At 40.1% G+C, this 120,683-nt stretch overlaps 7 protein-coding genes and 1 long non-coding RNA gene across 13 annotated transcripts; 5 read left to right on the forward strand and 3 right to left on the reverse strand.

Annotated features, from left to right (window-relative positions):
- The first annotated feature begins 379 nt into the window (after positions 1–379).
- On the forward strand, positions 380–12,678 carry tmc2b (transmembrane channel-like 2b). Its single transcript, XM_084360327.1, has 20 exons — positions 380–492; positions 661–702; positions 1,842–2,244; positions 3,972–4,118; positions 5,178–5,268; positions 5,367–5,448; positions 5,541–5,647; positions 5,733–5,831; positions 6,840–6,982; positions 7,071–7,218; positions 7,387–7,581; positions 7,727–7,906; positions 8,397–8,555; positions 8,723–8,851; positions 9,373–9,440; positions 9,928–10,167; positions 10,851–10,976; positions 11,384–11,462; positions 12,199–12,328; positions 12,458–12,678. The coding sequence occupies exons 1-20, from the start codon at positions 447–449 to the stop codon at positions 12,673–12,675; spliced, it is 2,832 nt and encodes a 943-aa protein (XP_084216453.1). The 5' UTR covers positions 380–446; the 3' UTR covers positions 12,676–12,678.
- A 221-nt stretch (positions 12,679–12,899) lies between these two features.
- LOC311261564 (aldehyde dehydrogenase 1A1-like) lies at positions 12,900–23,242 on the reverse strand. Its single transcript, XM_084360328.1, has 14 exons — positions 23,072–23,242; positions 21,304–21,458; positions 19,695–19,799; positions 19,348–19,488; positions 19,108–19,237; positions 18,893–18,954; positions 18,474–18,602; positions 18,170–18,283; positions 17,940–18,042; positions 16,534–16,718; positions 16,283–16,447; positions 16,024–16,181; positions 15,817–15,891; positions 12,900–13,481 (listed from the first exon to the last, which is right to left on the reverse strand). The coding sequence occupies exons 1-14, from the start codon at positions 23,130–23,132 to the stop codon at positions 13,409–13,411; spliced, it is 1,656 nt and encodes a 551-aa protein (XP_084216454.1). The 5' UTR covers positions 23,133–23,242; the 3' UTR covers positions 12,900–13,408.
- Positions 23,243–23,338: 96 nt separating this feature from the next.
- On the forward strand, positions 23,339–37,746 carry cyp1d1 (cytochrome P450, family 1, subfamily D, polypeptide 1). Of its 2 annotated transcripts, none has more exons than XR_014623085.1 (11): positions 23,339–23,418; positions 25,784–25,868; positions 26,455–28,142; positions 28,245–28,550; positions 28,627–29,235; positions 30,535–30,658; positions 30,775–30,864; positions 34,090–34,214; positions 35,083–35,206; positions 35,296–35,382; positions 35,528–35,619. XR_014623085.1 is itself a non-coding variant. In XM_084359445.1 (11 exons), exons 4-11 carry the CDS (start codon positions 28,140–28,142, stop codon positions 35,808–35,810), a joined length of 1,626 nt encoding a protein of 541 aa, XP_084215571.1. In that variant the 5' UTR covers positions 23,339–23,418; positions 25,784–25,868; positions 26,455–26,787; positions 27,801–28,139; the 3' UTR covers positions 35,811–37,746. The 2 variants fall into 2 exon arrangements, 1 of the variants encoding a protein (XP_084215571.1); XM_084359445.1 differs by lacking the exon at positions 34,090–34,214 and having other exon boundaries at positions 26,455–26,787; positions 27,801–28,142; positions 35,528–37,746.
- A 2,699-nt stretch (positions 37,747–40,445) lies between these two features.
- LOC311261091 lies at positions 40,446–45,785 on the forward strand. The gene is made up of 3 exons (XR_014623086.1): positions 40,446–40,471; positions 40,573–40,653; positions 45,454–45,785. It is a non-coding gene; the product is annotated as an uncharacterized lncRNA (long non-coding RNA).
- On the reverse strand, positions 43,890–51,336 carry kifl (kinesin family-like). 3 transcript variants are annotated; one of them, XM_084359483.1, is made up of 17 exons: positions 51,221–51,336; positions 50,646–50,738; positions 50,447–50,507; positions 50,207–50,349; positions 49,556–49,732; positions 48,968–49,125; positions 48,719–48,831; positions 48,112–48,218; positions 47,782–47,881; positions 47,521–47,713; positions 46,997–47,177; positions 46,664–46,901; positions 44,920–45,080; positions 44,730–44,834; positions 44,389–44,486; positions 44,234–44,312; positions 43,890–44,156 (listed from the first exon to the last, which is right to left on the reverse strand). In XM_084359483.1, exons 1-17 carry the CDS (start codon positions 51,299–51,301, stop codon positions 44,103–44,105), a joined length of 2,142 nt encoding a protein of 713 aa, XP_084215609.1. In that variant the 5' UTR covers positions 51,302–51,336; the 3' UTR covers positions 43,890–44,102. The 3 variants fall into 3 exon arrangements, with proteins under 3 accessions (XP_084215609.1, XP_084215610.1, XP_084215611.1); XM_084359484.1 differs by lacking the exon at positions 44,234–44,312 and having other exon boundaries at positions 44,104–44,156; XM_084359485.1 differs by lacking the exons at positions 43,890–44,156; positions 44,234–44,312; positions 44,389–44,486 and having other exon boundaries at positions 44,738–44,834; positions 44,920–45,099.
- Positions 51,337–53,112: 1,776 nt separating this feature from the next.
- On the reverse strand, positions 53,113–54,407 carry LOC311261258 (uncharacterized protein). The gene is made up of 3 exons (XM_084359747.1): positions 54,258–54,407; positions 53,400–53,585; positions 53,113–53,196 (listed from the first exon to the last, which is right to left on the reverse strand). Exons 1-3 carry the CDS (start codon positions 54,358–54,360, stop codon positions 53,168–53,170), a joined length of 318 nt encoding a protein of 105 aa, XP_084215873.1. The 5' UTR covers positions 54,361–54,407; the 3' UTR covers positions 53,113–53,167.
- A 4,851-nt stretch (positions 54,408–59,258) lies between these two features.
- anxa1a (annexin A1a) lies at positions 59,259–64,900 on the forward strand. The gene is made up of 12 exons (XM_084360456.1): positions 59,259–59,367; positions 59,986–60,065; positions 60,758–60,848; positions 61,540–61,634; positions 61,739–61,852; positions 62,106–62,196; positions 62,376–62,455; positions 63,562–63,706; positions 63,811–63,906; positions 64,007–64,065; positions 64,169–64,291; positions 64,377–64,900. Exons 2-12 carry the CDS (start codon positions 60,006–60,008, stop codon positions 64,431–64,433), a joined length of 1,011 nt encoding a protein of 336 aa, XP_084216582.1. The 5' UTR covers positions 59,259–59,367; positions 59,986–60,005; the 3' UTR covers positions 64,434–64,900.
- Positions 64,901–66,101: 1,201 nt separating this feature from the next.
- On the forward strand, positions 66,102–98,111 carry mfsd3 (major facilitator superfamily domain containing 3). Of its 3 annotated transcripts, none has more exons than XM_084358855.1 (6): positions 66,102–66,180; positions 66,742–67,574; positions 80,751–80,898; positions 88,870–88,970; positions 91,880–91,989; positions 95,140–98,111. In XM_084358855.1, exons 2-6 carry the CDS (start codon positions 66,875–66,877, stop codon positions 95,344–95,346), a joined length of 1,266 nt encoding a protein of 421 aa, XP_084214981.1. In that variant the 5' UTR covers positions 66,102–66,180; positions 66,742–66,874; the 3' UTR covers positions 95,347–98,111. The 3 variants fall into 3 exon arrangements, with proteins under 3 accessions (XP_084214981.1, XP_084214980.1, XP_084214982.1); XM_084358854.1 differs by having other exon boundaries at positions 66,130–66,216; XM_084358856.1 differs by lacking the exon at positions 66,102–66,180 and adding an exon at positions 66,289–66,639.
- The last annotated feature ends 22,572 nt before the right edge of the window (positions 98,112–120,683 follow it).

Raw genomic sequence — 120,683 nt, forward strand, 5'->3', positions numbered from 1 at the left:
ATCACGTACATTTTGTGAGGATGATATATTTTTAGCCGTTGTCCCATCTGAATAAACTTGTGGATTAAAGCATGTTGACTTTATACAAGCTCTTGTTGCTTCACTCAAATGTTAATTAGCATTTTGATTGACGAGTCCATTGTCTGACGGATTTTGTTCTCTCCTGATTATCATCCGGTGGACTGTGTGTCTTTGATGGTTGTCAAGGCGTCCAGTCTTTGCCTAAACAAAGGCACACCTGTTTCGGTGTGTGTGTGTGTGTGTGTGTGTGTGTGTGTGTGTGTGTGTGTGCTTGTGTGTGTATCCTGGCTTTTTGACACAGGACCTTCACAAGTGTGTCAGCTGCTCACACTTGAGTAACTCATGGCTGGAGAGGAGGCAGAAGAGAGAAGAGGAGGACTAACTGGAGAAAAGGAGGATAGAAACAACTAAAGGAGACGCAGAAAATGCCTCCAAAGAGGAAAAACGATACTATAATTAAGATCGATGATGGTGAGAAGATGTTTTTTTATGCTACTTTTGTTAAAAAACGTTTAAACAAAGTTTATTTGTTTCTTACAATTCATTTTTGACTTTCACCTTCTACATTCATTCATAGGTGACAAATATCTATCTGCGATTTATTCCTTAATCTATGTGTGTTTTTTTACATGTTCATAGTTGGGATGGACGTGGATGCTGCGTCGGACAGTGGGAGTGAAGGTGAGTCACCAGGAACACTTTTCGTTTGCTTTTCATCAGGAAACATTTACATTGGGCATCTTGAAGATTTGTTATGGTGTGATGGCGAAATTATTTTAGCAAGAAAGCATTAATTAATGCTTTCTTGATCTTTTCCCCTTTCTATCACTTTTCTTTGATTAAAAACTTCACAACATTTCTTTCAAAGAATCTGTCTGGAATGACTTCAGAGGATTCTTGTTGTGTTTATCTTCTCTTTGATTTCCAATCACCTGTTCTTATTCTTGGAAATGTATGTAAAATTTTCCCAGTCAAGCTCAAAGTTAATTCACAGCTGTTGATGAACCTTTCTTGCCTAAATTTTTTTATCCAAAAATAAGCCTACTTCTTACTTGGTCCAAGTTCAACTTAGATAACAATATCCCTGAAAATGAACACTCAAATTGCCCCTGTGAGTAATAGGGGCAAAAACCATTATAGTCATTTATTTCCTTATCAATACTAACTTTGCGCATATAAAACATTCAAAAACAAGTGCTTAGATGAAAAAAACTATTCAAAGAGCAAAACGCATAAAACCACATAAACGGACATAATTTCTAAGTCTAGGGCTTTAAAAACTCATATAAACTGAGTATTACTGGATTTGAAATCTCATTGGCTACATGATGCATCAGTCACCTGAAGGCTGGCATGTAAGTGGCTTAGGAGAGAAGAGGAAGAACAGAGAGTGGGTCACTTTTCTACACAATCACTGATTGGCTGTTGTAGGGCATAGAAGCTAATATCTGCTCAAATGAGCTGTCAATCAAACACTGCCACCTCAGGATTCCTGGTGTAGAGATTGTCCGCCGTGAAATAAGTATAGTGGCAAAACTTGTACATGCCAGTTTGTTAGCTTGTTTGTGTGTTGATTGTACCTTGCTGATGTGTTTTTTTCTGAAATGGTTTGCATGAATAGAATCACGAGAATCTACACTTTCTTACATGTATGGCATGAATATAATCTTAAACTGAGGCATTAGCCTATTTTCTTAGCCTTGTTTATATTGTGCAGCTGAACAGGGGAGAAAATTGTATGTGATATTTCTGTTGCACCACTTGATGGATGAATGTTTCTGCTACGTATCTAAAATATACATACTGTATGTTTGTCCCAGAGGAAGCCAGGAGGAGAGCTAAAAACAGAAGAGCCAAACCACAACGCAAAGCCAAACCGGTCAGTGATGACGAGGAGGAAGAGGAGGATGAGGACGAGTCACCGAGGAAAAGAGGACGGAAGAAGAAGGCCAAACCCCGGGACAGCGATGAAGACGAAGAGGAGGACACCCGCAGTGTGAAAAGCAAAAGCTCAAAAGCTTCCAGGAGGAAAGCTGCGAAGGAGGAGAGCGATGAGGAGAGCGAAGACGACCGACGGAAAGGGAAAAAACGAGGGAAGACCGTGTCCAAACAGGAGAAAGATGAGCAGAATAAAGAGAAGAAGGTGAATGGTAAAGGGAAAGAAGGGATGAAGAACAAAGGTGGTGAAAAGGACAAGAAAAAGAAGAATGGGAAGTTGAGCAGGTGCAGTATTCTCTGAGAGTCTCTCGCCTACCTGCATGCTCCACACACCCATATGGGCTTTCTCCATTCAGACCCCTGACAGACTCTGTTATGAAGCTGTGTGGCAAATATTCAGGGAGTTAAAGCATTAACAGTGTTCATATTATGCTAATATTATTAAAGCACAGAATACACACTGATTTCCCTGAATATTTCTCATTTACAGTATATCTGGTATAGCAGTATATAAGCAGTAATGTACACAGAAAAGTTATTGAGAAACATTTAATGATGGTATTGATGCATCAACAACTGCATGTATAGCATCAATACTTTTATTGGACTACTTGTTTTTTTTGTATTTTTGTGTGAGTTTGAGCTTCCAAGCACCAGAAAACATGATACCATCATCCAACTGAATGTTTTACAAATGGCAGTAAACTCAGTTATGGTTATATTTTAGGCTGATGTAATGGATGGTGTAATCTCATTTGTTCATTAATTATGGACTGCACAGGCAACAGGACAAATCATCCCGTGACACACGTCATGCTACTGTTTCATTGGGAGTGTTTGGTAGTTGGCTGCATTTTAAAAAGCTGCTAACTACCGGATCAGACTATCCAATGTCAAGAAAGAAGGTTTTAATCATCGACCAGTTCACTCATTCAACTAGTAATATAATCACTTAATTTGTGAACAACCTTTCAAAATACTTCATCCCTCATCTTAATGTTTAACTTTAAATTGCAACCTGTAAGTTTTGGGACTGGATTTAAAGCCATCCTGTGTTTGATTTGCAAATGTCTTACTTCGGCGCCCCCCTTGGTTCTATGAAAAACTGTGGCAGACACCAACACATTAATTAAAAATTATGGAAAAAAATGTGTAAAAAATAACAAGAGACACAATCTACAACAAAATAGACACAATAACTTGAAAAAAACAATAGACTTGAGCTGCCAGTGTGCTCCATCAGAACCACTTGATGGTCAAATAGTACAGAGAATCAATGTCGAAAAAATGTTGAAACGCAGTCTTGAACTGCTGTTGCTGCCTTGGCAGCCTTGATCCCAAGGTGCAACTCCACCACCTCTTGCCATGAAAGTAGTTATATACATGTAACCAGAACGTGATATGGCATGTGTTGTCGAAAAGGGGCATACAAATTTGCACGCATCCCTGATTTCCAGAAAAGTTAACTGCCAAAATCTGACATTCAAACCCACTGTGATTGTCCAGCTTTGCGTAGTTGAGGAAGGAAGCAGGGTTTGTGTGCCCTCACAAGGACTTTAAATGCTTTTGCCTTCAGAAGTAGTACAAACTAGGGAGCTAAATGCTAATGTCATCATGTTAACATGCAGTTGTTTGGCAGACAGTGTGCACAATGTTAGTGTAACAGGTCAGCATGCCCACATTTTCTAAATAGCACTAAACAAAGCAAAGTTGAGACAGGTATTTGGTCATAAATTAAAGGATATGTGCCCAAAAATGAAAATTCAGTCACTATCAACTTGCCCATGCTAATGGACAGTTGGGCGAAGTTTTGTAGTCCACAAAACATTTCTGGAGCTTCATAGTGAAACAGCAGATTGACAATAAAGGCAGAAACACAGGACCAACCCAGGATGCCTTTTAAAGACTTGACATTCATTGAGTTGCACTGATGTTGGTGTCTGAGGTTTAGATTTAGCTTCTACAGCGCCTTGTCAAAGTCCTGGAACGTGACACGTCTTTCCCTTTATCAGCTCATCCTCTGACTCTGACTCTGATGACGATTCGCTGTCAGAGGGAGAGATGGAGGCCCTGAAGGAACAGGTAGAGGAGAAGAAGAAAGTGCTTGCTACATTAAGGAACCAACCGTGGCGCATGAAGAGGAGACTCGTGGTGCTCAAGTAAAAACAAAAAGCCAAAACAGTGGCCAACTTTAACTCACATCCTCTGCCTGCTCGAGATTTCTGTTTTTCTGGTTGTTGCTCCTGCATTTTGTTCTTCATGCTTATTTTGTGTTGTTGCTGTTATTTTGCTCGTTTCTGATTTGTTTTTTGTTCTTTCTTACGAGCACTTTCCTTCATGGCATCACTCATGTCATGTACATGTGATGTTGATAATGCATTTATTAAAACTTGTTTTATCGCTACTTTAGCTGCTTGGTACTTCTCTTTATCAGTGCTGTAAACTTCACAAAGCCAAAATTGCTCTGGACAAACACTAAGTAGATTTGTTTAAGGAGATATTTCAAATCAAATCAATAATTTTTTAAAGGAAATTGGACATGTGGACATTATAATCCTCACACAAATAAGACTTTTGGTGGAGTGTGCACATTCTCTCAGATAAACTTAATTCTGCACAGAGTCAAAGCACTCAACACAAAATCACAGCCTTTCAGCCCCCTGAAAATAATAAGATCCAGGCAGAAATCTGCTCTCCCACATTCACAATTTTATTTTATATTTATTTCTATTCTCCGTAGACACATGATAATGATAATCTCAGAAAAACACACAGCAGCAGTAACTGGACTGGACAGAGACTGGCTACATTTCAGCCTGTTACCCATCTTCCTCTGTGTGATAAGACTGTAAACACTATTAGCTGCCTTGCCAGAACCAAAGCTGGGGGTTGTGTAGGTTAGTGTGTGTGTGTACTCCGTGTGTGTTTCTTTATGTACAGATCAGTGTAAGCAAGGCAACCTGATAGGTGAGCTTTCTTGACTTTTTCATGAGCTTGACACTATTTAATGCATGCTGTTGTGGCCGACTGACCTGCTGCTTGCCAAAACTTCCTCCCGATGTTCTTACCACATACAATGTACCATCAATCAGACAGGCATCCCATACCTGTCTTCTCTACATCCTGCTACCACTAACTAATTCATTCATTGGCTTAGGTTTAGGATCATTGGATCAATTGTCGCTTACTTGATTGTCATTTTCTGACTGGTCCGACAGAGAGGCCCAAGAGTTTGTTGAAAAATTTGAAGGAGCTCTCGGGAAAGGAAGAGGCCGCAAGCTGTACGCATTCAAAGTCATGATGTCTAAGGTAATCTGCTCATTTTCAAACATTTAAATCTAGAACAATACAAACTTTATATTGAGGCTGATATTGTGGAAATAACCACTTAAAACTTTACATTTCAGAAACTAATCAAGTTTAAACGTGACTTTGAAAACTTCAAAACAGCCTGTATCCCCTGGGAGAGGAAGATAAAGGAAGTAGAAAGTTGGTACCGCTGTGACATTATCAGAAATAATCACTGAGACACAAATGAAATGTATTCTTTCCAAAACCTGTCACTACATTTCTATTCTCAGGTCACTTTGGATCATCAGTGGCATCCTACTTTATTTTTCTGAGGTGGATGTACGGTCTGAATCTGGTCCTGTTTGGGTTCATGTTTGGCCTGGTGATGCTACCTGAGGTACAGCCTCTCCCATAATACGTTATCAGGTAAAACATAATGTAATGCCTCCTCTCTCACCTCCGTCTCTCCCCTCTATGTTCAGATTCTTATGGGTCTTCCCTATGGCTCCATTCCCAGGAAAACTGTGCCTCGAGAGGAGCAGCCCACCGCCATGGACTACTCTGTGCTCTTTGAGTTTGGAGTAAGGATCTGAGCTTTATTTATCAATTACTTATCATAATAGGATGTGAATATGATAGGTGGATGATATTTACATATGTACTACATATGCACACTTAATCGAGACAGACTGCACCCTCTGGCAACCCACGCAAAAAGCACCTGACTTGACGAATGCTACTCCTGGGCCGCTGCTCCAGGATTTCCAACTGGACCAACATGTTGGCTTGTTTGGAAACTTTCTCTGATATTACAAAAATGGATCAGCTAAATGTGTTTCTGAAGACATTTTAGGCAAGAAATAAGCCATGCAGTTTCCAGAGGTGTTGCGTCATCCTGGACGCCCCTGCAATGCCTGAAGTAGCTAGATTTCAACTTTATGCAAATGAGGTGCAGCCAACCCCATGCCCATCTCTTAAAACACCATGCGCCACTACCAGAATGCATTGCACGGCTTCCCACATAGACAATGAATGGGAAGTGTGGAGACAATGGATCCTGTGCATAGTACCTTAAGGTATTCAGGAAGACGTAACAAAAAGCAAGCTTTATTAACATAAAACTGAATCTACAAAACAAAAGGAAGGCAATAAAAAGCTGACGACAAAAGCAAGAACCAAGACCAAAACAAAACCAAAACCAAAAGCAAAAAACTAAATGTACAAACCAGGATAACACAAGGACACAAAGAGAGAGGGATAAACACAACGTAAAAACACTAGGCAGGTAAGACTAATAGATGAATCAAAAAAGGTGGGAAAAAACACAAAGACAGGAAGTGTAAATCCCAACAAGATACATGAGGAAAACAGAAAACAACTAAATCTCAAAGCCTTGACAAATACTTTGGTCTAATACTAATGATATTCCCATCATCTGTACTTTGGTTTTTGTGTTAATTGGCAAATGTTGAACATGATAAACATAAATTCTTCCTGTCAGCAGGTCTGCGTTGTCATTGTGGACATGTTGGCATAGTGTTGTATCTGTACTTTTAGTCTGAATATATCTTTAAATACCTCATCAACAGGGATACTGCAAGTACTCCTTTTTGTTCTACGGCTACTACGACCACGAGCGAACGATCGGGTTGCTGCAGTTCAGACTCCCCCTGTCTTACCTGCTGGTGGGCGTTGGAATCTTTGGATACAGCCTGATGGTTGTCATACGAACGTAAGGCAGATTAACAGATGTACATGTATACAGATTGAGATGTTTGGGTGTTTTTTATCTCTTCTTTCTGGTCTTTTTCTCTTCTCAGGATGGCTCGTAACGCAAATGAAGGAGGAGATGGGGCGGAGGAGGGAGACTTCACCTTCAGCTGGAAGATGTTCACCAGCTGGGACTACCTGATAGGAAACCCTGAGACTGCAGACAATAAATATGCCTCCATTACAACCAGTTTTAAGGTTAGCAGGCGTCCAATTCCTCACCAACAGCAGCCTTCACAGATGATGATACAATGCATTTACAAGAAATGTTTTAGTTTAAAGAGTTTGCAGTGTGCACGTGTCAAAAAGTGTCAAATATCAAGTCATTGTAACTTTAACTCAACGGATTAATTTTCCCCACTGTAGGAATCCATTGTGGATGAACAGGAGAACCAGAAAGATGAGAACATCCATCTGCGACGGTTCCTCAGGGTTCTGGCAAACTTTATGATCATCTCTTGCCTTGGAGGCAGCGGGTACCTCATCTACTTTGTGGTGAAACGTTCTCAGGAGTTTGCAAAGAGGGATAATGAAAATCTCTCATGGTTTGAAAAGAACGAGGTAGGTTGACATTTTGATATTTTGTTACCTTTTACACTTCAACAATGATTTTTCTGTTTATCTATTTATAGAGAAAACAAGGAGATTTTGAGCTGTAGTGTTGAGGCTTAAAAAATAGTCAACCCCCCTTCTATTGTTCAATCAGGTGGAGTTTGTGATGTCTCTGCTGGGGCTGGTGTGTCCTCCTCTGTTTGAAACCATCGCAGAATTAGAAGATTATCACCCTCGTATCGCCCTCAAGTGGCAGCTGGGACGAATCTTTGCCCTTTTCCTTGGAAATCTTTACACCTTCCTCTTTGCCCTGTTTGACGAGGTTACTGCCAAGGTATGAGAAACGATATACCTATATATGTTTGTTTCCAAGCAATTCACCTGCAAACCATGTATATGTTGAAACCTTACATTTCTTTAAGCGGCTTATGTTTCTTCAGGATCAGTTTCCTACTTTATGTCATGACAATGCTGTACTTATGGTCTGGTTAGGTTTCGGCACAAAAAACACTTGGTTAAGATGAGGAAAAGATTTTCTTTTGGCTTGAAATATCTGCTGTTGTCACCAAAACATGACTGGAAATTATCCAGAAGATTCCCTAAAAACATCCAGTGGTACAGCTATGCAGTTTTGAACTGTGGCCAATGGCTTGGCAGCCTTCTCGCCTTAACCTTAGACCTAAGTATATAGTACGTCTTAAAAATGTAGAACTGTTCCTTTAAAACCATCCCATAAAGTATATATTTCTCTGTGTGAACTGAGTTAAATAAATAAAGTCTGACTTGCCTTGAGTTTATGTTATGATGCGTTTTCTATTCTTAAGCTGGAGAGTGAGAAGTCAATCAAAAATGCCACTGAATGGACTTACAGTCAGTACCATGCCAACTACAGCTCCTTCTACAACACAACAGATGTGCCGCCTCCAGCTGTGCACCCAGCTGACGTCATCAGAGGACCCTGCTGGGAGACTGCAGTGGGAATAGTCAGTAGTATCATACTAAACACTGTAGTAGCTGCAGTGGTCACAGTTTTTAGTCTGTTTGCAGCATCCTTCCTCTACTTAATCAAGCAGAAGAGGTTAAATGTCTGATTTTCCTGCTTGAGTCTGTGTTAGGTTTTAATCATTTTCCTTTTCTTTTCTTGTTACAGGAATTTGTGAAGCTGATTGTGTCGGACATTCAAGTGACTTATTTGACCATCCTGGTTGGTGACTTTGTGCGAGCTGTCATTGTGCGCTTCCTGAACTACTGCTGGTGCTGGGACCTGGAGGCCGGATTTGTGAGTACTTAGGTGTCTGTTTCCATGTACATGACGTGGGTTTGTTTTTGGTTGGTTGGTCAAATTAAGTAATGAATTCATTATGTTTTCTTTTAACTCTTTTAACATTACACGTCTTATGTCCCGTGCTGTAAACCATGTTACATAAAATTAAGTGTGACAGTTGTGCCTCTGTTAACTTAAGTGTTGTGACTGAATTTCAAGTGGGTGTATCATTTCATGAGTCTTTATGACATCACTATGTACTATACTATACTATACTATACTGTACTATGCCATTCAGGTACTATTGAACACTGTGTGTGTACAGCACTGGTCATACTGGGTCCAAGTCAACCTGATACTACACAATGACATCTGGCAAGACAGCTGATCCCTAACATTGAGTGAAACAGGACACTGCACTGAGATCTTAATTACAGAGAGAGATAGAGGTAGAGAGAGGGGGAAGAGTTAAGTGTATGGCCTGGTTTTTATTAATTCAGGTGTGCATGCTAATCATGTTGTTGTGTTGATTCCAGCCTTCATATGGAGAGTTTGACATCAGTGGGAATGTGCTCGGGCTCATCTTCAATCAAGGAATGATATGGTGAATTACTTCACATCTGCATGGTTTATTTGTTTTCTTCAAAAAACACTGCGAAAGTGCACTCTTGGATGCTCCTATGGTAGATAAAACATGATAAAGAGCCATCTGGTGTGCCCTTCCAGTGGAGAAAACATGATAAAGTTCTCTCTAGGGTGCCCTTCTAGTGGAGAAAACATAGTAGAGTGTCCTCTTGGGTGCCCCTCTAGTGGAGAAAACATAGTAGAGTGTTCTCTAGGGTGCCCTTCTAGTGGAGAAAACATGATAAAGTGCCCACTAGGGTGCCCTTTTTATTTATTTGTTTGCCCCTGCCCCTCAAACATACTCAGTCTAACACTGTTTTTCTCCAGTAGTGTGGTGTGTTGTTATTCCTTTCACTGTTGACATTGACTTATTCGAATCATATTAAACCACAAAAACTCAATGGATATATATAAATGATTAGTTGACAGTTGGTTGATTCAGTTGCTCACCCTGCTGTATTCCTCAGGATGGGAGCATTTTATGCTCCAGGTCTGGTGGGTCTTAACGTTCTGCGTCTCCTGACCTCGATGTACTACCAGTGCTGGGCAGTGATGTGCTGTAACGTTCCTCATGAGCGAGTTTTCAAGGCCTCACGATCCAACAACTTCTACATGGGCCTGTTGCTGCTTGTGCTGTTTCTCAGTCTGTTACCTGTCGTCTATACCATCATGACCTTGTCGCCATCCTTCGACTGTGGCCCATTCAGGTCAGTAAGAGCTGCACACAGTAGGAGAGAGGATACTACATGATAGTGAAATATGATTGAGGAGTCGAGTTTGTGGGATTTGGGGGGAATTAGGGGGATCTATTTATTGGAAGATATTATTCATGATTATGTTTTCATTTGTGTATAATCATCTAAAACTAGGAGTTGTTGTGTTTTCGTTGCCTTAGAATGATCCTATTATATCTAAGGAGGGAGCAGGTCCTCTTCCACAGAGTCCGCCATGTTGCACCGCCATGTTTATACAGTAGCCCAGAATAGACAAAATAGCTCTACAGAAAGCCTTTCATGCTTTTAGAAAGTAGGGTGAGATGAGGGGTGTTCAGTTGGTTGCCACCTCACCGCTAGATGAAACTAAAACTAATATTATTCCCAAAATAAATGTTATACCTGCTAAACATCTTACCAACAGCATGTCAGCAGTGCCATTCAGAGCATGTTGGCATGCTAACATGAGCATTTAACTCCAAGCACATCCGTGTTTTTCGCAGGTGCAGACATCTCCAATGAGTCACTTTTTAGTGTAAAGCTACTTTTCACCTTCAGTCTCTTGGCAGGTCACTCAAGTACATTCTAAAACTGTATGACATTTACAAGTTGGACAGCTTTTATAACAAACAGTATAACAAACAGTGTATTGTGTTTGTTCCATGTTTCCCCCACAGTGGCCAGGCAAAGATGTATGATGTGATCATGGAGACTATAGAACAGGACCTGCCAGCCTTCATAGGGAACATTTTTACATATGCCACCAACCCTGGACTCATCATGCCTGCTGTCCTCCTCATGGCGTGAGTAGCGTTTAAATATCAAATTAAATACAGTGCTGTCTGCTGAAGAAGAGAACATTTAAAGCTGAAAATGTTTCCCTTTTACTGGAGAGGAAGGGAAAAAGAAGCTTTTAAAACTCGCCTCTGCGTATTGGACCTAGTGGTTTGTATTGTTGTCTTTTTTATACTACCACAGGGGGGCACCAAAGTCAGACATTTTCAAATCCTACACATAGTGACTTTATCTTATTTTTTGGCCTTAAGTAGAAAAAATGCATACATATTGATAATAAAAATTATAAAAACAGTCAGTGTGTCTAATTCTAGAAAGTAAAGACATAAAACTTAGGAGGGCAGTAATGTCTACAGCCTTGTGTCCAAAAGCCTGACTCTGGTCTAAACTGTTGTTTTGTGTCTCTGTTTTACAGGTTGGCCATTTACTACCTGAATGCAGTGTCAAAAGGATACCAACAAGCAAACCTGGACCTTAAAAGGAAGATGCAAATGGTCAGTACGAGCGCCCTCTTGCTCTGTCTTAATTGGCTAATGCTTCATTTTACAGGTCTGCAAATTTCATGGTAAGTAGATCGTAAATACCAAGTAACGTATTTGAAATTTCTTTGAGAATACCCCCACAATCAACACATAATTCTGCTAATTTCCAATAAATAGTTAATAAATAGCAGGTAGTTTCTTAATCAAATTTCCAGGAAACTTCAAGTGGTTGCTACTTAACCTCTGCTGATCATGCCATTTCAAACTATTTTCTGTCTAACTTTCCCTCAGCAGGCAATGAAATTTTAGTGAGGTGTTGCAGTTAAATTTCCACTTAGTTTCTGTCCAATTTCTGCAGCACAGTAAATTGAGATAAGGGGAAGTTAGACAATAACTAGTTGAAAATTAAAATGGCATGATCAGCTGAAGTTAAGCAGAAACCAGTTGGAAGTTTCCTGGAAATGTATTAAAGAAATTACCATCTATTTATCAGCTGCTTAATGGCAAAATAGCAGATTATTATTATAAAATGTTTGCCTAATTTTCAATACATTTGAGGTAATTATTGTGATAATTTGGGGATGGTTTCAAAGAAATTTCAAATACGTTGCTTAGTGAATACCACCTACTTGCCATGACATTTCCGGACCTGTAAGATTAAGTATTATCCTAAATTCCTTGTTTCCCTTGTTTTCCCCTTTCCCCCCCAAAAAATGATCGAATGCTCATGTATTGGTGGATGAATTAGGCTCGAGATGAGGAGAAGAACCGTAGGAACAACAAGGACAGCACTAATCAGGTGATGAAAGACTTGGAGGACCTGCTGCCAAACAAGTCTCTGGCACCACCTCCCATCGAGGAAGAGCCACCTCCACCTGGTACACACACAGGCACGCACACACACACACACACACACACCTGCATATTCCTCTATCGCACATGCTATCGGCCAATTTACCCCTGACTAGCCTCACCGCTCACTCTTTGCTCTCCATCTGTCTTCTCAGATGTTGTAATCGAGAAGGGCGGCAAGTCTCCCAAAATTAAGCCAGGTGCAGCAAGGAAAGGAGTTCATCTGCAAAAGGAAGTTTCACTGGCTGCTCCGAACCCCAGAGCTCCAGTGACCCGTGGCCCGGGGCCAAGAAGAGGGCCTCCTGGAAACGCAAGGGGGCCTCAACCTGGGCCTGGGAGAGGGAGAGGTCGGGGTGGGCCTCCAAGGCAATAAGACTCAAGGACTAAAATCCAGACGATACCAACAACTGAACACAAACAAATCATGTTTTTCAATTAAATTTAAATGTTATTGACTGATGAAAAGTGATGATTCTACATCAATTTATGAAAGGTATCATTACATGCCAATTACTCAATTTAGTGTAATGAAAAAAAATCACGTGACAACGTCCACCGTATCCTCAGTTTCAACAGATGAATAAATGGACACAGATATGACTGTTTTATCTGTATTACTAATTTCACTACAACAAAATGCAAAACAAAACAGTTCCTTTTTGTGTACAGATAGATAGAATGGTCATGTTTACTGCATTGCAATCAGTTTTACTGATTAAGGTCGACAGATTTATTGATTTCATTTGGAAATCCCTGTAAGTAGTATGTAAATTGTCTTTCTATTTTTTGTATGACACCTATTAAAATAATTATTTTCTGGCAAAGTGCTATTTAATTCTTTACCCCTTTAGCTAACAAACATAAAAGACACTACTAGAGAGAACACGCTGTCCACTAAACCGTTAAATACATCTGAGATAGTGCACTAGAGGGACAACATGGAAGTCAGCACAATGTTGACAAAAGGTTGAAAAAATAGAAATATCTTGGGAGAAAAAACAGGAGTAAATGTTCATGGAGGGGCATATGAAACATCCCAGTGCTGTATGAATGTGGAGGATCTGAAGCCATCAGGTGGCAGGAAAAAGTCCAGTGATATGAAAGCATTATGAGTTCTTCTGTGAGATTTTGATGGTGACTGCCTTGACCTCAGTGTACTCCTGAAGAGCATATTCCCCCCTGGAATGAAAAAAAAAAAAACAAACACAACAGATATGTAAAGAAAAACTAGTACAGGAACTTGTGATATGTTTAGGTGCAATGTTACATGTACTAAAGTATGCTGATGAAGGTTCTCAGTCATCCAGGTCATGGTAATTCTAAGTGCTATATCGTAGGCAACTGGACTTTTAGTCTCTTGAAGACTTTTACCTCTCATCCAAGAGGCTTCTTCAGTTCTAGTACTAAAATACTACCGTACATTTTATTTATTTTATTTATTTATTTATTTATTTCGGGCATGTCAGGTAGATCAATCATCATCACACATCATCTTAGTTTAAATCATACAATACAGATGACCGAAAGGGAAAGCGGGAGAAGCAAAAGCTTATCTAGTCCCGCCCCCGTTACCCACAGAATACATTATTTTTATCATACTATTTTTCTTATGACATTTTGACATAACATGTTTCAGCAGCAGGTAGCAATCAGAGCTGCAGTCTAGCTCTAGATAGTCAAACATGTAGCTGTGTAGACCTAAATTCATCAGCATTGAAGAAGAAAGAGCAGCACTGCCCACGAGCTAGACAGTTTAAGGCCGCTCCTGGCTAATGTTGAGATGAGACTCAGGCTGGCAAAGCAACAGAAAATCAGAGACTGTTTTGCCCTGATCTTTACCCACATCTTTGCAGAGACCTGTCTACACCACATCTTCACAGAGACCTATCTACACCACATCCTTACAGAGACCTGTCTACACCACGTCCTTACAGAGACCTGTCTACACCACATCTTTGCAGAGACCTGTCTACACCACATCCTTACAGAGACTTGTCTACACCACATCCTTACAGAGACCTGTCTACACCACATCCTTACAGAGACCTGTCTACACCACATCCTTACAGAGACTTGTCTACACCGCATCCTTACAGAGACCTGTCTACACCACATCCTTACAGAGACCTATCTACACCACATCTTTATAGAAACCTGTCTACACCACATCCTAACAGAGACATGTCTACACCACATCTTTACAGATACCTGTCTACACCACATCTTTACAGAGACCTGTCTACACCACATCCTTGCAGAGACCTGTCTACACCACATCTTTACAGACACCTGTCTACACCACATCTTTACAGAAACCTGTCTACACCACATCCTTACAGAGGCCTGTCTACACCACATCTTTGCAGAGACCTTTCTACACTACATCTTTACAGAAACCTGTCTACACCACATCCTAACAAAGACCTGTCTACACCACATCTTTACAGAGACCTGTCTACACCACATCCTTACAGAGACCTGTCTACACCACATCTTTACAGAGACCTGTCTACACTACATCCTTACAGAGACCTGTCTACACCACATCCTAACAGAGGCCTGTCTACACCACATCTTTACAGAGACCTTTCTACACCACATCTTTACAGAAACCTGTCTACACCAAATCCTAACAGAGACCTGTCTACACCACATCTTTACTGAGACCTGTCTACACCACATCTTTACAGAGACCTGTCTACACCACATCTTTGCAGAGACCTGTCTACACCACACATTTTACAGAGACCTGCCTACACCACATCCTTACAGAGACCTGTCTACACCACATCCTTTCAGAGACCTGTCTACACAACATCTTTACAGAGACCTGTCTACACCACATCAAAACCTAACGAAACTGCAATCATTTCACAATGCACCTGCATATTTCAAACTGTGACCACTTCACAAGATTATATAGTACATACTGTATCATAATACTGTATGTGGTTCGGGGAGTCACTGGCATTTGACCTATTCTGTTGTTTAGGTATGAGGACGTGTTACGATGGAGGCTGTTGGGGCTATGTGCAGCTTGTGAGCATGCCTGCAGACAGTACTCTGGGCTAAAAAAAACTCTCACCAACTCTGCATTTTCAGGTCAATGTTTTTATTAACAGCTAATTTTCCTGAAAAGATGCTCTAACTGATCATCATTTAAAGATCATGGTGTAAAGGACAAAACTCTCTGAAATGAGACAATTACTGAGTTTCAATGGTTTGTTGTTGACACTGGAAATGGTAGCTGGCATTTTTTACAAATATACTAACATTGTCATTATAAGTGAATACTGAGTGAGTAGCTTATTTATTTTATGTGACATTACTATTATAAGAAAAAAAATGTTTATATTGAATCCATTTACTCCATTTTTATTTTTTATTATAGACGGCCCTGCAAATTCATTGTGTCCCCATCACCCCCATCCCGCCCCACCATCACCTTTAATATCAAACTACATTCTTGTCGACCAGCAACGCTAAACCTGAGATAATATATGGCATCACTCACAGTTCCCTGCCATTCCCAGACATCTTGAAGCCACCAAAGGGACACTGAGCACTCATGGCATTGTAGCAGTTCACCCTTTAAAAGAGGAGAAAGTTTCACCTCATTACATGTGATAAATGAAAACATTTTATTAAAGTCTTGTAGTAGTTTAAGGGAGATTTATGTGATGATTTGCACAGCAGACACTTTAGATTCACTGATTCCTACCAGACCATGCCAGCCTGCAGAGCAGAGGACACAATCAGTGCTTTGTCGATGTCGTTGGTAAACACTCCCGCTGCCAGGCCGTAGTGTGTGGCATTGGCTCTCTGGATGACCTCATGGACGCTATGGAAACACATGATCTGCTGCACTGGACCAAAAATCTGAGAGAGTGAGAGCACAGGAGGGAGAGGACGCAGATAATCCATATGTTTGTAATGTGTGTGGCTGTGTCTGTGCAGGTGTGTGTTTTAGAACACAGTACCTCTTCTTTGGCGATACGCATATCGTCCGTGACATTTGAGAAGACGGTGGGTTGGATGAAAAGTCCCTGCTGACCCCACACGGACCCCCCACACTCCAGCGTGGCCCCCTCCCTTTTCCCACTCTCTATCAGCTCCATTATTTTATCAAACTGCTTCTGGTCAATCTGCAGAAAACAGAAGCTCAAATCAGTTTCTCTTTGTGGTAAGATTTGCAGTGAAGTAGAAGCAGGAGTCTGACTGCGTCCTCTACCTGTGGTCCTTGATCAACCCCCGGCAGCAGGGGGTTTCCCAGGACTTTGGATTTGGCTTTCTCCACACTGCGGCGGACAAACTCCTCGTAAATCGGTTCCTCTACAAACACCCTGGATCCAGCCAGACAGCACTGACCCTGGTTGAAGAACAGGCCGCTGTGGGCCTGCTCCACTGCGTACTCTACTGCAGGACACACATGGACATATGGTCTAAAATGCTGCAGCTACACTGTTGACAGGACGTAACAAGGATGACATAGTGCAGTCTGTTTGAACTTCATTTGGAATTTGGAGTCGCACCTACAAATATGTTTGAACATGTGCTGTATTGATCCCTCCATGGACCACGGTCTGCATAGTCTTGTTTTTACATGTTCAAGCTAAGTTTCTAAAGCTTGCTTTATGTAAACTTGAACTTCATTCTGTGCATCAATTTATGTTCTAATATTATTAATAAATATTCTTTTATGTTCACTGATGACATTTTCACTCAGTAGAGATGCACGTTTGTTGATCATCTGAAATGCTGATATTTTCTAACTTATTTTGGCCAGTTGCAGATGCCAATACAGATATATGCACATACTTTTTCCCCAATAGCAGAATAAAAAAATCAAGGCTCTCCTGTAGTGAAATTTACATATTTTTATGTCTATTTTTATCTTGATTGCATGCCAATGTTCACATTCACTGGGCAAGTACTTCAAGAGATTGCATCGCATGTGCATAATTAAAAAGCTTGATCTTATTGGCCTGTCACAACGGCAGAAATGTTCATTTCTGGCCAACAAACATTATAAAGCCTTCATCAGCTGATGCTGATGATACACCGATATTATCGTGCATCCCTTATTTTCAGTAATTTATTGCCATCATCAACAGTGCACTGAATAACGCAGTCCCTGAAACTGCTGTCATACAGTATACAGTATATACACACGGTGAACCTCTAAAAAGATCATTACTAGGGCTCCACAATTAATCAAAATATTATCAAAATCGCAATATGGCCAAGTGCAATATCAAAATTACAGAAGCTACAATTTTTGATAAAGATGTTTGGGACAAAACAACATTATAAATTAAGTATTATATCACTAATTGTAATTATATTACTTTTTCAGTGTACATTCCTACTTTGAGAATATAAGGTGCAATTTTACGTTTTATTACTCCTCAATATTATTTTTCAGTATTTTATTTGTATTGTTATTTTACTTGCACTGACATTAACATTTACTCACTTTTACACTTTTTTATTATCTTGTCCCCAACAAATGCCCCATCATCATGATTGTATTAGTTTTTCTATATAATTAATAACAGTTAGTCCTAATCACTCCATTTAAAAAGTAAATATGAACAAATCCAGTTGTTAAATAAATAAATAAATAAAACTACTCACAGTCACAGTCAGCAAAGACAATATTTGGGTTTTTTCCACCGAGTTCCAGTGTAATCCTTTTCAGGTTGCTGTCACCTGCAGCCTTCTGTATGAGTTTCCCAACCTGGCAACCAATGATAACAATGTGATATACACAATTATATTACGGCGAAAGAGTGACAGACAGGAAAAGAAGACAAAAAAGAGAAGAGACACAAGCTAAACTTGCTATTCATTCAAAAGATACTAACAGCAGTAGATCCAGTGAAGGCGACTTTGTCGATGTCCATGTGGTGGGAAATGGCACAGCCTGCTGTCTGACCGTAACCAGGCACCACGTTCACCACACCTGGAGGAAACCCAGCCTAAAGACGGAGACAGATGGAGGGATTAATAACAGCCATGACACATCTTTAACTAAGAATTTAGAGTGGCCTCTCTACTTTCACAGATACAAAGGTCTCAATCATTTCTAAATGCATCTTTATGGCTTTTCACCGCATGTTCTTTGTTCATATGTCATTATCAGGGGGGAAACAGCAGTAATCCAAGTACCTCTTTGATGAGGGCAGCCATGTGCAGGGCTGATAATGGGGTCTGTTCAGCAGGTTTGATGACCACAGTGTTCCCACAGCACAGAGCAGGAGCAATCTTCCACGCAAACATCATCACCGGGAAGTTCCACTGTCGGCCAAAATACATGGACATGTTTGAGTTACAACAACATGAAGACTTCCAAGTTGTGTGTTTAAATGCATTTATATGATGATGAATTTACTATGTGATGCAGACGTCAATTGACAATTACAGTTGGCAATATCGCTGAATGTAAAAAAATGTTTAGGATGTCATCAACAATTTTTTTTTAATCTTCCAAGACGTTACAACCTCTAAAATACCATTAAGAATACCTACAAAACAACTGTATTTTGCCATTATTGAGTGTATCCGGTTTCTCTAGTATTTCTACTCACAGGTATGATCTGGCCACAAACTCCAATGGGTTCATGTCTTGTGTAAGTGAAATACTCTCCATCTTAAAAAAAACACATGAATAGTTAATTCATGATAGCTTTAAAGACATTATGGCTTTAGTGTTTATTTTAAACACAATCGTTAAACATGCCAATGTTTCATAATATCTCATTAAAAGTCGGTTGGTGCCGATATGATTACAAGTGCGACTCACCTACGGGGATGGTTTTGCCGTGAATCTTGTCTGCCCAGCCACCATAGTATCTCAAGGTTTTGATTGTTGCCATCAAATCCACAAAATATGCCATAAGGAACACTTTGCCAGAGTCCATAGCCTCCAGTGTCTAAAAATTTAAAAGCATAGCAATATTATACAAGCACTGTTAATACTTTTGTGATTTATTATTGTGTGTATGTGTGTGTGTGTGTGTGTGTGTGTGTGTGTGTTTCTCACTGCCAGTAGAAGCCGGTCTCTCTCCACCAAGTCTGCGAGTCTGTTCAGGAGTTGACCTCGGTCTGAGGCGTCCATGGATCGCCACAGTGACCCCATCTCGAAGGCGGCTCTGGCACTCCTCACTGCCTTATCGACATCTTCCTACAAGAGGTTCGAGTGGAGGAGGTGGTCACAAAAGTCAAGTATATTTTATTTAAATAGTCCAATATGGCAAATTTGCCTTGAGGGGCTTTAATATCTGTACAGCACACAATACTCTCTACCCTTAGACCTTTGACTCATCAGGAATAACTCACTAATGAACCCCCTTTTTTAAAACACACTTGATTTTTTGGTGATGTACTCACATTGTCAGCCTCCTCCACTTCACACAGCAGAGTCCCTGTGGCGGGATTATACACAGGAATCTTCCCTCCACTGCAGGACTCATGCCACTCGTTATTGATGAACAACTAAGATATCAGAGGAGAATCAGTAAAGAACAATGCACACAGAAACAGATACGTTTTCTAGTACAAAGTTGCACCTCCCCCGCTTGTTGCCTCAGAGAAGATCAAAGGCCATTCTAAGGGGTAATAACCTGTATTTAGTGGGCTTCATTCTGTCTGCTCTTGATATTTTTTATGAGATGCATCTGCATGCTGTAAAGCTTGACGAGTATTTTCATGTAATTACCTTCAACAGTACCCTGACTGATAAAGGACCAGTAAATATTGCCCCCCATTCCTTTTGTTTCATCTTCTTAAAACCACGTTTCCATTCTCCTCTAGTTACAAGCCGACACGCCACATTTTTCATGTTGATTTTTGACACAAACCATGAATGTAAATTGGGACACAATGCCATATTAAAGGGCAACTCGACCTTTTATCAACAGGTGCATTCTCTTGTATGTGTACAATATTGCCAAATCAATAAGATATGCCCAAATTATTAAGAATTTACTGTAGATTGCGTTTCACAAAGTTTGTAAAGTTTGCAAAACCCTATAACTCACAAAATTGAGCAATTTTTAAAGGAAGTCTGGGGACTTTCTCCAAGGGTGACAAGGCAATTCTCTATATTGGTTACTGTTAACAGTATTTGTTAAATTTGACATGTTTACCATCCCAAAAAATGTTGTCTTCTTTCATAAATTAATTTCAGTGCTAAACTGATACATTTTGGGGGGCACGACACACTTAAGATACGCAATTAATGCTGAATTTACAAGAAGGCAGAGATTTTGAATTTGTCATACCTGTTCTGCAAAGTTTCTCTTCACTCAACAAGATTTTCTTAAAATCATGCAATTTGTAAGGGAGTCTGGTGATACTGTGGGTATTAGTTCAATGGTTAGTTGAAACAGACAGTGTTCAGCAACATCTGCTGCTAACACCGGCAGGTTCAAAGGCCCCAAGCATTACGTTACAGTGAACCACTTGAACCACACTGCCTGTTGTTGTGGCTTCTTCTTGATTCACAGAGGACGTCAGGTGAATTCAATATGGCCCAGGACACATGTGCGAACACACTGCTGAAAGAATGTGGTCACATGCATCCCAGACCACCTACACATTTGGTTTGAAGAATATTGCCCCCAGGATACTTAATGCATGTTAGGATGAGGGTAAAAGGAAATATCAAAACCAATAAAAACTGCAATTTTTTAACTTTTTACCCAATCTGTGACTCAAAATTGAGAAGAGAATTGTAACTAACTTTGACGTTTTGTAACATTTGACTGCCTGATGTAAAACGCATACAAGGATCACACTGGAATGGAGTTTTCTGCATACAGTACCATACTTATGACAGCAAAAGCCAAAACCAACATATGCCAACCGCTGCTGATACACATATTTGAGTAAAATCCCTAAATCCTGAGCGTCTTATTGGTAAATTATGTAGAATTCTTCACCTCTTGCCTTTCTCTACCATCAGTTGTGGATCACTTGCCTGTTTGGTGCAGCTTACCTTGGTGTATTGAATGGGAGGGTCTGGGATTGGCATGGGGAGGACCTGAGTCTCAGGTGCCCCTACAGTCTCTGGTTTATGGTTCTGGTTTGAACCCTGGTGGTTGCACCCGTTACCAGACTGTTGCTTGGAATTCATGTTGGGATGCTTTCCCTCTGAAAAGTACAGATGGAAGCCATTACTAAATATTTGAAACTTTTTCAATATTCATTTCCCACGGTATCAATACTGATACCAGATGTAATTTCTTGCTCTCTCTTCCTTCTGACACACACACACACATACCGCTGCAGTCTCCACCGAGGCTTTGTGCTTAACACAAAGTACGCAAGGCTTGCTATACTTATATTTGATTAAAAATCAAACATTTTATGCCCTCAATGTTTTATCAGTTTTTCCCAGTGGTATCAAACATTGCATTGACACATCGATACTTTTCAAGGTATCGTATCAAAGTTAGAAATTCCAATATTGTAACACACACACTGACTGAAACGCATCTATTCCAAAGTAAAAATAGCCATAAAGAGGTCTGAAGTAGTGACTTTGTCAGGGGAATCTGTTAAGAGTGGCGGCATGTTTTAATAAAAATATCAATAGAAGGCTGCAGTGTATCGATAAGCGTATCACAAGAGAAAGCGATACGATATAAATATTGCCGTATTGATGTTTTGTTCCACCCCTAAAGTCCACTTGAGCCTGTTTGTGTGCATGCGTGTGTTTACCCATACACAGTAGTGCATGTGTGTGTGAACATTCGATTGGGAAAGTTAATATCTGGATCGCTGAGTGAGAATAGTCCCCTTCGTGTTTTGTCATAACCCTGTGCGTAAGTTGCTATCCCATCCCACTGAAAGAGACACTGTGCCAAATGAGGTATTGGCATTGTCCGCAGGGTAACACCACGGGGTTAAGGGTCATGACTGGCACCGTAAAGTCGGGCTGGCTCCGAGCTGTGGATTGGGCTGACCTCATTTGGACAGAGAGGAACGCAGAACAGCAGGATGCATGCAAAGTATTACAAGAGGTGGTCCCCAGAAAACGCTAAACTTTGATTTCAAATTGTTCGAGTTTGTAAATGAAAGGTGCAATGAAAAAGAAATGATTAAGAATTTGACACCTGCAAAAAAAAATATTAACACATCATCGTTAAATGTGTTGTTTTCTGTAATCTGTCCCATTCAACATATATATATATGTATATATGTATATTATGTCAGGTCTGGTACTTTCAGTGAAGTATTGACTTTTGCAGCATAATTGATGAAAATGATGACAAAAAATCCTAAAAACATTATGAATAATATGAATAATTTGCTGTATAGCTTAATAGCTTGCCAGTTTTTCCTCCAGAAGTAATTGCACATATAGAAATTATCAATAAATAAATAAATACCTGAAAATCAAATGGCAAAACAAGTTTATTTCACAGAAAAAGCCAACCAAAGTGCATTAAAAACCTGAGAAAGTTAAAGAAAAGCAGCATAAAACCACAAAAATGCTGCTGAAAAGAATAGAAATCTTTTAAAATCAGTTGAGAAAGTAAAAAAAATGGAAAAAAGATAGTTGATTAGTATTTAAGGTTCAGTCAAAGGCAGAGCTGAACATAAAGTTTCAATCTTGATATAAAGTTGTCTGATATCCTCTGTTTATCTCATGTTTAGATGTATTCCCACTACGAATCATAACGTTATATCTGTCAGATCTGTTGTGTAAACTAAAGACTGTGATAGCTTTTTAATGCAGAAGCCTGAGAAAGTGGTGTTACCTGTGGAAGGTGGTGCTGAGGTGCCTCCAGTCTGCTGGATCCCCACTCCGGTATCGGGCATGTTGCAGCTGTGTGTCCGCCTCCTCTCACGCTGTCAGTGGAGCGGAGAGCCGCCGAGCAGCTTTATATGCGTGCCGCTCTGAGCGCTGCTGGACGCGGAGCGGCTGCATCACGTCCCGCCGCACCGGGAGTCCTCCCCGCTCCTCCGCTGCACGCGCTGATCACCGTTCAGACGGAGCCAATCCCAGCTCAGCCCACGTGCCCCCTCAGGCAGGAAGGCAGGCAGGCAGGCGCGCGCACTGCTCAGTTGGTTTGTTTCAGCAAGATGAAGAACAGTAAAGTGAAATGTAAGTATTTATATTCTTGAATTAAATGAGTTTATTTTTATTGTTCATTGATATTTTCAGCACAGTTAATGTATTATAAACAGTTAGGAGGGAGGAGGACTTTGTTTGGTCATTACTTTTGGTGAATAAGTAAGCTAATAGCATCCTTATACTTTGCTGTTGTTGTAGGTATTTTTCATCGATCAGTTTGCCCCAGTTTATTTACCTCCCTTTACTAGTTAATCACCCTATCAAACTGTCTATCTGTGTCTGGTTAGAGGAACAGTTCACTCTAAAATAAGAAAAATTCAGCCATCATCCTCTTGCCCCCTATGCCGAGGGAAATACGAGTGAAGTTTAGTCCGCACAACATTTCTGGAGCCTCACAGAAAAAACAGCAGCATTCACCTTAACAAGTGAAGTTGATGGGGACTTGTTTTAAAATGTAAAAGAAACCCAAACAATTTAATTGATTTCATAAGATGATATTTAAACCCTTGATGCGCGGTCCAGCGTGTGAACAGACTTCAGACAGGGTGTGCGCTAACCCTTTTAGCTTAGCAGCTAGTGTTAGCGTGGTGCAAGTACATGCTTCATAAGAGCTGTTTCAAAGTTCAGAATTCAGTTTACACTGATTAAAATGAACTACTTCACACTCATGGGTCATAATTTTGAATTTTGAACTAACTTCACAGTCCCAAAAATGAATTTTTTCACGTTCATTTCTTGTATTTTTTCTTTTAAACATGCTGCTCTGAGGTTTTCTTTTTAAATAGAACCTGCTGACTGTTTATCCCCAACCCCAAAATGTGTTGAGTTTATTTATTTATTTATATTACAATTTTACCAAGATACTATAAATAATGTGTTAAAATTACTTTGTCAGTGATAAATTGCTGTTGCTTGTTAATTTTTTATATTGCGTAACCAATCACCAGAATAAATGTTGGCAAAGTGCATTTCTTCAAATGACAGGTAAATTTTTACTTTTACTCTTGTCACCATGCTGTGCTTGCGCTCTGGTTAGGTTTAGACTCAAAAATACATTTGGTAAGGGTTTGGAAAACATCATGTTTTGGCCAGCCCAGTCGCCAGGATATAATCTTAGCAGTTAACATTTCTTCAAACTAACGATACACAAGAGGTTAAGATTTGTATGAAACGTGGCGTATCACATTCACATTATGTTTGTTAGCCACTGTTCACATCATGAGGTGCAGGTATTATTAGAAACCAACAATGCTGCCAAACGACAGACCACAGTTCGAGTCACACTAGTGGATATTTTTAAGGAGACCTGGAGATATTTCGAGCTGTTTTTGTGGCGACCAAAACCAGCTATTTTTCAAGGGACGTTGGACCATCGCCACCTTTTTCCCTAGCCCTAGCCGTGTTTATTGTGCGTACACCTAACCAGAGCTTAAGCACAGTGCTCTGACAAGACAAAATAGAAAATTCAACCTAAACAGATGTAAAGTTGCAACATAAAGAACGTTTTAACTTATCTGTGGTTTTGCAGAAACATACTTAGCTAATATTTATTTTGGCTGTTGGGTTGGTTTTGGCCTAAAATATCTGTTTTGGTCACCACAATCACGGCTCGATCATGACGCGATGGCTGGACATTGTCTCAAAATCTCCTTGAAGGAGCTCTGTGGAACTTCTGTGTTGTGCAGGAAGCCAGTTGTTGGTTTATGTCAGCAGACTCCATTTCTGAACTAACATAAGCTACTGTTGCTCTCTGTTAGACGAACGGACAGAGGCACTGGGACGAGGCACTCGAGAACGTGCATTAAGTCATATCCTTCAGACTGTCATGGAAAATCTGATCCTAGTCCTTCACAAATAAGTCCACAGTCATGCAGCATTAAACAACTTCAACAAATTGTCCACAGGCTCGTATAGACAACCAGGAGAGACGGGGAAGGTCTAATTTTTCATGTCACGTTACAATGTGCTTAGAGACGGCAAATAAAAAAGTGATTAATGCATGTAAACTGCTGCAAATTGTTACATAGAGCCCCTTTAAAAATATCCAGTGGTGTCACGTTTACAAATGTTGAAACGCTGTGGTCCCTTGTCAAAAAGATCCAGTGGTCACTCACTCTGCAGTCTTGTGGCTGTCTACCAGTCAGAAGCTGAGTGTCTTAACTCTCGTCATTTGTTTCAAATGGTTATGTTCAGTTCAGTGTTCTCTCTTTCAGCACATTCACACACAAGTGAGATTTCAGGTTAAAAAAATGGCGTCAATAACGGTTTTTTTAAGTCATTTAGGGATCTTGAACTTCCAGAGACTTGAATATCACCGGAGCATCTGAATGGAGCCGTTATATGTTATCTTTTACTTGTTTTTTTAACTTTTAAAACAAGTCCCCTTCTTCTTCAGTTATTTAGGAGAATGCTGCAATGCTGTTTTGCTGTGAAGCTGCAGAAATGTTTTGTGGACCATGAAACTTTCCAACAACATTGGGGTGAGTAGATAATAACAACATCAGCTGAAACAAACAAACAAACAAAAAGCTTCTTTTTGGGCTTCTCAGTCTTGTGCCTGCGGCTTCATTGCATCCCGTCGTGTCTGCATGCAGCACATGCAGAGGATCGGCCCATCTACACGGCAGCAAACATAATTGGGAAGATGTTTGCTTTGATAAGAGGCCTCCCGCTGCTTCACTGTCTCCCAGGAACAATGCAATCACATAACTTTGTCTGGTGCGCCTATTTTGATCTTGGCTGTACACACATCCCTTTGAGATTTATCCCCAGGGACTGCACAACCTCTGTAATTAACCCTTGTTAAACAACTGAAAGATCAGCAGAACTGCAGTCGAAACCCATCTTCCCATACTAATGTGTGTGGCTCTGTTTTGTTATACAGTTGACTTGAAGCTTGTTCTGTGAAGGCAGTGTGAGTGAGGACTCACACTGGACTATTTGTTCTGCTTGTCAATCTTTGTGCCTCCATGAGAAATTATAACTGATTGTCATTATTTCACAGTGTTCATTTCTTTTTTTTGGCAGCTCTATAACCCTGGTCTCGCTTTATGTTTGAATGTACAGTAAGCTCCTCCTTCTAGACCCTTCCCCTTCCAGACTGGCTCCACAGAGTCAGTGTGTGTCTCGGCTCTGTCTGCCAGAGCTAATGACAACAAGACTGGACCGCCTCGGCCTGGAGAGGACGTGGACCACCAGGTCAAAGGAGCTGTCGCTCGGCCTGACAGCGCCGGGTGTTCCACCGTTGAACTTGAGCTAAATTGACGGTTCGGTGGAGAGTGAGAAAAAAAGAAGGGAGAAAAAAAAGGAGTGAAAGATGGAGAGATAGCGAGAGAGGATGTAACACAGGGATGGATGAAAAGAAGGGAAATGAGGGATGAAGGTGCAAGAGTCCACAAAGTAAATATTACAATCAATAAAATATTTATGAATGATGTTTTTAATCATTACGTCATAGATGGGTGACTCTGCAGTTCTCTTAGGGGATACCGCCACCAATTTTACACATTCAAATGTGCTTACAGGTCTTGGGGAGTACTACTGCATGTGGAAACAAGTAGTGTAAAATCTTTTGTGGCTCCAGAGGTAGCTGCATGTAATCTGATTAATTGCCCGTGACTGTGACTGATGTCACAGTTACGTTGCATTTTGGGTAATGTAGGCACCAGGTTTAGAAAAGGAAGAAGAGTGCACGGAATAAAATGGTGGTACCTCTGGTTCTGCTGTATTGCTTCTGATTATTCAATTTAAACTGGTACTGGTGGAGCGCCAGTGCATCCGGGCAATTTTAAAATAAAACACAGACTCGGGATCTACAGCATGACAAAGTTAGAAATATTAACAATAAATGCACTGAAAAGAGACAAAAACCTTAACAATTTAGCAATGGACTGCTTTTCAAAACCTGCCACCACTGTTGATCTGATTTGATCTGATTTTAAACTGTATTGCAAAACACTGTGAGGTGTTCCTGTTATTTTGTCCACACCTTCTGAAGCGTTGTGGTTGTGATGCTATGAATAACATGCAGCCTGAAAGCATGACCTCAGTCCAGTCTGTAGAGGACATTAAGTCAATCTGAGCAGTCGTGAGCTCCCCCTTGTGACACTTTACAGTATTACATTGGTCATAAAACAATGCTGAAGTCTGAACATCCGGTGGAGGAAGAACTCAGCCTCTTTACTAAAGTAAAAGCACTGATATCACAGTATTTTATTTTGTACAAGTAAAAGTCATAAACTAAAACTAAAGATAAATTCTTGGTGGTTGGTCATTGTACAGTTTTAGGGTGCTCATAGACACAGAGTTTGTTTTGTTGGCCTTTTTTCCATTCTTGCATATTTTAAAACACATCTCATAACATATAAGCTCTTGAAATACTTTATGAACCAATGCACTGCAACAACAAACAGCCTCTCCCATTGTGAGGCACCGAGGGAACAGGACAGGAGGGGCCCATGTTGTGATCGGTTCCGGTCTGCGGTCAAATGGGCCGATGCGGTCACTGACTGGCCGGGCTGTACTGGTCCTTCACCCTGAGCCAAGTTTCTCGCCATGTGTGCCTCTCTATTGTGAGCGGGCAGCAGCTCCCTCTGCAGGGGGCCCAGCTGCTGCTGAAAGGGACGTCCTGGATCGTTCCTGTGGATCAGACCTCAAACTTCAGCCTGCTGAGTATTTTGGTCTCTGCTCAGCTCTCTGTTGTCCGGCTCTTCAGTGTTTTTTTTTTACACCAAAGTTACAGAGGATACTGCATGGTGAGTTTTCTATATACTACTTACTTTATATAAAAAATACACTGTATTTTGATTCTTGATTAAGAGTAATTGAATTAACTTTCAACTTCTTTTTCTATGAAGGGTCTCTCTCTCAGTATTTGCAGTCTACCTGCCAAGATGAGACTGACATTTGAGACTCTGCCCATCAAGGAGAACCCTTGTGCTTCTCTGTCTGGTGTCACAGTTGCTCTGTGTCTTCTCACCCTCCTGCTGATGGCCCTCAGGGGCCGAAAGAGCCACCACCACTACTCCCAACTGGACCACACAAACTATCCCCCTCCTCCTGGCCCCACGCCGTGGCCCCTTGTCGGCAATCTGCTCCAGATGGGGGACCAGATTCATCTTTCTCTGACCCACTTGAGGCTGCAGTACGGTGATGTTTTCAAGGTATGTACAGTAAAATGTGTTTTTGAGGATTACGTATTAATTTCCTTCAATACTTTTTTTCATTCCTTCCCTTCAGATGCGTCTGGGCTCTTTGACTGTTGTCGTCCTGAGTGGATATTCCACCATCAGACAGGCACTAGTTCGGCAGGGAGAAGCTTTCGCTGGCCGACCTGACCTGTTCACCTTTTCTGCCGTGGCCAACGGAACCAGTATGACCTTCAGTGAGAAGTATGGACCGGCCTGGATGCTCCATAAGAAGCTGTGTAAGAATGCCCTCAGGTCTTTCTCTCAGGCTGAGCCCAGAGGATCTGGTGCCACCTGCCTGCTGGAGGAGCACGTCTGCGCTGAGGCAGCTGAGATGGTGGAGGTTATTCGGGAACAGGCCGCTGCTAAAGGAGATATGACAGGTGTAGATCCGGTGATGCCCCTGGTAACCTCAGTGGCAAATGTGGTTTGTGCCCTCTGTTTCGGGAAACGATATGACTACAATGACAAGGAGTTCCTCACGATTGTTCACATCAACAATGAGGTCCTGAGGATCTTTGCAGCAGGAAACCTGGCCGATTTTTTCCCCGTGTTCCGCTACGTTCCGAGTCCGTCTCTGAGGAAGATGGTTCAGCACATCCGCAGGATGAATGGATTCATGGAGCGGAGCATTGAGGAGCACATCAACACCTTTGATAAGGTATGGAGGCTGCAGATACACTTGTAGAGCAAAATTTTGTTTAAACGCACAGTATGTAATTTCTACCGCGAGAGGTCTCTCAATCAAAACAAAACAAAAGACGTTGGGAGTGTGAGATCATGTCTTCAATGATATCTGATGTGACAGATAGGCACAAATTTTCACAGATGAGATAATGTTGTAAAGAAATGTAAAGTTTTATTCACATTATGAAATATATCGTTTCCTTTAATAAAAAAGTATATTTAAGTATATCCCTGGGTGTGAACATTGTTGGAAACATTCGAAATAATCGAAGCACACAAGTCAGCAAAATACAAAAGAAGCGTAGTTGTTTTTAGAAACATTTCATTTTAATGCAGAAAAGTTACTTGTGTTGTTATTATTTCTTTAAATGGAAAGAAATCGCGAAAGGAAATGAATTACTCTGTCACATTACAGTAAAAATTTGGAGGTCAATCTAACATGACTCAGGTATAAATGTACAAGGTAATCAGTCCTGTTTGTCAGCAACCCATCCTCTAGTTCATCATTTTATTTTTATTCGGAAATTATAACGACAAACGGCCATGCAACATTGTTGCAAAACATTTAGGATGATGTAAATACATAACTTAACAAAATATATAAGAAAGGTTGAGTCATTCACATTTTCATGTGAAAATGTTACATATTGTATATTTAAATGTGTTTTTGGACACGCAATGCAAAATAGATTTAAAAGATTTTAAAGAACGAAGAACTTGCTTACCAAGACCAAGCTACTGATCAGTTTAATATTATAATAATGTGTTATATTGACTAATCAATCAGTGGTTTGATGAATATTATCCTACCCTGAAGCAGTGTGTTGCACAAAATACAAACAGTAATGGGGTGGATGATGCATCTGTAAGCGTTGTTTTCTTTAGATCTGTCCCACTAATTTGCCGTCCACTATTTAATCTGACATTGCACTCATGTAGTAGTAGCTGTGAGAGTGACTGTGGCCAAAAAACATAACAAACAAGTTCCCTGGGAGGTGCCTTTGTTCTTGTGCAGAGTGGCTAAAATGTTCGCACGCACTCTAATTAGGGATTAGCATCCCACTGGAAGACACGCGTCATACCGTAACTGATTACCGTCTCTTACATAATTATTGCTTTAAAAACTTCGAACATCTATTTATATTCTATTCTGCATAATTGTTATAAAGATAGCTTGATGTTTCAGTGACGATACTGACAATGATTTCGGAAAGACAGCAATACAATCAATGTTAGATATCCTGTCTTATTTTATGTGTGTATGTGATTGCAGAACTGTATCCGCGACATCACAGACGCTCTGATTGCACTTTGTGAGGACAGAGATGAAAATAAGGACACGTCCATGCTCACCAACTCTCAGATCATTCACAGTGTCATTGACATCTTTGGAGCAGGTAGGACAAACTTGAAAATTTCACATATATTGACATTCATCTCAGGAAATGACATCCAATTGATCATATTGATGAATCGTTTTTTCGTTGTTGTATTGTTTGTGATTTTTTTGAAGGATTTGACACCATCATTGCTGGTTTACAGTGGAGCCTGTTGTACCTGATCAAGTTTCCTGACATCCAGGACAGAATACACCAGGAGATAGGTACTGTCTAATGTTTAAATGTGATCATTGTCTGTTTTAAAGGCAAGGCTATAGGCTTGTTTATTTATTTATCACATTTCAGACACAAGGCAATTCAAATTTCTTTACAGAGACGAAGAAATAAAAAAAATGTAAAAAATACAGGTGGGGAGCATAGAAACTAAAAGCTCCTTCACCTTGCTTGGTTTTGCTTCTGGGAACACCGATTAATCCTGTCCTGACTGGAGGGGTCTGGATATTTGGTAATGTACAATATAGGACAAATCCTTTCATTCATTCATGCTAAATCATGAGGGTCCGGGCAATGACTCATTCTTATACCGCTTACAAACAAAGATTGTAGCTGGTGATTATTATTAAAAAAAATATATAATTTCTAGTATTTTCTTTAGTAGTGATTTAGTGGAGAAGGTGTCAGGTGTACTCATACAGTTGGTCTTCATATGCAAGATATGACAAGAATACAGAGATCAATTCCAAATTTGATTCTTATATGTTAAAATATTTACCGATATTTACCGATCAGTGACACTTTGAATTAAGAATTATTGATAAGGGGTAAGCCTATAGTTGATTAAACTTTATCATTAATCTACCACTTATTAACGATGGTTATAAAGTGTTACCTTATGTTTAAATATGACCAATCTCTTTTGTACATATTGGACAAAATGTGTCCTGTTCTTCTTTTAAATTGTCGATAAATCTTATATCTCTTATATCGTATATATACTTTATGAGGGATCTCTAACTGGCATATCCAGTGCTTACAGAGCAAAACTGCCACCATCTTATCTAATTAGAAATAATTCATGCTCTGCTGAATCAAGAGGGCCCGTGAAATGACTCATTCTCACAGTGCAGAAAAAGACAGTGGCTCATTAATGATTAACATACTGTATCAGCAATGAACAAAGATTGTAGCTGGTGGTCTATTATTGAATTTAGGGAGAAGGTGTTGCTTCCATAGCTCTTAATATGCAAGACATGAAAGAACACAGAGATCATTGCCAAATGTAGCTCTTAAATGTTACAATATATACTAAAAAAGTATCACTTTATGATAACCATCATTAATAAATGGTAAATTTATAGTTAATCCTTTGTTAATAGTTATTTTACTTATTTCACTGCTGTATAAGCCACTTATTAAACATTAGGTTTGTAAACATCAGCTGCAACTTTAAAATAGCTGTCCATATAACATTCATAGTTGAAGTACATAGTATTTATTAACCATTTACAAAAGAATCTTAAACATCAGTTGCAGCTATAGAACACACAGCTGCTTAATCAATCATTTATTTTTTTGTTAACAGTGAAATAACTATTTAGCAAAGATTGGTTAACTATAAATTAACCATTTGTTATTATGTTTTTTTAACCCAGGGAGCGTTCAGAAAAACTTATGTTCTACCAATCTCTTCTGCCCATAATATGTCCTGTTTTCCTTGTTAATCGTTAACACTTTATAATAACCATCATTAATAAATGGTAGGTTTATAGTATATTTAATTTAATAGTGAAATGCTTTTTAAACAAAGCAATTGTAAAGGTTTATGAACATCATTTGCATCTTTATAATGGCCATCCAAATAATGTTTATAGATGAACTACACAGTATTTATTATCCTATTCAAGTGTTATAAAATGAGGTGCTAATAAATGGTTTATAAAGCATTTCATTGTTTGTCAACAGTCAAATATCATTTAAATAGGTTCAAATAACTAGATTTTCCAATTTTAATGGTAGTTATTATAAAATGTTATCTTATGTTTAAATGTGACCATGTTGGACAAATTGTATCATGAATCTTATATATGCCTTGTGCTTAGAGAGCAATACTGCATGCGTCTTATCTAAAGAGAAATAATTCATGCTATGCTAAATCGTTAGGGCCCGTGCACTGACTCATTCTCATAATGCAGAATAAGACAGTTGCTCATTCATGATTAACACATCACTAATTAATGAGCAAAGATTGTAGCTACTGATTTATTATTAAAAAACTATTACATTTAGTGGAGACGATGTTGCTTCACAAACAGTAGCTCTTAATATCTGAGATATGAAACGGATACAGAGATCAATACCAAGTTCAGCTCTTAAAGGGGCTCTAGCAAGGAGCAATTTACATGTATTAATCACTTTTTTACTGGAAATATGTGAGGAGATAGTAACAAGACAAGAAAAATGAGCCTGTGGATGATTTGTTTGAGTTGTTTAATGCTGCCGGACTGCGGATTTCTTTCCAAAGGATGTGACTTGCATGCATGCAAACCTGTAGTTATCGAATACCTCGTCTTAGTGCCTCTATCCACTCCGCTAACAGAGAGAGCGGTAGGTTACAAAAATTAGTCCGCTAATATAAACTAAAGACTTCCAGCACAACACAGAACATTGTAATTACAAAGGACCATCTTTTCAAATTATGAAAAGGTGACAAAGGCCACTCTTTCAGTAAGCCGTTTCAGCTTCATGGGTGTTCATTGGATTCTCACCCCAAAGAGTGGAGTTCATAACCTGATTGGAACATTTTATTATGTTGTTCACTTATTATTTTCGGTTTCTTTTCAGTTTTCTGTCACTGTTTGGTTAGGTTTAAGTAACAAAAATAGTTAGTTAGGTTAAGTAAAAACACAGTTAGACCAGTTAGAGGTCATGCTGATTATTTGCTAATCGATTTTTACTTATGATTTTTACTTAATTGTGATTGAAAACAGTACAGAGATAAAATATTGAATTTTTTACCTCATCAACTCTCAACAACAATCTTATTCTAAATGTGATGCCAGCAACACGTTTCAAACAAGTTGAGACAGGAGCAAGACAAAGTTGTGGAATAATCAAAAGACACCTGTTTGGAACGTGAGTATGAAAGGAGCTCGAAAGGCTCAGTCCTTCACGAGCACTTTGTGAACCATATGATTGTATAAAGGATGTTAGGACATGGGGACGGGAACACTGTGTAAAACCTTTGTCTGTAAACACAGTTCATTTGCAATTGATTGCATTCTGCTTTTATTTATAGTTTACACAGCGTCCCGAGTTTTGTGGAATCCCTGTTGTAATAAAAACCCGACAATGGCCAACCTGAGTGCCCTTCCCGGACAGACAGAATCCATCAGCCACCAGAGAACCTCACAAAAGATCGGTCCAATTTGCTGACGCCAGAGCTACTTTTGTGGGTTGACAGAATTGGTGCTGTCTGTTCTTCTGTTCAGAGGCACGTTGCATTTTCAGAGAGAGACAGAGAGAGAGGGAGAGAGGGGGAGACACAAGGAGGAGACGGGATGAATCAGAGAGGGATGAGAGAGGGAGGAACAAACAGCCAGAGAAAGAAAGAAAGGTTAGAGAGTTGTCCCAGACTGACACAAAGGCCGTAACACGCAAGGCACTGAACACACATAGTTTGAATTTCTCCACTTACTCACCACTTCAATTAATTTTAAATTAAGCTGTTACTGCTCACAATGCACTTGCCACTTTACTGGAAACCTTATTAATGAATGACAACATTTTAAATAACTTGCATTCTTTGTCACTGTAATTACTTGTGAAGTACACCACAGATACAACACAGATCTCTGCCATTTCAACCACTAATGAACTGAAGTGCAGCTCAACTCTACAGACAGAGAAGACAGGAATGAAAAGTACTGATGATGTAATTATATCAGAAACCGACTTATAGCTAAATAGTGATTAGTTGTCTTTGCAGACTCAAACATCAAGGTTTTACTGGACAAACAGACTTAACCTGCATCCTAGTTCAGGGTCTGGTTCAAAGGAATGCAATGATTCTGTACCAATACTGTTGTCTAAAATAACAATTAGGCTGATGTATTTTTGTTGTTATTTGCTTTTGTTGCCATCCATCCCCTCTTTTGGGTCAGGGAAACAAAGACACATTAATGTTAAAGATAATTGAACTGTTTAAAAGTAATTCAGCCCTTTGTTACACTGACTGAGAGAGAGCACAATATGTGATCATACAAATTCATTCAGTCTTTTTAAAAAATAAATAAATAATAAAGCTACTGCTTCAGAAGCCTTTTAACCATAACCATATACAATGAGATGAGAGAGTTTTTCAGCACTTACATAGCCTCACAAATTGATGGAAGGAATGTCACGAGACATATTGATGTGACACATCAGATAAGCATCGACCGAAGAATTTCTAATGTAGTTTGGTGTGTTTTTGTCTTTTCTAGACGACCACATTGGCACAGCCAGACTGCCCAGGTTCTCAGATAAGCCCAAGATGCCTTTCACAGAGGCATTCATATATGAAGTGTTTCGTCATGCTTCATATGTCCCTTTCACCATTCCTCACTGGTAAGACAGTAGTTTTGATTACATAACATTCATGTTTACAGTCCTTTGTATGTTTTTTTAAAACTTCTCTCTGGTTTTCTCCCCTTCAGTACCACGAGAAACATCACCCTGAATGGATATTTCATTCCCAAAGATACATGTGTGTTCATTAACCAATATCAGGTTAATCATGATATGTGAGTAGCCACAAACAATCATCACCACATTATGATTTGGGCCTTTACAAGACCCAATACTGTATCTGTAAAGAGGGAAATGTGTCTGTCTCTTTCAAAATCTTCTCTTTAATCAATGAATATGTTTTTTCTGTTTTTGTTCCAGTGATCTTTGGGGCGACCCAGACACATTTCGCCCTGAACGCTTCCTGGGATCATCAGGCCTACTCAACAAGGAGCTGACCGAGAAGGTTCTCATCTTCGGCATGGGGAAGAGACGCTGTCTTGGCGATGGATTCGCACGTTTGGAGATGTTTGTCTTCCTCACCACGCTGCTCCACAGGCTGCGGATTGAAAATGTTCCGGGGCAGGAGTTGGATCTCAGTACCGACTTCGGTCTGACTATGAAACCACGTCCATACAGGATTACCGTCTCCTCGAGGTTTTAGACAGCCAAAAAGCAAATCAAGCTCTGTGTGGATGATTCGAATTATTATTATTATATTACATATACATATATATATACATACATATTTGGCTATTCTTAAGATACAGTACCTCTAATCATTGTTCAGACTGGAGTTTCTGTTTTGGCAAATGGGGTCACAAAAGAGAAATATACTGTATGAACAAATGTATTTCTTAGATTTTAGAAATTGTCTAGAAATAGTGTTGAATATGAACTAACTTCATGATTAAATTGAACACAATATTAATGACAGTCTAGGGTCATTCAAAGTGCTTCTGTGCTTGTACTTTGAAAGGCTCCCTCTTCCTTCCTGTCCCAGCACATTAAAAATGAAACTAAATTTAAAGCAGCGCCTCATTAAAAGCTTTTATCTCAAGCTATTAGTTCCAGTTAAACACTGAGGGAGGGAGACAGAGGCTGTTTCAGATTGGAGATCAGTGCTTCAGGCGTCAAACTGTTCATGCAGGGTTCATCCTCGGCCCTCTTCTCCTTCTCCTTGTTTCAACTTTTCTCCTATCGCTTCCTCATCAGTGGGATTCCTTTCATCTTCCCGCCCCCCTCACGTCTTCGTCTTCTTCCTCTCCTCATCCCTCTTATTCCATAGCTCCTCCTCCTCTTTTTTGTAGCTTCAAGGCAAAAACCAACTCCCATCTACAAAGTCTCCCCCAGTGGCTCTCTGAGGAATGACGCAAAAAATATATATTAGGCCACACAAGTACCCCATCTTTTTGAAGATTCTTCTCCTCGCCCATCAGTACAGTGACCTCCCACACTCTCAGATTAGACACATCATTGAGGGCGGCAAATAGGACAGCAAAGTGTGAAGTCAGGCATTTCTAATTTTACAAGTTAAATGTAAAGAAGCGTGGCAGAATGTGTATGACTAAAAGAGGAGTCAAGCAGAATTACTAAGTGGAACTTCATCCTTAAATGGAAAGTTATCTTCACAACATTATTCTCTCTTAAACTCTAATCCATCCAAGGAAAGTCTGCCGAGGGATTGTGATATTTTCTAGCAGAAACCTACCTGTAGATAACATTTTATAGACACAGTCATCTAGTGTCGGCCAGTGCGTTGTTAAACTTGTACACTCTACAGACATTCATGATCCCTGGAGGATGAATTGCAATCATTTTGGTGGTCCTCTGGCTTTTTGTCTGTCGAAACCAGCTACACTTTAGTGGCTTTGAGTGAAATATCTCAACTGGATTGAGATATGAGATCATGAAAGTTGCTCAACACATTCAAACAGGAAAAAATGCTATCACTTTGGTGTCCTTTGACTCCTCATGTAGCGCCATCATCAGTCAAACTGTTTGCCCTGTAGTTCACAACCACATGACTGCATCACATTCCCGTCAGTCACAGCTGTACTTGTGTTTATTGCTAATTGGCAAACGTTAGCATGCTAACATACTGAATTACAATGGTGAACATGGTGAACATGAAACTTTCTATCAGCTTACCATCAGACATTAGCATTGGCAATGTAAACATGTTAGCATGCTGATGTTGGCATTTAGCTCAAAGCACAGCCTCGTTGCATGACTGTAGAGTGTTGAAATTAACTTTGAAATCCCTGGAACTTTTTGTGTGTGTAGTATTATAGTTTCTTCTTTCCTTTGTAAAAATATTTATAACTGTAAACATGTCGCATTACCTCTTTACATTTTTAAGTTAAATGTCATTGTCACAGTTATTGATCTCAACAGACTTTGTTGGATTTTCTTATACAGAAAATAACAGATTAAGTGCCACCAACCGTTTCTTGTTCACAGTATAAGCGCTAAAATGTTTGAATATTTTCAAGTAAAACAGTAGTTTGAATGTCACTTCTAACAATTTCTTTGTATAATGAATATCATAATATCCTGTAATTTGAAAATAAAAAATAAACAGCTCAACTTCTGTGTCACATCGGTCATATTTTTATTATTTGTTTTTATTTTCAGGCCAAATGTGTCATGTCGCGAACTCTCAGATTGCCCTCAGTGACTTCCGAACGTGCAAACCGTCTCATGACAGCAGGCCTTCAGGCATTCACTGTATTAAAGGCATCATTCCCTTTGTGTGGTCATGTATACAAACCATTTTCAGCGGTAAATTGGTTTAATTAACAAAACACACCAGGAGGATGAGACCTCAGCCCCCTCATCAACCCTGTTCCCTCGCCACGTACTCCCTGCAGCTCTCTGTGTCTTTGTCTCTCACTTTGTTCTAGTCCACAGAACTCACAGCATGATTTAAACCATGGCTGCCATTAAAGAATAACAAATCACAGTGAACATGTGCTGAGTGGCCTCTGATCTAAAGCAGCCAATAAAACACAGCACGCAAAGCTGGGAATCATAGCAGACAAAGAGAAGCACTTGTGGGGCCCACAGTATAGATTAAAAATGCTGAACAATTAGGATTGGGCCCAACTGGAGACAAAGGACAGTCTACTTATAGAAACTTCAGTGCAGCTAACATGCCACCCTTGAGGCATTGACTCTTCTGTGACTGTCCAAGTCTGAGCCAAGGCCTATAACAAGGCCGAGATCTATTGATGTAGATAAGTTCAACCAAAAATGACAATTAAGTCATTATCTACTCACTCCCATGCCGATGGATAGTCAAGTGAAGTTTCGTAGTACACAAAACATTTCTGGAGCATCACAGCAAAATAGCGTTGCAGTTTTCTCCTAAACAACTTAAGTAAAGACTTGATTTAAAACGTTAGAAACAACTGAAAAATCATAAAATGGCTCCATGCCAGTGTAATCCAAGTCTCCACAGATGCCAAATTTATTTGAAAAGATTTTATTTACACCCATTTTTAAGCTAACTATCGCTGAGCTAAAATCACCAGACTGTCCTCCTTCGCCAAACGACCACAGTTGTCGTATGGCGTGCACACGAATTACGACTGTGTTACGTTTAGCAGCCAGCCAGCGACCTCCAGCGGCAACTGCAGCCCACACAATCCACGCCTCCGGTCTAGGTTGACTCCACTTTTCTTTTTACGGCCGTTAATATGTCACTTTATTAAGTTTTAAAAACATTTCAAGCGAGAAAGTAACAACGTAGATGCCAAATATGTGGTCAATTTGTCAAAATATAGCCTATTTAAAAATTTGCTTCCGACGTTGCTATACAACTCGCAAGATAGCGATGGTTCGAAGTAAAGTTATTTTCGGTTGTTTACAAAATAAAAGCTCAGCAACAGTGACAATGTGACAATGCTTTTGTTTTGAGGACAGGATATGAAAACCTCTACTTCTAGCTAACTTTACCATGATTTAACGTTAACCTTTGACCTTAATGACCAATGAAAATACGATGCACCGAGTGGGCGCGTTCCTGCCATATCGCTGAACGTCGTGGCTCTGGTAGGTCACTTACTCTGTGTATGATTTTATTTGTTTATTATCTTCCTTTTTAACAAATAGTTACGTCTATCGGCAATTAATATGTACCTTACTTAGTTCAGTTTACACTTAGTTACGCTTTAGTTAATCACTCATGCCTCTGAAAGTATGCAATTTTACCTGAAAGCTGCGGCTGTTAGCTACAGTAAGTTAGCTTATGAGCTCTAGGACAACATGGCATTCTGCATCTGACATCTAATTCTTATGATGCACGTTACTGCAGAGACTTTCATAATTAGTTATGCTGGTTTCAGAAGCCAAAAGTAGGCTTCTATCATAATGCATGGTAAATAAACAAAAAAGGACACACAAATAATCAGGGACCAGCCAGTTAACACTCCTAGCCTAGTGATACACAGTCTTGGTAGTTTTGATTAGTGTAGCCTGTGATATTGAAGATGACACAGCTAATTCCTTTTGAACATTATCATAACTTACTTGTTATGTAACTAAATATTTAAGAAAATGATTTAATCCCAGGTCCTTTTGGTCTGTTTGTTTGCTTGCAGGTCTTTGAACATCATTCCACCATCACCTGTCATTGATCGCAATTTAAAACCAATAGTTCTTTTAAGAACTAATAACCAACAGTTCTTTTAAGAACTAATATCTCATCCCTTTTCCATCACTAATTTCTTCTTACTTTTCCTTTGTCTCTCGTTGTTTAACTTTATCCCTCTCTGTCTTTACTTTGACTTCCGTCCTTCCTTCCTCCCTCCCCCTCCCTCCCCCACCATCCCTTGCCATGGAGGCATTGAAAGAGGCGTTGGAGAAGGGGAAAGTCTTGGCGGATGAGTTGGCAGCAAAAGCGGTAATAGTAAAAATTTTCTACGATGTTTCTCTTTTATTATAAGAGACACCTGTGTGTGTTGCTGTGTCTCAATTCGAATACTTCCTTAATCAAAGTCAGTTTTTTTTTTTTTTGAGTCTGCAGTGCATCCCAATTCTCAAGTAGGTCAAAATGCCGTGTACTGTAAGAACCCAGATGAGGCACTCAAAACGTATTTGATTTGAGACACAGCATGTGTGTGCGCGCACATGGGTTAGGGCTGAACATGTGAGAGTGCATGGGTGTGTGTGCCGCAATAAAGGCAATTATATTAACACAGTTTTTTTAACTTTTAGCCCCCAAAGATAAGAAAGCGAAAGAGGGCTGAAGGCTCCAATGATACCTGGAGGAGGTGGGACCGAGATGGGAATATCATGTGAGGAAGAATCGATCTCAATCGGGTGAGTAAAGTATAACATAGTTATGCTGTTATTCACAGTTTTTAATGCTGTTGGTCAGCAGTTAGAGTTCTTACATTGCACATTACATTTTGTGTTTACAGTTAAACCTTCCAGCTCTCGGGAGCTCCCAAGAGTTGAGGAACAACACGTGGATGAAATTACTCAAGAGGTCCCAAATCTTGGTATGCATATTGAATTATGACATCTTACATAGTCAACATTACTCTTTCAGTTTTAAAATGTAAAATATAGTCATCAGAATATTGTATTACTACTACTACTGTACTGTAGTATACTGTAGTGCCCATATGTCTGATGCATATGCAGTGACAAAGCAATGCAGAAAATCACTTATTTATTTTATTGAAACACATCATGTATGTTTTGTTCATTTAGACCAACGTATTCAGATGCTGAGAGACCTGTTGTCCTCCATCACTGTCCCTGCCTCAACTGCAGAAAATCACCTTGTTTGAAGGGGGTGCACAAGCTCGGCTGTGCGTTAAGTGTGTAAATAATATCTTTTTAAATCAATTTGGGATCTCAGGGTTTCTGAAGAATTGGATTATGACAAGCTGTATGGAGCCATTTTATGTTTTATTTTCAGTTGTTTTTTTTACATTTTGAAAACAAGTATCCATCTTCCTCAGTTGTTTATGCAACAAAGATACTGGTTAGCATAGGGCCATCTTCAAAAGCTGTTCAGTATTTTGAAAACTACTTGAGTGGTAGAAAACAAAGTGTTGAAGTTGATTCTTTCTATTTTTTCTTTTATACAAAATGGTGTCCCTCCGGGGTCCATATTGGGTCCTATCTCATTTACAATTTATATAAATAATGTGTTGTAATGTTCCTAAAACTTGATTTTTTATGCAGAAGACACTATTATGTTTAGTTCTGCTTCGTTGTTAGCGAGGATGAAGTTGGGTCTCTATTATATGCCCTTTTCAGACAAAGATTCCACAATAGCGCTGCAAAGAAGGCTTGCCTTCTCATAACACCGCTCCAGTGTGTCATTGAAGCTGCTTTTCAGGTGGAAGTGTGATGAAGTTTCGGTAGGACAGACATGGTGACAGCAACTTTTCCATGTATAAATTCTGCATTTTTTCCCCTCATACAAGTCTCCAAAGACACTATTTGCTACCACATTACTGGTGGTTGGTTTTGTGTAGTGGGTTGAACTTTGGGACGAATGTATTTTATTTGATGAGTGAAGGATCTGTTAAGTTGTCAGACTGTGAACACCATCAGAACGTCAAACCCCTGTCCCACTGCCGACTTACCCTTCCACACCGATGTCGATTTGCCTCTTGTGGCTCTCTTACTTCCTCCGCTGGCAGATCACAGGCAGAATGAAACTGCCCCCCCCATTCCACCTCTGTAACTTTCATACAGACGGCAAGGCGAAATACTGGCATAATATTCCCGCCTTGAAAAGGCAATGTGAATGGGGCAACAGAAAGAAATGCTGTTTTTCTTTTAGTGCAAGGAAGAAATTAATTCAAGCGACATTTTCATCAGTAATTGATTATGGTAATATTTTAATATTTAAGTATGCACATTTTGCTTCTTTGAAAACATTCCAGTGTCTCATGCTACATGGCGATTTGTCTCTGATTCAGGTGTTCCTACACATCACTGCAGCTTGTATGAGGAAACTTAGTTTGTCTTCTTTGCACATCGCAGATTTGAACATAGATACATCCATCCTTATAAAGCCATTTTGCATGAACTGCCCCCCTAATTTGTGCTCTCTCCTGACTCCTAAATCTATTAGCAGCTGCAACCTTCAGACATGTGGAAAAATTATGTAAGTAATTCCTCAAACTTGCACTGTCTTTGGTGAGAGTGCTTTTTAAAAGGTTTTGCACATAAATCTTGGTGCAAGTTACAGAGACACTGTTCTCCAGAAAGCTCCAGAAATGTTTTGTGGACAATAAAACTTCAACCGACTTTCCAGGCATGAGGGTGAATCTATAAAGACTGAATTTTTATTTTTGGGGGACAAAAATCAGCTTGTTTCTCCCGCACTTTTTAAATCTTCTCACAGTTGTCTTCACCTTCTATTATCATAAAGCTCTAATTTTAGCAAACCACAACAACAAGATGGGGTCTTTGCGTGTATGAGTGTCCAATACCAGCCATGCGATATCGCCCCGTAACAGTATATGAACAGATCATGGGCACTGGAAACTTAACCATTCAGGCTCTAATGGGCTACAAACTCGTTGGTGTTTCCCACATACAATAGGAGCGCAAACTGAATGACCGACTGACTTCCTATTTGCCTCTTCAGTTACACATGGGGCCCTGTGTACTGTGGCGGCCTCATTCTATAGATGCTGGCAGGCAGCACCCATTAACAAACTGCACGCAATCCCCTCAGTGCAGTCAGTGCCTATATAGTGATGATGCCACCCAAGTGTGGGCATGTGACAACGTTGTACTTCAATACAACGTTGAGGTACTTGTACTTTATTTTAGTAGTTCCATTTTATGCAACTTTATACTTCCACACCACATCTCAGAGGAAAATCTTGTTCTTTTTAGTCCACTACATTTGTCTGAAAGCTTTAATTACTTTTCGTCTTTTACAATTTCAGTGAAAACTGTGTCTCCAGATGTTTTGATTTTGAATGTTTGATAAACTAAAAGGGTGTGTTTCTGTATGGGTTGTGAAAACTCGCCCATTTCTTCAGCTAAATAAAATATTTAAAAATACTCTTTGATTAGCTGGAAAATTCATTGTCACAAAGAAAACACCATTAAAAGTTGACCCACTAAAGATATGTCGATCTCACGGGACATCCATGCCACAAGCATATGATGATCTTTTACAGTATGATACATTGCTGTAGATGAAATGGGCTCAACCTTAAACATCTACAGCCGTAAAATGCAACATACACATTAATTCAGCAGTAATATTATTGCAAAAACATCTGGGAATATTTTCTTGAAGAATGAGTACTTTTACTTTAAATACTTAAAGTACATTTTGTATATATACTTTTACTTGAGTAATGTTTTGAATGCAGGACTTCAGTGGAATATTTTTTACAGTGTGGTATTGATATTTTTACTTAAGTAAAGGATTAGAATACTTCCTCCACCACTGCCAACGTTGGGTCAGATCACTTAATGCAAATTATATGGCAATTTTTGTAATTAGTAATGGAATCCATTCAATTATAAGTTAATGATCTAATCCGCATATTTTTGGATTACTTCGAAATCAAACATTGAAAATATTGTTCTTTTAACATCTGAAAACATTCACGGTGCAAACTACAATGGCACTCTGTAGAGCGTATACCTCTGCCAAGGCCCAACAGTCCCCTTTTTACAGTCCCGAATTAAAGGGAACTGGCCTTGGCAGAGGTCTGTTCTCTAATGAGTGCCATTGTAGTTTCAAATTTAAACTTTATAATCTATTATTTGTAATCTGATTATGTAATTCTAACTACATGCAGTCTATTACTATCCAGCCCTGACCACTGTCTATACTAATCCATAATCACGTACAGTTTAAACAATGCATACAAGGTACAAGACAGGCCACTCAAGAAACGCTCCAAGTTCAACACTTTACTCCACTATTATACACAACTTGCAACGTTTACAGTACGGTTCATATGATGTCCTCCTCTTCCACAGTCTGTCCTGACCTCAGCTTCATGATCATCTGTCAGAAAAGACAACAGGAATAAAGTTATTTTAGTCTTCATTAAGGACTGGCTGTAACAACTGACAGTGACTCACCTCTTTTAGCTGTGCGATCTCTTTGCTGTCCACATTTCTCTGAACATTGTTGGTTATGGCCTTCACTCGTGTCGCGTAACTGGAAGGTTCAGGCGTTATAAGCACTTTGTTAGCGTTGAAATACATGAAAAGATGATTCTGTCTTTGTCTCTTACATGAGAGATGTGAGCGTCTCTTCAAGGTTGCATTCAGAAGGAGAGATGTTGACAATCATGAGGGTTTTGGCATTTCCACCCAGAGAGTCCTGCATCACCTGAGAGAGATGCAAAGTAAGAATACGACTAATGATTATTTCCATTATCGACTAATTTGTTGCATTTACATGATTAATCATTTAATTGTTTAGTCAATAAAATGCCAAAAATTGTAAAACAACCAAAAATTGCTAACAACAGTCCAAAGCACAAAGAGTCTTCATTTACTGTCATGAATGTCAAAGAAAAGCAGCAAATCCTCCAGCAAATGTTTGACAAAGTTTACTGTTAAGAGTTATTACCTGTGTCAGCTTGCTATTCCTGTATGGAACATGTGGCAGATCAGAAGATAAGGCTGAGATCACATCTCCCAGAGCGCTCAGAGACTTGTTAATGGAGTTGGCCTCCTGCAGAGAGGAGGAGAGGAGAATTTAAAGAGGCCAAGAGAAGATATCGGATACTACTCAATCAGTTCCTAACATATGGGCAAACCTTTAGCTGGTGGTCCTTGGCACCAGTCTTGGCTGCTCTCTCGCTGCCTGCCAGGTCCACCAGGCTCAGCTTCCCGGTGCTCACACTCCCATTGGTCAGGTTCCTGCTCTCCACCATGATGCCAACGATGAGATGGGAGCGGGAACTCTCCACATTCATCTCTTGGGAAACAAAAAGGCCCTGAGTGGATTTGGGATTTTGATACATGTGAATTGTTGATGTTCAGATACAGATGTTGACAATTTCCCAAATATTTTAGAATCACATAAAATAGAGAAAAATTAAGCAAATCCTCAAATTAGAGATATTCAGTCCAAGTTTTGCAAACAGATATGTTAAATTTGTACATCTTCTACGTGTCAATCAACATTTCTATAATACATCTCATATTACATTCACAATGATTACATGTACATGAGTTGCCTTTCTGAAGGCAAGACAAGAAGGTATTTTAAGCCAAAACTTGATCTTTTCTTTTACACGCACTCCCCTTCTGTGTTTTCTCTCCTCCTGTTCTCTACTCTCTCCTCTCAGGTGCACCTGACCAGAGAATTAAGCCCTGCCCAGATTGAAGGGAGGTTGGAAGAGAGAGAGCTCAGACCAAGCGGTCCTGACCATTGAGTGTTTCTGTCTTCTCCCTCTGTTGGTGTTTTGTTTTCATTGAGGATGGAGGTCTGGTGGTGCTGTTTTCACAGCCTTGTTTGTTAGTTTACTTTAGTTTAAGTAGTTTTTCTGAGTTAAGGGAGGGAGGTTCTGGGTATTGCGGCCCACTGCGTGGCTGCCCCTGACTTCCTCCATCCTTTTGTTCATTTTGGCTTCCATACTCCTTAGTTTTGGTTAATTTTGGTATTATTTGTGAATAAAAGTCGTTTCTTTTTGCAAACTTTGGTAGTGTTTTTGTTTGTTTGTTTTTTACTGCCATATCTGGTGTTGGACTTACAAATAAGAAGGCTGGCAAGCCATACACCACAGTTCGAGACTGTGTTTCATTTGTAAGCGTGGAGCAACTGCATATTTTTAAGCAGACGTCGAGACAAAAACAAAAACTTTGGTAGTGTTTTTGTTTGTTTGTTTTTTACTGCCATATCTGGTGTTGGACTTACAAATAAGAAGGCTGGCAAGCCATACACCACAGTTCGAGACTGTGTTTCATTTGTAAGCGTGGAGCAACTGCATATTTTTAAGCAGACGTCGAGACAAAAACAAAAACTTTGGTAGTGTTTTTGTTTGTTTGTTTTTTACTGCCATATCTGGTGTTGGACTTACAAATAAGAAGGCTGGCAAGCCATACACCACAGTTCGAGACTGTGTTTCAACCTCCTTTGTGGCAACCACATGATCTTTTCCAACTCTTAACCAAGTGTTTTTTGTGCCTAATCCTAACCAGATTATAAGTATAAAATTGTGACAAGATAACATTTAAAACTGATCCTAAAGAAAGGTAAAGTTGTCACAAAAAGCTTTTTGTCACTGTCATCTCGCTGTATTTGTAATTGGTATAAATAACTTTGTAGTTGTCAGTGCCTGCAGCTCCCTGTTAGGTGAATCCTGCAGGACTCTGCTGACCTGAGTGCATCTATAAAACAATGTTGCTGATTTGCAGTTTGGCTGCTCAACGCTCAGTCCAGTAATGATGTACCTAGCTGCTGCCCCCTCACACTGACTGTAACTAACACGATTAATCCAAACCATTTAGCAGGGCTCTGTTTGAACTGGGCGGCACGGCACGGTATAGAGGACTCACTGGTGGCTGAGATGTGTCGGTTGGCGCAGGCCTGCTGGAACAGAGCGTAGAGCTCCTGGGCACTGGAAGCCTCCTTTGTCTCTGCTCCTTGTGCGAACACAACCCCCTTTCTGGTCCTCTTGATCTCCACCCGCCTGGACTGACCATGGGACTGGGGCTGTGCATGGGCCTCACCAGCCGGGCTCACAAAGAGGTCCTGCAGTCTGTCGTTGTACAGCTCCAGCATATAGGCCGAAACCTGAGGTTAAAGGATGAGGAAGCACAGGGACAGACGAGAAGAAAGACGATGTGGGATTCTTCTTCTTACTGTACTTTGGATATACTGTCTTTTACCTTGAAATCAAATTTATTGCTGTTCTCCCGTATGAAATCAAATATGGCATTAAAAGATCTCGGCATGATCCCGGGCTTCTTCTGTTCCTTGTCCCCCACCATGGTGAAGGTCTTCCCTGAGCCCGTCTGGCCGTACGAAAAGATGCAGACGTTGTAGCCATCGATGGCCGACTGGATCAGCCTGTGAGGGAAATATATCTAAAACTGCTGAGCTGACAGCATTTAAACATCTGTACTTTGATTACAGTCTCTTCATCAGTGTGTTACACATGTTAGTGATTCACAACCGGGGGTACTTGTACCCTAAAAATGGTATATCTGCTGTTGCCAGGCTTAAAATAACCTTGAAGTATTGATGAATGGGGCTTGAGGCGCAGTTGGAACATATTTGTTCTATAAAATATCAGAATCTACTTTGTAACTTTATGGTGGACCAAATGATTTACATTTAGGGCCCATTATACAGTATATGTGTCATGGTATATTTGTGAATACTGGTCCCTGATATACGTATACCCTCTCACCTGTGGGTGTCATGAAACAGGTCGTCCTGAGAGGCCTCAGCACTGAACACCTTGTCGAACTGAAACTCCCTCTGCCCTCGAGGTGTTTCCACGGTGACCGAGTATTCATCTATTTTCTCCACGACGATGGCTCCGCCCTGCGCCACCTCGTTTCTGCTCACAGGTCGAATTCGACAAAACACTCTGATTTTACCTAAGAGGAAAAATAACACATGACGGCCTCGCTTTTTTCATACAAAGACAACTACTGCTAATGTGTACCTTTCATGTCCTCCACCATGTTGTAGTACTTCTTCCTCATCGTCCTTTCTGACGTGTAGTTCTCAATTATTTTCTTTTTCTCGTCTTTTACTTGTTTTAGCTGGAGAGAAGAGAATTATGACACACAGCTATAACACTAAAGAATATGTGTAAAATGTGCTTGTAGCTATAGATTATTAGAAATAATAATAATGCAAAACTTTTGACTTAATGCATCTGAGTTCTTAGAGAAATATGGAAAGTGCATGGATTTGCAACAGTATATTAAAGGTGTTTATTCACAGATAATAATAAATCCTGGTATGACAGTGGAATGCACCCAAAACCGACCTGATCCTGCAGCAAGAGAAGCTGCTGACCGACACTCTTCACTCCCTCTGTGGTTTGGATTGTCCCTCGTCCCAAGATGTCCTCCAGCTCTGAGACTGCATCGCAGTCTGAACGAGACACAGATTACAAATACTGATATCAGTGAAGCATCTTACACTCACTCACACTTACATACACCAAACTCTTATTCCTTATTCCTCGTTATTCCTCTTTATTTTGAAGGTTTTTACAGACGAGATTTTTTTTTTTTTTGACAGTATTTTCTGATTTATGGAGTGATAAAAAGAGATATCAAATATCCCCTCTGTGAAAACCTTTGACTTTAACATGTCAACAAAATGAAGAAAGAATTTTGAATTGTGGCTTCATCAAATGTTGAAATGTATGCAGATTAGTGCATTTTTAATTAGATAAAAAAAAATTGTCCCATGATAGAAACCAATAGGGAAAGTTTTATGATGATATCTATTAGTTAAATGTTTTTTACCCTATTCACTTGTAGTGTCTCCTCTTAATAGTGAAATGGCTGTTGATTTCATGTGATGTGAATGTACTATATAACTGATTTATCATTGGCTTCAATCAATTATCTATAATATTTATTTACCTTTTATTTCAGGACTTTCTCCAGTTTTGATGCAGTCCAAAGCCAACTGACACACCTCAAACCCCCTCACTGTTTCTTGTAGTAATGTCAAACTTGACTCATATTCATCCAACCTGAGAAGTAGAAGAAAACCACAATTCAGACAATAAAAGGAATGAGGGCAACATGAAAATTAGTTCACTTTAACTCTGACTGTCTGTGGCTATTTCAACCTAAAAGAGGTCATTTATTGTTTCCATGGTCTCTAACCCGTCAGTGCTCTTATCCTCTCTGCCATTGTTTTCTTCTCTGGACGTCTGTAGACTGTCCAGTTTGTGTCTGGCTTCGATCAGAGCGACACGATTCTCCTCAATCATCTGGTCCAGAAGAGCTCTGGTTTCAGCCACTGCACTGCAGACTGCATGAGCCTGGAAAACAAAACAGAGCAGTCCAGGGTTAGGTCAGATTACTTTGAAATGTAGTCAGTTATTTGGCAATTTTTCATAATTAGTAATATAATCCATCAGATTACAAAACAAGTCATTGATTTTCAATACTTTGGGATTATTTCAAAATCAGTCATTGAAAATATTGCACCTTACTACAAATATAGAAAAGGTATGTAAAGTATTATTCTATTACTGGTACTTTTTGTTGTAATTTCAGTAATGTTACTGTAAGCAAACTTCAGAACAGACTTTCCACCACTGACTGTTACTACCCACCCCTGGTCTAACACTATCAGCAAAAACAATGTGATGTGGAGAAAATAGAATGAAGTATTTCCTGCCAGCAGCAAAACACAGCATGCTGTATTTAAATAATGTGATGCACAATACATATAGTTTAACAGTTGACCTTGTGTATGACGGTGGGCAGCAGGACGCTGCAGGGAGGCTGAGGGACCGGAGGGACAGGGCTCCTCTCTGCCTCCAGCAGCTCAGTGATCTCTCTCTCCCTCTGGTACAAACTCTCTTTCAGCTCCTCCAGACGTGCTTTAGCCCCCTCCAGTGGCTGATCTGACTCATTGCAGGCCTATGGAGTGAACCACCTAAAAGGGTCAGCACACCCAAATTATCACATTTGTACGTACCTGGAGGTTAAGGACACCCCAGGGTGATTCCAGTCATGCTTGTGCGACAAAAGTTGGATATTTTTGAGGGGAAGTTGGGACAGCTCCAGCCATAAGGGGTAATTCAAGCCAAAACATGATCTTTTCCTAACCTTAACCAAGTGGTCTTTGTGCCTAAACAGATTAACCTAACAAGCATAGATGTTTTCATAACATAACATTGAGCCTAAAGAACAGCAAATTTGCAACATAAAGAACTGTAAAGTTTCAACAAATCCTTGGTTTGCAGAAACATACACAACCCATATTTATTCTGATGATCTTATCTGACCTTATCTACATATTGTTCCTGAGAATGTGTCTGAGAAGATTTTCCTTTGTTGCTTTGTTGATGTGTTTATAATCTTCGACTGCTATGGTAACGAAGTCCAACCCACCACAGTCTGTTGCTGTGCTGAAAGCTCTTTGTCCTCTGAACTTTCACTTCTCTCAGCAGCTTCCTGCTGCTCCTGTGATGATACCATCAACATTTCTTGTACTTTCCCCACTTCCTGTCGGGCCATTTGCAGCTCCCGGAGTGCTGTTCAGCATCACAGTGCATTAATAAACGCGTTAAATGTAAAGATCTGTGATATATATGTCAGACATGGATGTCCATGAACCACATGCAGACTCACTGGAGGCCTGGTGGCTGTGCAGGACATCCAGCCTGTTGGAGAACAGTTCCAGCATTTTGCTCTAGAAGAAAAACAGGAACAAAGGTGGTCCAACAATGATGTAAGGACTTATAAATAGTTACATGTTATTTTCAAATATGACCACAAGGGAGTGCTCCAGTTCAGAGGATGGCACAAGAGTTTATGAATCCTTGCCAACCTTTTCTCTGTGCCACTGCAGGACCTCCTCTTTGCTCCTCCTCCTCTCAGCTCGCTGCTCCTCTAGTAGCTGCTCATTCTGGGCAGTCAAGGCCTGCAGGAAACAAGAACAATAGACACATTAAGCTGTTTCTACAATATGGTGTAGTGTCCAAAGGTTAAAGTAGAGATCGGAGAGTTTGAGTGCATTGTTGAACCAGTGAGAGCTGCAGGAGTTGAAGGGGAGTAAGCCAGAGATAATACAGGAGGAAACTGGACAGGGATCTGGTTGGGTTTAAAATAAGAGTTTGTACTGAGGGAGACAAATGAAGACCACTGACACAGACTCTCCTCTCCCAGTCAGCGTTCTTCTTCTCCACCTTCTCCTGGTAGAGGTCCAGGATTCTCCTCAGAGTGTTCAACTTGTTCTGGTAATGAGATCTCATCTTCTGGACAGTCCACTCCTGACCACACAATAAGATCTGTATCACTGTTATGTGTTAGGGCTCTCTGTTAGTCCCATGACCACACACACACACACACACACACACACACACACACACACACACACACACACACACACACATGCCTCCTCACTTGATTCTCCCGTGCTGCGATGTGAAAGTTCTCCTCCAGCTCCTGCACCATCTCCAGGTGCCTTCTCTTCATCGCCTCCATGTCCTCGGCTATCTGACGCACACAAAAAGACCTCACATTCATGAAATAACACCCTGGTAGCATACACTGATCGAATGCCTGGCAGGGTCACACCAGCAGCATCAGGGCAGCCATGTGAGTGTGAGGAAGAACACAACACAGAGTCGGACAGAGTCTTCATTGTGTGTCGACTGGACACAGCTCTGAGTCACACGTCTGACAAAGATTCTCTGTTTTATGAGATAGAATAAAATTATCTGTATTTCATTGGTTAGTTTATCTATCATTTTGCCAGATTGTGTTATTAATAAAGCTTACTGCTGCGGGAGCACAGTGCTTCTTCTCATGCTCAGCATTTACCTGAGTGACACAGAGTTCAGCTGACTCATAGGGGATGTAGATCTTGACTTCTTGTGACCTCTCAGCTTCTGCCGCCTGATGTGCATCACTGCTGTCTGACAGCTGAGATTCTGATGAGCCTGAAGAAGAAACATGCTCTAAATCACATTTCATTCTTTTCAGTTCAGAGCAGGCATGCAGTGAAAGACATGGTCAGTAACCTCAACCTCCACGGCTTGTATGTAACTGCAGTGTCATCATCCCTCCCTTCTACACACCTTTCTTCACGCTATCATCCCTCCTCCTCCACATATTTCTTCATCATTTTACACACCTAGTTTGACCTCTTGTCCTGGGTGTTTTCTGCGATCGGTGCCGATCCAGCGTCTGAACGCGGCCCACCTCCTCATCCACAGAGTTTTGTGATGGATGATAGCTTGAACAATGAAGCAAATGTGGGGGAACAGTTGGAAACAGCTTGACAGGTGGAGTAAGCCGCAAGAGTAAGAAGAGTTACAGCAAACAAAACATTGAAAAACATATTCCTCTATTACTTATTTATTTTGCAATGGAGTGAATGTGCCGTGTTAAAATTGCACCACACGCCAATTAATAATAATAACCAGTGTGATAGTTCGGCTCTCTTCATATTTCATGCTATCTTTTATATATATATACATCAACAAATAACTACTGTCACAATCAAAACATAAAGACATATCAGGGCAATAATATGAAATGAGTAAATAAGCTGAACAGACCAGAATAATATATATTATATATTAGAACATTTTAATCATTATAATAATATAATAATAATAATTCATGCTTTCTTTGTTAGAAAAAGAAAATCCCCTCAAAAATTCCAGCAATACAAAGATTTATCTTGAGGTTATTTAACTGAAGAGAACTGCAAATATTCATTTATGTTATTATATTAGTGTACAAATGAATGTCAGACTAATTTAATAGTTTTATTGGGTGGAGGAGCACATAAATCGGCTTGGCTGTGTGTGTTTTTGTGCTTTATTAAGCCCTGATTTTAACCGATCGCTCTCAAAAGTGGACAAACCAGCCACACCAATCATAAAACAACTGGATAAAGTCACAATGAAATCATTCTTTCAACATCTCTCACCAGTTTTTCTGTGTCTTGTGTGTTTGTTTATAATGCATTTATCATTTTTATTGCACTTACATGGACACAGACTTAAAATAAAACACATAAATCTCAGTGAAATCTTTCACATTTTATTTCTTGGATTTTAAACACGGTTTACATCTTTAAGATGAGCGATTATCATGCAGTTTATTGTCTATTTACATTTCTGAATATGACACTCAAAACATGAATCACTTCCCTAATTGCATGAGTTTTAACACAGCAGTTAGTCCCTGTTTATTTTCATTTTTAAGTGAGTATATCAGTGCAGCCAGGCTTATCTCAAATATTGACGCATTGCATAAAAAGCCTCCCCTCTGTCTCTCACATTCCCATCCCACCCTCTCCCCCTCTTTGTTTCCTCAAACAGGAATGTGGGCGTGTCGTCATGCTGCTACTTTCCTCCCAGAAACACCTTTCAGTGGAAAAACAGAAATGATGTCAGGAATTTCAGAGAAAAATTGGTTAGAAAAAAACACTCAGGTTATCTGCTGTCTGAGCTGGAAAGCAGGCAGGGGACGAATCCAAAAGGCTTAATGTTATTTATCTTCTGCAAGGAACTGTGAGAGTTTACAACTCTGTATGTGTGTGGCAGGGAGGGTGCTTTACTGGCCTGACCTGCTGTGCCATCCTCATACTGGTCAAACTGTGTGGTGTGAATTATTGGACACGGCCTTTCATCTGTCAGCTCAGGTACACTGCCCGGTAAATCCAGAGCCTGGGCTGCCACCCGGACCCGTCCAGGCCGCAATGACACCACGGGGTCCTCGAGGCAGGTAGACCTGTTGGTTGTCTCCCAGGCGCCTGAGAAAAATGAAACATGCAGATGGTGCATGATGAGAAAATCAAATTTGAAAAACTGTGCCATCAAAATGATTTAAAGGTAAATGTTGCTTTAAAGTCACTGCTTTAGATACAATGCTAAAAGAAGCTGCAGCAGGAGAACAGGTTTTAAGGTATTGAAAACATCTGGACAGAAGATGGTAGAACTAACAGTGACATAACGATGGCATGAAGCCAGTCTCTATATATCTCATAAGAACTCACAGTCCTCTGCATGCATGCCATGTGAATTCACATGCACACATGTAAAGCATTACTACAGTTATCGTGACACCAGCTGTTTTTCTACTGACAGTAAAGATGCATTAAGTCCGCACATGGCGGTCCTTTAGCACGTGTGCTTGCCAGTCTGGTTCTAGTGGACTCGGCTGGCATTCACAACCAGGTCTCCATCCGGACCTGCCAGGAACAATGTGCTATGTTTGTTCTGCGCTGACTGCTCCACTGCTTCACAACGGAGGCAGCCAAGCAGCTGAAATATTTAAACCTTGTCACCCGTTCATCACTCAGAGCAGCTTCTTCTACAACAGAAAATCTGATATCTGATACAGAAATCAACACAAGGATGCAGACGAGTATAAGCCATTGCAACTGTGCATGTGATTATAAGTTGTTTGTGTGTTTTAAACTCACGCTGCTTGCCTGCAGGGGCCACAGAGTGATGTCTCCCCACTTTCTTTCCCAGGAAGGTCAATGCATAAGATCCATTCTCAGCTCCAGAAGGGTTCATATACATTGTGTGAATAACTGTGTGGGGCTGTCGCTACTGTTCTTGTGTTTGGATCAAAATCTGCGTAGAAAAAAAAGGGTTTAAATGATTTTTAAGCCACAAAGATCCCACAAAGATGAAATATTTTAATTCATAAGCAACTGAAAATCCCAAAAATATTTTTAATCTATACGATGAACTCTGGTTCAACTCTCAAAGTAACTGCAGATGTCAAAAAGCGCACACAGCAGATTCACCCAGGGAGATAAATCCTCTTGTCAGCCTCTCCAAGACTCTTTAAGCTACGAGCTTCTCAACAGGAAAAACTGAAAATCCCCAAATTTGACTGTGTGTCTTGTTTTTCAAATTCTCTGATTTCACGGTGCTATATAAGGACAAATCTTAAACTTGACAGGGATTGGCACATTGCTAGTTGTTTCACTATATAGAGTCATTTGAATTGACTAAGAAAACCGTGATGGAATGTAACCAAGTACATTTACTCAAGTACTGTACTTACAATGTATGTAACATTTGAGATACTTAACTTACTTAACTTGAGTATTTCCATTTTCTGTAGCTTTATACCTCCATCTCACTACATTTTGGAGGCAAATATTGTATTTTTTACTTACTTATTTAATACATTTGCAGCTTGTATGCTGCATCAGAGCCCAATATACGGTGGCCCTGATGGTCAAAACACAACTCTCGACAACACATTTCTGGTCAGTAAAACAGGAAAGTTTATTTTCTGCAATGTTGTGTTTCAAAAATGTTGTTGTGTTTTTGTGAAATGTTGTTGTGTTTTGTGAAATCTTGCTGTGTTTTGATCCTCAGGGCCACCATATACAGAGCAATTTTAAATTAATTTATTTAATTAGATCAAAAACTGCTGAATGTTGAATCCAATACGGGTCAACCCAGAGAATCCAGTATATATATGTGCATACATATAAATGTATGTGTAATTAACTTGTACTTTTACTTTTACTACTTCAGTACATTTATTGACAGAAAATACATTTTGACACTTAAGTCCATTTAATATTAGATACTTTAAGACTTTTACTCAAATACTATTCATAAGAGTAACTTCCACCTTTACCAAAATAATATTTAAGCACAATATCTTGACTTTTACTGAAGTGTGAGTTTTAGGTACTTTTTAAAACACTGCTGAAAACTGAAATTTGTGAATTAAAAAATGAGCAACACTGTGACAAAACTGATCCATACAAACAAAAACACATATATGAATTAAAGAGAAAATAACAAGGAAGACTCGGTGATAAAATGACTACCTGGTCCAGGAGCAGACGATCCCCTCAGTGTGATTCAGTGCAGTTTGTGTACTGCTATGCTGACCAGGACGCGTTGGTCCTGATCTCTAAGGGGAACCAAACTCTCAACAGTCTTTAAATATTAAACCTGCAGAGATGGAGTTTCACCATGCAGGTCAGGCCTGAACCCCACAGAGCCTGCTGGTAAAAAGATGCCCCAAACAGTCCTCAGGTTTCCTGTGTGTACGTTAGAGATTGTAACTAGATGCTCTCTCACACGTTCATGCACACACTCGCTTCACTCAGTTTTTCTTGTTTCTGTTTGTTTGCTGTAGACCCCGACACACCCCCAGACGAGGTCACCCAGGTGAACTGCACTGAAGGAGTATCAGGAAGTTATCTTTATGCAGGGTTGTTGTGATGACGAAACATATTTGCTACTGTACAGTGTCCGTCCGTCCATATACCTCCTAAAGAAGTAGAATAAAATCAATTTCATGGTCGTTGCTGCTGACGATTAAAGATGTTGTACTCTTCCTGCCCTGTTGTTCTTGGCCTAACCCTTCTGTGAGGATTTCCTTTCTTTTTAGACTCATTTGGAACATTTGGACCACAGCTTGAGCATCTGTTTGACACACCTTACTTAGAGGTAAATCCTCCCATGATGCCACTTTAATGAAAATTCTGCTTTGCGCCCTCCTTCCTTTATCAGAATCCAAATCCTACCCTGACTATATTCCTCTGTGGATGAATACAGTGTCACTTTATCAAATATGACAACTTCAAACTAATAAAAAATAAAACATAGGGACGTACCAGTCTGAAACTGATATCAGATAATGGTCCAATACTGAGTCAATCCAATCTATTCAATTCTAAGTTTACAAGCCTATTCGAGCTAAACAATTCATGTTTTATTTTGAATGCTTTGTTTTTTACTTATTTATACTACTTGTGTGAACTGTGGTTTAATTTATCAACCTTGTATGCACTAGTTTCTCACATAATTGTGATTTAAGCTTTACATTTTGTTCCAATTTGATGGATTTGTGGTACTTTTTAAAAACTGGAATCTTAATTCCTGACCAATTTGTATCTGAAAGTTTCCCAGGTAAAATGTAGTAGTAGGAGTAGTATACTTGATTCTATTAAAAATATAATTTAAGTATAGAAACGTTATTACTGGTATACTTTTACTTCGTGTGCTTAATGTAATTTAAGTTTATTCTAAATTTCCTTTAAAAAAGTGTACTTCAAAATAGATGTCATTAAGTAAAAAATAAACAAATATATTAATTCAACAATACTTAAAGTGGTATTTTAGTGTACTTTTAAAAAGCGTACTTGTGTAAAATGTAAATTGTACATATGCAATTTAGTATACTTTAAAAAGTATACCAATTTGTAAATACTTAGAGCAGTAATTTAGTGTACTAATAGAAAGTATGCTATTTTCATGTCCTTTGTACTACACTGTCAGTATGCTTTTTGACCTGTACTTTAACTTAATTGTAGATACATTTTAGTAGACTTACAAACAGTGTGCTTTAATGTTTATTTATTTAAAGTTGTACTTCTGTGTACTTTTTAAAAGTATACAAATTCGCAAATACTTTTAGTAGTAATTGTAGTGAAAGTGAAAGTATGTAAACTTAGATAAGAGATAAGTGATAAGTAGATAAGTGCATCCCTTGTTCAACACACATATAAACTCATCACAACAAAACAAAGGTTGTCTTTCAGCACACACATATATGATTTATATATGACAAACGTTTTATGGACGTCATCGAGGGCCTGTGAAGTCTTGATGTTTGGGCTGTTACCCACAGTGTGTTGACACAGTATGACTGGGTTCGTACATGAAGTCATCAGTCAGATGTGTCATTATCCTCCCGGCTGTTAAGCTCAGCTGCAAGCAGCAGCCTCTGTCGAGGCACGTAGGCTGCAGGTAGCGTCAGGCTCTGGCTGTGCTGTCATGACAACACGACACACCTCATAGACACTCATGACCGAGTCCAGACCAGAGTCTTTTGAGGAATGTTGAGGTGGTCTTTGCTCAGTCTTTCCTACAGGTATTGTAATACTCAGGATATACTCTTTCCACTGATTGATTCACAGCGGAGTCATGGATTCATTTGTTGTTTCTAGTTTGCTCCTGATAACATTTTTGCAAAGGAAGAGATACCATCAGAGAAAACATTAAAGCATTCCTTACTCTGGATTACATTAGTGAATATATCACCTGTGGAAAACACCTGTGTTCATAGTAAGCCATAAGTACCACACATTAATGTGTTGCTTACTTGAGCTTGCACCAAACACACCAATAGAAGCAAATGAACCACAAACACAGAGTGATAGAGCAATACTTAAAGGAACAGTTCACCCAACAATGTCATCAGTCATTATCTACTCACCCAATCCCAAATTGATTTGAAGAGACATTATTTACACTCTTGATGCACGGTCGAGCTTGTGCACCCACTTCAGAGTACATGCTTTTAGCTTAGCAGCCACAGTGAAGAGTTTGGCTTAATAAAGGGAGAAAATAAAGTATTTTCAAATCAGTTTGGGATCTCTGAGCTTCTAGAGATTCAGATAACGGCTGAAAAGCTGTATGGAGCCATTTTCTTTATCTTTTCCAGTTGTTTTTATGCTTTAAAACAAGTCTCCAACTACTTCAGTTTTGCTGTGAGGCCCCAGACATGTTTTGCGGACTGAAGAAACATTCCCAGACTTTCCATTCGTAATGACTGAGAGTTCATTTTGGGGTGAACTAGTCCTTTAACAATACACAAAAACTGTTCATTTTGTAAAACAATTAATATTCACTTGTAGGAAAACATTCAACATTTATTATTTATCAAAATTTCTACGTTGGAATTGAATGTGAATACAACTTTTTTTTTTGAAGCTACACACCTTCAGACATACCATGACCCCCAGCATGTTAATGTTCATGTGGGACAGCTTGTGGGCTAAAACGTGACACTAACAGGACTAGAGTCACTGGGGAGTAATATCACCACGCATGAATACAGCTGGGTTCAATGAATGCAAATAGCTTTCCAGTCATATCCAATTTCTCCAATCATTGCAAATAGCTTTCCAGTCATACCCAATGTCTGCAATTCTTCGACTATTTAGTGAGTCTAGTCTGTAAATTGAAATGTCAAGAGAGCTTGAAATCATAGTTTATCTATATATAAAAAAGTTAAAGTGCGGAAAAATAATAGAATAGAAAATAATAAACAAAGCAAATCAAGTATTATGATGAATAGAAATTCCTGTGCAGACAAAATAACTTGAACACTGCATTGAAACCTCATTATGAGCACAAAACCATAAAAGGACAACAAGGTGAAGGATTATAAACTTCCCCCTAACTCCCCGATCTGTCCCTGGTAATAGTGATTTTCCATGAAATCCCCCCTTTAATGAAAAATCACGACCTGAAACTTGAACAAACACATGTTTTCAAGTCTAAGCAGCGTGCCTGTTTCCAATCAGCTGGAGGAGAAGCTGTTCCTCCATTTTTACGCACGGATTTGGACGCAGCTCCGTTACGCACTGCACTGATGTGTGCGGCAGCCTGGCAGCGGTTCAGTCCAATGGCAGCTGTGGAGAGGAGGATGGGCTGGACCGGTTACTAGGTGGGGTTTATCATGTGTATAAATACACTCTCTCTGCTGCTACAACGCCCCTGGAAACTCAGCGAGACAAACTTCTTCCTTCTAAAAGCCACACGGTAAGTCTGTCTTACATTTCTTTCTTACATCTGTTCTTCAGCTTTTAGTTGTGAGAGTTTGGGGAAGTTTGGTGCGCGATGTGCCAGCTTTAGGTCCGCTCTCCTTCAAGGTATTGATGTAATCTCTGAGGGTGTGGTTGGGAAGACAGCGGCGATGATTATGGACTTTTTAATTGATTAAATATCTGACGCATATAAAGTTTGGAGCTGGTTTAGGTACGAATGAAAATTTCAAGCATCTATATTATAGTTTACACAGATGTAAATCCTTGTTAGAGTGGAGCGTGGGTGTGGCCAGGCAGTCTCCACATGATTGCCATTGTGGAAAACCACTTAACAGTAAATATGCAGAAGCTTGTGAGGAGTGGATGAAGGAAAAACAAACATCTTTCTTTCCTTCGCCAACAGGTTTAATGGATGAGATCTCTGTCAGAAGAGTAGAATCAATAACGAGTGATCACTTCTTGTTTGAATAAAATGTCTTCAGTGGACTTTGTTTTATTTTATCCCATGATCCTCCACCATTTCTCACACCAGACTTGTACACTACTTTCCACTCTGGTTACACTCATGTTTGGATCACATCAGTGCTCACAACATTTCCTCTCTTCTCCACAGACAGACTCCAGCGTCCCACCATGTCTTTCATCCAAGCCTTCATGCAGCAGACGGTCTATCTGGGCTTGCCCGATGACTCAGTACGTAACTCTGTGGTTCTCTTCCAGTTGCTAAGGCCAACAACCCTGTTTTTTTCCTTTTTTTTCTCTCTCTTCCTGTGGCACAGTATGTTCGGGTGGAAAAATTTCATCAGAGTTTACAGCGAGGCTGAGAGAGAGGAGGGTGAGGGAAAGGAATGAATGAGTGGGAAGGGGAAAAGGAGTGCAGCAGAGCTGACTGATAGGATGATAAGTGTTATTTAAGAGAGAGGAAGCGTGTACTGTAACGATTATATGCAGGGAGAGGGATGACCATGCAAAGTCTTGAGTGCGTGACTCATAGAAGCAGGAATCTGAGCCCCTCCCTTCATAAACTCTGCAAACAGATCAAAATGCTACTTCTGCTTTCCCGTTTCATAAAGTGAACAGAGGGAAAGTTGCACAAGGTTATCCTGCCTGATCTCAGTCTGTTCTCTCAGACTCCTGTTATCTTTGAGTTCAGTCCAACAGGGGCGTGTTCAGGCATTTTTAAAGAGCGCTGTCATGATTGTTGGGGGCATGGAGTGCCTCCAGGACAGCTCCCACAATCTGTCATAATTCTTTTATGAAAAGAAGTTTAAAAAGTCTTTAACGTCTTTTATAGGCAAGAGAGTAGATGCAGGCAATGTGTAAGGACAGAAGAGGCTGTGTCTCTCATATTTACCAAACACAATAATCCGTGTTGTGTCTCCCAGGTCCTGAAGAACGAGGGGACGGTGACCGCAGCACCCAATTTCAGCCCCAGTGGAGATGCAGCGGTCTTGGACAAGGCCATCAAGACTAAAGGTGAGCTAGAGATGCACACAGGGAAGCTCTGGAGCGTGTGAGAACATGTCTTTGTTTGGCAATGTGTGTCTGTTAAAGATGTGTGACATGCAGGCGTTTGCTGTAGGAGCTTTAACACCCTCTGCTGGCAATCACGCACCACTACCGCTAACATGGTGTCTGTGGTACAAAGTTCTTTTCTTCTTTTTGGGTCAGTCCAATCCAACTCACCCAGAATTTAGAGCTTTTCCAAGTTCATCTCATGGATTTTCTTTGAAACAAATAATGTAAAAACTTGCAAAATCCTGTAGCTCTACTCCAAACATTTTTTTAGATATGAATTTTTAAAGTTTGGCCCTTTTTGAGTTTGATTGCAGTGAAATTTGTCCTGAACGTCCAAGGAGCTCTAAGGATAATTTGCAGCATGTATTAATGTAAATAGTTGTTGCAGTGTTTACAGTTATTTAAATACAATTTTATTTAAATTTCTTTCAAACTTTTTTATGTGCAAGTGCTGCAGTTGCAGGACTTTGCAAGGTTTTGTGAATTTTTTTACATGACAACATTTTTTCCAAGAAAATCAGTGACATGAAGTGACAAGTCAAATATTCTTAAGAGCTTAAATCTCCACTGCATTATATATTAGTCTCTGTCATAGAGATACAAAATAATATAAATGATGATTTACTTTAACAACACGTCCTTTGTTCAGGCGTGGACGAGAACACCATCATTGAAATTCTGGTGAAAAGGAGCAACGAGCAGAGACAGCAGATCAAAGAGGCTTACCAGCAGGCCAGTGGCAAGGTACAAATAATCAAAGATGTTTATAGCAGTAAGGTAGACATGTTTTAGATTTGTGCATACACATGATCACATTCTCGCATTAACACTATATTTTCTCATCGTAGACTCTGGAATCAGCACTGAAGAACGCTCTGAAGGGAGACCTGGAGGATGTGGTGCTGGCCCTGCTGAAAAAACCGGCCCAGTACGATGCCCACCTGCTGAAACAGGCTATGAAGGTACACACACACACAAACACACACACACACACACACACACACACACACATGCTCGAGCACAGTCGAGACAAATACTTCACCTCATCATCATCTGTTATTTCTGGAGCGTAATGATATCCGCCCATTTCCTCATATTCATGTGTTGTTTTCACCAAAGGAGAGGGAAGGTGTGTTTTGTTTGTGTTGGGCCTGTAAAGAATAAACTATCTGTCTCTGTATCAATCTATATATATCCATGCATCCTCCTTCTCAGGGACTCGGTACAGACGAGGAAACCCTGATTGAGATTATGGCCTCCAGAAACAACAGAGAGATCCTGGAAATTAAGAAAGTCTACAAGGAAGGTGCGTGCCAACAAGTTTTAAGCAATCATTTTCAGTTTGTGAAAACCGAAGTGATACAACATGTGCCAGTGGAAAATGACATCCTCTGGGATATAAGAGAGCACTTGTTTAAACCAGATTTTCAAATTTCAAATATAATTTAATATCCTTGATGTTAATGTTGTGATTTCTTTTCTAAGAATACAAGAAGGACCTGGAAGATGACATCAAGAGTGACACTAGCGGAGATTTCAGGTCTGCCCTCTTTGAACTCTGCAAGGTACGTGTGTGTCCACGCTGGCTTTTCGTCTCATAGTGAGGTTTCCTGCTGTACTTACTGACAGCATTTTATGACACGTTTAGCTCAGACACTTATTCAGTCACAGCACCAGGATGCATTAATGTCACACACGACACTCCCTACTGACGCTGCGACAGTGACAGTGACAGTGGTTTATAAAAACTAAACACACTCACTCCCTCCGCACACACATGGTAACATAGAGTTAACAATAAGGCCTTTCATGTCCTCATATCTGGGCATGTATCAGGGCAAATGCACAGTACAAACTCTCCTCAGCCAATCCTCTCGCTTATGGTCTCATTTGCTTGTATAGAGAAATCGGTATAACATTGAGACTGTTTAATCTACATTTAAATGTTTCTTGTAGTATGTTTAAATTAAAAAAGATGTGAAATGCAAATGTTGATGAAGTCAATGTACACTGTACATTTTAAAAGTTGACTTTACTTTACAACTTTACCAAACCATTACCTCAGAATTACCAAGTAAAGCACACATAAAATTAAGTTGTAGGAGCTAAAATGTTTTAACAACTTAAAATTATTAGTCTACTTTATTTAGTAACTTTGAGGTCATCGGTTTCCTCGATTTTTTTCAAAGTAAAGTCACAAGTAAAGTCATACATTTTACAATGTATTAAACAGTCAAGCTGGTAAATTAATCTCATATTCAACTTTTTTCTTTTTTTCTTTTCTTTTATTCTGTTTTTTAAAGCTTATTCATTTTCTCCACCATCTTTAGGCTAAACTATTTTTTATTAAGCAACATTTAATGTATGTTTCTGTTACCTTTACCAGTTTTTAGTTTAAAAAACATGGACAATTATGTGATTGAAATTCTAAGACTGATAAAATACCAATAATTCTTACATCATACACACATCATATCATATATTTTATGGTACAGAAACTACAGCCAAATATAAATGAGGACTGCTTTAAAACAAAAAAAGAGTGATAACATCATACTGTATGTCGTTTGAGTCAATAACAAAGAAGAATAGGATAGCAAAGATCTTGGCATCATTCTATATTCATCTCTATTTCAGCACTGTGAAGTTTTTAATTTTCTCTTCCTTGCAGGCCGGCAGGACTGATGGAGTTTGCGAGCAACTGATTGACAGCGATGCCAGGGCTCTGTACGAGGCCGGCGAGGGCAGGAAGGGCAAAGACTGCTCTGTCTTCATTGAGATCCTCACCACCAGGAGCGCCCTTCATCTCCGAAAAGGTAACATGGCTCGCTGGCTCGTTTGGTAAAATCTATTAATTTAATTTAAATTAATGAAATGTTTTGTTCCTGTCAGCGCTGACATTCTACTTCTCCTCCTTTAGTATTTGATAGGTACTCAAAGTACAGCAAAGTGGACGTGGCCAAAGCGATCGACCTGGAGATGAAGGGAGATATTGAGAGCCTTCTCACAGCAGTAGGTAAAGGCAAAAACTTTGACTCTTACTTCATCACCTGAGCCTTCATCCTTCGATTTATGCACAGATTTAAACTTGAACCTTTTTTTTTAAATAACCACAGTGAAGTGCGCTGGAAGCAGGCCTTCGTACTTTGCTGAGAGGCTGTACTTGTCCATGAAGGTATAGTATCTAGTCTACTACTCACAAAATATAAAAATGTACATGAAGGCTACTGTGTCTGCTTCCCAACTCTTTACCTGACTGACTCTTTTCTGCCCATCAGGGTAAAAGTCCCCGCAAAAATGTCCTCACCCGCATCATGGTGGCCCGCTCCGAGATCGACATGAAACGGATCAGGGATGAGTACAAAAAAACCTACGGCAAAACACTCCACCAGGAAATTCTGGTGAGCAAACATCATTCAGACGTTCCTACATTCAGAATTGCTCAGGTTTTTGTGGTATTAATATAATGTCTTTTATTTCCTTCAGGATGACACTAAAGGAGACTATGAGAAGATTCTGCTCGCTCTCTGTGGAGAAAACTAAGAGCCAATCAATGGGATCAAGGCTTGTATTACTGAAGATCCAGCAGCAAGTCCAGCTGTGGAAAATCTACCATTATCTATTGACACATATTGTGCCCTATGCTTTTGTGGAGAAGTGATGAGACTGTCTCTGTGACTGTCATTGAGTTTAGAAGATATTTAGAGCAATACGCAAAGAAAGATAACATGGAATCGGCACTGCTTCAGCAGATAGATAAAGTTATTCCTTTTCATTCCAGCACTTGTATTCCAGCATAGATCTGACAGCAGTATGCGAGCGGTCCATTAAGCTTTACCCTCATTAGATTCTTGTATCTGGTGCTCGAAGAGAGGCTGATGTCATTCATCCCAGTGCAGCTGCTAACAGATGTATACAGGTCAACATGTGTGAAATTATATGTAGTTGCAGCAGAAGGCCTACCATTGAAGGAGCTCGGACAACTTGCAAATAAAAGCTTTTTATATGAAGTCTTCTATGAGTGATCTTGGTTTCTTTGCACATGCACATGTCAGACAGACATGAACTAACTGGCTGTGAGATATATTCTCAAATATTTAAGCACTAATGATGTTAATACTGACAATTATATACAAAAAGCACATTTAAAAAACCTCATGAAGTACAGGCAACTGCATATTTTGGCTCAAAACCAACTGCAAATCCATAATCTAGAAATTATAATGTGACACAAATAACATACTCTGTGTGCAAACACCAACAACGGATGAATAAATGAACAATGGATCACACAGAATGGGTGATCAACAGTGGTGGAATGCACCATACTTGAGTAGTACACTACATTTCAGAGTAAAATGTTGATGCAGATGTTTGCATACAAAACATAACATGCTTATAATATATGATGCTTCTTTGTTAAAGATAAAACTATCCAACAATATACAAATACAGCTGATACAGCTACTTTGAACAATGATTAAGTCATTTCTCATGTAAAAACATTCACAAATGTGAGGATTTATTTCTTGTCCTTTATATTATTTTCATTTCTTTAATTTCTTTATTTTTTTTATACTTTTGAGATTTGAACTGTTGGTTGGACAAAACCAACATCATTAAGGTGTCACTCTGGGACATTTTGACAGCATTTCTCACTATTTTCAGGATATTTACAAAGCAATAATCAATTCAGTCAGATTATTATGTTAAGAAAAATAATCAATAGCTGCAGTTCTATTCAAAATTAGCTCCACCTCAACCAACTATACCAGTAAAATCCTGCTTTTACATTAATGCATGAGTTATAATAACCAAATAATATACTATAAAGTAGTCTAACAGTCACTTGAGCCATTTTTCTGCAGTGAAACTTTTAATGCTTACTTTTTAATGCTATTTTGCTTACATACTTTATGCAGGACTTTTAAATAAACAGAGTAATTTCACAGTATTGTATCTGTACTCTCACCTAATTAAATGATATAGGCCTACATACTTTATACTAGTACAGCAATTGTATATTTTAGTGTGATTAGGGGACCTTGGGTTGCCAGGTTTGGTAGTAAAATAATTTCCCCCGTATTGTTATGTATTACATATAAAGTAATATATGATGTATAAAGATCATAGACAGAAAGCAGGTGTTTGGGTTTTTACATAACAAATATAAAACAAACACGACCCCTTCTGTGTTTCTGATCAGTAAATGGGGGATCGCTGTCCCCGAATCTGGCAACCTCTTAGCTCATGCAGACCACAACTATAAACAAGCGGTGCAGCTTCTCCGGTGTGCTAACGCTAGGCTAACCAACTTTCTTTCCTAGTATGCCTCAAGATTTATCTCATTACAGATACGGAACTATATTTCTCATAGAAACAAACCCCTAAATAATACTGACATGTTGTACAAATGTGTTTTAAAGCTGTTCGTTCACTTAGCTTAGCATGGCAGCATGCTAGCAGGCTAACGGTAGCTAGACAGTCAGTTTGACAGCAAACTTAGCTAACTGCTAACTGTTATAGCTGTCGGCGAAATGTCAGCGGCTCGAAGTCACATTTGTGTTTGTATTTGAACTCAATGATAAAACACGTGGTCACCGTTATATCTAACATGCTTATGTACATGTAAGTTATTTGACTTTGAGGAGCTAGCCTTAGCCAGGTAACGTTACTGATAACTGAGCTGGGCAGAGAAGCAGTTAAAGAGCAGCAGAGACACATCCTTTTAAGGCTGCCTGCAGGAGTGGTGGCTGGTTTTAGTCATCTCAGCTTTATCAGAGATTTAACAATAAATACTGATATACCAATAAAACTGAACCTCACATTCTCTCTTTTCTTTTCCTTTCAGGTCAGTGAGTTGAAGTAGGTAAGCCTCTCTATTAGAAGTCCTCCCCAATAACCAGAATTAAAGACAATGACCTGACCAATGGACCACAACAGTGTCGGCTCAAAAAACAAGAGGATCCCTTTCTGTGTAGATCATGAATGACAAACTAGTCTTCTTGGGCCTGCTTTACTTTGTCCAGGGCATCCCCTATGGTCTCCAATCTTCCCTGCTTCCAGTCTACCTGCGTGGAGCTGGTCATTCCCTCACCCGCATCGGTTTCACCAAGATCCTCTACTTCCCATGGGTCCTCAAAGTGCTCTGGGCCCCTTTGGTGGACCGGGTGGGCACCAAGCGTCGCTGGCTGGTGGCGACGGTTTCTGGTCTGGCTCTGACATGCCTCACCAGTGCTGCCCTGGCCCCAGAAGCACATATCTGGGGAGTAGCAGGGACCCTGTTAGCCATGAACAGCTTGGCCTCAGTCCAGGATATTGCAGTCGACGGGGCCGCCGTCGGGTTGTTGAAAGGTCGTGGGGAGCTGGGGCTGGGCAACACAGCCCAAGTCGTGGGCTATAAAGCTGGATCAGTGTTTGCTGGAGGTGGGCTGCTGGCTGTGATCGACGTGGCTGGTTGGAGCTGGATGTTCATGTTGCTGACGTTTGTGTACGCAGGCGTGGCCCTGTTTGTGTGGGGGGCCCCTGTGCTGGACGATGAGACTGTGAGGGGCCAGCAGGCAGATGGAAGCAGGAGAGGAGGGCAGGGAGCAGACGCCATGAGGCCATGGAGGGTGTGGAGAAAGCTGCTGGCAGTGCCCGGCACCCCTTGGACTGTCCTGTATGTGCTGACATACAAACTAGGTGAGTTTGATTAATAAAAAATAACTTGTACTGTAAATTCTGGTGCAAAAATTATCATTCCACTAATCATGTAATGCAAAATCTGTCAAAATAACTGCAATATGAATTTTTTACCATATCATACAGGCCTAGTTTGATCTATAAAACGTTACAAAAAATGTCCAGAGCATTTTTCAAGATGATGCCTTTAAATGTATTGTTTTGTCCAAACAACAGTAAAACCCAACAATTCTCAGTTTACAAGTACATAGAGAAACAAGCAACAAATCATCACATTGGAGAGGGTGGCACCAGAAAATAGCAGGTGACTTAAATGACTAAATCAATTAATCGAGTTCGAGCTGCAACAAATAATCAATTAGTTGGCAACTATAAAATTAATCACAAACTACTTTGATAATTTATTTGATAATTTGTAATAATTTGTTACCCCTATGACAGTAAACTGAAACGTTTGGGTTGTGGACAGAGCAACACATTTGAGGATGTCACCCTGGGCTTTGGGAAATACTGATCAACATTTTTCAAAATGTTCTGACATTTTTTAGAATAAACAATTAACCGATTAATCAAGAAAATAATTGACAGTTAAACCTACAATAATGTTTAATAAAGTTTCATCCCCAAATGTTTAATCTACGAAATGCCCCCCCAAAAATGACAAATGTCCATTGCATTTGTTAGTATGAAGTCTGCAAATGTCTTGTTTTTTACAAACAAGAGTCAAACCCAACGATACTCAATTTACAGTGATATAGACTAGGAAAAAAAGCATCAAATCATTGCATTGGAGAAGGTGGAGGCACCAGAGAATGGTAGGAGTTCTTTGACAAACAACTGAAATGAAGAATCAATTATCAAATACATTTAGAGTGACATAATCGACTTATCATTGCACAGCCCAAGTTCAAATGATGATAATGGACACTAGTAAAGGAGAAAAGCACATCAAAAAATGTTAATAGGAGCACTCCCAGCCCAATTTACCAGCTTATCAGACAAAAAAATCTTCCCCAAAGCAATAAAAAGTTATATTTCCTGAAATTATCCCACAGAGAACCTTTTCTTAGCTGTATTCCTTCCTTCACGAAGGTCCCACAACTCACCACTAGATGTCTCTGTTGATGTGTCTATGAGGACTGAATCAGTGTGCTGAAGAAGTTGGGGAAGTTATCATTGCCAGATAATTTATTGTGTCTCACAGGTCCTGTGTGTGCATTTGAAAATATGGGCCCTGCTGAGATAAAGCAGTCATTTTTAATGCCACAGTTACAAAAGTATAAACCTAAGGCAGTTGAACAAGAAGACAATGTTAGTTTGTGTGCATTTTGAGCCCTTGCAGTCAGTTTTGCATGTGAACCAGTTAGTTCCAATACAAAACTAAAATTTGAAAGTAGTTTTGGATCAGTCGAGCTGGTGTGTGTGGGAGAGAGAGTTGATATGACCAGAGTTTGGTGTTTGGTAGCAGAAGGGGATTATGTAAGGATTAGAGTGTCTTTGTGTCTGTTGCGTTCAGAAACTGAAATGGAAGACGGCACATCATGCTGATGTGTGCGTGTGTACATGTGCGTGTGTATGTGGGTGGTGGGAATATAATTGTCTCCACACATTTGCATACTAGTCTTTACTTGTGTATGTGCTGGTAAACCTATTCCTTTGTTTTAAATTGTGTGTGTGTGCACATGTGTGTGTGTGTTTTTGAGAGAGTGTTAAGGGTGGCTCAGTAATCGGATGAGCCCCAGCAGACGACACTACTAGACAAAATATGAAGGCTGGCTGGACCCCTTAATCTGTCTAGGGAGAAACCCCCTGCCCCCCCCCCAACACTCTCTCTGTTGCGCACACACACTCATTATCGGCTGATGATCGTGATTGCAACGAGAATCAATCAAAGTGTTTTCGGTGTCGAGATCGAGCTACGTCTTGTCACTTGTCAGTATTTCCTGTCGTAGTACTCTAAATATTTCCCACCTTTACAAGAAAACAACAGGATTGCGTAATATTTTAGATTAGGCCTGGATGTGCCAGCATAATTGCCTATTTAGACAGCATTGTTTTTGTTCAAGGGGTGTGTGGGTATGTTTGTGTGAGACTGGTGATCTGCCTGTCTGAACCCCCCCCGCGCGTGACACCAACACACACACATATACAAGCACAGACCCCGTTCCCTCATCTATCCCTAATGAACTCTGAGTTTGTGCCAACACATTGGCCAATCATGAGGAGCCTTGTGTCTGAACTGTGACCCTTGTGCCATCTGAGGCTACAGGCTTGATGGGAGAAATGTCTGGGTAGACTCGCAGGGACGGATGGAGGGCAGGAGGGGGAGGAAAGTAGGCACTATTAATTGAAAATATAAAGGCAAAAGGCCAGGAAAGACGCAAACTAGGAAGGTTTACAAATGCAGTTATAACAAAAGCTCATGCAGTAATAATAAAAAATATCCTATCCTTATCATCCTTTTTGATATTGTAAACTTACTTGTTACTACAATTGGAGAGTTCGAGGAACATAATTATTTTATTGCACTTTTGTCATATCAAGTGGTCAAGTCAGTTTTAATATTTGCCCCAAGCAGACAGTTTGTGCTGCAGCAAGTAAAAAAAAAACATGCAGAAAGCATAAAAACATACAACAGTTGACACAAACACATGCTCAGGGTGGCTTACACCTATGCACAGTTGAGAATTGTCCCAAGTTGTGTGAGCCCCTCTGAGACAGGCTTTAAATGCACAGTACAGTATGAAATTTCTGCAGCTAGGTGTCTCTCAATCAAACAAAACAATAGACGGAAGTAGCGATGGGATCATGGGAGCTGTTGTCTCCAACACCATTGCTGATGAAAATCCATCTGACGTAACTCAGATAGAAATGTTCATAGACGAGGTAATGTAAAGTTTATTCATATTATGTTCATTCGCGTTTGCCGGGGGCTTATTGTCATTTTTCACATTTCTCACTTGAAACCATGTGAGTCCAAATCATGGCGAAATATTGTCTAAATGTGAACGTTTAAGCAACATCTTCAAATAGAAGTCTACTAAATTTGCACCGACAACCCCAATTAACCTGTGTTTTATCCTAGATGTGAATCCTACGTATAGACGGCTATTATAGTCTTTAGACACAAAATTGCTTGCTTGGCATCTAAATACACATATTTGTTTCATCAGGATCCATGAAGTATTTCCTGAGAAATTAATGAAAATGTTAAAAATGCCCTATGTCCAATCTGCAATCACACTGCTACATGCCTGTAAGTCCTACATACTGGACCTTTAAGGGTCGAAGTACCAAACACTAAGTTATCCAAAGTGATCCACCCCAGCCAGCTACAACATTAATTGTAATGTGATAGTAACAATAATCAAATTATATTTTATATGACATGATAAGATTACGATGACAGGCCATTCTGCAGCCCAATGAGTACTTTTATTTCTGATACTTTTGATTTTTGTTTGCAACAAAAATGTTAAACTGGTGGCTGTCGAGATCGCAGAGACTCTCTTCCAAACACTCGAAGACCTGCAGAGGAGCTCAGAGGAGCATTCTGCTGATATCCGGCTGCTTTTAGCTCAGATCCAATTTGAGAAAAGCAAACAGGATCAGCTTCATCATGACACCCTGGAGCTGCAGCAAACGCTCCAGCAAGAGCAGGAATGGAGGGGCCAGGCAGACACTTAAAACCTCAAGAATTTTGAGATGGAGGAGGCCCTCATTGAAGATTTCGACCAACAGCTGCAGGAAGAGCAGAAACTGAGGAGAGAGAAGCAAATTGGAAGCCGTTGAAATGGGGGAACCACTTTTCTAAACATTGGAGGAGGCCTAAACCCTCGCTGAGAAGTTGTCAGCTGAAAGCCAGATGCTGGCGGACAGGCTGGAGAATAAGGAAAAGACACATGGAACTCTTGTTGGAGAGATTGTGGACCTCACTAAGATGCTGGATGAAGGCCCTCAAGGCCCTTTCCAGAAAAAATGAGGCCCTTCAGCTGAAGAACCAAGAGCAGATCACCCCCATAAGGCTCTGAGAGGGAGAACTGTGCTTCTGGAAATCGAAGGTCTAAAAAATTTCCTTTTGTGAAGGATGGTAATTCAAAGGTTCACATTTGTCTTGTGTGCAGTTTTCAGGGGCTCTATTTATTCAGGCCAAACATCTTTTTTATCACGATGTTGTCACTGTCCTTGTATCCTCAGCAGCATCATCCATCACTAAGCAGCAGTTACCTTCTCCTGCCACCAGCGTTCAAGGCTTGAATGGAGACAGGAATGAAGAAAGTCTTGTCCTTGTTTTTTCTAGAAATATGGGCACAAAACGTAAGCCAGATGATGAGAGCTTGTCCTCTGAACAGAGATGCTCACAAGTCATTTTTTGCAAGTCCAAGTCAAGTCTCAAGTCTTTGAGCTAGAGTCCAAGTCAAGTCAAAAGTCTCTTATTAATGAGCCTTCCATCATCTGCTGCATGCCATCTGGTCTGCTGAGAGCACTTATCTAAGGAATTCAAAGCATGTACTGTATCATCATCACTCCTTTATCTATTAGCACAGAGTATTATCAGCACTGATTAGTTGTTTGGTATATGATCACTTTAAATGTGCTATTGCAATGCAATGTGAAAAAAAAAACACCACACACAATGAAAGCTTTCCTTTAAGATTAATAACTGCATTTTGCTTTGCAATATAAATACACAGCGACAGTAGCTACATGCAAAACACTATTGCTGCCAAATTATCTGAAATATACTGCAAGTCCATAAACTGGTGATGTTAAAACATGAACAGTTGTGTTCAAAGAGAATAATCTACCATTAGGGAAAATTGGCATCTTTCTTTGTGTGACAAAAATGAATCCTTGCATGAAAATAGAACTCATGATGAAATATCATTGGAATTGGAAATACAATTGTCTGTGTTGTTTAATAGTAAACATCAGCTGACCTTTATTCCTGAAAGAAATGTTTGTGTTTTGGAACCCATCAAAACCATGCTTTTCTTTAAGATGTTTTGCTTGCCATCAGTTCTAGGTTAACATGTACTGTAAGTAGCACACTGTACTAAACACGTGTAGCAGCATTGGTTCAAGTCACTTACAATTAAACCAATTTGAAATGTAAAAAGACACTGCAGTTTACTTTCTTATGATAGAGCATCAATTATCTGAAATGTACTTATTGGCTGGATAGCACAACCTTCTCATGCTTAACATTTTTCAATGATTAAATTAGTGAGGAAAAATTCTAACCTTAAAGTGAACTGACCCCCTGCATGCTGTTGATGCTGAGCTAAACATTCTAAGCGAAAGGACAAACTTATTGAATATGTGGTTTGAACTACTGAACTGTGCTCCCACTATCATACTGGCCACCTTCACAATCCTAGTATAGACATTCTTCTCCTGACATTGCCTTACCAGCAGATACTAGAATAATCTTTATCATCACCATAACAGTATAATATATAGGATTTCTGCAATAAAATGCTTAGTATTGATAGTCCTCAATTTTTCTTGTAATGTTTATTTTAAAACTACATACATTGTGTAAGTAATGCTGCAGTCTTGCACACATCAAAACTGGGTGTTTGGGATTCAGGAGCCTTGTGTGTTTGACAAGAGACGTGAATGATAGTGGAAAGAGGTGGACCCTGATGGTGGCTTTCTCTGGGAATTGACCAGGTGGACGGAGGAATGGATGGATGAACACACACACACACAAAAAGCTTTGTTCTAGCACACCCCCCTTTAACCATTTCCTCATTACCTAAAAAGACAGCTACATGGGTTTATAGTGACATACACTCAGCTGCTGTTTTATGATACACACAACTCATTGATATAAAAGGATACCTTGCATAATCTGTTTCAGCAAAAACTATAATAACCTTCAGAGCTGTTGTATTGGATTTCATTAGTTTATGAGTGAATGCTGAGTTGGAGGCTCATGGACAGTACACATGTTCAAGAGAACAGTGAAAACCACTTATAAAAGAGCTATTGACAAGGGTCTTTTCCTGTTCTTTATGCTGAGTTTAATAGCTGTTGCATCAAGTTCAATGACACACTATTGCCCTCTACTTAATACCATTTTTTGAGCTTTTCACAACAGCCTGAAGGTGGAGGGTTGAGATCGAGAGGGTAAAGTGAAGGATTTGAAAGGACTGTTTGTCAAGCTGCACTGAGGGTACAACTACAGTAAAATATAGCCTGTCATTAATTAATTAAAAACTAATGTATTGACATGAAACCTGTAGTCCAGCCCACAGGACAGTTTCAGAGACATGGATGCCATGCAGAGGTGGATGGTAGTGGGCTACCGCAAAGATGAAGGGAGGTGGAAGAGTGGGAATGAGAGAAACTCAGGGAAGGAGTGGGGGGGGGCATATTTTCCAGAGGGAAGAAGAAGGACTGCAGGGAGGGAGGCTGAAGGAGGGGATGAATTAATGATCAACCACCACATGGTGCCCTGTGAGAGGAAAGGAGCAAAATGGCAATAGAAATAAATGCACATTTATCCATGCAGAGACAGATCTGATCTGATCTGATCTTTCTAGATGCTTAAAGGTCCGATCATATTTTTTTAATCACGTAAATCTCACATGAAAGGCTAAATCAAAATCCAAAGTTTAGTTTCTGTCTTAAAAATCAAAAATCAACATATTGTGCTTTTGTGAATAAATAATAATTGATATTATTTAGCTGTTTTGTTTCTGTATTGACACAAATAACTGATGTAAACAAACTTTGAACAGCATCAGAAAACACTAACTTATTATTTAATTGTTGTTAAGAGTTCTGTGGGTTTAACAGCATCTATGTCAATTTCAGACTTAAGAATCCTTTCATTTTGGTTGCATGCCAACCGATTAGTTTTATTTTTGAAGTACAGATTGCACCTTTAACTAAACTTACAATGCTGATAAGTGTAGATACTGCAATTTCAACTTACTCAAAAATACCTGGATTGTCCACTATAACCCCACAAGGTCAATGTATAATAACATGAACATAGAGTATTGTCAGTGTCACCTAGCAGTATAACCACTTTCAATGTAATATACATCGCCATCAACAGAACCGATACAATTATTACAGTGATAATCAAGGAGGCTGACAACTGATATTTGGAACCAATGTACATTTGAACTAAAAATAAAGATCTTAATCTCTTAATTTTGGTAAACTAGTGATGTAACTAATTACAATGTACTCTAGTACTCAAGTACTCTACTAAAGTACAATTTTGAGGTTCTTTACTTAAGAATTTCCATTTTCTGCTGCTGTATACTTCTACTCCACTACATTTATTTGATCATTTTATTTACTGGTTACTATGCAGATTCAGATTATTCAGATTCAGATAATGTTGTGAGTGGGTTGTGAGTGAGACCAGACAGTGTTGACTGCAGACAGAGAAACAGTGAGCCAAAGTTTTGTATTTTTAAGTTAATGTATTTTATCGTCAATCTGACACAAAAAACACAGATACCGATAATCAGGGAAATGCTGAATATTGGCCAGACCGATAATCGGTCTTTTCCTTAACATTAACACTTAATCATTTCTTTGAAAACAAACAAAGGCAACAAACACTTGTCACTTTTTTCACCACTCTAGTCAAGCTCTACTTGCCGAATGATCATTTTTACTTTCTACTATACAAATTATTTTGTAAGCAGTTGTCAAATAGCAACGAAGACTGCTATTTGACAAAGATTGAACACGACGTAATTGTCATGTTCAATCTTTATTTAAGCAAATGAATAAACTCCTGTTTCCTCATAAATCTCTACACCCACCGCCATTTTGTCACGAGCACCTAATTGGTACTGCACATGTGCAACTCTCAACAGAGGTGATACAGAAGTGAGATTGGTTCATTTCTTATCTACTCACATCATTAGCACAGGAAAAAATTACGCGTAGAATTATTTTTTTTCCTACTAAGTGAGTCACTATATTCACTAGCCTGATGTGGCATTTTAGTTGCCCTGGACCAGTTCTTATTGTTGAGCCATGGAGATAGTGGTTGTCTACGTCGTTATAGAGTGTTTTTTCCCCCGTTCATAAGCGAATGTGGCAAATGCATAATAATATGCATAGGATATTGTGAAAGTGTGTATAGACAGGGATCTGTTTACTGTTTTGTCCGCTGGGCGCCTGAGCTGCTGAAAGGTGTTTGTGTGTGTGTGTGTGTGTGTGTGTGTGTGTCTTTGTGTGTGTGTGTGTGTGTGTGTGCGCGCATGTGTGTGTGTGTGTGTGTGTGTGTGTGTGTGTGTGTGTGTGTGTGTGTGCGCGTGCATCTTTCTGCACTAGGACATTTGCGTGTTTGTGTGCTCAAACATGTAGTATGTATGAAGCTGTCTGTTTACCGTGCTCTCGGCAGGGAGTGATAATGTTGTTCTGCAGGGGGACTGAGTGTCCTCAGTGATCTCTCCTGCTCTGCCAGCTCTTTTGTGTGAGCTGCAGCATGGACGTCAGGATTTGACCCCTCTGTCCTCATCCACCTCTCACCCTCATCTCACCCTTATCCTACTCTGATTCCTTTCTATACTACCTCCCACCCCCCCTCTACCACACACGCCGTATATTCACACATACACACGGACCATCTCTCCCATCCAATCAATATGGATAAAGGTGTTAATGTGGAGAAAGTTAAAGTTAGTGTTAAAAGCTAATTGTGATGAGATGCTGCTTTTTCTTATGCTTTGGTGGAAATGTCAAACATGGTCAAACTGTTTTTTAATCAGTGCTTGATTTACTGAGCCACAGGCTGCTCTGTGTGTACTGCAAGAACAGAAACAGAACGTTTTTGTGTCATTAAAGAGAGAAGAACAAGTGCAGCACGCTGTTGTCGTACTCATGACATCAAACTGTTGCACCCGGGTAGAGTCAAGCAGCTTAGAACTGAAAGCCAAACATGTCGCCAGTGTGAAGGTCTTTTACAGTTTCAGAGGAAGACAACAAGATTTACCTGATCCAAGAGGGTTCAGAGAGGAAGGAGAAACCAGTTATAAACATTTTTTTTGTAATCAGAAATGTGAAATTATCGATTCTCTTACCAGTATGGGCCGTGAGAAAACAGGTAATTATCAGTTATCAGTATTGGCTTTAAAAAAACCAACATATTTTGCATGCCTACTATAGTGTGTACAAAAGCTGCATTCTGAACAAATCTGAACAACAACAAATTCAGGATGTTGCCTCAAAGTTTAAAGTATCTTTAACTGCTAGAATGAATAAAACTACCCTGCTTTCCTTCTCTGTCACTTTCCCTCCTACCAACATAAAAAAGTTAATATTAGTCTCTTGATAATTTTTAAGATGAATGTAATGTCTTTCAAATTTAAAGGCTGGTTTTTGCACTTGAGTGAAGTTGAATAAAAGAGATTGTTAATTGTAGTTTTAAACTATCGTTCACTGTTGTAGCATCACAAACACTTGCCAAACACTGGAATATTTCAAAAGGTTTATGGTGTTTCTTAATCATGCTTGAGCTGGTCATGGGTACTGTGTTTGCTCACTTCACTTACCGGTATTTTGTTTATTCTGTCCCAAATACAATCCTGTCAGCCAGTGTGTCTATAAGCTTACCTCTAATCCTGAAGTTTGTCTTCTTCTTCACTGTCATCTTCTCCTTCTTCTGTTCAATACTGGGTGGCAGCTAGCGTTTAAGGTGCATCAATACCCTCTTCTCCCAGTGGTTGGGTGGTTTAATTAAACATTTATCCAACATTTGTTATATTCTTGTGAAGATTATATTGAGATAATTTCCATTATCATTTTATGGCCCAAAACACTGGAAACACTTGACTTAACTGTATTCTAAATGAGCAGTGCCCACTTGAAAACCAGTAAGAAAACCATAACAACAACACAGAGACCTAATGTGAAATAACCAAAGTGTATATAATTGTGTATTCTTATAGAACGCCATTGTGCAGAGCAAAAAGCTGATCAATAAAATATGTTTTGTGGGCCTTTTAGTAAATAGTCTTTTCCTACACTTCTTGGATTCTGCTTGCTTACAAGTCTAGTATATGATTGTAGTTGTCATGAAGAAGCTTTAAATGATGAGGATGAATAAAACGCCGCCCCCTCTCTTCTTTCTGTCACTTTGCCTCTTCATGTTAAATTGTTTGGTCTGTCTGTCTCTAATGTAAACATAAATACAGAGTTTTTTTATGAGCCTGCCATCCCTGCTCTTTTTCCTCTTCACTAACCTCCTAACAATGTCTCTGTTCTTCTGTCCCCCCCTCCTCTTCCTCCTCCATCTCTCTCCATCCCTGGCTGCTCTCCTTTCTCTCCAGTCATGTTTTACTCCCGTCATTTTATTTTTTGAATAAATACATTATGATTGTTGGTTCCTGCTCTACGTCTCTTGCCCTTTTTCAACCTCTTTTGTTTCTCTCACTTCTTTCTTTCATTCTTTCCTTGTCTTTTTCTCGTTATCACTGACTTTCTCTCAGTCCTCCACTCTCCTCACCACTCCATTCCCCTTCTCTCTCATCTTCTCCCCCCTTCGCTCTTGTTCCACCCTTTTTCTCCTTCCCCCTTCATTCTGCTTGTTTAATCTTTGCGGATGTCTAATGAAATCCCTGCTGAAATGGACAATTGTTGCTTTGAGAATATTTATAGAAAGGAATAATCAGCCTGGTTGTGTTTGTCTGCACGCCCTCCCCCCCACCCCCACCCCCCCCTCTTTAAAGAAATAATTAGTTGAAGGCAGGACTGTGAAAGCTCTGAGCTTTGAGCTAAACAACAGGCAGACAGGATCGGGAGCACAGAACCATGGGTAAACAACCCAGGCATCATGGGTACCGCTGCTGCCAATGTTTACTTTATTATGACTAATATGCTTACCGCACAGTTGATGCAGTTCGAAAGAGTTGAGGGTGACAGCGATTAAAATGTGAATAATGCACAGAGTGAGTGCGTTAGTGCAGCTCCTGCTGGGTGTGTAGAAGGGTAGTAATGTCATGTGAAGATCCGTGTTCTTGGGTTTGACCAACTGGTGGTTTTATGTGTAACTTAACTGCGATTATTTTTACAGATAGGAGTCATAATTGTAGTGCGTGACATAACATTTTCATTTAAATTTTACTGGGAAAAAAAATTAAAATGATGCTGCGATTTTTTATTTTTGCCTCTCACACCACAATGCTCATTACCTCCACCATGAAGGTTAGGTTTTCTACCTGTGTCCACGTGTCTGTTGGTCGGTTTGTCAGCAGGATTACACAGAAACAAATAGATGGAGGATGGAACCTGTTGGTGCAATCCAGATGAAGAGATGGTTACAGGAGATTTTTCTCACTTTTTTAGCATCACAAGATAAAGATTTTTTGACATTTTCGTTAATTTCTCAGGGAATAATGCATGGATCTTGATGAATTACATACACATTTAGGTGGTTGGTATCTACAAAAGAGGACTGTTGGGCCTTGATGGAGGTATGCATTCTACTGAGTGCCATTCTACTTTATAATGGTTTCTGTGACACATTTTACCTTGCAATTTGCACTGAAACAAATACCGATTTCCATTAATTGTTTTGCCCCTGAAGCTGTTACGTTACTTCATTTTGCAGTAAACTAATTCAGTTTATTGCTCAGCCCATTTGGAAATACATACTCATACATGCTTTTATGTACAGATTGATTGATTGATTTTTGATTATTTATTTTTTTTGACATTGATTGTGTCATGCACAAATAATGTGCCTAGCTCAAACAGGCTTACAAGACACCATCATTAGAAAAACAAACACCAGAAACAGATAATTCACACAACTTGTTCTCCTTCTTCTTTTTGGCTAATTTAATTTTATACAATCAGCTGTGGCGGGAACTAACAGTTATTTTCATTATTGATTAATCTGTCGATTATTTGCCTCTGATTAGTTGTTTGGTTTATAAAATGGAGAAAAGTGTTGAGTGTTTGAGTGTTTCCTAAAGCCCAAGATGATGTCCTCAATGTCTTGTTTGTCCACAGTCCAAAGATATTCAGTTCACTGTCATAGAGGGGTAAAGAAACCAGAAAATATTGACATTTTAGAAGCAGGAATCAGAGAATTTTGAATTTCTTTTCTTAAAAAAATACTTGAACCGATTAATCAGTTTAAAAAAAAAAAAAATAGTGAACTAGTAGACAACTAAGGGATTAATGGTCACAGCTCTACAATCAATCATCCCCCTCTGTATCAACTCCAACAGTGAAACGTGAGTGACAGAAGTGAGAGACAAGTGTTTCCTACACAGAGAATGCACACTTCCTTCTCCACGTTTCTCCTAGGTTTTTGTCACACCGACGTTACAGCGGTGACACTCTCGTTCTGCTCCTGCGCTCCCTATCACTGGGAGCTTCTCAGCTTTCTCTTATTATTATTATTTTTTTATTTCAGTCCGTTTCATCTGTCTTTTTTCCTCTTTCTCTATTTTTGTTTGTCTCCTGGCTGACTGAGTGAGTGAGTCGTCGGTTGTGTTGCGTCGTCTTTGACAGCAGTCTGGGAGCCAAGCTGTCACTCACACAGCTCCTTGGTCCCACTGTCTTTCTGAAGTCAGTCTCCATTAATATAATAATGGCGTGTAGTCGGCGCCACTGAATATTTTACTGTAATGTTCAGCAGAACATTACCCCCACACTCAACGCCACACAGAGAAAGTCTTACTGTGTGACAGAAACTTTTTATTTTGACTGAAAGGTCTTTGTGAGGTCTGTTTCATCTGTGGAAGTTTTTGTGTTTTTGTTGTGTTTTCCTTTTTGTGCTTTAGGAAAAGTGCTAGGCCCTCGTTTGATAAAGTGACTGAGGGTATTCTTTTTCTTGTCAGGCATCTATTATTGACACTTTCCAGGAATAGGCCTAGGTGCGCGGTGTGTTGGTGCGCTGTATTCGATTCTGCAGTTGTTATCTCAGGAAAACCATGTTGTTCAGTCTTGCAGGCTAAACAGTTTGGTACAACATCCTCATCGTATCTGACTGTGATTGGAAGAGGCGTGTGTATTCAGGAGGCGTCTCACGTATTTACTGTACATAAAAAAACAGCAATGCTTAGTCACAGATGTACAGTGTGATTTTATATATATTTTTCTTTTCCTTCCCCTGTTGTTTCTTTTTCTTCTTCTTCTGTCTCCCACCTTCCTTTTTAACCACCTCTTCCACCTCTCTCTCTACAGGTGAGCAGGGTGCAGTTACCATGTTTCCTCTTTTCCTATTGGATCATCACATGACCGCCAGGGAGCTCGGCTTCTGGAACGGCGTTATCGCCATGGGCTTCTCCATCTGCGGGTCGTCCCTCGGAGGCCTGCTGCTCGCCCAGTTCAGGTAGACATCAGCGCAATCATCATTTTGGTTATCACTGGCTTCACAGTGACTTTTTTTCTATTGCAGCAGTATTTTGTGACTCTGAAGGCATTTTGCAGTGTTTCGAAATTAATTGCCGCTCAAGGGAAAATGCCCTGAAAAATTTATAAAATGCCCGTGAAAGTCAAAGACTGCTCACTGTGAAAGTACACAGTTTTTGCATGTCACCAAATCCACATTCTTCCACTGAGTGGTACAATACTCTCAAGGCTGCAACTTAATTATGGATTCATCTGCCAGTTATTTCCTGAATTAATCAATCAATCATTCTGTTTGTAGAAATTTTAAGAAATACTGAAAAATGCTCAGCATAATTTCCAATAATACCTCGTTTCGGCCGACCAACAGTTAAAAACCCAAAGATATTCAATGTGCTGTCATGGAAGATTACAAAAAACAAACAAATATTCACATTTGAGAAGCTGGAGCTAGGTCATTTTCAGCATTTTTTTTTTTCAAAGAAACTTAAAGGAACAGTTCACCCGAAAATGAGAATTCAGTCATTTTCTACTCAGCGTCATGCCGATGGAAAGTCAGGGTAAGTTTTGTAGTCTACAAAACATTTCTGGAGCTTCACAGTGAAACAGCATTACAGCATTCCCCTAAACAACTGAAGTTGATTTTTTTTTTTTTTTTATGAAAGAACAACCCAAAAAAAAATAAAAGAAAGGCTCCATACAGCTCATATGGTGTAATCCAAGGTGTAATACAGAGGCCCTGAGATTTGATTTGAATATTGATTTGAAAAGACGTTATTTACACCTTTCATTTACAGCATGCAGTCGAACTTGTTGAACTCAAACGTCTTATCCTTCAGCCCGGGTGCACGCTACCGCTTTTAGCTTAGCAGCTAAAGTTAAGATTGCGGCTTTTAAAAGGTGTAAATAACGTCTTTTCAAATCAATTTGGGATCTCGGAGCTTCCAGACACTTGGACTACGCTGGCATTTACTCTTATACTGGACTAATCAATTCATCAAAGAATCCTTTCAGCTCTAATAATCACACATGAATGTGACCATCGACTGACCCCTGTGGTCACATGATCTGTCGGATCTCTTGACAGGGTAAAACCTTTCAACTGAAAATTTTTGGTCAGAAATAAAGCAGTCTGAAGCAGTAGGAAAATGTTGGTACCATGTTACCAGCAGAAGAATGCAGTTTAAGTGGCATGTAAGAAACAAGAGAGGAAAACGAGCTGTCAAAGAAAAATCGTGGTCTTCTTTAAAATTAGTTGTGAGATTCTAGCAGTGGTAAAGAAATGCAGATTGACATGAACGTGAATCTTTCTGCCTCACGCTCATCCTCTTCCTGCTCCTCTTCTTCCTTCAAGCATTATGTGTACACTGACTTCTTCTTTCCTGCAGCTTTCTTCCTTCTCCTTTACCTCTTCCTCCTCACTCTGTGCCCGCTTGTGCTCCCGTGTGTCTGTGTGAGTGTGTGTATATGTGTGTGTGTTTCTGCCTGTCTGACTGTGTGTGTACAGTAATTTAAGTAAACATAGCCTTGTTTGAGAGCTCAGGGACCCCCTGCGTCTGGTGTGTGGTGTGAGAACAGCATGAGCAGCAAATCCATCACACATACACACTCTCACACACACTCTCACGCACTCACACACACATACCCCTCAGGGTTTGATCGCATAGACAACATTCAGCTCTAGTTGAATTTAATTCTCAGATTTACAGACAGATACTAAGATGTTAGACTTCCTGATGAATATATAAAAAGTGGCTCTGTTGCAGCATATTAAATTAGATTTATTAAAATGATTAGATATAATGACCTTGTTGAAACTCCTCCTTAAATATGATCTTTTTGCACAGGTATATACAGTTTTAGAAAGCTAGTTGTTGCAGGATTGTAATACTGACAATAATGCATTTCTATAGTAAGCATACACAGTATCTGTCTTACAAATTGGATTGTACAGTATGTAACCTTTGAGATGTTCTCCCCTTCAGCGCGTTGACACTGTGCCATTTGTGTGTGACTGACCATCGTTGCATAAGGTTGTATGTCTGCCTATACTAAGATCACATCATAGCACCACCACGCCTATGGCCAGTGTGATGTAATGGGAACTATAAATAACAACAATGCCTTCACGGAGGATAGTATGTTCGTTTCCTGCAGCTTACTCTTCACAAAATGTCCTTCCATATCTAGAAAATATTAAGCTTTTTAGTAGAGCTGGCAAAAGTACACACATTCTTAGATGAAGTAGAAGAACAGATGAAAAAAGGCTCGAATAAAAGTAAGAAAGTACAGGCTCTGAAATATACTTAAAGTATAAAAGTAAAAAGTCCTTCTGAAGGACATTTCTACCAGCCATTTCTGTGCTAAGCTGACTGAACCTCATGTCATATCAATATAATTCAAAGACTATTACACTTAAAGGTGGGCCATTCCAAAATTCAGAACTTTTCTCCTCCTCTCTCTTGGATGTACAAATTTCAACCCGATCCAGTTAAAAATGAGCGATTGATGAGGCTTCGAGTACACATACAAAAAATCACTAAAAGACTGAAATTTAGCTTTGATTTAGAAATTTAGATTTGTCCGAGCTGTTCATAAACGCACCACAAAGATAGTTGATTGTTGAGTCAGTTCTCAGGACATGAAATATCAACATTTTGGGTTGGTAAAGAGTCCCGAGCAGCAAGAAACTGAGAAAATAAGAAAATCCAGGCAGAGGGCTGCAGGGTCGCCTTTTCTTCACATTTGAGTCTCCCTCTCTGTCTGTTTCCATCTTGTTATGTCTTTTTTACGTCATTTCTGCCAAGCATGACATGCATTGATAGCTTGAAATCAGACTTAGGATGTTGCAAAGGTGGTGAGCAATGAGGCAAAATAAAAATAATCGATAATTCCCCCTTAAAAAAATGCATTAACATAAGTAACAAGCCTGTTTTGAAAATGTAAGGAGTAGAAAGTGCAGATATTTGTGTTAAAATCTAAGGAGTAAAAGTAAATAATTGTCAGAAAAATAAATATTGAAGTACAGAAACTACAACTAAGTAAGTATTTAATTAAGTATTTGTACTTTGTTACATCCCAGCTCTGCTTTTTAGCCAACTTACTTCAAGGGACCAGGATGATTAGGGAAACAGTGTATCAGGTGGAGAAGCAGTAAAGCCAAAGTTGTGCATTTTGCTCATGTGTTAGTTTCTGTGTTTGAGCTGTATGTTTCTGTGTGCCTTTCCATTTGTTGACACGTATCAGTTGCTCTGCCTCTTGTCAGTCTTTTTGTCCTCGTGTTGTGTTTTCAGCTGGCTCCCAGGTTTTCTCCTCTTGTAAAGTGACACTAGTAAACACAGAGCAAACCTCCAAAGGCAACATTTTTGTTGCGCTTTCAAAAGATGTCATTGTCATACTCTGGCTTTTGATCCTTCTCTCTTTCTCTTCTTGTAAAGGACTCTTGCAAAGGCAGCAAAATGTTCACACACTAACAAAGACAGAAAACATCTCCTTAGTGACTTTTGTCACTGGTGTAGATCGAAATTCTGGGAGTCACATGCAATGTAGCATTTCGACTCATCAGTCTTAGCAGTGTTGCAATGCAATGTAAGTACATTTACTTACAAGTACTGTACTTAAGTAAATTTTTCATGTACTTGTACCTTAAATTTTCTGCTACTTTATACTTCTACTCCACTAAATTTAACTATTACTTAGTACTAGTTACTGAAAGTCAGATCTGGCCCATAGTCAACAGTATATACTGTACATACATGTAAATATATGTATAACTTACTTGTACTTTTCATCCTTAACTTCAGTTAATATCACATACTTTAAGACTTTTACTCAAGTACTATTTGTACGGGTAACTTTCACTTTTACCAATAATAATATTTTAACACAATATATTTACTTTTACTCAAGTATGGCTTCATTGTACACCACTCTCTCGCTCTCTGTGTCGGAGTTTCACCAAGGGCAGCTCCTCCTCACACACATGTGCACACACTCACAGCGACACTGAGCCAGGTGACAATAAAATACTGTGTTCCTCAAGGCTAAAAGGTGTTTTTCCTGAGAACTGCATAATTCCAGACAGAAAATGTAATAGAATGACTAAGAATGGACTTGCTTTCAATGCTGCACTCCACAAAAAAATGGCTTGGCAGAAGATTTCCTGTTGAGGAATTAATGAGTATCTCTGTGCCAAATGACTGGCTGTTAACAATCCCCTCCATACATGTATTAAGGCAGACAAAAAAATCTCTTATGTGTGTCTGACGGTCCACTCTCAATGTTTGTGCACTGTAGGCTTCAAGTTTCCCCGTCACACTTATGTATGCTGAAACTTGGACCAGGATTGGCTTCCAAACTGTTTGTGAAGTCACAAATCATGCTTGTAGGTCCACCTCTTAAAACAAATCTGGTTTTCAGATGAGCACAGAGAAAATTGACACTTTAAGTAATGAATGTGAAAGCAGCAAGAGAAAAACACATTTTTGACTCAGATTTCAGTATTTATTTAAGGGCAGTTTTTGTTGATAAAGCCTCAGAGCCAATTTTATTTATTGTTCTGTTGTTGTTGTTGTTGTTGTTGTTGTTGTTGTTGTTGTTTAGTTGTATTTAGTTTATGTTATGTTTATGTTATTCATTTAGGTTTTTTCACATTCCAATTCCAATGTCTGAATATTCTTAGGAATTAAAAGGTCATTGCTCTTTGAGAGGATGTACCTGGATTATTATGCTAGTATGATATTATTATATTATTATATCATTGGCATGAAGTGGTCTTGAAATGGCAACAGTATATTAACCAACAAAAGTCGTTATCATGACAGGCCTTGTGGGAAATGTCTAAGAACTACTCTCTCCCAATTAAGACCCATTTAATACAAGGCAACAGTCAAGTGTTTAAAACCACAAATGATGCTGTAATCAACAGAACAGATAAATTGTATGTCACCTTGTTTGACCTGTTATTGAAGCAGTGTTTCTAAATAACAGCTGATGAATCAGAGTGGGGAAATGCTAACGTAATAGTTTCCACAACCCTCATTAAAGTCCGACTTACTTATTAGATTCTGTTCAAAATGGACCCATCCAGAGTCAGATGAACACTTCTCCTTCCTTACCTGCTCCTGTCACACACTCACACAGAGAAAGTGCTGTCCACTAGGCTGTGGTCCCACCTCTAAAAGCTCTGTTGGAAGGTTTATCCTCCCCACCATCAGAAACGGCTGAGTGGTCAGTGAATGACCCCCTTTACAACCGCCACTGGCAACCTGAGAACACGGCTATTCTTATCTGGGCCTGGCCCGTGTGAGGTGGCAGCCAGGCAGGTTCTCTTTCTCACACACGCACATGCAAACACGCACACACACACACACACACACGCGCGCGCCTCAGCATCTCTTGAGAGTGCGTGATATGAAAGGCTGTCATTGAGACGGGAGGTAAAGGAGCAGCGGAGGGAAGAATGTCTTTAGCATGTGAATGATAAGGGATTGGTTTTCCAGTAGAGAGGTAAGGGAAGGCTGGGAGGAGAGAGGGGGGAGATGGTGAGGGGAGAAGATACAGAGAAGAGGGGGAGGAAGGGGGAGAGATAGAAATAAAACGTTAAATAAGTAGAATTCAATTTAAGGCCTGTACTGGATATTTGTAGTGTTTTCATAATGTTTTATCTCTTCAGAATCACTTATGAATGAGTCAAAGAAAGTGTTCATTACCAAACGTCTTCAGCTTTCCTTTGAAAATGGTTTCCTGTCATACTCTAATAATTTGCAAACTCTTAATCACGCACAGGTGAGTCTATTTCATCATGGAGTCTGGAAGAGATGAGGCGTTGGAGTTGTATCTTGGAGTAAACTTTGTTTTCATCTGTAGTTGCTGGAGCATTTATTTTGTCTTTGTGGCACATTGCCACATAAAAGCTGGGCAAATAATATGTTGATCAACATAGAATTAGCATCTGTTTTGATGAGTGATTAATTGTTGTCCCTTTTTTAAGCAAAAATGGCAAATATGGTAAATGGCAATTTTATGGTTTCAGCTTCTCAATTTTTTCTCTTAAAGGGGCTCTATTTAACACATTTCAGAAATGTTCATGTATCAGTCAGTTTTTTATTTGCCATTCATGAGTGGATTGTAACATGATGTAAAGAATGATACCTTCCCCGTCTCTCTCGGTTGCCTATACAAGCCTGTGGGTGATTTTTTTAGGTTGGTTAATGCTGCCAGACTGTGGATTTCTTTGTGAAGCACACGGGTCTGTTTTTCAATGAATGTCCAAAGGATGTGACTTTCTGCATGTTCTTGAGTGCCTTGTCTCAGTGCCTCTCTCCACTCTGCTAACATAAAAGTTAGTTTAGAAACAACCAGCTTCCAGCACAACACAGGGCCTTTTAACATTATTGTCAGAGGAATATTTATTGGACTGTTGATCGTACAAAATGAGACATTTGACTTTAGGAAATTGTGCCATTTTAATCCGTTTTCTGATGTTTTAAAAGCTCAAATAATTAATTAATTAAAGGAGACACAATATACTAATTTTCAGTTTCATAATTCAATTTTGGTTACTAATAGAATAGGTTTACATGCTTAGGTGTTCAAAAAATGCATCAGTGTTCTCTAACAGCAGCCCTGTAGTCACCCTCTGTATGAGACGCTCTGGTCGCTTTAAGGCCCCCCTTCAAATACCAAGTCTGCTCTGATTGGTAAACTCACAAACGCCTGAGCCAGCACTGCTTCTCCGGTCAGCTCTCTCATGTTTTCAGCTTCCATTTAACTTCACTTCTACCATGAATATAGGCATACATTATGCAGATGTGTGACATGGTGACGTAATCTGATGTCAAAAAGTCAAGTTATAAAGTACTGATGAGGCGTTTCAGGCACTTCAGGAGCAGTGTTTTCTGTGGGAGAGAAGAATTTCCGTTTGCGCAGACTTTTGGCTTTTTAACTTCTGAAACCTTTTGATGCACAAGAACCGATGTAATACACTGAAGGACAGGAAGCTCCTGAAAAAGCACCTTGACCAGATAATCAGAACAGATCCGGTTTGAGTGCGGACAGAAACCTTTGTTGCCTGTCAACCATCTTCTGTCTCCCCTTATTTCCTGTCACATTACTACCACCCACTTTGACATAAAGGAACAGGGTTTACATAACCTACGATGATGCATAAAAGAGCCTTGAAATAAGTCAACAGTGATTCAGGATGTAAACATCCAAACAGTGAGCTGAGTCAACCAGGTTTCATCAGAAGGAGTGAGTTGGATCAGTGTTCGGTCACTTCTGAGCCAAATACTGATCAGGGGTTTGTCTCATGAACAGGAGAATGAAATGAAACTTGATATGAAACTTTAAATCTCATCATGAACCGAAACTGTTGATGGTTTTACTCAGTGCACTTATCCAAATAAATCAGATATCCTGCTTTGTGACAGGCCCCTTCTTCCTCACAGCCTTTTTTACACATAAATAATTACATGCCAAAAAAACATAAACAAACACACACGCAGTCCTTTGAGTGGCAGGCATCCTCTGAGTGATTGGCATTGTTAATCCCCGATGTCACACAACAGTCTGAGCGTGTGTCTGTAGGTGTGTGTGTGTGTTAACAGTGATTAATTATCTTCCTCATGCTGGGGATCTCCTTAGGTTATTGATTACGTCACGAAATAACCCACAGGGGGATGATTTTCTTGCGCTAACAGGGAATCAATTAGTGTCTGGGGACTTGTTTACTTACGCACGTGCACGCATGTTACTGTGTGTGCGCATGCATGTGTGTGTGTGTGTGTGTAATTGTGTGTGACATGGAGATGCTGCAGAATGTCTCCAAATTTAATGATTCTACCCTTAAGTCACTGTCACCACACATCTCTCTGCTCATCAATAGCGCTCGTACCATAAAGTTAGTGAAAATCTGTCTGTTATTTGTTCTTGTTTCTTGGTCTCTCTGCAGCATCGGGGCTCTGATGCGACGTGTGTTTGTGTTGCGAACCATCAGCATGGTCTTCCAGAGCTCTCTACTCACTGTACTGGAACCATCACCACTCATGAAAGGTGAGAGACGGTCTTAAATACAGTCACACCAATTTAACACATTTCCAATAACCATGACCCTGTGCAGTTAAATATGATGCCAGCAGATGATGGAAGGACAAGAACATTAGAAGTAAAAGTGAGTCTGTTAGTCTTTAATTCTTCTATATGAATAGTGTACAAGCACCCTTCATCTTATTTGAATTATGTGGATTTACATATTTAAACTCTCCCAAATCTACACTGATAGTGTTAGTGGTATTCACACGGTGGATCCATCTTCATTAAACAATGATATGTCATACCAAATGCTCCAAGAAAGTGGATTAGTATCAGAAGATGCGCCCATAATTCACATATGGTATCATGGGGCTGCAAATTATGGGGGGGGCGAGAGGGGGGAGAAGCAGTGGGAGAGACGGGAGGAGGGGGGATAAAGCAGCCACAGCAGTAATAACAGCTTTACTAATTGAGATATGAATATTAATAATGCTAAAAGCATAATAATAATAATAATATCTATATACATTTGGTGCGTCCCTATCGTGCGTGCCTCCACTCACCAACAATGGCAAAGCCATTAGGAGCATTTTTGGGTTCAGTTATCTTGCTTAAGAACACTTGGTCGTGCAGAGGCAGTCAGGGATCGAACCATCGACTCTCCCTTAGTGCACCAACTCGACTACTACAAAGGGCGCTGTTTGAATATGCTCCTTAATAAGTCATAAACACTGAAGAATTGTAATATGCTGAATAAAAAGCACTAAATATCATGTTGCCGTACACTAAACACAGCAGAACTGCATAATAAAAGAGGAACATGACACAAAGACACTTTCACAACTATGACTTAAAGATAGTTTTCAGTTGAGTCAACACTTCTGAAAATCTCAACAAAAACATTATGACATTCACTCCTCTGCTATTGTCTTGTGGTGACATAATGTGTGTGTGTGTTCATTCTTCTATTGGAATGTGTCTGGCTGGTATGTAATTTGATATTAAAAGTTAGGTAACATCTGTACAATAGGATTTACAATAGGCACTTACCTTCACAGTAAGTCCTTCAGTAGAATAACTGACGCCTGGTCTTTGGTCAGGTGACCTGGAGCCTGTCGGTCCAACAAACTGTTGACCCAAAACTGCTCGTCAATTCATTAGTTGCCTCCAGCAGTGGTTTCCAAACCTCATGGGATCGCAAAGTAACATCACTGTCCCCAAATAAGTTATATGAGGGCAAATTGTCTTGTCCTTTTTTCTTTTGAAAAGTTTTATCTCTTCAGCCTCTAAAAAAGTATAAAGTTTAAAGTCTTAAAGGAGAAATCACTCTGTGGTTGAAAGGCTTACATTACATAGACATTTTCACCCTGTGATGATGGGACACAAGTACACATTACTTCATCTTAAAGGTGGTGTTTTTCATGCCGCCATGCAGGCGATTTCCGTGTTATGTTTTTAGGTTGTCCGTCCATCCTGTTCAACAACAGGATGGACAAACATCCACTTCGACTCAAGGATGAACACATTGATACACAAATGTATTATAGGATAAATTACGGAAGCGGACTTAGAAAAATGGATGACCAAAAAAAAAAAAACATGTATTTTATATATATATTATAATAACATTATAATGTTCTGGCCTTAATTCAGCACCATAACTCAGGAACAGAAGGGGAGATTGTGACCAAACAAGACGGCATAGATGTCAATGTAGTGATCATTTCCATTTCGCTAAAAACTACAATAATTTCTTTGATTAAATTGTATTCAGTTCTTTATAAAAAAGTATTGACTACATATATCATGTGAGTCTGGACATTAATGGATATAAATTCCATCTTGACTTTTGAGTAGAGGCGTACAACCACAGGGCGGTCATTCCTAGTCTTTGAAGTGAACTAGTTTATGGAACCTGTCGTCTGACCATGTCGGAGAGGAAGAGACGCTGTAATTGTTTAAATGTGGAGATAACAATGGCATTCATAGCTTTGCTCTTATTTGTAACCACAAAAAGTTACAGAGAACAATGAAGCAGAGTTCAAACCTTGCTTACTTTAACCTCTGTAGTGGATGTGGACGTTGGATTGTCAGAAATTGTCGGACACAGCATCACAATCTGAGGAACAGTTGGGAACCACTGGCCTATAAGCTTTTGAGCCAGATGTTGAGTACTTATAGAGAATAAGAGTGGATAACGCAAAGGACATTGATAGACAGGTGCTCTCTGTCTCTCCAGAGAGCCATTGAGTTATTAATGTCTGAATGACACATCTGATTGTGTTACACAGCCAGTCGCAAAGCTGTTGGGATTCAGATCTGCACCTTTCATCTCTGTCAGAGTTGTCTGTTCCTCTATCAAGCCTCTCAGTCTGAAAGTTGAGGCCTCTCCCCCTCCTTTGCTTTAAACCCAGAACAAAGATTTCAGGAAAACTCAACCAAGAAAAAAAACATTCAGTTTCAGATTTTTCAATATTACATGATAACCCTCCGCTTCCCACTCCTCCAGTCTGATCAGTCGGTGCATCTGTGTGACTCCAACAGTCTTGTGTCGCTGACTGAAGAATCGTATTCAGGAAAAACTCTGGCGGCTTGAGTGAATAATTCAGTGTTAGCGGGAGCAGAGACAGATAGGCTCTGTGGTTCCTCTGTGTTTCCCCACTAACACCGCTCTGCCACTTCCCCTCAGAGGATACACTACATGTGTTTTGGGGACGAGGGGGGGTGGTGGTGGTGGGAGAAGGGAGAGGAGACACTTCAGCAGCTTACCATTTCCCGCTGCTTTGTCTCAACACAGAACAGGGTAGTGAGAAGTGTAGCAGTGCAGACAACAGTGAGAAATTTATACTTTTCTGCCTCTTTCAGGAAAACTTAAGCCGCACTCAGACGTGTCTTTGCTTGATGTTTCTTGTGTGTGTTCGCTCCCTCAGGTATGGCCGTCCTCAGCATGAGTGTTCAACACTTCTTGGGCGGTCTCATCACCACGCTCACCTTCACGACCATGATGCATTGCACTCAAAGGGCTGAAGAAAGCATTCAGGTAAATCAGACTTTTACTCATACCCACCAAGGCCCAGACTGCTGTTATTTAATGATTTGACTCTCTTGTCGTCAAGTTTTTTAGTCTTAATTGTCTCATTCTTTGGTGTTAGGTCATCTCCTGTGGCCTAACAAACACACAACACAATCTTTCTTTTCTTTTCTTCCTCCCTCCTTCCGTTCTGTCCTATCCTCTGTTTTGGTTTAAGGGGCTATTATATAATTTTAGGTCATTTCCTTTAGTTCTCTAAGGGGGCCTGAGAGGGAAATCTTCAGCATACAGTACCACACCTATCGTCACCTGAACCTGTCAGTTCTCATCAGCTGTTTCCACCTGGAGAATGTCAGACCAAGTCTCTATTCATTGCTTCTTTTCTTCTTGTCCCCCCACCCCCTTTCCTGTTTTTTGCCCCCTCGCTGATATTGTCCCTCCTACCCCCTCACTCCAACTCTTTGTCATTCTGTAGTCCTTTAAACGCTCCTGACTTTTTCCTCTCCTCTCTCGTTTTCTCCTCTTCGACATAACTCCTTTTGTCCCTGTCGTAACTGGGCCATCGTTGCCTGGAGGTGATCGCTGTTCACACAGCCATTCAGACGTCACTCAGTCAATCTCTGAAGGTGACAAATTATCATTTAAATTGCTGTCACTCTTAAAGTGGAGAAGAATGGGGGGGGATCACAGGCTGTAGCACAGATATTTGGTTAGTAATAAAATAAATAACAGAGGAGAATCAATCACAACGTGTGATGATGAGAAACACGGTTAATTTGAGAGGTTCTCATGACACATATACCGTTTGCTTTTTAGTGTGTTGGTGTGTGAATCAGTGTGTGTGTGTGTGTGTGTACGGGCACACAGGAGCATTAGCTCGCCTGTGCTCGTTGTGTGTATATGTGTGTGTTATTGAAGGTAGTGCTATCCAGTGACAGAAAGCTGATAGTGTGAGTGCTTGTTAACGATCCCCAGGAGAAAGAAACCGAATCTGTTAAACAAGTTGCTCAGAATAAAGGCACTCCACTTAGCTGTGGTCACACAGGCTCTCAGAGCTCTCTACCTCAGCGTACAGACCACAGACTCAGCTCAGAGACTCACCACCACTTCTTCAACTCTCATCGAATTCATATCATTTTATTTACAGCATTTGTTTACTATTGAGAAGTATTCGGTACAAACTGACGTGGTTGTTGTCCGAAACGGCAGTAGAAATGTTAAAACGTTAAGAAATAGTCTTGTCATAGAAGCTTCTGGTAGCGTTCATGGATAAGAATTACTTGTCAGCATGGTTTTGTCTCCATTAAATGTAGAAACCACAAGTTCAGTCCATACTGTATGTATATGATCAAAGGATTTAGAGTTGCAACTCATTATCAATTAATCTCTAAATCTTTCTTTTTTTTTTTATTAAACTTATACAAGTAGTTTAAACTGGTAATGACATACATAAGCAAACAAACTTAATGCCTGTCACCTGGTCGAATTCTGAGAATTTAAGCATTTTTTGTGCTGAGGATAAATTGAAGAGTCTCACAACCTGAGGAAAGAAGCATAAGTCTGTATTGCCGGACTATCTTGATCTTGGCTTATTAAAATTAAGACATAACATTACCGGGAAATGTTGATAACTAATGCTATAGCTCAAAATTCCAATTACTGAGCAACTAAACCTGATCGCTGAAGGCTTACATGTAACCTAAGTGTATGAACGGCACTCTAACATGGGAGCCTGCGGCACCTAAAAGATACTGTGTTTCACCATCATTATATAACAGTTAATATCTTACATAGTCACAAATAGATATATTACATCATGCCTATGCATCCTGGACGTAGCAAAACAAAAAACAAAAAGTGAAAGTTAAAGCTGTTTGAATTCATTTATCTTTTACACCAGCCATTCTCAAATTAGAGAATGATGCAGTTTTATTTCAGAAACAATAGTTCTAAGTGAACATGGGCCTGTGTCAATGCAGTGTGAATTAATAATCCATCCACATAACACTTTATAAACGTGCATATCTGTCAACACATGCAGTAACAATGCCCCATCTCTGACGCGTTTTATCAGTTCTGATTACTTTTGTAACTGCGAATATCCAATCATAAATATTTTATGTTAATATTTTAACTAAATCAAATCAATTATTTATTGTAAATAACCTCTCGTGGCCAACCTGCAGCACCTTCCCACACCAGATAATCACTGGTTTAGACCTCAAAGTTGCAGATAATTTCTCTACTTCTACTAATCATTATTTCCACTAAGCTTTGCAGCTTTAGTTCTCAAATGACAAAGAGAAAAGAAATGATGCAAAACAAACATTTTTAATCCTGTAGAAGAAGCTTATGTTGTAATTTGTGGATATACATTAGTGGAGGATAACAACACCCTTGTTTATTTGCTGCCACGTCAATGTTTGACACTCAGAGTAAAGTAAAGAGTATTTATTTGTGCGTGAAAATGTTTCCGAATGTTTTTTTTTGTCAGGCAGGCTTTTACAAATTGAGTCTATATTATGGAAAGATTAAATGTTTTTTTTACAATGAAGTACAGAACGCTGAGCCCAACGAATTAAGTTCTTTGGTCTAGGTGTCACTAGAGTCCGTCTGTTGTGTTGGAGTTACCTGCCTCACCTGATGCTGCGCTCTCAGACAGAGGGAGGAGGAGGCTGGGGGAGATTAGGTAATCTCTGTCCCTCTCTTTCTCTCTCTCACCCCCTCTTGAAAGCCTTAAGGCTGGGATCAGATACTCTTCTTCGTTTGGCCTCCATCCATCGTCTCAGCCCGTGATCTCACGCTTTCTCTTTCAGGCTTCCAGTCTCTCCTACTCCTTTTTTTTATCGTTTCCTTTTGCACTTTGCATTTTATTCCTGAAAATGATACTTTTTTATTCTCGTCTGTTGATACTGATTATTCTGTATTACAGGTTCAAAAACATTAGATGAAACCTTGTGCTACCCTCACCTCTCTACTTCCCCGTCCACTGCTCCCTCCTTTCACTTACAATGTCCCTTTATTTTCCAAACCCTCTCCTACCCGCTTATCCTGTTTCTCAATTCCCTCTCCTTTACTTCCTCCTCACACTCTCTTTTCCCATCATTCCTCTACTATTTCCCCCATACCTACCTCTCCACTCCTTCCTCTCACCTTCAGGCGACTCACTACAGTTTCCTGGCGACTCTGGAGGTGCTGGGCAAGCTGACGTTCAGCGCTCTGGCCGGAGGCGTAGTGGATTGGTTCGGTTTCCAAGTTGCCTTCCTCTTCTTCCTCACGCTCTCCGCTGGGACGGCCCTGCATGTGTGGACGGCTACCTTCACTGGTGCTCTCAGGGAACACCAGCTCAAAGAGCAGCCCAAGTGAGATCAGGATTAGGGTGAACAGTCCTGATCCGGGGCGTCTGCTGGTGCTGAAAATGAGTTAAACTATCAGTATTCAGACTCAATAGTCCTTGGATCGCATTAAATGTTAACACTCATGACTTTAGCATATCTTTTCAGTAAAGAAGTTCTCGAATAAGTTTCTTGTTCTGCCATTTTTAAGGATAAATCAGCCATGCAGTTAAGTACTCTATTACAGAGTGTGTATTTTGTCATTTCACTGGCAAAACGGGCCTTACGTCTGATTTATTTTGCATTCGAAATGTCTGGAAAAGTCGTAATATTTACAGTAGTGTGAGGAACGTTTGCAGAAACTGTTAAGGTAAGGATGAGTATTGTTGTATTGAGTTTGGGAAATATAATCCAAGCTGTTTGTATCATCTGAGCCATTTTAATGTTTTAATGAGCCAGCAATAAGAGCTGTAGCCAAAAGCAATATCGCTTCTTTGTGATGCTTGTTCTATCATATGGTACTGTATAAAAATATGTTAGTCATTCTCCTGAGTTCTATGGTTTACAGTTAATCTCTACTACCTCGTATCAGCTCTGTACAGTACGATACACAGGAGGTGAATGTACAGTAGCTGCACCAAGTAGAGGATACACTCATTGTGACACACAGACTTACGTTATCTACGCCACAACAGTTAGCCAAAGTAGGTTTGTAGTTACCACACAAGTTTCATTTTAGAAAAGGGAATAAAAATGCACTTCAGCTGTTGAATGAAGAACGTTTGTTCTGTTGAATTAACCACAGATTTTCAGAGTAAAATCCCCTTTCCTGTTGGGAATAGGATACCCTGGATGCTTACTTCTTGTAGGAAACCTGAGCCTTACACACTGCATGGTGCCATCTTGTCTCAGTTTTTCAATCAAAGATTCAGACCTGTCAATAAACTCTGAAAATAACTTTATAAAACTTGAAAGACCAACAGATAATATTCACACGGTGGCCATTTTCCTCTGTAACACTCAGGGTGGGAAGCTCAAATGTCACACTGCTGTGTTGCAGATTGTCCTAAAAACGTAGAGAATCTGACAAATTATTATCATTTCACTGCTGCTCTGATAGGGTTGCTGTGGTGATGCAATTTTCCCACCAACTAATAAGCTTGTGACGACAGCAGTGTCACCAGGTACACCAGGCTTCTTATAAAAAAATACACTCAGGATCTGTAGAGCGCTGTGTTAGTTTAATTCAAATAAGAATCTGAACATTTCCTGCTGGTACAGCTTCACATTAAAAGCATTTAACTGGCGTAATACAGATTGACTTTTATTATGACGTAGTCTAGTCACAGGAAATGCAATGTGTTCACTGAGTCTGGCAGCAGAGTAGTGGTTTCTGGCACAGCTTCACCTACTTCCAAGGTGCGTGGATAAGGGAGAAAGTCTATAAAGGTCAAAAAGCTCCAGCAACACTTGCAGTATAGTTGTAGTTCTGTAGTATATACAACATTATCATTAACCACACTATCAGGTTCCCTATTAGAATTGGTTATAAATCCAAAATATTGCCAAATAGGCGCTTTTGCATTTTGCCTTGACAACAAGTCCTCAGCCGTTGTCTTGTCGATCAACTCCTCTTACTCTCGTTACGTGATAGGTGAAATGTGACTCCTGCTACTCTGCTGTAACTCTGCTGCTGGCACTGCGACTGTACAGAGGAGAAACCTTCAGTTCATGAACGTTGATGAAAAAGCAAAACAGTGGTGGGTAAGTTATGTAATCGGTGTATGCCCGAACAACGTGTAACACTGACAACCACGGCAACACTACCTCCTGATTGAATAACAACTGTAAAGACAATGTAGAGTGCAGATCTGGAGGGACAGTAAGCCACATTTCAAAGTAATCTATGCTAGCGTTGGCATTTAACCACTTCCTAGCTAACATTAACATTTGATACATTAAGTCAATAAGAAAGGCATAAAATAATTTCAAAATATCAAGGCACATCTTGGACACATTTATTTAAGCTTGGATGTGAAACACACCGTAATGTTAGCTAGGAAGAGGTTAAATGCTAACGTTGACTAATGGGTTATCAAATATGTTGTTTTACCTGAACTATGGCCCGATGTCCCTCCTAATTTTCTTCTTTTCAGTTGCTCATCAGTCATCCAGGTAATTTTACACCTGGGGAGTCAAACTCTTTCAGCTTCATGCACCACTGAGCAGCTTTCAGAGGAATGAACGCGGCTCCAGCTCTGGTAGTGTATCCAGATTTGAATTGTTGATCCATGGTCAATCTGACTACGTTTATACGACTTCTAACCTGAAAAACAGCAGTGTAACGTTATCCCAGCATTAGCACTTCCCACCCGAACATGACATCAGAAGAAAATGGCCACCGTGTGAATATGGTCTATACCACTTTACATGTTTAAACATCACATATATGTATTATAAAACATACTGTAACCCTCCATGATATTGTATACTATATAAAATAATTTTCTCCAAGCTTAAAATATGAATGAAACAGCAGCGTAGAATGTTCTTTTATTTTCACCAGGCTCTGTAGGAGAATGTATTAATAGAAATTAAGTCTTAATTGTGTCGGCAGGAGACGAGGATGGATCGAATGACATAACAGCATTAAACTCAGCCAAACTAAAAAGCTGAGTCAGTTGCTTTCACCCACATAATAAATAAAGGGATGCCATCCCACATCATCACTGGTTCGTCCATGTAGCCAGATCCTCTGCCATGAGATTTGCACAAAAAATAAAGCTGCTGAGTGAATCTTTGAGTTTTGTGTTTTTGTTGTGTGTGACCAGATTGAACACATGTTGGACCCCCGGGGGAGAGTGAGCTCCTGTGAGGCCTTTGAGTACGCTCCCACCTTTGAAAATCCACCGCTGCTCCAAACACAACAGTAGCTCTCTGCAGCGAACTGGCTGAGGGCTACGGGAGTGAATAGGGCCCGTGTCACAGGATCCAAAACCCATAGAGCCCTAATGACACAACAAATGCTGTGAAGGAGGATTAGACCAGCTTACACAGCCCCTCAATACACCTCCACTTTACACTTTCTCACCCGGCCTCATTATATGGGCGTGCTGTTTGTGTAGCAGGTTCGAGGAGAGAGGCTTATGTTTTATCCTCTCACCATTGTCAGAGAAGAGCGAGCGTTGAGAGCGATAGGCCTGTTTGGTTTGGTGTCTTTTTAAGAGTCACATGAAACCACAAGCCCATGTAAACTTATGAGTGCTTTATGTGAGAGAGGAGGGTTGTTTTTCTCAACGGTATGAGATCCTGTAAATCATCAAGGAGAGACACCCTCAGCTGTTGTGTTCAGAGTTACATTAGATTGTACAAGCATAAAGTTCACCAGCTAAATAGAGCTGAATATGTCTAGATGCCACCTTGAATCTGAAATATGTGGACAATGCTCCCAGGTTCTTGCTTGCATGCTGGAGACAGAAGCATTTTCTTTCTTTGCTTTATTTGGCTGTGTAGCTTTTGGATGTTGACTGAATACAAGACAGGAGTAAGCTAAAGAAAAGGGGAAACCACAAGGGCCATTTAGTGACTGTGTGCAGCTTTAGACTGAATCACCAGGTCTTCTGCAGATGGAGTTTGCCCATTACAATTGCAGATGCTCGTATTTCCATTCATTCTGAGCATTTAAAGATCCAGTGTGTAGGATTCAGTAGCATTTAGCTGTGACATTGAAGAATGCAACCACCTGAACACCCCACATCTCATTCAAATATGGCGCCTGTTCAGTTCAGTTTCAGCTTTCGGGTTTACTTCCTTGTTAAATCTGTCTGTTAAATGTGCATTAAATGGAAATACTCAAGTAATATATCAAATATTAAAAACTGCACTTAAGTACAGTACTTACAGTACAAGGTTAAAAATTAACTCATTCTCAACTTAAAATGAAGAGTGTCAATTAACCTAAATTAGAAAAAAAAGACATTTGTTAGTTTTGAGATCTCTACATCTAAAACTTCTCTTGTCGCACCAAAACAATTGCGGTGAATTGAATTTCAGAAACTCAACAGTAGCACATCTCTCTAACAATGGGACTGTTTGTTTTAAGAAAAGTACTTTCAATAAAACACAAAACCAAAGGAGAAATGTGTTTACTGCAGGAGCATTATTTGCTAACTCTGTTTTAAAGCCTGTGTGCAGACAAGGGAGTGAGGAAAGGTAGACGACTGGTCTGGATCCTACAGCGCTGATGAGAGTGAGACCTCCCACTGCGGTTGCCAGATTGGCAGAAACCCCCCGTGGAGAGAGTGCGTGTCTCGGGGGCCGACCTCCCTGCCACCACTGTAGTGATAGATTGGTGGATTTGATGTTGCCTTACATGTCGGCGATTGACTTTGTGGAGTAATAACAGTCACGGGAATTGCATAAGACTTGTTGCCAAGCCTGAGAGAAGCTGTCTCACTCTTCGGGGCATGTGAGGCATAAAAATAAAAGTGTTGTTATCACAGTACAGGGATCAGGCAATTATTCAGTGATTACCTTAATATAATTAAAGTAATATCAGTGCACATGTCATGTTCATGCATGAATTCCTGAGCTGTTATCATCAGAGTCAGATCCCCTACATTGAAGGCTAAGTATGGGTAATCTTTTATGTCAACAGCTATTCAGTTTCGTTAACAATCAGGCCGAAGCACAAGTCTAGTCACACCACCAACTTTATACCCGTATCAGACAGGAGGCACCGCTGAAGGATAGGCTCGCTCATTCACCGTGTGCCAAGGCTGATCTGCTAATCACAACGTCACCAGGCGCGCCACAATGACACCCAAACAATAGGAAACACAGAAATAATAAGGCAGATTTTATGAGCTATAAGAAAGGAGAGAGAGAGAGTTCACTCACAGTTGCATCTCTCGCCCGGTAGAGTTACCTCTGGGGAGAGAGGGAGGGAATGCAACATGTTTTAATCTCAGCAAACAAAGGTGTTGTATCGCTTTTTTCCCTCTATTGTCTCTGAGTGCCCCGGGAGGAGAGAGGTGTTGGCTTTTTGCGCTGCTTTTGTCCTGTGGCTGGCAGAATGGCCTTCTGGGAAACCTGAGTGGGCAGGTGGAGGAACGGTGAGCAGCATCAGGTGTCGCGGTGTTTCCTCCACTGGTGTTTACTTTTTGTTTATTTGCAGAATGAGAGACATGGACACCTCTCTCTCTCGCTCCTTCTCTCTCCTAAGCTCTTCTCTTCTGGTTCTTCCCACCGTTTTGTCCTCTGTCTTTGTTTTCCTTCCTCTGTTTTCTAAACTAACTTCATCACAGGCTGTTCTTGTTTGTAATTATGCTGCAGGACACTTTTTATGGGAAGATTTTAGACTTCATTGTCATTTCTCTTTGGGTGTAAACAGTATCCAAGAAAATGTTCTGCTGTCTGATCTGATGAAAAAACAAATGAATAAATAAAGGACGATATATAATAACCTAATCAATTTAAATTGAAGCCACTTTTGACAGTAAAATGAATATGTCCAGATACCCGACAGCTCAAATACAAACTTATTAAAGGTGCTACATGTAAGAACAAATTGGGGGCAGCATAGTCCTATCACCAGAAAGTGGGGGTGCACAGCTAACATAGCAAACATATTAACACTGTCAGTAACATTATACAATTACCTACCTCTATAAGCTATCGCTAAATAGCCAGTCTCGAAGAAACATTGCGAGTTCGGCGTCAATAAAACCCAAGCCCCCAGGAAGAGCACCAGTCTTGAAGCCAACTCTCGTAGTGGCCAAACTGTGTAATCACAACATCACGTGATGCACTGGGGTCCCTTAAGCTTACATTGTGCAAGAAGCGGCTGTGAAATGCTAGATACATTTTTCATTGTATGGGCCCCACAACACGGAAGTTCTGGGTAGTTCTATACCCAGGAGGTCGCGCTTTTTTGGCTTCATGTGCCATTGAACAGCTTTCCTAGGAATGAACACGGCTCCACCTCCGATACTGTATCCAGGTTTTAATGGGACGTCCTTGATACAAGCTCAGAGCAGCACCACTTCTTCATTCGTTCATGTTGGACTCAGGGCACATGGACACTACAGGGACTCACTATCACCTCTTGAGGTACAAAGTGCAATTAAGAGACAGGACAGTCCAAGGATAGCTGGTTAGCATATCTCTGCAACAGAATACAACCCTGATTTAAAAAAAGGTGGGTGAAACGTTTGCCATGCTTGTGAACGACTAAGCCTTTTGAGGATGCTCCTTTCATGTCCAGTCATGATACACCTGTGATTCACCTGTGAACAATGAACCTGTTTTTCTGTGGAATGTTCCAAACAGGTGTTTTTGGAGCATCCCAACAACTTTCCCAGTCATTTGTTGCTCATGTCCAACTAGTTTGAAACAAGTTGCTGGCATCAAATTCAGAAGAAGCATATATTTACAAAGATCAATGAAATTGATGAGGGAAAACATTAAATATGATTTCTAATTGAGTATACGTACAAAAAAAGAATAAAATCTGTAATTTATGTTGTACACAGCCTCCTAACTTGTCTTTAAACAGGATTGTACATAGACGTCTTTTAGAAAGAGGCAAGCTTTCATCTTTAGTCAATCAGGTTAATATCAAAAATAATAAATACGAGCAGCTTCAAAATACATGCTCCATTACACATCTATAGTATTATATTACAACATAGTAAACTGCCTCCCCATGTGAGTTTTTCTTTTAATTGACAAGCTAACCACACTTAAATATTTGTATGATGTTGAAAGGAAACTAAAGTGTAAAGATCTTAAATCAAAGTGCTAAGTATGAGTGACAATGATAATGGCTCCCTGAAGTTGCTTTAATGTTGTTAAGAGCTTTTATTTTTTACAGATATATATCTTTAAACATCAGCATTTTAACACCACACATGTGGCCAGACTTTATTTATAAACTCTATGTTCTTTATGGAAAATACTGCACTGAAACTCCATGGAAACCTGGATCCCTGATTGTGGTATTCTGGTCATATAACTACAGTATATAGGGCTTCACAGCAGTCTACCACAGTAATAATAAGCCTGCTTGCGTTTAAGTAAGTAAGGTTTTGAAAGCAATACTTTTACTTTTAGTAGAATATAAAGATCTGAATAGTTGTTCCACTGATTCTTCACATGTGACTACAGCAGGGAAAGACGGAGAGGAAAAGAAACCAGAGACATGGCTGACCAGGATCTAAGGAGGACGTATAGGAAAGAGAGGCAGCCTTAATGCAGGACGGACAGAGGAGCAGTGAGGGTTCAGTTTGCTGTTAGCTAAGACACAACGGCCGAGCCGTAACTCTAGCCCCAGGAGAGGCGAGCGCTGGTGTATTTTCTTCCATTGCAGGCTGGCAGATATCTTTACCTGGTGACAACACGCACCTGTGTGTAGATCACATGACCTGATGGCCACTGTGGGAACTGGCAGTGAGATGTACTCAGTTAGCCTGTATGCAGATTTAAAGATCTAAGTGGAAGAAGTCAGGAAACCAACTGAGCTGAATCATTACAGTTTATTCACTGTTTCTGTGCATTCGTCAACCCAATCGCCAGAATAAAGGTCAGCTTCTGCGAAACCACAGATAAGTTAAAACTCATAATTCTTTAAGATGCAACCTGACGTTTGTTTAGGTTCAATTTTCTATTATTTCTCTCAAAGCATTTGGTTAGGGTTAGAAAAACATACTGTTTTGGTCCAACTTTTCACGATTGGATTTGGTCACCACCAAAAGGCTAAAGATTGTCCCACTTACCGTGAAAAAGCCAGTTTGGTTGCCACAAAAACAGCTGGGAATATCACCAGGTCTCCTTAAAAAACACCTGGTTTTGTCACCACAAAAGCGGCTGGACATTGTCCAACTTCCTGTGAAAAATAGCCGACTTTGGTCGCCACAAAAACGGCTGAAATGTCTTCACAGGCTCGAACTGTTGGGCAGCATTGTGGCTTGTTGTAACGACACCCTTCACCTTCACCACCGCATATGAAAGTCAGCTAAAAGCATATACTGTGAACGTGACATGCCACATTTGGTAACATTATATCCTGTAGTGTGGGCTGACATTTGTTTAGCTTTATCTTGAGTTAGATGTGTTTCATGTCAACGGCTCTTTATTTGCCTGCATCATGTTTTAAAAGTTCAAACATTTCTGACAGACACACTGAATCTGCTAAATACATCCAGCACATGACCATTTATCTGCGCTGTTATTTCAGGGTGTCTCATAATCATGTTTTGGAGAATTTTCTTTTGGGGAATTACCAGTATTTGAATACAGTTAATTTAAAAAAAATCAAGCACATAATCCCCTGCACTTAATTTAGAAACAGTCATTTTCCCATTTTGATGAGAGCCTGGGTGGAATTTTCAATTAGTTTCCACTGAGATGCCATGAGTTCACCTAAACAGCCTCTGAGCACTAACCACAAGCCCGACCCCGCTGAATAACTTAACGTAAGAATAAATTGTATGTTCTGTACTCATTTCATTAATAATACACAACTAATTTTCATACAGGATCTCTGCTCCCTGCCAACATAATCATAGTTGTCTATTTTTAGGTTCAGGGTTTTAATTGGCATGAATATTCCAATGAGAGACAAAGAAGCGCGTGTTGAAGACGGCGGCGTAAACAGTGTGTGATTCACTTAGAAAACGAGATAAAGAGGCAAAGAGACACAGAATTTCACATGCAGGATCTTAAATGAGATGTGAGACACACGGAGAGGAGATCTTTATCATCACGCTGTACTTTTGGGATGGAATCTGTGAGTCTGCAGTATCCGGGTGTGTCAAGATCTTTTTTTTTTTTTAACAATTACAAACATGAGGTAATTTTCTTGGTGCTCACAGTCACAGGGTTATTTCATGACCACAACTTAAGTAATCAATTAGTATGTCATCTAATAGCAACCTCAGCCTTTTTCCCTATTGTTTGGGCATCTGGTCATTAATTGTGGCTTTTAATGTTTATAAAGAATTAAAATCATTCATCCACATCCAACAATTACAGCTGATTTTTTTTTCTTTTGAGTGCCTTTATACTTGACTACGCTTGACTTTGTTTTTCATCCTGTCCACCACCGAGATCAGAGAAATCCATGCTGTTTACACTCATATATTATATTTCTAATTACCACTCAGAGGTTGATGTAGCTACTCCCAGTTGCACACTAACAGAAACTCTAATTCGATATGAAGATCAAGCTAGTTAAAACAGTATAATACAATCTGATATTGCACTCTAAGCAGCTTCTAGGTGGTGGGTAATTGAGAGTTGTAGGTAAGCAAGTGTGTGTGTGTTACAAAAAAGGTGTTACTTGGTGGAAAAGATATGTTTTAAGATTGCATCAGGGCACTTAAGGGATGCGTTTCACTTCTTTATAAAAGGTATTTATGTCTTTTAAAATCATGATTAGATGTCCTCTTTAATTGTCTTGGGTTATATCAGTTCCTCGAAAAAGGTGTCAGCTTGGCTCCTATATGATGGAATAGAATATTTTTATAGCGTTAGCGATAGCGTTCATTTAGGCCAACAAACCAAAGGCACAGCAAAATGTATCTATGCATCTTTGCAAAATAGCCTAAGCGCTGCTAGAGGCTTGGTGACATCTAATGTGCTAGCAAGCTGGGAACATGCTCGCACTTGTCAAGTCACAATAGGTTGCTAGGCTTCGTTGTGTTTCCTCCAGACTATATTCATTTTTGTCGAGGATTGTAGCCAGCGACATTTTCATTTGATAAAGAGTTACTGAGGAAAATGAATGTTCGCTGAGTAAGCTAGCTAGGTTGCTAATTGTCAGCTAGCAAGCACATTAGCTCAGTCGCTTGCAGTGCAGTAATTTTACAATTTATTCAGAAGAGATGTTCATCAACTCCCTATAAAACCAGCCCAAAAAACATGCCTGTTTGTGGAGAAGTCCAAAGATTTGCAGTTGAGGGTTAAAGCTGCTGTGAGCATCGTTGTAGCTAAGCTCTTGTCCGCTTTGCAGTTCGCAGTTCGCAATTCCCTCCCTCCGTTCCTACCTAAGAAGAGCAGGGAAAACAGGAAATGTCTTTTCTCGTGTACTGCTTGATGTGCACGTGAGCAAAATAAATCTATTAAAAGTTCCTATCCATCAACGGAACATTTACTTTGGTCTGCCATGTTTCTGCGTAGCCAAGTCAGCAAATCGTGCAACAAAATTTTTTGCACTCGTTCCAACTGAATTTTCCCAGACGGAAACTCATTTTTTCGACACCACATGAGTGCACTATACATGTATACATTTAAAACAAATGTATTAAATATAAAACATGGATGGTGCAACAGCTAATAAGCTACAGTGGATTCCTCCATTTTGGACTCTCCAGCTCTCCGTTCCCTCAAGGTCAACACTGTTAAGGTGACTTGGAGCAAATTCACATGTCAAACTTCAATTTGAAGTAAAAGTTTGAGATGCTTCTGAGAGCATGCCTTTTTATACATTTCTAAATAAAACGACAAACATTGAAATAATCTCAAACACATGTGTGAAGGAGCATTTGCAGTGATGGGAGCTTCTCTGTGGTGAAACAGTCTCTGCTATCCAGTCCCTCAGTGATGGGCTGGGATGTGACAAGCTGCCAGCTCATATGGTGTTGAGCCTGAGTCACTTAGCTCTGCTCTGCCTCAGTCTCCAGGCTCAGACCCCTTCAGCCTATCCCCACTCTATCCCCCTCACTCTCAGTCCCACCACACACCCCCATCCTCACCCATCCTCTACCCCAGCCTCATTTGGACCATTAGGGCCAAGACAGGAGAAGCCTCGTTCTTGTGCACACACCCCACTTCTTCTCTTTCGTTTTCTGTCATCTATTTTCCAACGCCTTCCCTCCACTCGTCCATCTCACTGCCCTCACATGCGGACAACCCGTCGGGACTAGTTGTTGACGGGGGAGTTAACAGCGCATTGTGATGGTGTTTAAAGGGTTCTGGCTCTATATGGCTGTCCTCTAGCTGGCTGACTCCATGCCTCCTGGTGATGGAGCCTTTTGAGGTCATTTACTCCATCCGTCCGTCCCTCCATCCATCCCTCAGTCCGTCCATCCATCCGTCCATCCATCCATCCATCCATCTATGATCATCCATTTCTTTGCTCAGTAATAACAAGTAAAAAAAAAATCTCTTTTTAACCGTTCACTGAGGAGTTGTTGTTGGCAGACTGGATCCTATCATATTCCAGGCCTATATTGTGTTCAGTATCTCTTGGGAAAATCATTCTTTGGCAAACTTTGGCAGAGAACAAACTCTATTGTTTCTTAGAGTGCAGTCACACAAGAAAGACTCAAATTTCTCTTAATCCCGTATCAGACTATCTCTGGTATGAAACCGAGGCTTTGAATTAATGGGAAATGTCAAATTTGTCATGCTGGTATCACTAACAAAAGTTTATGAGATCCTGTGTAACAATGGACTGAGACGACCAGCTGTTAGTCACCATACAGTGTTCATTCCTACTGACGTACAATATTGTTGCAACTTGTGTTTTATGTTATGGATAATTTACTGATAATAAAAGGAAATATCACAGGGAAAAAAGCTATGCAATCTAAGAAGAAGATCTGAGATGATTATTCAAGTTAGAGTTACGTAAAAGGAGTTACTGAGTTACAAACAAGGAGGCTACCAAACAGGCAACCGCAGTTTGAGTCAGTGTTACAGACTTTGTAAGCATGATACACAGGATATTTTTAAGGAAAGCTCCAGTCGTGTTTGTGGTGACAGAAGCAGGTGTTTTGAAGGAGACCTTGGGATACTTCCAGCGGTGATTCCAAAAAAGGTATCTTAAGCCAAAACATGATGTTGTCCTCACCCTGACTGAGTGGTTTTTGTCTCTAATCCTAACCACAGCATAAGCACAGCATTGTGACAAGAGTGAAATAGTTATTGGAGAAATTATAAACAATTTTCACATTTTTGTGTGTTCAGCATTGAGTAAAAGACTCAAAGTAAAACAGTTGGAATTCTTTTATTGTAAGCGAATATTTTTTTTAATTTCATTAAAATTAGCACCAAATACATAGTTTCTTCCATTTTCAGGTTTTTATGAAGGCTATTTTTTGAGCCTTTATAAGTACCGTAGATACAAAAACATGTTCTCACTTGTCAAATACAGCAGCTTTGGTCGGTGACACTAAGCTTCATACTATGACACTGTACTAACGCCTCTAGTGTCAGTTCTGCCCCAGAAGGTCTCCGCGGTCAGGTTAGCAATAATAAATATGCAACGTCCGGTTGGACTTGGGCTCCAAAACATTTCAGAAAAGATTACAGTTTTGGGTTAAAGTAGCATTTTTTAAAGTTATTTCCAGAATTTTTGCTTAAAATATTAAAAAATTGAAGAGAGCGTGAAGAAACAACAGTGATGACATTATGTGAAAGACGTCTAACTGCTGTGTTGCAGAGATGTCCACTGAAGTTAGCATGTTACACAGCTAGCCTTCCTGTCTCGTAATACCACTTTGTACCGCAAGAGGCGATATCTCCAATAGCCCCTGTAGTTTCACCTGAGATATATATGCCAGCTGTTAGCGTAATGAATGAACAAAATAAACTCACAAAATGTCAAAAAATAAAATACTTTTACTTCTATTTATTTAGTAAACGGAACAATACAACCGTACACCCTCTGAGCTCAAGTTCCTCTCTTCTACCGAGCTAAGATGAGCGTAACTGCCTCTTTAACGCATCGTTCAAACTTGATTTAAATGAAATAAAACTCGCCAAGACAGTCTTGGTTAGTCTTTCCTCGATCACCTCTGGTTTGGCCAGACTTCACATTCCAGCTCTCCAGACAAACTCCAGGGCCACAGGCTCTAGGGTCAATCGAGCCATGAGCTAACGGCGGGTAGCTACAGCCAAGGACAGTTGACGGTTACTCTGGTGATATGCTGCCCCCTATGTTTTCAGAGCCACCTTTGAAATCTGGCCATGTACTTCAAATGACACTGTAAAAGCGACTCCCAATTACCTGCCAGTTTCCAAAAATGAGTGTGTGCATATACGATGGGTGTGTTGATGTGGAGAAAACACGAAGCGACGAGGTGATGGAGCGAAGAGGAGAGGAAGGGTGGAGATCTGTGGAGGAAGGGAGGAGAGGATGAGAGGACCAGAGGACAGAGGGGGAGATACAGGACCATTACTACACTGTTTGACATCATCAGGGATTCAGCCTCGGGCCAGAGCGACTAATGGGGGTCTCTCTCTCTCTCTCTCAGCCTCTCTCTCTTCCTCTATCTCTTACACACACAACAATCACATTCAAAATGCACACTACATGTACTGATATGAATTCATGCATGCTTCAGTGCTCAGAGCTGTACAACATGTGAATACACATGTGCACAAACTATGCGCACAGACAGCTGAGCCGCCATGCCCAATCCAATAAGGTTTTCGCGCAGTTTAAAATACCAAATAGCTGAATCTATACTTCCTGTTGCTACCTCAAACTGCATGTTCATTTTGGTGCAAAGCCGTACTGTACATATTGTGTTGTTGCATTCAGATGTACAGCGTGGTGCTATACATCTCATTTTCCTCTTGCTTCACGGTTAAACTAATCTTGTCAAATCATTCATGTAAGTGTTGATGTGTCATCTGTGAGACAAAAGGGGAACAGTTTAGCCCCTCTATCTCACCCTGTACCTTGAAAGCCACACCGCTTGTGCATCTCCGCAGTCTTTGAGGGAAAAAAGGCTTACAGTGCCACGCTGCCGAGAAAAGCCAACTCATCCCCACCAGCATTTGTTGTGCTCCGCTTAATCTAATTCAACTGCTAAAACCCCTGTGACAGCAGCTCCTGTGCTTCAAGCACTAAATCATAGTCTTAACAGGGGAACGGCAGCAAAAAATAAAGATGAGAGAGAGAATAAGCAGAGCGGAGACAGAGGAGGTAATGCATCCAGATAAAAAGAGATGGATGTGGGAGAGAGAGAGAGAAGAGAAGAGAAAGGCAGTGGTGGATGTGAGAGGTGGGACCATCGGAGGGGCAGTGTGTTGACTGATGTAGACAGCTGGACATGGATTTTTTAATCTGTCCAAATAGGATCTGCCCAATGTAGGCTTTTCTCCAGAGCAGCAGGCCCAGCACTGTGGTTGTGACAGCCAGACGACAGCATGGGACCACAGCACTCAGAGATGACACCACTGCTGCCTCTGTGTGCCTGTGTGCCTGTGTGTGTGTGTGTGTGTGTGTGTGTGTGTGTGTGTGTGTGTGTGTGTGTGTGTGTGTGTGTGTGTGTGTGAAAGAGAGCAATATGTGCATCTGTGTGAAGAAGAAGAAGAGGGAGAAAGTCTAACAACAAGACAAGCAGTCAAAATGTCTGCAAGTGTTGCCGGCAGTAGTGTCAGATAAACTTTGTAGTTTTCATTTTAGATTTCCATCTGATGCCAAACACGAGCTGTGATGCAGTGTTGTTGTGGATGGGCTGCGCTCAGGTGACGGCTGTGATGTAACGCACACACAGCAGTCAGGTTTCTATCCAAATATAGCCCCCACATTTTAACCAAATTCAAACCAAAGTTTGAATTTATGTTTTTATCATATAAGATAAACAGCTGGTGGTGCTTAAACCATTGCAGAAAAAGACAGGACCAAATTATTGTTCGAGCAAAGATTAATTCATACTTTTTTTTTATTTAACCAACACTGATGAGAGTCTACACACCGTCAGCTAGTAATGTATAATTGAAACATATAGGTCAGTTATCTGTATTATTATATTACGTGTGGAGACATTATTCTGAGCCACAATGGATCATTTTGTAACTCATTGAGCAGAGACTCTGACACACCCTCCACCTCAGAGAGCACTGGAGAAACTGCCGAGGTCGAGGCGACCCAGCCAGACATTAGCCATGCCACAACTGCTGATGACTTGTTTATAGATGGCATTATAGGCAGCCCTGCAGTTTAACATGCAGACAGAATATAATATATTATACAATATATATAGTAAGGGTTTCCTGTGCTGTGTCTCTATCAGCTTAGGGTCCTTGGTCTCTGAAGACCCCTGGGTAACACATATATTGTATCAAAAGTGCCTTAGAAAACATAATCAACCCGGCCCTCCCTCCTCCTCCCATCTTCTAAAAACACTTTTCAAAGTTATTTAAAATGATTTTTCTGATTCCAAATCACATTCTCAAAGTTGTTGTTTTTTTACATTGAACTTTTACTGTGGATCTTATAAATGCTTGCTGGGCTGAGTCTTTCAAAATGTTTGTTTGCAGTACATTGATATGTCACTGAACAGCATCAGCTGCATGCTTTAAAGGGGCACTACATGGTTTTGGAAGAAAACTAAGAAAGAAATTCAAACTCAGAATTTTAATATGTACAATATTAATGAGGTAATAATACAAACTCAGAAATATTTATTTCTTCCATAACTAAATAGACGAGCTGTTCTCAGAGGAAAATAAGGTCCAAAAACACTGTTTGAAGCTAGAAAGGTGGCAGGGTCCGCCAAATGTAAACAAAGTAAAACAGCGTGAAGTTGTGTTGTCCTTTAAACTCAGTTTGTTTATACAGTTTATTCAGTCATGAAAACGGTGAGAGTTTATTTAGTTTGTTTAAGCATAAAAAAATCAGTCAACAAAGATCTTTCTCTTCTGATTAAAATGTCTTCTCCAAAACTACACAGTGCACCTTAAAGTGTAACTAAAAAAAAAACAACTGACACGCATCTGTGAATATGCATGTTACCAAGACAGTGCTCTATTTTTAATATCACTGTAAGTATATAACATGGGTTTTTAAGCATAAAAGTCCAAGGCCACTTCATGTATCCACTTTTCTTCCAGTGCAGGAAGTCTCAAGAATGAAGTGAAATTATTTATAAATAAAGCTGTTGTGTTTACTGCTGTTATAAGACAGTGATATTTAAGTATAAAAATGTAACTTCCTAAGAAATGTATTAAGGTGGAGATTTTCTCCAGGGTGTGTATTCTTATGCGTTTGTGTGTGTGAGTGTGTGTGTGTGCCGTGCAGTTGACAGGGTGTGTCAGCCTGGCCTTTAGTTGACTCTTTCAGACAGGCTAACAGGCTCTCGGGGCCCCGGGTCCCAGAGACGGTGATGGGAACACTGTTTAATTGGGGTAATCGGCGCGCTTTTAGGGACCTGCTTATTAAGAGAAACCCCTCACAATCACTCACTCACACACACACTCACACACACACACACACACACACACCCTCGCCTCAGCACGAACAGACAGACAAGTAAAGTGACAGCTCTGCATCTCACCACCCAATGCCCTCCCCGAATCCCAAGACCCCGAATCAGCAGGCGGGGATGCAGTATATGATCATGAATGTGTGTGTGTCCATAACGATGACATGACGGTAACACTAACAATGTTTAACAATACTTAAATGTGTCAGTGATACTGTGCCTATGCCTGGAGATGGAGACGGTCGAAAAGGTGTGGTGGTGATGATGAATGCTGAGCCGTGGACATTTTTCACAAATATGGACAGTTAAAAATGAAGATATAAAAAATAAAAATCATTCATCATGGATCTATATATCTATTTGCCCCCTTCCCCCGACATGTGGTCGAGCCTGTGCACCCACTTTAGATAATAGGGTGTGTTGCTAACGCTTCTATTTTAGCAGCTACAGTGACGATTTTAAATAAAGAGCGTAAATAACATCTTTTCAAATCAATCTGGGATCACTCGGCCTCCTGAAACTTGGATAACGCTAGATGAGCTGTATGCCATTTAAGTATGGCGTATTATTTACTTATGTTTTTGGGGTTTTTTCAGTTGTTTTTTGATGTTTTAAAACAACAATGAGTAGATAATGACAATTTTGGGTGAATTTATCCTTTAAAGCATATTACTACGGAAGCCCTAAAGGGCCATGCATTCAAACATTTAATTTCCTCAGTTTTCCCGTGATAACGAGTTAATTTCATTTGTTTTCTCAAGATCTCGAGTTATTATCTCGAAATAACAACTGCCTTTTTACCGAGATAACGGGATAATTTTCTCGAGATATTGAGGAAACAAAATGATAGTGTAGTATATTAAATCACTGCAGGAGAAATCATTCAGTGTAGCAATGTCAGAGGAGCAGGAGCATATCGATCACCGCGCCACGTATCTTTTCAATCAAGGCCTGACACAGGCTGAAATAGCATTATGCCTTGCTATTACAGATAATATACACATTAGTGCGCGTAATCTAAAAAGACAGTTAGCAAGGCCTCAGCTATATCAGCGGCGCAATCTAAGTGAGCCTGATGTCGTCGTTAACTACATAGATCTCAAATTAATTATATCTTTATTTCGGGAAAACAAAGTTTCGTTATCTCAAGATCTCGAGAAAATTATCCCGTTATCTCAGAAAAGCGGCAGTTGTTATTTCGAGATAATAACTCGAGATCTCGAGAAAACAAATGAAATTAACTCGTTATCACGGGAAAACGGAGGAAATTAAATGTTTGAATGCATGGCCCTTTAGGACTTCCCTATATTACAGTAAATATGTATCTTACTTCCAGTAAATGATCTGAGTAAATGAGCCTTAGTGCAGTATTACTGCTCACTGAGCATGCTCAGTGTGATCTGAGCTTGTTTAGAAAAAAAACCCCAACCCAACAGTTTAATTCATTGTCTGAGGCAACAATGACTGAGATTGTTTTATCTTGTCTCATCCTGTGTTATTGTTGTTGTAAGAGAGAGGGATGTGAGGATTAGACACTGTCTGACTCTGCCTAACCCCCAACTACAAGCACACACACACACACACACACACACACACACACACACACTCAGAGAACACACGCAAACTTTTCCCAACCCCCACACTTACATTTTTTTCCCTCGCATGTAATTTGCTGCTGTAATACGAACAAATCAGTTTGCTGCTGCCTGACCTGCCAACAGGTATCAGATAAAGAATAAATCACCCAATAATATGATATAATACTGCTTCTGCATCATGAATGCACAACCTGCCAATGAAAGATCACCAACATTACTGTAATTAAAATAGCCCCCCAAAAATCCCATCAACACGTCTTCATCAGTATTATTCTCACCTAAAAATAAGTTTATCCAAACCTTCACCTAATTTTTTCATTTATTCTTCACATTCGGCTCTTTTCCGGTTCCCCCTCCCTCCCTTCTTCCCATTATCCATGCATTCTTAACTTCATGAAACTCTTCATTACATCCTTTTGAGAGGAATTCAGTTTTCTGATTCCTGCTTCCCCTCCTGGTTCGCTCATCCTAAGACAAAAGGCCTTTTATGTTTCGTGGCGTTTTCTGCTGGTCTTACATGTCGGATTGTGGCCCCGGCCTGACTGAGGGTCAATACATATTGTTTATGAAAAACAAAAGGATGATGACGTGATGTCATGTCTAGACTCCATGCAAATGAACGAGGTTCATAACAAACCTCTCGCGAGCGTGCTTACAGTATTTTCAGAGCCACGTGACGACGCACACGCACCCAAATAAGCCGTACACACACACACACACTGGCGGGCGCGCAGAGTGGCAGACAAAGTGGGAATGATTATGGTAATGATAATAATCATGGCTGTCATCACCGTCTCCTCCACCATGTTAAAAATTAATCTGAGTTAACGGTAATCCACGTCTCCTCATTAGATTACTGGTGTGGGGAGGGGAGACTCACAGGCCATCTGTACATCATTAGCAGAGTCTCAGTGACAGCCCTCTCCTCCAATATCAACTTCCTCCATCCCTCCATCCTCCTGCCCCTTCATCCATCTTTGTCTACATCCCTGTTTATCCATCTCATCCTGCACCGCCGCCGTCACTCACTCTCTTCCCTTCAGTCTCCTCTCTCCATTATTCAGTGTGTCAGCCGTGATTTGCGTCACGTTCACAAGTCCAACCTGATGACGATTTGAGAATCACGCTGATGTGAGGCTGTTTCCCAGGGGTGTCATTATCAGCTGCGTCATCAGTCTATTATCATTATTATTATCACATTTCATTTCTGTTGTGTCATTAGACATTGTTGCCTCTGATGCTCCGTCTGTTCCTCTTCCTCCAACAAACACCGTTGGCAAAACAAGTCCGACCAAAGCTTTGATTTCTGTAGCGAAATCGTTCCTTGCAGCAAAGGCCAAAGGTCAGGGGTCAGCTAGAGTGCTCCAGCGCAGCAGTACCGTCTGGAGCTGAACGGGGAGTCACTATCTTGCTCAAGGACTCTTTATATAGCTGATCTTTTTACATAACTGCCAGTCTCCTCCGCTGCAGAGCAGAAAATGAAAAAGAAGGGAACAGACAGACAGAATAAACCTTGACACATTTATCATTGAATCTGGTTGCTCATGTCAGGGGAACAAGCACAGGCAGGCAGAAAAAAGAAACAGACGGAGATGCTGCGGGGCACAAACAAGAAAATGACAACGGAAGGCATAGAGACATAGTCAGACAAATTGTTAAAGGAATAGTTTCACTATTTTTTAAAATGCACTTTTTTGCAAAGAGTTCGAGAAGAAGATTGATACCACTCTCATGTTTGTATGTTAAATATGAGGCTATCCCCCAGCAACTGGTTAGCTTAGCTTAGCATAAAGACCGGAGACAAGGGGAACCAGCTAGCCTGGCTCTTTCTGAAGTTAATCTAGAAAGAGCCAGGCTAGAAGTCAATCTACCAACCTGCACCATTTAAGCTCCAGGCAAAGAAACATGAGAACTAGAATGGCAGCGTATTTCTTGGACAGTTCTCCAGGAAGTCACCGCACCTGTTCAGGAAGGAGTCCCACACATAACCCACAGTAAAACATCAATTTACCATTTTTACTTTGGTATTTGTATGAATTGAACAAACAAGATATGACATGAACTTTAGGAATGTTGAAGGCAGATTTTGTTATTTTTGGACAGAGCTAAGTAAAGTCAACTTTTCTGTCTGCTGTCAGTAATGTCATGTTATGTACATCGTCTCATCTAACTCTTAATAATGCATACCTGCTACCATAAGGCTGTTAAAAAAAGAGGGAATTTTTCCGTAGTTCTGGTCTACCCTCAACAAACCCAACCCTACACTGGGAATTTCAAAAGTTGATTTTCAAAAAGTCACGAAACCAATTGCCTCAGAATTACCAAGTAAAGTAATTTAACAAATTTAAGTTGTACAAGCTGAAAAATCTACTTTACTTGGGAATTTTCAAGAATTTTTTAAATTTTCCTTTGATTTTTTTAAGTAAAATCATTTTGTCAGATTTCACAAAGCATATAATCTTACACCACTTTAAATTGGTATTATATAAAATAAACCATACAAAATGTACTAAAAAAGGTTGAATCTAACTTATGTAACTTCTGTTACAAGACTGAATGTAGTTATTTTAACCCAAAGTATGATCTCTTCCTAAACCCAACCGAGAGGTTTTGGGGCCTCAACTTAACCAAACTGTTGTATGTCATACTATGTTAGCTGTAAGCTTTATTTTGAAAGTCTAGCAGGGCATTGCATATAATGTATAATTGCTGACTTGACCGCGGATCTCTTCCGCTGCAAAAATGACAATTGAGGGGCAGGTAGAGCGTCATAGTTTGAAGTTAAACATCACTCACAAAGCTGCCGTATTTTAAAAGTTGGGAGTGCAAACTCGGCAGTGATGAGCGAGGCACGTCAGGCAGGGCTGTTTGTGCACGCTCACCTCTTCCTCCGGGTTGGGAGGTCATGTACCACGACGCATGTCCCACACAGAATCTGGGAAACACCCATTTGATTGAGACTCGTGTGAAAATCTGGAGTGTTTGCAGGTATGACATTGATCTATTCCTTTAGCAGAGTGATGCAGACTGGACAGGATTGTAATTAAACAAAGAGAACGGGTGATGAGCGTAGTGAATGACTCCAAGGCCCTTGATAATTGATAACATCTGTTCCTTTATTTTAGTGTGGGGTGAGTCTGCTCTGAGGTCTGTCCCGCTGTGGGCAAACATCCTCCACTGTCTGCAGTACTTGTTTACAATCACACTCTCTACAGCACAGGGAGCTGTTTTCTCTACGAGGACTCAGCGGAAGTCACCACCCGGTCGTTATCTGCCAGGGCTTTTGAACTGTCAAGCCTTCCGAATCAAAGCGTAATCTCGCGCAGCACGACAACGCGAAGGAGCCACTGAACGAAATCGACAGTGGAGTCGTCAAGTCTCAGGTGTGGTTTCACATCGCTTTAACCTCAGCCGGCGCCCCACCTATCTCATCTCGACAGACGCGTGGGACGAGGAGCTCATCAACTTTTACTGTGACATCTGCCGGAGAGGAAAGTGTGGAAACAAAACAGAAAAAAAGTTCAGCTGCTCCTCCTCCCAGGCCCTTTGTCTCTGTCAGAACTCCATTGATTTTTCTGCTGACTTTATAGACAGCTTGGAATATTGTTAGGAGGTGGAGCTCACAGCGTTTCAGGCGTGCGTGTGAGTGTTTGTGTGCCTATTGACAGATGGTTGTCATTGTATGAAAGCTGGTTTGCACATTCATGTAATGGAGGCAGAGAAACATAGCAAACATATGTAGTGGACAGCAGGACTCGCTGACTGGAACTAAAGGATGCACGTTCACAACACACGCCAAACACATTTTGACTGCATCAATTACATGCATGCTCGGTAACACATGAGCGGCATGTCAGGGTTGTGTGACGCAGGTTGTGTGACTCATGCGTAACATGTTGTGTAATAGAAATCTCTTTAATATAAGGATTTTAGTCTGACAGGAATTATGTGTTGTTATTGAAAGGAGACAGCTATCGTCATGTCAGCGCAGGAGGGGACGTTTTAGCGTCAGAGATGAGGGAAGACTGACACAACGAGTGAGAAGGGTCTGAAGGCAACAGGAAGAGGAGGACGTGAAGACGGAACTGAGAAAAACTTGAAAACTATCAGAGGGACCAAAGAGAGAAGCCATCATGAGAGTTGCAGTGCTTGACCAACTCGCTCTTTATCACTGTGCATGTGTATTTGTGTGTGTGTGTGTGTGTGTGTGTGTGTGAAGACCCCCGCCCCTGCACTGGCCCCGCCTCTCCATGCGCAGCAGCCTAACCGTTCCTGACAGCCAGTGGCTCATTAGAGCTGCTGTTCTATGTTCCTACCTCCATCCGCTCGCTCCCAGTTTCCCGGACCCAGCCCCCTCAAACAATATGTGTGTGTGCGCATGTGTGTGTGTGTGTGTGTGCGTGTGTGCGTGCGTGTGTGTGTGTGTGTGCGTCAGCTGGCTGCACTCAGGCCTGAGCCGGGACAGGCGTGGGGGGGTGAGAGAGGGGGGAGTCAAGGCCCATTCACCGGCACAAAGACATAATTAACCAAATTGGCAAATGGTTCGAGAAACCGCCTCTTGAACATTGTGTGCTACCCATCGGTTGCTATAGCAATTCTAAATTTGTGGCTACATTCGTGTGTGTGTGTGTGTGTGTGTGTGTGTGTGTGTGTCCGATGTCCATATTAAAAGTCACAAATGATTATCAGTCATGTCCTCCAAGACCACACACACACACACACACACACACACACACACACACACACACACAAACGTACGTCTTTTATACAGATAATTTCTGGGGTTTCCAATTTTCTCTACGTCATCCCTCACTCACTCACTCACTGACTCGGTCATCCAATTACAAGACAAGGTCAAATCTCTCCACGTTCTGTCCCGTCTGTGACGTATATCAACTAAAATTTCAGTAAAGAGTTTCAGTATTGTAATGACAACATTCAAAACTAAGTCCAACACAGGAAGGAGAAAGCGCTCATGTCTGTTTGCTCTGTGAGGTAAGGATGATCACACTCGTGGCCTCATGCATCTTATTCACCAAAGTGGCAAAAGTTCACACATTCTTTACTACAGTAGAAGTACAAATAAATGAAAGACTGGTAAAAGTTAAAGTACTGATTCAACTTCTTTACTTTAGTAAAAGTAATAAAGTACAGGCTCTGAAATGTACTCAAAGTATAAAAGTAAGTTAATTGAACCTCACATCTTATTAATATAATTCAAAGCCTGTTAAACTTAAAGGTAGAATCAGTAGGATTGTCCCAGCTGTTCGTAAACGCACCACAAAGATAGTTGATTTTTGAGTCTCATTCCCAGGACGTCAAATACGGACATTTTGGGTTGGTAAAGCGTCCCGAGCACATCAAGGAAATTAAGAAAATACGAAAATCCAGGCAGAGGGCTGCAGCGTCTCTGCAGATACGAGACACTTACACGTCTTTTCTCCCAGTTCCAGTCTCCCTCTCTGTGCGTGTTATGCAGTGATAGGTTGAAATCAGTCTTGGGATGTTGGGAAAGCAGCGTGCAATGACGCAAAATAAAAATTATTGATAATTCCCCTCAAATGCATGAAAGCTAAATTAACGAGCCTGTTTTAAAAATGTAAGGAGTAGAAAGATATTTGTGTTCAAATGTAAGGGGTAAAGAGTTGTCAGAAGAATAAATACTCAAGTAAAGTACAGAAACCTGAAAAATCTGCTTAAGTACAGAAACAAAGTAGTTACTATCCACATCTGCAGACATGTGTGTGTGTGTTGGTGCGTATGTGTGTGTGTGTTTTTGTCTCTATCAGCTGACTCTCCTCCCTGTGAGTCAATGAGACATCGATCACAGTGACAGTGGGACAGACATCAAGGACAAACTGCTTGTAGATCAATAGCTGCATGGCTGCACTCTGTGTGTGTGTGTGTGTGTGTGTGTGTGTGTAAAGCTTGTATTTTCTTTCCTGCTATAGAAGAAAACATTTTATAACTGCAGCTGAATAAGACATCACTTTATCTATCAAATATAGATTTCACTGCAATACAAAAGTTGGAGGTTGATTTGTGCTTCAGAGCGGCACTAAGTTTAGTCCTTAAAAGTTGCTCTTTTCCGGAGTTACAGTAAGGTTGTGAGGTTTGTTTGTTTGTTTTCTGTCTTCCTCCCGCCGACTCCAGCCCCGTTTTGAGGTTAGTTTCTGTAAAGTTGTGCCTTTTGGCACCAAGCAGCGTTGTGGTTTGGGAGCTCGAAGCTTGGTTAAAGATAAACTTCAGGTCTGACTGAAGAGTTCACTCTTTCTCGCTCTCTTCCCCTCCCTCTGTCTCTCTCTCTGTTTCTTCCCCTCCCATCCCTCGTTCGGCCCCCAGAGTCACAACAAGAAGCAGCAAACAGCTTGTGCATCCCCCGTACCAGGAGAAAATGCCCCATTTTCATCTGTTTGAATCTGACATTTTTGGCACATTAAATATTGGACATTAATAAATTAAATGTAATGAACTGACATGAAAGAAGAAAAAAGTCCAATGGTACAATGCAAGAAAGTATAAAAGGCAAGAGTGCAAAAGAAAGAAGCAAAACAACAACTAAAAAGAAGGCTCAAACTTTTTTCTTTAATTCCAATTAACTATTGCCTTCTGTAGCCATTGGAGATTATTTTTCATGTTCATTTATTCAAACAAATATTGAATAATTTATCGTAGCGGGAATAACAACATGAGAAATCACAAGCACTTGGTGCCAATGGAGGGAAAGAGGTCTGTCTATGAGGAGTGTGGTTGAGGAGCGCTCTTAATAAGTGTGACTTATTGGTCATTTAATCTAATTAGACCTCCGCTGGGTGTTTTGTAACATTGAAATAATCATAACTGCTTGAAGGGAGTTGATGCAGCTGATCTGTGACCAGCAACTCATTTACTAGGTGATTATTAAAATGATCATCTGCTCAGTTGTGATTGGTGATTACAGAAAATTAACTTCTTCATGTATTTGTTGCTATATTGGCTTTAATGTCACACACTGTCATGGTGTGCAGCTCCGTTCATGCATTTTTAACACCTGTACCTACTTTGAGGTTCAGTCTTTTCTGTGCCAGTGTGAGTATGTGTGTCACTCGCCTGTATGCAGTACAGTATGTAGGTCGGTGTAAGTGACACCAGGGGTCACGCCCTATGCTTATGTTGCATAACAAGTTGACTTCCGCAGATCTCATAGCACTCCTCTGTCCACCCTATCAGTCCACCTGCTCGACTGGGATTCCTTCAAAACCTACTTCCTGTTGGATGATTCTGCAGAAACCCCAAATGAAGCAGCAACCATTTTTTTTTAGCATCCAATGGGAAAGGTTGAAAAATTCAAGTCCTCCATATTAGAGGACAATACTTGGTTTGGAGGGCATGGACTCCCCCTGACCCTCCTATTGGCATGATGACATCATTTGTCTGTGCCTTCCAAAATGGTGGCTGGTTAATCTTTGGTTAGGTTAAAATACGACACAAACAACAACTTGCTCAGGGTTAGGAAAAGATCTTCAAGGGTAACTCCACTTATGTGAAAAAGTAGTATAAAGCCTATTGTG

This window comes from Pagrus pagrus (assembly GCF_965226575.1).
Source record: "Pagrus pagrus genome assembly, chromosome: 8".
NCBI classification, from domain to species: Eukaryota; Metazoa; Chordata; class Actinopteri; order Spariformes; family Sparidae; genus Pagrus; species Pagrus pagrus.

Coding starts and splice junctions, on each gene's coding strand:
- tmc2b (XM_084360327.1), top strand. CDS start 447: ATGCCTCCAAAGAGGAAAAACGATACTATAATTAAGATCGATGATG. Junction 8,852..9,372: donor GGGACCTGGAGGCCGGATTT/GTGAGTACTTAG, acceptor TGTTGATTCCAG/CCTTCATATGGAGAGTTTGA. Junction 10,168..10,850: donor TTCGACTGTGGCCCATTCAG/GTCAGTAAGAGC, acceptor TTTCCCCCACAG/TGGCCAGGCAAAGATGTATG.
- LOC311261564 (XM_084360328.1), bottom strand. CDS start 23,132: ATGCCCGATACCGGAGTGGGGATCCAGCAGACTGGAGGCACCTCAGCA. Junction 21,459..23,071: donor CTCAGCACCACCTTCCACAG/GTAACACCACTT, acceptor TGTACTTTTCAG/AGGGAAAGCATCCCAACATG. Junction 19,489..19,694: donor AAGTGGAGGAGGCTGACAAT/GTGAGTACATCA, acceptor AACCTCTTGTAG/GAAGATGTCGATAAGGCAGT.
- cyp1d1 (XM_084359445.1), top strand. Junction 29,236..30,534: donor ACATCAACACCTTTGATAAG/GTATGGAGGCTG, acceptor ATGTGATTGCAG/AACTGTATCCGCGACATCAC. Junction 35,383..35,527: donor TATCAGGTTAATCATGATAT/GTGAGTAGCCAC, acceptor TTTTTGTTCCAG/TGATCTTTGGGGCGACCCAG.
- kifl (XM_084359483.1), bottom strand. CDS start 51,301: ATGGAGGCGATGAAGAGAAGGCACCTGGAGATGGTGCAGGAGCTGGAG. Junction 47,178..47,520: donor CTGTTTCATGACACCCACAG/GTGAGAGGGTAT, acceptor TTTCCCTCACAG/GCTGATCCAGTCGGCCATCG. Junction 44,157..44,233: donor AGATCGCACAGCTAAAAGAG/GTGAGTCACTGT, acceptor CTTTTCTGACAG/ATGATCATGAAGCTGAGGTC.
- LOC311261258 (XM_084359747.1), bottom strand. CDS start 54,360: ATGTATATGAACCCTTCTGGAGCTGAGAATGGATCTTATGCATTGACC. Junction 53,586..54,257: donor GGCCCCTGCAGGCAAGCAGC/GTGAGTTTAAAA, acceptor CATTTTTCTCAG/GCGCCTGGGAGACAACCAAC. Junction 53,197..53,399: donor GTATGAGGATGGCACAGCAG/GTCAGGCCAGTA, acceptor TTCCACTGAAAG/GTGTTTCTGGGAGGAAAGTA.
- anxa1a (XM_084360456.1), top strand. CDS start 60,006: ATGTCTTTCATCCAAGCCTTCATGCAGCAGACGGTCTATCTGGGCTTG. Junction 60,066..60,757: donor TGGGCTTGCCCGATGACTCA/GTACGTAACTCT, acceptor TGTGTCTCCCAG/GTCCTGAAGAACGAGGGGAC. Junction 63,707..63,810: donor CGCCCTTCATCTCCGAAAAG/GTAACATGGCTC, acceptor CTCCTCCTTTAG/TATTTGATAGGTACTCAAAG.
- mfsd3 (XM_084358855.1), top strand. CDS start 66,875: ATGAATGACAAACTAGTCTTCTTGGGCCTGCTTTACTTTGTCCAGGGC. Junction 67,575..80,750: donor TGTGCTGACATACAAACTAG/GTGAGTTTGATT, acceptor CTCTCTCTACAG/GTGAGCAGGGTGCAGTTACC. Junction 80,899..88,869: donor CTGCTGCTCGCCCAGTTCAG/GTAGACATCAGC, acceptor GTCTCTCTGCAG/CATCGGGGCTCTGATGCGAC.